This window comes from Lynx rufus, unplaced genomic scaffold (genome assembly GCF_022079265.1).
Source record: "Lynx rufus isolate CCGP_SWC_20201006 ecotype Redwood Valley unplaced genomic scaffold, mLynRuf1.p SCAF_16, whole genome shotgun sequence".
NCBI lineage: Eukaryota > Metazoa > Chordata > Mammalia > Carnivora > Felidae > Lynx > Lynx rufus.
This window is the reverse complement of record NW_025814830.1, coordinates 5,877,408-6,012,568: the sequence shown is the minus strand read 5'-3', so window position 1 is coordinate 6,012,568 and position 135,161 is coordinate 5,877,408. Positions and strand designations below refer to the sequence as shown.

At 56.6% G+C, this 135,161-nt stretch overlaps 7 protein-coding genes and 5 long non-coding RNA genes across 30 annotated transcripts in view; 7 read left to right on the top strand and 5 right to left on the bottom strand.

The window, feature by feature from the left end:
- Positions 1–8,155, bottom strand: part of BBC3 (BCL2 binding component 3) — an 8,404-nt gene extending 249 nt beyond the window's left edge. The window contains exons 1-3 of one of the 4 annotated variants that reach the window (XM_047077769.1): positions 8,074–8,155; positions 3,981–4,269; positions 2,320–2,510 (exon numbers count right to left, since the gene is read on the bottom strand). In XM_047077769.1, the coding sequence (XP_046933725.1) occupies positions 2,320–2,510; positions 3,981–4,254 (465 nt within the window). In that variant the 5' untranslated portion in view covers positions 4,255–4,269; positions 8,074–8,155. Of the gene's footprint in view, positions 1–2,319; positions 2,511–3,980; positions 4,270–4,686; positions 5,979–6,814; positions 7,091–8,073 lie in introns of those variants that run through there. The other 3 variants (XM_047077767.1, XM_047077770.1, XM_047077768.1) reach the window with 3 other exon arrangements.
- Positions 8,156–17,413: 9,258 nt separating this feature from the next.
- On the bottom strand, positions 17,414–18,810 carry LOC124511783 (uncharacterized). The gene is made up of 3 exons (XR_006961961.1): positions 17,971–18,810; positions 17,550–17,737; positions 17,414–17,451 (listed from the first exon to the last, which is right to left on the bottom strand). It is a non-coding gene; the product is annotated as an uncharacterized LOC124511783 (long non-coding RNA).
- Positions 18,570–19,672, top strand: LOC124511784 (uncharacterized). Its single transcript, XR_006961962.1, has 3 exons — positions 18,570–18,651; positions 18,937–19,172; positions 19,267–19,672. It is a non-coding gene; the product is annotated as an uncharacterized LOC124511784 (long non-coding RNA).
- A 5,757-nt stretch (positions 19,673–25,429) lies between these two features.
- Positions 25,430–36,267, top strand: CCDC9 (coiled-coil domain containing 9). 5 transcript variants are annotated; one of them, XM_047077763.1, is made up of 12 exons: positions 25,430–25,515; positions 27,233–27,306; positions 27,454–27,558; positions 29,405–29,506; positions 29,718–29,966; positions 31,607–31,690; positions 31,785–31,958; positions 32,799–32,980; positions 34,704–34,750; positions 34,858–34,990; positions 35,442–35,532; positions 35,620–36,267. In XM_047077763.1, the coding sequence occupies exons 2-12, from the start codon at positions 27,304–27,306 to the stop codon at positions 36,037–36,039; spliced, it is 1,590 nt and encodes a 529-aa protein (XP_046933719.1). In that variant the 5' UTR covers positions 25,430–25,515; positions 27,233–27,303; the 3' UTR covers positions 36,040–36,267. The 5 variants fall into 5 exon arrangements, with proteins under 5 accessions (XP_046933719.1, XP_046933720.1, XP_046933721.1 ...); XM_047077764.1 differs by lacking the exon at positions 25,430–25,515 and adding an exon at positions 25,886–26,177; XM_047077765.1 differs by lacking the exon at positions 25,430–25,515 and adding an exon at positions 26,560–26,565.
- A 2,942-nt stretch (positions 36,268–39,209) lies between these two features.
- Positions 39,210–40,032, top strand: INAFM1 (InaF motif containing 1). Its single transcript, XM_047079147.1, has one exon. It carries the CDS (start codon positions 39,230–39,232, stop codon positions 39,659–39,661), a length of 432 nt encoding a protein of 143 aa, XP_046935103.1. The 5' UTR covers positions 39,210–39,229; the 3' UTR covers positions 39,662–40,032.
- A 5,989-nt stretch (positions 40,033–46,021) lies between these two features.
- On the bottom strand, positions 46,022–59,698 carry LOC124510981 (uncharacterized). Its single transcript, XR_006961790.1, has 3 exons — positions 59,301–59,698; positions 51,533–51,740; positions 46,022–46,215 (listed from the first exon to the last, which is right to left on the bottom strand). It is a non-coding gene; the product is annotated as an uncharacterized LOC124510981 (long non-coding RNA).
- On the top strand, positions 58,794–67,274 carry C5AR1 (complement C5a receptor 1). 4 transcript variants are annotated; one of them, XM_047077760.1, is made up of 4 exons: positions 58,794–58,914; positions 59,123–59,288; positions 59,919–60,060; positions 66,014–67,274. In XM_047077760.1, exons 3-4 carry the CDS (start codon positions 59,965–59,967, stop codon positions 67,064–67,066), a joined length of 1,149 nt encoding a protein of 382 aa, XP_046933716.1. In that variant the 5' UTR covers positions 58,794–58,914; positions 59,123–59,288; positions 59,919–59,964; the 3' UTR covers positions 67,067–67,274. The 4 variants fall into 4 exon arrangements, with proteins under 4 accessions (XP_046933716.1, XP_046933714.1, XP_046933713.1 ...); XM_047077759.1 differs by lacking the exon at positions 59,123–59,288 and having other exon boundaries at positions 58,898–58,914; positions 66,014–66,637; positions 66,791–67,274; XM_047077757.1 differs by lacking the exon at positions 59,123–59,288 and having other exon boundaries at positions 58,897–58,914.
- Positions 67,275–71,052: 3,778 nt separating this feature from the next.
- On the top strand, positions 71,053–83,005 carry C5AR2 (complement C5a receptor 2). Of its 5 annotated transcripts, XM_047077752.1 has the most exons (4): positions 71,053–71,674; positions 72,166–72,356; positions 74,456–75,383; positions 81,210–83,005. In XM_047077752.1, exons 3-4 carry the CDS (start codon positions 75,252–75,254, stop codon positions 82,236–82,238), a joined length of 1,161 nt encoding a protein of 386 aa, XP_046933708.1. In that variant the 5' UTR covers positions 71,053–71,674; positions 72,166–72,356; positions 74,456–75,251; the 3' UTR covers positions 82,239–83,005. The 5 variants fall into 5 exon arrangements, with proteins under 5 accessions (XP_046933708.1, XP_046933709.1, XP_046933710.1 ...); XM_047077753.1 differs by lacking the exon at positions 72,166–72,356; XM_047077754.1 differs by lacking the exon at positions 74,456–75,383.
- A 3,968-nt stretch (positions 83,006–86,973) lies between these two features.
- DHX34 (DExH-box helicase 34) lies at positions 86,974–113,274 on the top strand. Of its 4 annotated transcripts, none has more exons than XM_047077749.1 (17): positions 86,974–87,056; positions 92,218–93,146; positions 94,858–95,169; positions 96,607–96,861; positions 97,946–98,048; positions 99,521–99,738; positions 101,685–101,859; positions 103,542–103,735; positions 104,407–104,508; positions 105,545–105,769; positions 105,984–106,157; positions 106,531–106,648; positions 108,544–108,650; positions 110,734–111,192; positions 111,806–111,982; positions 112,216–112,354; positions 113,014–113,274. In XM_047077749.1, exons 2-17 carry the CDS (start codon positions 92,445–92,447, stop codon positions 113,145–113,147), a joined length of 3,594 nt encoding a protein of 1,197 aa, XP_046933705.1. In that variant the 5' UTR covers positions 86,974–87,056; positions 92,218–92,444; the 3' UTR covers positions 113,148–113,274. The 4 variants fall into 4 exon arrangements, with proteins under 4 accessions (XP_046933705.1, XP_046933707.1, XP_046933706.1 ...); XM_047077750.1 differs by lacking the exon at positions 86,974–87,056 and adding an exon at positions 87,116–87,558; XM_047077747.1 differs by lacking the exon at positions 86,974–87,056 and adding an exon at positions 87,480–87,558 and having other exon boundaries at positions 110,734–111,024.
- On the bottom strand, positions 102,057–103,328 carry LOC124510977 (uncharacterized). Its single transcript, XR_006961789.1, has 2 exons — positions 102,547–103,328; positions 102,057–102,464 (listed from the first exon to the last, which is right to left on the bottom strand). It is a non-coding gene; the product is annotated as an uncharacterized LOC124510977 (long non-coding RNA).
- Positions 113,275–113,930: 656 nt separating the features above from the next.
- On the top strand, positions 113,931–117,934 carry LOC124510975 (uncharacterized). The gene is made up of 2 exons (XR_006961788.1): positions 113,931–115,979; positions 117,136–117,934. It is a non-coding gene; the product is annotated as an uncharacterized LOC124510975 (long non-coding RNA).
- Positions 117,935–124,914: 6,980 nt separating this feature from the next.
- Positions 124,915–133,193, bottom strand: MEIS3 (Meis homeobox 3). 2 transcript variants are annotated; one of them, XM_047077745.1, is made up of 12 exons: positions 133,182–133,193; positions 131,333–131,514; positions 131,001–131,160; positions 130,855–130,905; positions 129,846–129,896; positions 129,513–129,662; positions 127,110–127,221; positions 126,777–126,922; positions 125,792–125,868; positions 125,516–125,574; positions 125,325–125,408; positions 124,915–124,964 (listed from the first exon to the last, which is right to left on the bottom strand). In XM_047077745.1, exons 1-12 carry the CDS (start codon positions 133,191–133,193, stop codon positions 124,915–124,917), a joined length of 1,134 nt encoding a protein of 377 aa, XP_046933701.1. The 2 variants fall into 2 exon arrangements, with proteins under 2 accessions (XP_046933701.1, XP_046933702.1); XM_047077746.1 differs by having other exon boundaries at positions 129,513–129,611.
- Between the last annotated feature and the right edge of the window lie 1,968 nt (positions 133,194–135,161).

Genomic DNA, 135,161 nt, shown 5'->3' with positions numbered 1-135,161 from the left:
CGGGCTAGTGGCAGGGGCGTTGGGTGGTTAGGCCCAAGGGCAGCGAGCGGGGGAGGCACAGTCCTAAGAGCGATCTACAGTCTGAACCAACCCTCAGAGCCTAGGTACTCTTGTCGTTAATTGGGCCCAAGTCCCAGTTCCTCGACCACCTGGGCTCAGGTCGTCACCTCCAGGGACGATGGCATCCTCGTCTAGAGCAGAACAGGATGGAGAGGATGCAGACAAGACAGAATGCTTTCAGCACAGTGCTTGCTTGGAGCAGGGGTGCCCCTCGTCTCCAGTTTCCAGAAAGTCACCAAAGTCAGCCAAGGCTGGGGGTGGGGGAGGCGGCAGGGGAGTCTGGATGGCAGCCTGTCCCGCCCTCCCCTCAAAGGTTGGCAAGTGGGAGAGAAGGGAGCAGGGAGCCCACGGTCTCAGCAATTCTATTTTTCTTTTTTAATGTTTATTTATTTTTGAGAGACAGACAGTTACAGAGACAGAGTGTGAACGGGGGAGGGGCAGAGAGAGGGAGACACAGAATCCGAAGCAGGCTCCGGGCTCTGAGCTCTCAGCACAGAGCCCTACGTGGCGCTCGAACTCACGAGCTGTGAGATCATGACCTGAGCCAAAGTCAGCCGCCCAACTGACTGAGCCGCCCAGGAGCCCCGGTCTCAGCAATTCTAGAACAATCTGTAAAAGGACAAGAACTGGGAACCACAGTTCACATTCTGTGTGGAGGCTGCGTGGAAACATATCCAGGCAAAGCTAACCCCTGCCCTCCTCCCCAGTGACAGGATGAAGGCTTGGGGTGGCCTCCAGGCCCCTCTCGGTTCCAAATTGCTAGCAAAGCGAGAACAAAAGATACTAGATACAAGAAAAGAGTCCCCACCGGTAAAAATTAAACGTAAGCTGTAGCACTCTCCCGCTCCTATCCTGAGTGCATGGCCGGGCCCTGTGCTTAAAAGCAGGGCCCACCTAGTCTCAGCCCCATGAAAAGAGGAGAAAGCCATCTTACAGCTGAGGACAAGGTCAGATAAGCCATCCTAATGATCCTAGTGGGTGCCAGGGTGTGGGATGCCTTGTACCAGCCCCTGCCCCCTCATTACTCCCTCCTGCAGCCAGGAGGTAGCAAAGGGGGCACGTCAGAATGACATTAGTTAAAAAGCCTACCAATGGCACACTGTTACAGGGTGCCACCTGGCACAGACATCTCTGTGAGCAAGCTAGCAATCATCTAGTAAAGCCGGGGGGGGGGGGGGGGTGAGGGGCGCAGCACCCGGGGATCTACCCTGGGGGTACACACAAGTGCACCAGAGATGGGCATCGTTTGGAAGACACCAAAAACACCACCAGCACCACCAGCACCGCCAAAAAAAACAAGCAACAAAAAAAGCCAATAACATTTGAAACATTTTTAAAAATCCTAAATATCCACCAGTGAGAAAATGAACAAGGATGCTATACGATCCGATAGAATGCTACACAGCAGCGAAAATGTATGAGCTAAAAGCTTCTTTGCCCCCATGGCTCAATCTCAAAGCACGATACAGGGAGGGGGAAAGTTTGGAGAGGAACACACCATGTCGTGTACATTAAGCCAAAAAGCATCCTACCAACCTAAGCACTGTCTGTGGCCTGATAAATATGTAGTGAAAGAATCAGCACCCGGGGGGGGCCAGGGGACAAGCCAACTTGAGAGGTTTCCTTCGGAAAGGAGGAGAAGAGGGTCAAGGGAAGGGAACAAGGGGCTTCACAACATCCGGGTTTTGTTTTTCTTTCAGTAAGCAAGCCGTGCGGGTGTAATGTTCGGATTGGACAGAGCCGGGTGGTGGGCGCGCTGATATTTGTTATTCTCTATTCTCCGCTGCAGGCTTCACAGATTTTGTTTTAGAGGCCGAGGTGTGGGCTTGGGGGCGGGGCGTCCCGCGGGGCGGGGCTCCAGGGCCCGCCCCCCGCCGCCCGGGAAGCTGGGTGACGCGCTGCCGGCCGCGCGCCGGCGGGTGGGAGGGGCGGGCGCGGCCGCGCCGCCGCTGCTGACTCACCGGCTATAAATAGCCCGGGATATATGAGCCGCTCCGCCGAGCGCCGCCCTCAGTCCCCGCGGCCGCGGGCCACGGGCGCGCCGCGGCGCTCGAGGCGGTCCGGGCCCCTGCCCGGGCTGTGCCCGCCGCGGCGCGGGCCCTTCGGCAGGTCCGCGGGCCCGCCGCCCCTCCCACCTGCCTGTCCCCGGCGCGACCCCGCCGCGCCGGGCGGCAGCTGCCGCACATCTGGCGGGGCGGCCCGCAGCCCCCTCCCGGGCGGGAAGTCCCACCTGCCGTCTACCCCTCCCCCAGCACTCACCCGCCGCTCGTACAGCGCGTTGAGGTCGTCCGCCATCCGCCGCAGCTGGGCCCCGATCTCCCGGGCCCACTGCTCCTCCTCCCCCCGGACTCCCGGGGCTGCCTGGGTGGGGCCGCCCGCCAGGGCCCCCGGGGCGCTGGGCACCGGCGATTCCAGGTGCTGCTCTGCCGGCGAGAGTGAGGGCTGAGGACCTGGGGAAAGCCGGGGGGGGGGGGGATGGGGGGCGTGATCAGCACCCACCACCCCTCTAGGCCCTGAGGTGTTCCCGAGGGGCCAATTAGCCAGGGCCCGCTTCTCCCTTTTCCAGCCTCCTGGTTTCCTTTCTACTCCCCGCCTCATTTCTAGCAATTCTGTTTTCCCCTCCTAAAGTCAGGTTTCTCAGCTTCTACTCCCCAGGTACCAGGAAGCAAGAAGTGGCCCGGAGGAGGCCTCTCTGGGGGCCACCTGTCTAGCCAGCTACCACCCCCACTACCCACGTTAGTCTGGAAGTCCTTCCTCTTATCCGACCTAACTCCTCCAAAACGGGACCAAATTTTGCCTGTTCCATTTACCAGACGGGGAAACTAAGGCCCACCCTAAGAAGTGGCCCAAGGTCACATAGGGATAAGGCGACTGACTACACCCAGTCACAAGCCTCAGGTCTCCTGCCCTCTCGTGTCCAACCACAGTGAAGCCACACCCCCCGGATGTGGCAGGGGCATGGAGACCAGAAGGCCAGACTGGCTGCCTCCGAGCTCGGGCCTGGGGGGGCTGGGATTCGGGAGATGCCTTCCTGCCTCACCCCCTTCTGAGCAGCCCCGAAGTCTCTTCCTCCCTCCTTGCCACACCAGGTCCTGGTGTGAGGGATCTCTAAGGCCTGAGATCGGGGCCTCAGTTTCCACACCTGTGACTGTGGGCTTGAAACCGGGTCCCCTCTTGCCCCCGCTGCCGGGGAACTCAGCCGGGGAAGTTTTCTCTCCCCTGACCTCCCTGGGCTTCAGGCACAGGGTGCGGGGGTTGGGGTGGAGAGAGAAGCCAGGAGCGTCTTCCCTGCCACCGAGTGTGCTCCCCGGGATGGGGCGAGCAGGGCACCACAGGGTTAACAGCCCATCCGGCAGGGGACCTTTAACCCTTCCCTTCCCAAGACTCACTTTCCCACTCCCGCCTCCCCCACCCCCACTTTCCCCGCACAATGGCCCCTCCCCCTCTCCTCTCTCCACCCAGACTGCGGAGAGGGGCGGCCCTGGCCGGAGATGCAGATGAAGGCAAAAGGCCACCCTCCCCTAAGTCCCGAAGTGACAGTCCTCTCGCTCTGCCCACACTCTCCCCAACCACGGTCCTCTGGGAGGTTAAGGACACCCAGACTAGGGGGGCGGGGGGGGGGCGGTGCTGGGAAACAGCTGCTGCCCCAGGCCCGGAAAAGGCCGTGGGCTGCAACTCGGGGACTGCAGTCAGATTCCAGGAGGGACTTCCCACTCGGCCTCCCCCCTTCCCCCCCCCCCACCCCCAGCCTCCCACTCCTTCTTCCTGCTTCTTGCAACACAAAGACCACACTGGCCACACCCTCCCTGTGGCCCGGCCGGCTCGCCGCCTCCCCCCACTCGCTCCCACTTCTCCAGTCCCTCAGTGTCTCTTTCCCGGCTCCCAGCATCCCGGGGCGCCAGTTGTGGGGCGGCACTCACCGTCGGGGCGCGGACCTCGGGGCCGGCTGCGGGGACCCCCAGGCCAGCGGGGGCCCCCCAGGGCGGCGGTGACGGCGGGCGGGGCGGTGGGGGCGCAGAGGTAGGCGGCGGGCAGCAGGGCGGGGGCGGCGGGGGCGGCGGGCAGGCCGGGCTCGCAGAGGCCGCAGGACACGGCCGAGGGCACCAGGCGGCTGAGGGGAAAGGGGCGCGGGCCGTCGCGGGCCAGGCCCTCTACGGGCTCCGGGGAGCTGCCCTCCTGGCGTGCTCGGGCCATGGCGCTCCCTGGGGCCTGCAGGACAGGGGGAGAGGGGTGCGGTCAGCAGGGGAGTGCAGAGGGCACCAGGGCCCCACAATACACACACACTACCTGGGGGACACGGGACACCCCCTCTCCTGCACGCGGCCATCAGCACACTTGGGGGGCAGGGAAGCCCAAGGATGGCTCCCACAGAACACAGGGCCCCAGATGGGGGACTGTAGGTGTGCGTGATGGCCCCACAAGACACACACCCACCGAGGGTCTGATGCAGGGCACCTGGCCGGTGGGGACAGCCTCCCCCGCACATGGTGATGGGCACACATGAGGGACAAGGAGGTACAGGATGGAGACACAGCAAGTCCAAGGGCTCACGCGGGACCCAGATGGAGGGGTCTGTCAGGTGTGTGTGTGTGTATGAGAGCTGACAGCCTCACAACACAAACTCACCCAGCCTGGGAGTCCCCTGGGGGGGGGGGCATGGCCTGGTGGGGCTAACTTCCTGAACACAGTGATGGGCACACACAGGGACTCATGCAGGACCCAAATGGAAGAGACCACGGATGGGTGCGAAAGGCCCACGGCACACAGATAAGGACTCACTCAGGACTGGCCAGCCTGACCTCCTCCCCCCTCATCTCCCACTTGCACAGAAACCCCGAGATGGTTCCAGTCTCCGACACTGCTACCCAGTGCGGGACGCGCACACGGTGGCCACAACGTGGACATACAGACACTCGGACCGTCCGAAGGCGTAGACACACAACGCATACTGGCTGGCACGACCCATCCCCTCCATCCCCCTACACACACACACACACACACCGCCAGAACCTCACATGCTGACCCACTGTTGATATGCCCGTGGACACACACACTCAACGCGGCCATCGCAAACACGGAAACACACTGAATAGGCACTGCCAGACTTTGCAAACGCACACGCCCCTCCCCCCCGCACACCCAAGAGGTAAGACCTACGCGCCCATCAACACGAAACACATCCACGGCCACATGCAGACCAACAGGACCGAAACACGCCCCCTTGTCACCAACTCTCAGCCCCCAGGACCCATGTACGTCAGGCCCCCACAGGCACAGGTCACCGGACCCAGATGCGTCACCACACATGCCGGGCCACGGCCACGGCCAGGACCCACGGATGCAGGCGAGCAGACATCAACTCACCCCCCTCCGCCAACTGTCAGCCCCGGACACACACGCACACACCGCGGCTAACTCTAATCCCACACAGCCCTGGCAACGCACACCTAAAGCACCCACAGAAAACACTGGTCTCACGTGACCGACATAAACACTACACACGCAGCCCACATGACACACATGAGCCAGCCGATCACAGAGAGAAGCCCCTCAGACCCAGCGCGCGCGCGCGCGCGCGCGCGCGCGCGCACACACACGCACCTGGACAGAACACAGACACCGAGAGAACTCACACACGCGCCTGGACAGCACACAGACGTCGCATTCAGCACGCGCACCGTCACAAACGCTCAGCTGAGACACATGCCCTGGAGATGCACACACACACACAGTCACAGACAGTCCACACCGTGGACGCAAGCCCAGCACATGGGGCAAGCCACACACAGACGGACCCACAAACACAGCTCACTCTCGCAAGCACACAAACACTCCGTCCACCCGCCGTGGCACGCGCAGGCGACACAGACCCACGGAGTCACCCCCACACAGCGCGCGCGCGCACACACACAACTCTCACCGAGACCCCCCCCCCCACAGGTACAGCACACATAAACAACACCCACCCCTCCGGCAGGGCGCACACAGACAGAGCCTCGCATACATGAATGCACACGGGGACTCCAGCGCCCACGGCGACGGGACACAGCCCCAACACTCCCCTGGACTGGCACCGCCACTCCCAGCAGACCCCAGCACAAACTCGGAGACAGGCACACGCACACACCCAGGCGAGACACCTGCAGATCTACAACCCCGCACACGCGCGCTCCCACGGCGGGCCCAGACTCCCCCCTCCGCTGTCACAGCACCCCCCCCCACCCCGCCGCCGCCACGTGCGCCCGCCCCGCCCGCCAGGCGAGCGCGGGGCCAATAACCGGCTGTTGCTGGGGCGCAGCCCCCGCCCGTAGGAGCCGCAGACTCCACGGCCCGCGTGCCGCCCCCTGTCGCCGCCCCCAGCGGGCGCGCGCCTGGGGTGTGGCCGCCCCGACAAGCCGGGCCCCCCCCCCCCGCCCGCCCCTCCCGGACTGCGGGGGCCGGGGCAGTCGGGGTCGACTCACTTCCCCGGGCCCGCACTGGCCGCCAGGGGGCGCTGCCGAGCCCGCACCCCATTGTTTGTAAACAAACCCGCCAGACCGCTGAGGCACCTGCGCTCCCGGACCCTTAGCGCCTCCCGCCCAGCGACCCCAGCCCAGGGTCGCTGGTGGGGTGGAGGGCGGGGAGAGAGGGAGGCACGCTGTGGGGATGCAGCGCGCCCCCACTGCTCTCCCAGCGCACTCCTGCCACCTCCTCCAGGAAGCCCACCCGGCCTGGCCCATCGCGGCCAGCGAGGACTCGGGGTGCGCACACTCACCCCGGGGGCATGAACACGCCGGAGGGGGCGGCGATGGGGGGGCGGGCGGCTTCCTTCAAGAGGGCGCGCCCGCCGAGCGCCGCTCGCTGCGACGGCTGCTGCTGCTGCTGCTGCTGCTGCGGCCGCTGCTACTGCTGCTCTAACTGCAGTGGCGGCTGCTGTTGCTGTGGCTGCCGCTGCTCCTGCTCCGGCTGCAGGCGCGTCCGCGTCGTGGCCGCCGCCGCCGATTTTGCTGCCGCCGCCGCCGCCGGGCGCCCGCTCGCATGTGGCTCGCGCCGCGTCTCAGGCCGCCCGGCGGATCCCCGGCCCGCTCGGCGGCCGCCCCGCCCCGCCCCGCCCCGCCCCGCCCCCGCCCCCGCCCCCGCCCGGCGGGTCCCACGCCCCGCCCCCGCGTGACGCCACGGCCCCGCCCGCCCGCCCGCCCGCCGCGGACAAGTCGGGACTTGCAGGCGCGCGCCGCGCCCCCTACCTCCGCGCGGGGGTTTCCCTGCAGCCGGGGGCGGGGCAGTGCCTGGCCCCGGGGAGAGGGGGACCGAGGCGCGCGGACGGGGGCCCCGCCCAGACAGCGGGACAGCCGGACACCCACGCTGACACACTGACACACTGACTGAGACCCACAGACACACGCGCCCGGAGACGTGTACGCAGGCTGACCGACTGGCGCTCCGGGGTACACAAAGTCACGTGCTGACAGGGCCACGGGGACACGCCGACTCGCAGGCACACGGCCACGCACAGACGCACACCCCGGGCGGGGGCGTGGATGTGCAGACTCCCACACCGGGGCACACACACTCCCACAGCCGGGCACAAACGCATAGTCCGGCTGGACGAGAGGGTCACAGGGACACGCAGACCGACACGATGGCGGGGGGTGTGTTGCACAAGCACCCGCACTGATGAGCGCATCCAGACCCACAAACTGTGTTCACAGACGTCCCCACGGAACAGGCACCCACAACACACACACACACACACACACACACACACACACACACACTCACAGGCTGAGAGCTTCTCAGGACATACGCACGCTTCCTGATAGGCGCAGCGGGACATACACACACACACCTGTCACAGGGACACCTGGACACACAGCGCGATCTAGGTGACACTCCCACTCCTACAGGGACACACGCAAACACGCCCACACCAATTCACAGCTGGCACGTTAAAACTGTCAGAAATGGACTTTCACAGACACAGATCGAGTTAGACATCAACAAAAATTGACCCCCGATACGGTCACAAAGTCACACCTGCAAAAGGTTCCCGGTAACTGGCCCACTGACAGGACACACTCTGGAGCATGCACACCTAGCCACACTTGCCACAAATCTGACGGGGGCACCCAGGGAAGAAGGAAGCCCCAGGCACCTGACGGGGACATGCCCGGGCAGCCCCTGCACTGAGGTACACCCCTGCCTTCTGGCTTTCACTTCCCTTTCTCAGTTTCTCTTTGTCATTCTTGCCCTCTCTTGGACTTGGTGACCCTCTATCCTTCCTCCCCCCCCCCCCCCCCCGCCTCCGCCAAGGGCTCCGGAGCTCGGTCTCCTGTACACCTTCAGTTCCCTCTATGTCCCCCCCACTCAGGGCCAGTGGCCTCTGAGTGCCCAGCACTGGGCTGACTGAGAAGGATGCCAGACCCGAGCAAAGGTGGGCTTCTCCAGGTTCTCAAATGTGGTTCCCCCGGGGGCCAGGTCCCTCCATTTCCTAAGAGAAACAGGAAATGCACATCTCCTGTGAAATCTCCTTGAAATCTCCTGACTTGAGATATTGGGGAGTTGGGGGGGGCGCCTGGCTGGCTCAGTCCGAAGGGCAAGCAACTCTTAAGCTCCAGATCATGAGTTCAGGCCCCACATTGGGTGTAGAGCTTACTCACTAAATAAATAAATACTGGGGACTAATTCAGCCTACCTTCCCTTCCTTCATTCATTCGTTTCCCTTTTCTTCCTCCCTTCCAGTGTTTTTCAAACTGTGGATCATGAGCAAACCATGGATTGTGAAATCACTTTTGTGGGTCTTGTTTTTACTGAACTTTATTGAGCTGTATTTATATGTAATTAACTTCACTCTTTTAGGTGTAAGGTTTGGTGAGTTGTGACTAATGCATGCTGTGTGTAAATGTGCGTGCACCACCGCAATCAAGATTCAGAACATTTTTTCCATTTTTTAAAGTTTATTTATTTTGAGAGAGGAAAGAGAGCACCGAGTAGAGGAGGGGCAGAGAGAGAGGAAGAGAGAGAGAATCCCAAGCGGGCTCTACACATCAGCGCAGAGCCCAATGCCGGGGGTTCGAACTCACAAACTGTCAGATCATGACCAAACCAAGAGTCGGATGTTTAACCCACTGAGCCGCCCAGGCATCCCAAGTTCCGAAACATTTCTATCACCCCAAATACTCCCCTGGTGCCCCTTTATAGCCAGTCCCTTGACTTGTGACTTGAGTGGCTCATGACCAGACTTAAAAAAAAAAAAAAAAAGAAAGAAAGAAAGAAAGAAAGAAAGAAAGAAAGAAAGAAAAGAAAAAGAATATCATTTAAAACTATCATGAAGTCAAAGGAAAATGTTGCTTTGTGAAAAATTTCTTTATACATCCGGAATACATACCAGGTCACAAAGAGTGTGTGTTTCTGACCGTAAACCAAGTTTAAAGGTGTTTGAGAAACGCTGCTTTAGACCTTTATGAAATGAGATCATGCATGGGAGTCAAGTGAGTGCAGCGTCTGACACATAGTGAGCACCTCATAAATGTTAGCTCTTATCACTAGTAATACTAATTACTGTCCGTGTTTGCGCTGTGCCTGGCAAACCCAGCCCTGGGCTAGCTCACAGTCTATCCTTACTTACAGATCTGTCCCCTCCAGCTGCCTCATCTAAGACTGGACACCAGGAAGCCAGATGTGTTGGAATGTTAGAAAACAAAACAAAACAAAACAAAAAAACCGAGTGTGACGATTGGTGGGGAGAGAGGTGTGGGCCAAGAGTTTACCAGGCCATCAACATGGTCACCTGTTAAGATCCTTCCCATTGTCTAGTCCAGATCCTGTCCCAAATGCTGGCATCCTATCACCCCGGACCAGGGGTCTCAACCTCAAGAGCCATCGTTAGATAAGTGAGAGAAGTGCCTCCAGTGTAAGGCAACAGGGAGTAGTGAGGACTGTGGCTAAGTGGAGCAGGTGTTTTCCTTCTAGAGGCATAACAAACTGCGTGGGCAAAGAAAAATAAAGTTTGTGACTGGCTCGGAGGGCTGCCTTTTTGAGAGCCCCCTATCCTAGGGGCCCAGGGAAGGAGAAGGCCCCACCCACCTCCACCTCTACCTGGTCTCCTGAGGGACCAAGGGGCTCTGTCTTCTAAGTTCCTGGAAGAGCATTCTGGGCCTCCTTCCAATCCTGCCTCTGATCCCTGCTCCCCTGGATAGGAGACAAGGGTCTATTTTTTTTGGGGGGGGTGGAGTGTGGGGGAGGGACAAGGGTCTCTTAAGATGGGAGGAGTCACCCACACCTCTGAGAGAGAAACAGAGATACAGACGGAGAGAGATACTGACAGAGAGAGACAGGAAGACTCAGCTCAGGGAAGTGGAGAAAGTCAGAGACTGAGGGAGGGATCAGAAGGAGAGAACATGAGAGGGCTCAGGGGTGGGGTGGTCGACAGGGGACAGAGCGGGCCAGGCTTGGCACAGACCAGGGTTTAACCACCTCCTCTCTGTTTGGGGCCAAATAGGATTCCTTATCATGGAGGCTGTCACGTGATTTGTAGGGCCCTCAGCGACCTCCCTGACCCCTACCCACTAGACGCTAGAGCACCCCACCCTTTGTGACAATCACCAGATGTCTTCAAATATTGCCAAATATCGCCTGGGAGGCAAAATCACCCCTGTCTGAGAGCCGCTGGCTCAGGGAAATCAGTCAGGATCCCCAAAGCTGTGGCTCCTCCCCGCCGAGCTTGTTTGCAGAGCTCACCAAAGAGAATGGACTCTGGGTCTCCATGGCCTGAGTTACGATCGCCAGCTCTGCCCACCTCTTAGCGGTGTGGCCCTGGGCCTGTGGTCTGGTCTCTGAACCTCAATTTCCTCATCTTTGAGTTGGGACAGCACAGGCCCCCGCCTCATAGGATTTTGAAGAGTAAGAAGGCCAAAAGAAAAAAAAAGAGGGGGGGGGGCGCCTGGGTGTCTCAGTCGGTTAAGCGTCCGACTTCGGCTCAGGTCATGATCTCACGGTTTGTGAGTTCGAGCCCCGCGTCGGGCTCTGTGCCGTCAGCTCAGAGCCTGGAACCTGCTTCAGATTCTGTGTGTCTCTTTCTCTCTCTCTGCCCCTCCTCCCACTTGTGCTCTGTCTCTCTCTCTCAAAAACAAATAAATGTAAAAAAATAAAAATAAAAAAAATAAAGCTCTGGGGCCTAGTGGGTGGTTAATGATACATGTGACCCATCATTAATACTGCCAGTGTGGGAGTCCATTGACTCTGAGAATCCCAAACAAGGATCTCAAGCTAAGACTCTCAGGTTGGGGCAGGGGTCTCAGACCAGTGGTCCACAGGCCAGCTACTGATGCGCTTTGCTTGACCTGCACGGTTTCTCATCTTGAATATGAATGCCTCAGGACATCTGGCTGGCTCCGTGGGTAGAGCAGGTGACTCTCGGTCCCCGGGGGCCTGAGTTCGAGCCTCACCGTTGGGCATAGAGATTACTTAAAAAATAAAAACGATTAAAAAAAAAAAAAAAAGCTGTGCATAAGAAGGCCTCTCGAAGGGACATTCAGCACAGTGAAGTGATAAAGCCCCCAGACTCTGGAGTCGGGCCGCCTGGGTTCAAATGATGACCTTGAGAAAGTAGCTTCCTGTCTCTGATTCCTCCTCTGTGCAAAGAGGGTCACCATGGGACCCAAAATGCAATGTGGGCATTGCATGGGTTTCTGTTTGTAGCGCACTTAGACGGGGCTCCCCCCCCCCGACCCAGCCCCCGCCGTGGTTGCTTCCGTGGGAAATACTGGTTAAAGAAAATAGATAAAATAAATGGCCCCGCTGGTTTATTGCAGACCCACTACCTTCCCCAGGATCTTGTATGCCGTGCTGGGTAAGTAGATTTCTCAGCTCGGGGAGAGGGAGTTGGGAAGGACTTAACTTTTCACTGCAGGGGCTGAGTCCTGGCCTTCCACGGTGGGGAGGAGGGGGGGGCCTCCTGGGTTCCCGGGTGCAGCCGGCCTCCCAGGCCCGGAGGCTGGACCGGAGCCGGGTGGGGGCTGGGCGGGGGCGCCGGTGTCCGCAGGGTCCGAGCGGCCGGCGCGTGTGAAGGTTACCGCTCCCCGGCGGGGCGGGGGCCGCGCGCTGTTGCTGGGGTCTGCGGGGCCTGCCTGCGCCCGCGCCCCCCCTCCTTCCCGGCCAGCCAGTGAGCGGTACCCGCCGCCGTTGCCAGGGGAAACTCGCCGCCCCGTTACCCAGCAACAAGCCTGGCCCAACCAGGCGCGAGGACCCCCCAGGCCCCGCCCGCCGCTGCCCACCGCGTGCCCAATGCCAGGCGGGCAGAGCCGGCCCGGCTCCCGGAGACGGCGAGCGAGCTCATTGGCCGCCGCCGCGCCCGCCCGCCCGGATCCGGGGGAGCCCTCGGCGCGGGGGGCGGGGAGCCGGGCCCCGGGGAGCTGCCGGGCGCACGGCCTGCAAGCCTGCGGCCGGGCTGGGGTGAGGCCCGGGCTGGGCACCGTCCCATCCCCTCCCCCTCCACCCCGCCCCGCACTCTCGGGCGAGGATGGGCACGCGGGATGGGCTGGAAACAGGGGCCGCGCATCCCGTCCCTCCACCCCACCGGGAAGGTACGCAGGAGTTGGCCTTGTGAGAACAGGGACCACGCGTTCCCCTCCCGGAGGAGACCTGGGCGCCCTGACCCCACGAAGGCAGGGGCTGTTTGTCCTCCGCCACCCACCCCTCAAACCGGAGTCAGGCATCTTGAAAAAGAAGCTGAGGATTCCCTGTTCCTCCGAAAAGGACCCTGCGTCCTGACCCCGTAAAGACAGGAGTGCCCCCCCCCACCGCCTCCGCCCTCTCCAAAGGACCCAGGCATGCCCATGCCCTCTGTGACATCAAAGATATGAGCCCCTTCACCCCAGGGGATGTTAGTTTCCTAGCCCCAGGAAACAAGGGCTGAGGGTGCCCCCGAAAGGGGACTCCAGGCCTGCCTGATGCTGTGAAAGTTAGGACACAGCATCCCAGCTCCCCTCCCAAACAGGGACTCAGGCCTTTGGACCTCAGGCCCTGAGATGCCTTAGAGCCCCTGGGCCTCCGGGGCCTCCGCAGTGGTACTGGAAGACCCCTCCCCGCAACAGGCACCAGACCCTCAGGTGTCTAACTCATCCAGATGACCACCTGCTCAGACCCAGGGTGCAGACCGCTCGTTTCCCTCCCCTCTGAGTCCTTTTCCCCCAGGGTCCAGCTTGGTCATCTCCCAAGACCCAGACATCTGACCCCACAGCTGCCCTCTGTACTCCCTGGCACTCACCCCCCCTCAGCCCCCCTCCCCCACACCAGGGTACCAGGCCTCACAATGCCAACGACCCGGGAGTCTAAGCCCCAAGTGTCTCAGACACCCTCCTCCCAAACACCTGCCCAGGTGACCCAGGACCTCACTGCGCTGCAGGGGGCCTCTTCCCAGTTCCAGGACCCTGGGATGCCCTGGCCCCCAGGTCTGGAAGTTCCAGCCTTCCAGTGCCTTTAGTTGACCACCAGGGATCCAGGGCTGGGAGCCTCCGGCTTCAAGGGACCCTGATGTGAGTCCCCAGGCCACTCCAGAGAGGCTCAGATTCCTCAGTCCCCACCCCGGGGGAGACCCACGGAGCAGAGCACCTAGCTCCAGACCCTGGTGAGCCCAGGTGCGGCCTGCCCCTACCCCGGTACCTGGAGGGGGGGGGGGCGGAGTCGAGGATTACTCAGCCTCCAGAATGAGGCGATGACATCATCCTGGGGGGGGTTGACTAATGGCCGCGCTGGGGGGGGGGGCGGGGAAGTTTACCCGGTAACAGCGGCTGCCGCATGGCCCCGCCCCCCCAGGAAAGGCCGGGAGCGGAGGCATAAGCGCACACACGCGCGCATGCACACACACACACACACACACACACACACACACACACACACAAACCCACTCAGCACACCCGCCCCCTCCAGCATCCCACACTGCACACATCTCACTGGGGCAAGGGCAGGGATGGGGACAGTGTTTGTGTGACTGTGTCTGTGTGCTGGAGGGTTCTCTGGAGGTCCGCGGGGTCAGCGGGCTGTGGGTCAAGGGGTTGACCTAGGAGGATGGTGGCTGTGTCCGGGTGCCTCGCGTGGGTGTGTGTGGCTGTGGGCGCGCTATCACGTGTCGGTCGGTTGTGGGTGTCCATCAGACGATGCTGGTGGTTAGCGCGCTGCGTGTGTCCCACTGGGTGGCTGTGGCTGTGGGTCAGTGTGCTACCACAGGACGTCCTGGCGTGCTGTGTACGGGTGTGACGGGTGTATCTGTGCGTTGTTGCGGTCCATGTGTCGTTTGGTGCAATGTGCTCGTGCGCAGGGCTGAGATGGCGTGTGTCCGTGTGACATTGGGGCTGTGTGCGTGTTAGCGGACATGCTTGTGAAAGGGCTGTGTCACTGCGCCCGCGTGTTAGCGGATGCATCGGTGTCACTGGGGTAGCGTGCTGGGCATGTTGTGCCCCTGGGACAGCGTGTGCCACTGGGCTTTGCTCTGTGTGGAGGGCAAGGCGTGCATGCGCCTTACTGTTCCCGTGTGTGTCTGGACAGTGCCGCGTGGGGTGGCACCCTGTGTGCGACACTGTCATTATGCCTGAAATGTTGTGTGTCTGTGGCCCTACCTGTCCCTGAGAGTGTGCACCTCTGGGTGTCACTGCGATGATTACGTGTGTCCTTGCGGTTGTGTTGTCGGGGCGATGTTGTGCGTCCACGGGACTGTATACACGGCCGTGTCTCGGCAGTGTTGTGTGATCGTGTGTCCGTGGGATAAATCGGCTGCGGGATCATGAGGGCGTCGCTGCGATCGTGTGCGCGTGTCACTGACATCGTGTGTTCTAGGGACTCAGTCCCGGGGATGGCATGTGTCTGGGCGACGTGGTCGTGGGTGTGAGGCCAATGCTGTGTGTCGTTGTGATTGTGGGTCTGGGCAGTGCTGTGCGTCCTGGGGCCGGGTCTGCTGCCCGTGTGATGCCGTGCGTCTCGGCGCGTTCCTGGTGCGTGTGTGTGTGTGTGTCGGTGTGCGTGTCACTGGGATGGTGCGTGGGGGGGAGGCGAGGCTGCGCGTCCCTGGGACAGCGCGCGCGTGTGTGTGTGTGAGCTGCTGTGATTGTGTGTCAGCGCGCTTCGCTGGGTGTCGGGGGAAGGTGCGCGCGTCTCCGGGCCTCCTGCCCGAGAACAGCGGCGCTGCTTTCTGATTGGCTGCGGCCTCGCCAGTGAGAAGCTCGCGAATCCTGCGGTAACTTGGTAACTCGGTAACTCGGCCGCGCCGCCGCCGCCGCCGCCGCCGCCGCCGCCGCCGCCGCCACCCCGGGGATGGGGGGTGGGGAGGGGAGGGGCCCGCCCCCGTCGCCCCGCGCGCGCAGGCCCCGCCCCCGCGGGCGACCCCGGCCCCGAGTCGCCCCGCCGGCTCGCCCACCGCAGTGTGCGGCTCGGTCCCCTTGGCGCCAACTCCCTCCCCTCGGTCTCTGTGCCTCCGCCGCCCGCATCTCTGCCACTCGCTAGGTCTCTGGCTTTCCCATGTCTCTCTCTCCCTACCTCTGAGGCCCTGCCGTCGCTTTCTCCGTCTCCGTCTCCCACATCCCCTCTCCGTCTCTTCCAGTGTCTGTCTCCCCGTCTCTGTCTCCCCCATCTCTCCCTTCCTCTCTCTGTCTCTCTCCGTCTCCGTCCCTCCGTCTGACTTGGCCGAGCTGTCCCTCCTCTCCGTCTCTGTGTCCCCTTCCTCTGCCTCAGTCTCCCCGTCTTTGTCTCCGCTTCCCCTATCTCTCCCGCCTCTTGTCTCTGTCTCTCCCTCCCTCCCCCCCCCCCTCCCCTGTCTCTCTCACTCCCACAGCCGTGCTCAAAATCCACTTTTCATTCTGCGCAGACAGCGAGGGGGCCACTCGCTACTTTCATCGTCGCCCCCGTCCCCGCAGGCCCAGGCTTCTGGCAGCAGGCCCCACTCAGGGCAGACTTCAGGAAGGACTTCCCGCCCTGGTTCAGCACCGGGGCTTTATCGCTCGGGCCAGGCGGAGGCCAGGCGGCCCCGTGGCTTCCGGAGGCGCCCGGGCGAGATGAGCTCACTGCGAGTTGGCTGGGATTTCATCAGCTTCCTCCGCTGGAGTTGCCCCCGCTCCTTTTCCCCGCGCGCGGGCCGAGCGGGCCAATCCTTCGGGCGCCTGCTGCCCCCGAGCGGCAAAATGCGGAAGCGCAGGCGCCCCGCACCGTCCGCCTTTGCTAACCAACCGTGTCACCGCTTTCCGAACGCTGCAGCTACGAACCCACTCAATCTTCACGACGACCCCAAGGGGTAGAGGCTATTTTCAATCCCGTTGACAACGGGTAAACTGAGGCCAGAGAACTGAGGTCGGCCGCTTAAGGTCACATAGCTGGTGAACGGAGCTCTTTGCGGGCTTACGTGGGGAAAGAAGGGAATGCTTGTAACCACCACGATGACTGTGGTCATTCATTCATTCATTTATTCAGCAAAGCTTTACCGAGGGCCTCTTCTGTGCCAGGCACGGTTGTAGGCACCGGGGATACAACAATGAACAGAACAGACAAAAATCCCTGTCCTCATGAGGCTGACACTCTGGATGGGGGGGAGGGGGGTGGGGGTGGATACAGACAATAAAGAACATAAACAACAATACAAAGTGAGTCTTGGAGTCAAAGAAGGAAGCAGGGAAGAGGGCTCAAGAGTGTTGAGGATGGTTTTATTCACTAAGGTGACCAAGGAAGGTCTTCTTGAGAAAGCCAGTTCAGCAAAGGCCCGAAGGAAGGGGGCGGGGGGGTGGGGTGGGCGCAAGGAGTGCCGGGACAGAGGGAAGTGCAGGTGCAAAGATCCTGAGGCCAGAGTGGGCGCATCCTGGATGGTGAGAAGGTACTATGAGGCTGGAAGGTCTAGGCGTGAGCGAAAAAGGGGAGAGGGGTGGGAGGTGAGGTCTGAGAGGGGGTTGAATCCGGGTGAAGACTTGAGCTTTTCCTCTGATGGGGTGGGAGCCCCTGGAGGGCTCTGAGCCGAGGGAGGCGAGCCGAGTTAGTTCTAACAGGCGCCCTCTGGCGGTCAAGTGGGAAACAGGCTGTGAGCAGACAGCAGGGTGATAAACTGTGGGTGGGACGGTGGCTGTGGGGTCAGACTGAAGGGGGAGGCGCGGGAGGGGGCTGAGGCATTGGGTGGGGGTGTGAGGGAGAGAGGGGAGTTTGGGGAAACTCCAGGTTTGGGCCTGAGCAGCTGGAAGGATAAAGAAAGGGGCTGAAAGAAATAACGATAACTGGGGCGCCCGGGTGGCTCAGTCGGTTAAGCGTCCGACTTCGGCTCAGGTCATGATCTCGCAGTCTGTGGGTTCGAGCCCCGCATCGGGCTCTATGCTGAGCCTGGAGCCTGTTTCAGATTCTGTGTCTCCCTCTCTCTCTGGCCCTCCCCTGCTCATGCTCTGTCTCTCTCTGTCGCAAAAATAAATAAAAGCATTAAAATAATAATAATAATAATAATAAAAGAAATAACGATAATTAACGGCCGTTGTCCCATGCTATGTACCTACCGTGTGCCTGACCTCATTCAATCCTTATGACAATCCTGAGAGGCGGGAGATGGGGCAGGATTCTGGATTTAGTCAGATCTCTGTACCGTAGTTTGCAAGTCGAGACTACATAATTTGCTCAGTACTGTTGGTGGATTCAACGGATAATGGCAAAAAGGTACAGCGCTGTTCTCGGCACTTTATTATTTCTAGAATTTTTTAAAAATTTATTTTGAGAGAGCGAGCGAGCGAGAGAGAGCCGTGGAGGGGAGAGAGAGAGAGAGAGAGGAAGGGAGAGAATCCCCAAGCAGGTTCTGCGTTGTCAGCGCACAGCCCGACGTGGGGCTCGATCTCGTGAACCGTGAGATCACGGCCTGGGCCGAAATCGAAAGCGGGACGCTCAACCGACTGAGCCGCGCAGGCGCCCCAGCACCTCACTTACCTTGCTGAATCCTTACAACATGCTGTCCACAAGCACCATTTTCCACGTGGGAAACTGAGGCACAGAAACGTTAAGTACCTTGCCTAGCGCAATACTCATAATTATAATAGATTTATGATAGAGGTGGTGGAGAGAGCTCTGGGAGTCAGAAAGATCCCCGTGGGTTCAAATCCCGGCCGGACGTGTGACCTCGGGCAGCTCACAGCATCTCCGGGCTTTGGTGTCCTGCTTTGTAAAGTGGAGGGTCGAAGAGTACTGTGGGAGCCGAGGCTTTGGGATGGGTTTAGGAGATAATTCACGGAACAAAAGGGAGGCCGCCGTGTAGACAATGAGTGTTAACTCACTGGCATTAAAATAAAAACTGAAAAAAAATGCCAGGGTCAGCACGGATCCTCTTTCAGCGTTGGGGATACAGCAGTCCGCAAGCCAGTTGGGCCTTTAAAACGATCATGAGACAACAAATATTCATTCAGTCCTCCGGAGGGCCCTCCACGCTTTGAGTCGCGGGCCACCTCCTCCAGGCAGGACCTGCCGATCGCCTCCCTGCGTCTCCCCAGGGTCAAAGGAGTTCATCTGGTCTGTAGCTCAGCCCCGAAGGGCTTTGCCTCAGAAGATGTGTGGCTCTTTGCCTCCTATTGTGTCTGGCTGTCTACCCCAGTCTCCCTTTCCACCTTTCAGCCGGTGAGTGGGGTCCCCATATTTCTTTCCTCCACCTGGGACGCCCCCACAGTCATCTGGCTTGTCCCCCACGTTTCCCTCTAGGCTCTGCTCAAGTGTCCGCTCGTCAGAGCAGCCCTCCCGGACCATCTGTGTCCCCTGGGTGCAGCCTTATCTTGCACAGCAGCCCTCCTTTGAACATCCTTTTGTTTAGCTATTTATGGTCTGTTTCCTCTTGGAGAAAGTGAGCTCCATGGCGACAGGGACAGCCTTCCGGCACAGCTGTACGTTCCAATCTCCATTTCACAGATCCGCAGACGACAACGAGGCCCGGCCCAGGGTAGATTGGCACAGGGCAAGGACGGGTTCGTCGAATGAATGCTCGAGCCGTATCTCAAGCGGCCAGAAGGGCGCCCAGGCCGCCCCCTGGTGGCCAGGGCGAACGTGGGCCCGCTCGGCGGCCAAATTTCCCACCAGAGCTTCTCGTAGCCTGATAATGACGGACTAATGCGAGAACTTAACTCCGTTTCACATATAACCACAAGGTATTTTTTATGGGTATTTTTTGAGCTTCCAAATTGTATTTGCAAAAAACACACACAAATTTTTTTTTTTTACGTCTATTCGTTTATTTTTCAGAAAGAGGGAGTGAGAGAACGAGCTGAGGAGGGGCAGAGCATCCAAAGCGGGCTCGGCCCTGACAGCGGAGACCCCCGGATGCGGGGCTCAGACTTCCTAACCGTGAGATCGTGACCCGAGCCGAGACCTGACGCTTAACCCGCCGAGCCACCCGGGCGCCCCTCAAAATCCTTTGAAACGTTGTGGACACGAAGGCACGACGTACCTACTTTTGTAAAACCCACGAACCCCGAGTGCAGAAGCCCTGGGGGGAGAAACCAAACATTACAGGTCCCCTGCCTCCTACCAGGACCCCCTGGGGACCCCCTTCTACTGACTCTCTCCCGGGCAATCATTATCCTCAAGTCTACCAACAGAGATTTAGTTGTGCCTGTTCTAGAACTTCATGCAAATAGAATCAAACCGTATGTGCTCCTTTGCGTCTGTCTGGCTTTTGTCGCTCAGCGTTTCGTTTGCGGGATGCATGCACGTGCTGGTGCGCCGGTAAGAGAACGTTCATGTTCACTGCCGTGTGGCATTTCCGCGTGCAAAGGCACCCCAGCGAGAGTAACCATTGTACCGCTGAAGAACATTCTGGTTCTTTCCAATTCGGGGCCGTCTGAGTCTGCTCGGGGTGGCCACCACAAAGTAGCCCAGGCCGGGTGCCTTACACGACAAAACTTTAGGGGGCGCCTGGGTGGCTCAGTCGGTTGCGCGTCCGACTGCGACTCAGGTCATGATCTGACGGTTGGTGAGTTCGAGCCCCGCGTCTGGCGGGCTGAGGTCAGTGCAGACCCCGCTGCGGATCCTCTGTCTCCCTCTCACTGCCCCTCCCCCACTCACACTCTCAAAAATAAAGAAAACATTCAAAAAAATGAAAAACAACCCCCCCCCCCATTTTATCTTCTCCTAGTTCTGGAGGCGAGAAGTCCTACCTCAAGGTGTCCCAGGGTTGGTTTCTTCTGAAGCCTCTCTCCTTGGCTTGTGGAATGGCTGTCTTCCCTGTGTCCATACGTGGGCTTCTTCCCTCTGTGCATGGATATTAATCTCCTCTTCTTTTAAGTTCATTTATTTATTTTTGAGGTGGGGAAGGGCAGAGAGAGAGGGAGACACAGAATCTGAAGCAGGCTCCGGGCTCTGAGCTGTCAGCACAGAGCCCAACCCTGGGGCTCGAACCCACGAACCGCGAGATTGTGACCTGAGCCGAAGTCGGATACCTAACCGACTGAGCCATCCAGGCGCCCCTAAGCTCTTCTTATGAGGACACCAGTCATAGGAGATTAGGGCCCACCTTAATGACCTCCTTTTCACTTAACTGCCTCTGTTAAAGGCTTATGTCCAAATTAGGTTACATTCTGAGGTGCTGGGGGGTAGGGACTCTGACACACGAATTGGGGAGGGGACACAAATCAGCGCATAAGCGGGGCGATTGTGTCGAAGGTGCCACGGTCGTTCTTGCCCACGACACGTTTGGTGAGCACGTGCACGCATTTGTTGGGTAAATGCCCTGCAGTGCATTTGCTGGCTCACGGGGTATGTGTGTGCCTCGGACCGTCGTAGAACTTACTCCACAGCAGTTGGGGCGTTTTGTGTCCCCTCCAGCAGTGGGGGTCAGTCCCGGCTGCCGCGCATCCTCACCAGGCCTGTGACCTTGTCGGGCCTTTTCATCTGGGCCGTTCTTTTGCCGGTAAGCGCAAAGGGTTATTCGCGTGGTCTTAATAGATACTGAAAATCGCCAGGATCTCCACCACTCCTTTCAAGGGAAAATTGTGCTATGTTGTGTTCAGAAATCAACAAGGGCGGGGCGCCTGGGCGGTTCGTCAGTTAAGTGTCAGACTCGGGTCATGATCTCGTGCTTGGTGCGTTCGAGTCTCCCCCGGAGCCCCCAGAACGAAGAACCCTGCCCACACCTTGCTTTCAGACTTCTGGCCTACCAGAAGGGTCGAGAATACCCTCCTGCTGTTTTCGGTCACACAGCGAGTGGCCATTTGTTACGACAGCTGCTGGAGCCCGTTTTCCTGTCTGTTAAATGGGCGTGAACCAGACCTTTGAGGCCCGTGACACAATTGGAAGGAGAGCATCCCTTTAACCAATAAGCGAGCAAACGTCTGTGACGTGTCTCCAGAGGCCACGGGCCGAGGCCGGAGGGAGGGGGCGCTCAGGTGATGGTAAGAGTCACGGTTAAGTGCACCTGCTGGGTGCCAGACACTGTTGTAAGTGCCTCTGGCTGAGATCAAACAACAGGCATTCATTCACTTGCACCTCTGGGGGGGGGGGGCGGGCAGAGACACAGAATCAATTTCTTTGGGCCCAGATCAGGATGTTGGCTGGGGCCACATTCCCTGGGGAGGTTCCAGGGGACAATCAGTCCCCTGGCCTTTTGAAGCTTTTTTCCCCAGCTGTATTTTTTTTTAAATGTTTATTTATTTTCAAGAGAGAGAGAGAGAGAGAGAGCGAGCAGGGGAAGGGCAGAGAGAGAGGGAGACACAGAATCCGAAGCAGGCTCCGGGCTCCGAGCCGTCGGCACAGACCCTGATGTGGAGCTCGAACCCGCGAACCGCAAGATCGTGACCTGAGCTGGAGTCGATGCTCAACCGACTGAGCCACCCAGGCGCCCCCATGTCACCCTGTCTTTCGTGTCAAATCTGCCTTTGCTTCTCCCTCTTATAAGGACCCTTGGGATTGCGGTGAGCCCCCCCCCCCAAAGATTCCAGGACCATCGCCCCATCTCAAGATCTTTAATCACATGTGCCAAGTCCCTTGTGCCACGTAAACGAATATTCACAGGTCCCAGGAATCAGGGTGCGGACATCTCTGGGAGCCAGTGCTCAGCCTACCGCACCTTCCAGTAGCCCGGTGGGGTACAGGCACTGTTATTATGTTACAGATGGGGGACCCAAAAGCTCAGAGGTGTTAAGTAACTCCCCCAGGGTCCCACAGCTCAGGCGGCAGAGCTGGGATCTGAAGTCAGCCGGCCTGGCTCCAGAGGCCACGACCTTACCTGCTCTGCACCTGGCATCCCTGTGGTCAGGCAGCCCTGAGTTCAAATCCCAGGTTGGCTTCTGGGTAGCTGGGTGACTGAGGGCCAGCGCTATGGGCTCACTTCCTGGGCTGACTGGGAGGGGCAGGGACATCACAACTGTCAGGGACACTTGGGTGGCTCAGTCGGTTCAGCGGCCGACTTCAGCTCAGGTCATGGTCTCACGGTTCGTGGGTTCGAGCCCCATGTCGGGCTCTGTGCTGACACCTCAGAGCGATAATGGCGAACCCCTTGAGTTGCCCAGAGTTCGGGTGAAAATGCTCAGTGCGCCCAAAGAGGGACTCTCAGGGTCCAGCTCCCTCTGAATCTTATCTTCTGACCTCCGACAGACATTCAGAGAAGGGCTTGCTTTCAAGTTTCACTTTTCTAACGTTATTACAGAGATCCAAGCAAAGACAGAATCTCATCGTACTTTTCCAGCATCCCTCTTTCTCTCCACCCCCACAAGCGATGGGTCTATACATACGCGCGTATATGCGGGTACGAAAAAGCTTCGCTTCTCAGCCGGGGAGAGGCAACCCCACCCCGCACCATGACACCACCCTTTGGTCATCAGGGTGGCAAAGAAGCGTCAGTGAGGCTGTGGGGAAACGCGCGCCCTGGGCTTGCTTGAGGGAGTGGGAGTTAGCACAGCCTCTTTGCTGAGCTGCTACCTCCGGAGGTGGTTTTACTGTCAGGGAGATGACGTGCAAGCCTCTCGATGCCTCGTGCAACCGAGCCGGGGCTCCGGCCCACACCCCGGGAGGTGCCTTTGACTTACACACTTTTCATTCTCTGATGTAAAAGGGCTTCCAGCTTTGTATGGACTTCAGGCCCTAAGCAACCTGCGTCCGCCTGGGGTTGCTTTTACTGCAACGTGATAATGGGAATGAACTTTCGATCGAGGAATTTGTCTTTGTAGAAGCTGTAATAATGGTCTCCATACACGGAGAACTTAACTATTTTAGGTCTTGTGCCGAGCACTTGGTGTATTAATTCATTAATCCGTTCAATTCTGCACCACAAGCCTAGTAGGGAGGTGCTAGGATACCTACGTCGCAGATGAGGCTACATTCCAGACAAGTTCTGCACAAGCTCAAGGTCACACAGTTGGTAAATGACAGAGCCAAGATTCAAACCCAAGCCTTCTGGCTTCAGAGTCAGTGGTCTTTTATCTTATTTTTTCATGGTTACTTATTTATTCTGAGGGAGACAGAGAGGAAGAGGCAGACAGAGAGAGAGAGAGAGAGAGAGAGAGAGAGAGAGAGAATCCCAAGCAGGCTCCGTGCTGTCAGCGCAAAGCCCGATGTGGGGCTCGAACTCACGAACTGTGAGATCATGACCGGAGCCAAGATCAAGAGTTGGACGCTTAAATGACGGAGCCACCCAGGCGCCCCCAGAGTCCGTGGTCTTAATCATGACATTAGGAGTCCTTTTTGAGCAAGGTCAAGTACTCACAAAGACGTGTGCCTCGGGAAGCTCAATGCGGCACTATTGGCGATCTCCCCAAATTGGAAACAACTCAACCGTCCATGAGACCAAGTGGGGCAAATTATGGTCCATCTCCAGGATGGAATATCACACAGCAGTTTTAAAGGCTGTCAACTATCCATTGTGAAACGGAAGATATACAGCCACAGAATCGGTGGCTCAGTTGGTCGAGCGTCCGACTCTCGATTTCAGCTCAGGTCACGATCCCAGGGTCGTGGGATCAAGCCCCGCGTCAGGCTGTACCGTGGCAGTACATTGCCTGTTGGAGGCACTGGGGACACAGCAAGGTATGACGACAGACAACACAGTGGAGGGGACAGAGAACAAGATAAGTAAAACATTTGATTATTTATTTATTTATTTATTATTATTTTTTAATGTTTATTCATTTTTGAGAGAGACAGAGAGAGAGAGAGCAGGGGAGGAGCGGAGAGAGAGGGAGACACAGAATCTGAAGCAGGCACAGAGCCTGATGCGGGGCTTGAACCCACGAACTGTGAGATCATGACCTGAGCCGAAGTCAGACGCTTAACCGACTGAGCCACCCAGGCGCCCCAACATTTGGTAGTTTAGAGGGCGAACAATAAAATGGAAAAATAAAGTGGAAAGATTGCAAGGGATGGGGAGTTTTGCAACTTTCAAACAGGCGGTTTCAACGCAGGCCCCTAAGTGCAGGTGACATCTGAATGAAGAAGTAAAGCAGTCGTGCGGTAGGTTTGGCAGGTATTTGGGGAGTTATAAGAGAACTCAGTTGTATGTGTAGAGAAGGTCTCTGAAGGGCTGTTAACTGTAACCTTATAAGGGGCAAGGGATTCGCAGGTACTTCCACTTTCCACAGTTTAAATCACAAAATAAAATTACCAGTGACCTCAGGGGATCCGGTCTGCCCACTTCAACGGTCAAATTTTGTATGACGTGTAATGATAGGTTTATCACGTTGGCGTTTTGGTTAATGCATGGAACCTCCTGGAGTCTGCAGCCACATCCGGATCTCTCAGTGAGCGTCTTGCAGCTCCTAGAAGGCGCTAAGCTCACTCACCACAGGGCCTTTGCACAGGCTGTGTGTTCTCTGCCTGGACCCCCCCCCCCCACCCTAAGCCCTCTCCTCCTGCCCCTCTGCAAGGAACCTCCCACGCTTCTGTTTGTGGTATCTCACATTTACTTGTGCCTTCCCTCATCAGGGAAGGGATGGGGTCTGCCTTGTTCATGCCGGAGTCCTCCCCTCCCCAAGCACACCCCCTTCCCCCCACCCTCTGGCCCTGGCACTCAATGCAAATTTAGAGAATGAAAGAAAGATTGAAACTCTAAGGTCTCCTTGGCAGGAGGGTGAGGGATTCCCCACCCACCCAGCACAAGCCTGGTGGGTCAGGCTTCCAGGAATTATTGCCCAGTGCCTAGTACCTATTTACTGGAACCAGAAAAGAGGCAGCAGGTAGAGACCAGAGAGAGGACGGTGTCTCCTTTCCCTGGAAGAAGGTCATCTAGGCCCAACGAAGTTGAGTAAAGCTTCCAGAACACCCTTGCGTACCACCTAGACACACTCCCGCTTCCACCCACGGAGGGGGGTGGGGGGGTGGGGGTGGGGTGGGGGGTGCGGCGCCTTTAAGACTCCCGGAAACGGGACGCCAGGACCGGAAGTGATCCTCTTTCGTTCCCCTCTTCACGTGGTGCGGACCGGAAGTGACGCGCGCGGCCCGGGAGCTGCGGACGCGGAGGCCGACGGAGCCGGAGTCGCCGACGCCGCGGGGTCTCCGGGACAGGTGACCGGAGGAGGGGGCCGGGAGCACGCCCGGAGAGGGCGGGGCCTGGCGCCCCACGTGGGGGGAACGGGAGCGGGTGCAGGCGCGGCAGCGAGCCGCCCGCGGAGGCGGGGTCAGAGTACTCTGCGGGGGGCGGGGACTGGACGCCCACATGGAAAGCTTGAGGGGCGCTGGCGGGGCGGGACGTCGGCGGGTGGGCCGGACCCGGGCGGGCCGAGCTGTGGGCGGGGCCGGGGCGTGGGTGGGTAGAAGAGGGTGGGGCTGAAAAGTTGTGCCCGGGCCGGGGGCGGAGCCAAAATATTGCCCGGAGAGCTAGGGGGCGGGACCGGGACGCGGGCCGAACGTGCTGGGGGCGGGGCCAGAAAGTTTTGCCTGAGCTTCCCGCGGGTCCGGATCATCGGCCCGCAAGTCAGGAGCGGATCCAGAGGCTGACGCGAAGGCGGGGCGGGACCAAAAAGTTGTGGGTGGCGGGGGCCGTGGCCAGGGTGCTGGCGGAGAATGATGGGAGTGCAACCGGAAAGTTTTGCGGGACCCAGGGGTGCCGTCCGAGCGTTGGCACGCAAGCCGGCCCGGGAGCCAGAACCCTGACTGAGGGCGCAGGGGGCGGGACCGTGTTTCGAAGCGACGAGGCCGAGCTGGGAAGCAGGGGGCGTGACCGGGAGGTTGGCCGGGCGAGTCGGAGGCGGGGCCAGGGTGTTGGCTGGAGGGCCGTGGGCGGGGCCCATGTAATAACGCGAGAAGCAGGGGGCGGGCTCAGGTTGTTGCCCTGGGATCCGGGGGGGTGGGGTCAGAGGGTTGGCTGGGAAAGTCAGAAGCTGGGCCGGATTAACTACGCGCGGGCGGGCGGGGTCTGAGGCCTAGCGGGTGGGGCGGGGCCAGAAAGTTAGTCCTGGAGTGGGGCGGGGCCGTGGCCTTCGGGACCAGTTTGAGGCTGGAGTTTCCCCCCCCCATGCCCGGAAAGCCGCGCGCGGGCCGGGAGGTTCTGTCTGCGCCGGGCGGGGAAGTATTCACTGGGGAGGTTGAGCCAGGTCCGGGAAACCTCGCCATTGGGTACCAGGCTTGTTTTTGGAATCTGGCGGGGTGTTGGGGAGACAGCGGCACCTTTCTCAGGAAGCTGGAGGCGTGGGCTTAAAATGTTCTCCCAGGGTCAGGGCAGCCTACAGGCGTGGAGATCGGGCTTGTTTTGACTGTGGGGTTATGGGACGATTCTGACACGTCCCTGGGAGAGAGGTGGATTTAGAGTGTTCACGGGGATGGAGCAGCACCAGAATGGACGCAGGAAGGTGGGCCTAGAATTTTCTTGTACTGGTTGGGGGGTGAGAGGATGTATCTAAAGCTCTCTGGAGATGGAGGTCTGGGTTAAAACTCCCAGCACTGGGGTGTGGAGGCTGGATTGGAATCTTCCTTTGGAAGGGAGCATTGTTGGCTGTTTCCTTAAGCGGTGGGGTGGGGCCAGAACTTTTCCCAAGGTGGGTGTGACTCTAGTGTCTAAGAAGCAAGTGGGTGGGCACAAACCATGGGAGGTGGCAGAGTCCAAATTTGTGCAGGTAAGGGGCAGGCTAGCCCTTTAAGACAGAGTGGAAATGAAGGCTAGAATCCCCTTGGGGTGCAGGTGTTGTTAATGCGCATGTGTGTTTGAGAGGAGCCCCCAGTATAGGAGAGGTGGAAGCAGACTGGGGAGTCATTGGCCTTAGTGCTCCGTTCCCTCTGTCCTCAGGAACCCCTGGTGCTGTGTCCGGATTCTGCAGGGGAAGTTTGCTGGGACCCTGGCCCCACCTAGCCAGTGGAATGGTGAGATGGAAAGTGGGGAGTCTCTGGAATCTGAGCTTTGGGGCAGGGAGCTTGGGAGGAGGGGACCCACGACTCAGACCCTGGATCGAATGCACTGGGATGGGTGTAGGTTTCTCTTGCTGTCTCTCAGCCGTCTCTTCTTCTTAGTCAGCCACACTGGATCTGAAATCGAAAGAGGAGAAAGATGCCGAGTTGGACAAGAGGATCGAAGCTCTTCGGCGAAAGAACGAGGCCCTCATACGGCGCTACCAGGTGCCCTAGCCCCGCCCTGGGAGACCCCATCCCCTCTCCTCCCCGCAGTGAGTTTCCCTCACCTCTCCCTTCCTTAAAACCTTTTCATGGCTTCCCATCACTCTCAGGATAAAAGCCAAAGGCCTTAGCCTGCCATTCCTTTTTTCATTCCATCCATCCGTCATTCATTCACGAATACCCACCAAGGTCTTTACTGCCAGGCTCTGAGCTGAATGTTGTCAGGGATATAGCTGTGACTGAGACAGCCCTGGGCCTGTCCTTCTGGAGTTCACCATCAAGTAGGGGCACAGACCTTTCTTTAGGCAGTGATGACCCAGAGTGGGCTGGGCTGGGTAGTTCACGGGTCTGTGAGAGCCCAGAGTGGGGATCTTCACCCAGTCTGGAGGATATTAGGGAGGGCTTCCTAGAGGAAAGGATTCTGATACCTGAAGGGTGAGTAAGCTAGCTGAAGAGAAGAAGCGAACATGTTTTAAGCAGAGGGATTAGTTTGTGCAGAAACTTGAAACTTAGGGGCACTGGGTGGCTCAGTTGGTTAAACATCCTGCTTCGGCTCAGGTCGTGATCTCATGGTTCGTGGGTTTGAGCCCCCCTGCCCCCCTGTTGGGGCTCTGTGCTGACAGTGTGGAGCCTGCTTGGGATTCTCTCTCTGTCCCTCCCCCTGCTCGCTTCTTCCCCACGCCCCCCCCCCCCCCCCCAATAAATAAACTTTAGGGGAAAAAAAAGAAACCTGAAACTTCATGTGGGAAGGTCAGTGGAGGGATATTGACCCAGGGAGGTCAGCAGGGGTCACGCCACGCTGAGAATTTGTACGTTTTCTCGAGGGCACTGGGGAACCTTGGAGGGTTTTGAGCAGGAGTGGGGTCAGCTCAGAATAGCTTTTTAGGAAGAGCTCTTTGGCTGCTGTGTGCTGTTGAGCGGGAGGAGGTGATACCGGAGGCCAGAGGCCCAGGAGGAAGCTGAGGCAGGGACCTCCGCGGGGAGAGGAGGGACAGGCCTGTGGGGAGGCCTCCGTGACAGGCAGTGGGGGGGGGGGGAGGGGAGGTGGAAGGAGGGGCCAGGATGAGGTCCAGGTCCTTGCCAGAAGTTACAGAGTAGGTGGTGGGGTTATTCCTGAGGAGGGACTTAGGAGGAGGGGTGGGTTTCATTTATTCATATTTCATGCATTCATTCACTTAAAAAACAAAAGCATATTGAATTTCTGTTGTGTGTCACGAAGCGTTCTAGGCTGGGGGTGTACATCAGTGAACAAAACAGACAGGTACCCCTGTCCTCAGGCCGATTCGGTTGCAGAGGGGAAAGCAGACAATAACCCAGATACGCCTGATGCCAGGTAGTTGAGCAGGAGAAGGGGCAGGAGAATGGCACGGGAGGTGGTTTCTGTTAGTGGGTCAGGGAAGGCCTCTCTGAGGAGGGGACATTTCAGGAGCGGAAACCTGAAGGAGGTGAGAGGCTGAGGGCTCTCTTGGGGCAGAGGGAACAGCTGGTGCAAAGGCCCTGAGGCAGGGTTGAGCCTGGTGTGTTCTAGGAACGTTGAGGAGGGCAGAGTGAGCGAGGGGGAGAGGGAGGGAGGGAGGGTGGCAGATGAGGTCAGGATGGTAATGCGGCCAGACCCTGTAGGGCCCCGTAGGCTGTGGCTCTTGCCCAGACCTGGGTACTGCAGGGGGGTTCTGAGCACGGGAATAGTGTCGTGCGGATTAGGGGAAGATGCCGAAGCGATCAGCTTTCTTGCCTGGAGCTCAGGAGAGAGGCCTAGGTGGGGGCCAGTCTCGGGGGAAGTTCATGGCGGCTGTGGGAATACCTCTGGTGCCAAGACCGCCGACCTCCTCCTGCTGACGTTTGCTCCTAGGAGATCGAGGAGGACCGTAAAAAAGCTGAACTCGAGGGAGTAGCGGTGACAGCGCCCCGGAAGGGCCGCTCGGTGGAGAAGGAGAACGTGGCTGTTGAGGTGGTGAGCTCCACACCGAGCTGGGCGACTCATTGGGCCGGGGGGCGGGCGATGAGAGTTGAGACCTGAGGCCGGAGAGCGCCCCTCTCCGCCCCAGCTGCCCCAGCCGCCCCAGCCCTGTGGGCGGCCTCTGCTCTCACAGCTGCCCTCTGGGCTTGGGGGTCCCCGTCTCCTCATCTGAGTGACTGCACTTTTTCTCCCTTCCCTCTTGCAGGAGAAGAACTTGGGTCCCTCTCGGAGGTCTCCTGGGACCCCGCGGCCCCCGGGGGCCAGCAAGGGAGGCCGGCCCCTCCCCCCGCAGGGAGGCCGGGCAGGCGTGGGCCGGGTGGCCCGTCACTGGGAGGACAGTTCTGGGGAGCAGCCTCGAGGAGGAGCTGGGGGCCGTGGCCGGAGGGGCCGGGGCCGGGGGTCCCCTCATCTGTCTGGGGCCGGAGATGCCTCAACTGCCGACCGCAGATCCAAGGTGGGGGCCCGGGATGCGCTTCCGGTCTCTTTCGCCTCGTTCCTGCCCGCAAACGGACCGGCTTTCTGCATCTGTCTTCTTCTGCCCCTCCGTCGGCTCGGCTCGTTCTCTCTCTCCTCCCTCCCCCACCCCTGACCGGTGTCGCGCGTCCTCTCCCTGTGTTTTTATCTCCCCTTGTTTTGCTCTGTGTCTGGTGCACACTTGCCACCCGCCGTGTCTTGCCCCGTCTCTGTCCTCTCTCTGGCTCCTTCTCTCCAGTGCACGCGCTCTCCTTGGCTCTCTTTTTCTGTCTGTCTCGCTCCCTGGATCTGTTTGTGGGGAGCAGTGATGTTCTTACTGAGACTGCTCTGCCGCCCCGATGCGGAGGTTAGCAGGCCGGGGGGCTGCGGGGCAGAGTGACTCAGCGCACCATGGACTTGGGCTCAACTTGGTTCGATGAGTTCCCTCTCCTTGGGCAGCTCCCTTCCCTGTGGGAGCTTCTTGGGGGAGTCCTAGAATCAGATTTAAAGGTTACTGTGAGCGTTCTGTGAACAGCAGGCACTTGAAAGCTTCAGAGTAAGTGTCGGAAGAATGTCACTTACGGATGTTCATCTACCTGTCTACCTATTTGTTTTAGAGAGAGAGCGCGAGCACGTGAGCGAGGGGCAGAGAGAGAGAATCTCGTGAGGTGCAGAGAGAGGGAGAGAGAGTCCGGGGCTGGGAGCGGGACTTACGCTCACGAACCATGAGATGGTGACCTGAGCCGAAATTGGATGCTTAACTGGCAGAGCCACCCAGGCGCCCCACGGGTGTTTGTTTACCATTTGTACACGCTAAGCTGCCGTCACGTAAAAGACCCCCGAATACCATGGCTTAAACCAAGCGGAAGCTTATTTGTCTCCTGTGTGCCGAGCCCTGGGAACGAAAACGTCCTCTCCAGCAACCTGGCCGCGTGCTTATCTGAAATTCCGTTACCATGGAAGAAGGGGAGAAGGGATTGTGGGGGGTCACCTTGCCATCTGCCAAGTAATTGCTGTTACTGCTGTCATTAGTTCTGTGGCAGCCAGGGTGTGTTGGGGTCCCCGGCTCCTTCCCCAGGTTCAGCGTTTCCCCAGGGAGCTTGATGGGTAAGATTTATTATGGTGCAAGGGCACAGAACAAAACCAGAGGGACAAGGCACGCGGGACGGAGTCTGGAGGGAGCCAGGTGCAGGCCCCCAAGCGTTCTCGTCCGGCCGAGTCACACGGGACGGGGTCCTCCAGCGCCGAGTCGTGACAACCCACATGATGGGCTGTCTTCCGGGGACTCCCTAGAGCCCAAGAGCCCAAGGTTTTTACCGGGCTCTGGTCTTGTGGGGCCCCTCTGCCTTGCGCCTACCCAAATCCCGGACCTCGGAAGGAAAGCTGGTGTTCCGGGCACACCTGTCGTTTGCACAGAGAGTCGAGGCACCCTGAGCCCCCTTTCTCAGTTAGCCGTTGACCGAGAACCTGCTGGGAGCCCAAGTCCCAGATGCTGGCCCAGGCCTTTGAGAGCAGGCCTGTCTAAGGAGGGAGTCTCCGGCCGGCAGCGGCTCCCCTCCTCCCCGGATGCCAGCGAGCAGTGGGCTTGTGCGGGTCTCCCTGACGGCCCGGTGTTTCCGTGTCCGTGTTCTTACCCCCTAGGAGTGGGAGGAGCGGCGCCGGCAGAACATCGAGAAGATGAACGAGGAGATGGAGAAGATTGCGGAGTATGAGCGCAACCAGCGGGTCAGTGCCCCGGGCGTCCCCGCGGCGCGGCCCTCTGCTACCCCCCGCCCCCTGTGAGCCCGCCAACCCCGTCCCCCACTCCCTGTGCCCGCAGGAAGGCGTGCTGGAGCCCAACCCGGTGCGGAACTTCCTGGACGACCCCCGGCGACGCGGCGGGCCCCTGGAGGAGCCTGAGCGGGACCGCCGGGAGGGCAGCCGCCGGCACGGGCGCAACTGGGGGGGACCCGACTTCGAGCGGGTGCGCTGCGGCCTGGAGCAGGAGCGGCAGGTGGGTGCCGGGTGCTGGGGCGCCCTGGCCTGGCCGCCGTCCTTCCTGCGGCGTAGGTTTGCGCGGGCCTGACCGAGACAGCAGGGCAGGGAGGGCCAGCCTCCGCGCCCGGTCTCTGAGCCCCAAGCCGATGGTCCGTTGCCGTGTGGGCACCGCAGCGCCCTCCCCTCCTGGCTCTCTGGTTTGCTCGGCCCCGTCCTCTCTCGATATCGTCAGAAACGTTTACCGGGAACCACGGGGTGCTGGGCACGGCCTTGGGTGCTGGGGCTGAGTCTCTGTTTTTTGTTTTTCTTTTTTTTTTTTTTTTTTTTTTTTGGAGAGAGGGAGCAAGTGAGCAAGTGGCAGAGAGAAAGAGAGAGAGAATCCCAGGAGGGGCAGAAAGAGAGAGAGAGAGAAGCAGGGCTCCCGTGAAGTGGGGCTCGTGCTCACCCGATGCGGGACTCGAACTCACTGCCTGCGAAATCCTGACCTGAGCTGAAGTCAGGTGCTTGAGGACTGAGCCACTCAGGTGCCCTGGAGCTGAGTCTTAAACAAGGCCAAGCCCCCGCCCTAAAGAGGTTGATTCTGGTGGGAGCTACTTAAACGAGCGAGCATATAGTAAGGCGTGAGCTAGCGTCAGACGTAAAATGCAGGGGAGGGGGCGTAGAGGGTGGAGACGGGGTGCTGCTTGGGGAGAGATCTGGGATGGCCTCTGAGGAGGCGCCACATGAGCAGACCGCGTTCGCATCTCTGGCCTGTCACCTCCTTGTGTGACCTTGAGCACAGCAGGCCTGGGGGAGAGACGGGGGCGGGCTGGCCGGTGGCTCGGGGCCCTGACTGCCCGTCTGCGGGGCGGGACAGGGCCGCCGGGCCGGCCTGGCTGGCGCTGGCGACATGACGCTGTCCATGACGGGCCGGGAGCGGTCGGAGTACCTGCGCTGGAAGCAGGAGAGGGAGAAGATCGACCAGGAGCGGCTGCAGAGACACCGCAAGCCCACCGGCCAGTGGCGGCGGGAGTGGGATGCCGAGAAGACGGACGGGATGTGAGTGTCCTCTCTGGCTCCTCGACCTTGACCCCCGACTTAACGCCTTCGTCGCCCCGCCCCGTGTGTCGGGTTCGAGGTCACCATCACCAAATCCCCGGCACATCAAACCACTTTCTCGTGTCTGCGGGTCAGCTGGGTTCAGCTGATCCACGCCGGGCCCCGTAGGCCGCGGGTCCGGCTGGGCTTGCTTCTCCGTGCGGGCGGAACTCAGTTCTGCTCCATGTGGGTTCGTGCTGGGGTTCAGGCTGAAGGGAGCAGCTCTCCAGAGAGGTGCTGGTCATAGCATTGGCAGATGAGCAGGAGGGGAGAGCAGGCACATCCGTTCTGGTAGCAGCAGACCCAGCGTCGCTGGGGCCAGAGATTAAGCTGCCCTAGTAGATGGCGCCACGGCCCCGCGGCCAAGGGCACGGATGGAAATTCTGCACGGGGAGGGCATGAGAAACTGCTAACAGTGATCAGACCTTCGCACCTCCCTCCCTCACCGGCCTGTCCCCCACCAACCCAGCCCCTTATCCGGGCGGCACTGGTATCCTTATGTGACTCCGTGCTCTTTGAGGTCCCCGGAAACATCCAGTTAGCCCAACTTAAAGCGAAGCTATACCCTTGTGTCCCGGACCAGAAGACCAACTTCCATACCAGAGAGCTGGCCAATAGCAGTCTAAAGACTGCTATTAAAAACTTAAGTTTTTAATGTTATTTATTTAATCTTTATTTTTGAGAGAGTGAGGGTGAGCGGGGGAGGAACAGAGAGAGGGAGACACAGAATCCGAAGCAGGCCCCAGGCTCTGAGCTGTTAGCACGGAGCCCGATGCGGAGCTCGAACCCACGAATCGCGAGGCCACGACCTGGGCTGAAGTCGGATGCTTAACCGACTGAGCCACCCCGGTGCCCCCGCAGCTGTAGTTTTCCATGCCCTCCCGTGCCCTTTGCTGCTTTGCAAGTTTCCACGCCTGTCGCTTTTGTCGCTGGCACGGGCTGAAGAAAGTGGGTGTTGGCTGTGTGCCTGGGTGGTCTGAGCATTTCTCTGTGGGTTGTGAGCCCAACCGGTGCAAGCGTGAGGAGGTCTCTGCACAGACGTTGTGGCGAATCCTTCCAAGGTGCGGGCAGCCGGGCTTCTAGCGGGATGTTCTCCGAGTTGGGAACGAGAATGTAATCGTTCTTTCTCGAGCCCCCGAAGCAGCGTGCAGCGCACCTCGTTAGCGCGTGGGTACATTGATTTCGGCAGCAAACGTGGATCGAGTCCCTCCTCTGTGTCACGAAGGGTGGTGGGGATTCTAGGGGATGGGGACACGACAGTGAACAAAACCGCTTCTGCCTTCAAGGGACCTAGATTCTAGTTGGAAAGGTGGACACTGAATAGATCCCAACGGCAGCTCGTGAGGAACAACGGAGCGTGGAGAAGGATGGAGACCCTTCTTTTAGACTTGGGTGATGCGCGTGTGATAATATGTGATTATTTTAGACCGGGGTTTAGGAGGGTCTGAGCGGAAGCCTGGAGGAGGTGAGGGTGCTGGCCGCCGAATGGCCTGGGGAGGTGTCCCCAGGAGCAGTGGGTGCAAAGGCCCTGAGGCAGGAGCGCGGTGTCGTAGGAGTGCTAGCAAGCGAGGCCTGACTGGAAGCTGGGGATTATGGGCTTTCGAAGTTTTTGTTTTGGGGGTCAAATACTGAATTTTTTCTTTCTGTTAAGCTGCCTGCTCACCCCCTTCTCTCTTCTCCCCAGGTTCAAGGATGGCCCAGCCGCTGCCCTCGAACCATCCCATCGCTACGGTGAGCGGGTGTCCTTGGGTGGGGTGGGGCCGCTGGGTGGGCCGGGCGAGGGGGTTAGTTTGTGCCCTGCCCCCCCCATCCCTGACCCCTCCCGGCTTCTGTTGCAGATGATCAGGCCTGGGCTCGGCCCCCCAAGCCCCCCACTTTCAGGGAGTTCCTGTCCCAGCACAAAGCGGAGGTCAGCCGCAGGAGGAAGAAGGGTAGCCGATCCCAGACCAAGGCAGCCCCTCGTGCCTACAGGTGGGGGCACCCCTTCCCCTGGTGTGTGCAGGCCCCCCCACTCGCAGCAGGGCCGTGTGGCTCTAGACCTGGTTGTCCTGACGTGTATGTGTGGCTTTGTCTTTGCCGTCTCGTCCCCGTCTGTTCTCGGGTACGTGTGTCTCTCTTGTGGGTCAGGCTCTTGCTTCTGGGGAGTTGGGGCCTCCGTCTCTGCTCTACCCCCATCCCTCTCCTCGTCCCCCCTCTTCTTTTCTGCCACCTGGCCCCCCTCCATCTATCTGTGCCTGACAACCTGGGGACACAGACCCGCCGTTTCCTCCTTAGTGCTCCAGCATGCTGGGTCCTCACCCGCAAACCTACAACCCCCCCTCGCCCGGAGTTGAGTTTTGCAGCTCTTCTCCGGAGAGGATCTGGAGGTGGGAAGCCCCTTCCCATCCACCTGGGCCTCACCCCTCTCCTTGGTCCCCTCCAGTGACCATGACGACCGCTGGGAGACGAAGGAGGCAGCATCCCCAGCCCCTGAGGCCCCACAGCCCCCCCCACCCGAGGAGACGCCGGTGCAGGTGAGGCAGGCTGTCCTCTCCGGGCAGGGGGGTGGGGGTGCTCCGGGTCCACGCCCGCTCCCCCGACCTGCCCTGTGCTCCCCGCAGCCGCTGGAGACCCCAGCTCCTCCTGCCCACCGGCCTCCTGAGGATGACGGGGAGGAGGACGAGGGGGAGGATGAGGAGTGGGAAGATGTGAGTGAGGAGGAGGAGGAGATCGAGGAGGAGGAGGGGGAGGAGGAGGAAGAGGCCATCGAGGAGGAAGAAGAACCAGCCCAAGACCACCAACCCCAGGAGGCTGCGCCCACCGGAAGCCCCACCGGTGAGCAGGCTGACAAAGAGCCTTCCAGGCCAGAGGAGCCCCTGCCACTTCCCCCGGCCCCTGCCACGCCTTCTAGCCCCTTCTCGCCCCTTGGGGGCCACCAGCCCGTGTCTGACTGGGGTGAAGAGGCGGAGCTGAATACTTGCCCCAACGCTGATGCCCTCTCCCTCTCTCCGGGTGAGGCCTGGCCATTTGGAAATGCATGAAGCTGGCTGCTTGTGTGTGTGCTGGAGGGGGGCACTGGCAGGCGGGGAACCGTGGGGGGCTGGGTTCCCCCGCCCCCTTCACTGGGACCCCGTGTACCCGCCACCCCAGTGGGTAGGGAGGACGGTCCATGCCTGTCTCTGGAATGCCTCCCCCCCCCCCCAGATCCTGCCCGTGCTGTGGGCCACAGAGGCCCCTCCCCAATAAAGAGTTCACGTCCTTGAATGATATTCCCCAGGTGTGTCCTTGAACACCCCCTCCCACTCCCCCAGGGCCTTCTCTCTCACGGTGGGGGGAAATATGGAGGGGTAGGGGCTTGACTGGGCCTCCCCCCTTCCCCAGGAGGTGACCAGCCAGCCCCTGCCTCCCTCGAGAGTGGGCCCTGCCTCCCAGGAACCCAGAAAGCTGAAGAGGAAGGGTCTGAGGCAGCTTCAGGTGGGGGAGTGGACGGGGCCCCAGAAGTTGGCCTTCTTCCTCTTTTTCTCCCCCTGGGGCTGAGGGGAGGGCTTGGGGAGAGGATAGAGTGGAGCTGGGTGTGCGGGGAAGCCGCGGATGGGGGGGGGGGGAGGGGTGAGGCTACAACGCTTGGGATTGGGTGAGATTGGAGCCCAGGTCAAGGGGGTGGAGCTAGATGGAGGCCCTCTGGGGCCTAGCGCTTGGAAGAATGGTGGGGGAGGGGAGCGAGGGTGGGATTAGGATTTAGAGGCTGACCCCAGGGCTTGGGGGATAAAGTCTAAATATGATGGGGTGGGACTAGGCCCAAGGGGTAGGGCTAAGGGCAGGATTAGGAATTTAAATAGGTCGTCTTCAGCCAGACCACCCTGAGCGCGCTCTATCTCGTCTGATCGCGGAAGCTAAGCAGGGTCGGGCCTGGTTAGTACTTGGATGGGAGGAATTTAAATAGGTCAAAAGTAAGAATGGGGGGGGGGTTCTAAGCGAGTAGAGGAAATCAGAATCGAAATGCATTTCCCGTTAGAATGTTGGGCCCAACCACCTCCATCAGTGCGAGCCGGGTTGGGAACCAGGGACCTCCCCAGGCGTGACATTAGAGTTTGGGGGGCAGAGCGAAGGGAGATCTGGTTAGAACTCAGGTGGGCAAGGGCAAAGGGGGGCAGGGGCAAGAGGGCGGGCACTCTTGGGGCTAGTTTAGGTCCGTGGGGGACTGGGCGGGAGTGGGGGAGGCTGGAGTCTGAGAGGACAGAGTTTAGGACGGTCGGCGAGGGCAGGGTGTCCAGGCGTTTCTCGTCTTCGTCTCTGGGCCCTTTGCTGGCCAAGTGACTGTGATCTCGCTGTACCAGATAGCTTCCTCGATTGTAAATAGGGTTCTGCTGGGGTGCATGCAGTTTGAGGGGCCCCCTGCGAGGATTAAAGGGAGTCCGAGGCCCATAAACCATTTAGCGCAGGGCGACTGAAGCTAGGCTCAGTTGGGATCAGAGACGGAACTAGACGGGTAGAGGGTGGGGGAAACTGTTCCCTCCGCTGACTGCCCCTTCTCTCCCCCAGAGGCGGGCACTGAGGGTCAGGAGACCGCGGAGATCACCGACTTCCAGAGGGTGCGTTTCTGCAAGGTGGTGGCGGCCGCTCCGCCACCGGGGGCCGCCCGCTGACCGCGCCTGCAGACTGCGGCCTCCGCGTTCTGCACTAACCTCCTGCCGCCTTGCTCCTCTGTCCTCTGCTTCCGTCACGCTCCAGCCAGGAGAGGGTTAAATGTAAGGGGGGCGGAGTCAGGGCCAGTGAACGGGGTGGGACCAGGGCAATAGGCAAGTCTCACGAATGGGGGGCGCCGTGGCACCGGGAGGGTTGAGACGCCCCCGAGTAACCCACCTAATGGCAGCCATGGGGGGCTAGGTGCCGGTCCCCGGATCTAGATTCCCGCCTCCTGGAGTTTCCATCTGGGGCATGGCAAATAGCCGGTGACTCTCCCGCAGGACTTGGAATTACTAGGCCACCGGCCTTCTCTTATTAAACGCAGTGCTTCCGCTAACCTTTGAACTGTGTTTCTGGAGGGCAGGCTGGGTTGCTGTGCTTGGCGGGCTTTTCCATGGCGGAAGAGGCGGGAGGAAGGGGTCTTCCTTCCTCCACTCCCCTGATACGTCTTCCCTCCCCCCCCCCCTCTCGCAGGCCTCCCCGAATTCCTGAAGACGCTGCTGGGAGGGGACTGAAGCTTCCCCGCCTTGATGGGGAGGGGGCGGCAGGAGGGGGTTAGTCTGGATTTCCAGGCTGCGCTCTCTCCTCCCCGGAGACTGCTCTGGATCCCATGACTTTAGGGAGAGGGAGAAACTGAGGGTGGTGGGGAGGCGTTGGGGAAGGGGCGTGACTGGCTTATGGGGCAGAGTTGGAGCTTCGGGGCGTTGAATTTAGATCTCTGGACGCGAAGTAAGGATGAGGTGCCGTGAGGGGCGTGGTTAGGGTGCCTGGGCGGGGCCACAACTCTCGTGGGTGAGGTTGGGACCTAGGCGGGCCTTAGATGTGGTATGGGGCCGCGACAGCAGGTTTAGATGGGAGTTCTTAACGCGGCTGTGGGGGGCAGTCCTCGGTGGAGGGCGTGGTCAGTGCGGTGCTAGAACCAATGGGCTGAGGCGGCGGAAAGTTGCGGAGCCTGGACTGGAGAGTGTGAATCCAAGGAGAGGAGAGGGTGGCTTCGAGTGCTAGAATCGAGTGTGATTCAGAGAAAGGCAAGTTAGAAGCGGGGAGGACCTGCGCCTAAGGCGGGGCGGGGTTTGTGAGGCTTGAACCTCGTAAGGGCTTGGGGCTCGGAGGCTGGGCTTCGATGCCTGGGAGAAGTCTGTGTCCCGAAAGGGGACGCGGTTGGGGCGCGGGGAGGAGGCCAGAAGGAGGAGGGCGGGGCTAAGTGCTGGGCGAGTTCGCGTTTAAGAGGTGTGGGCGTCACACCGAAGCCTGGCAGTAGTTGCCAGCTGCGTTTGCGGGCCTGGGGCGGGGTCAGAGCCAAGTGGGGGTGGGGTCAGGGCGCTAGTTAAGTCTTAGCTTGATATTGGTTGGCTGGAGTCTGGGGAGGGGGTGGGTCCAGGGCGCGGAGGAGACCAGCCCGCGCGGGGGCGTGATCATCCTGGCGGGGGCGGGGTTGGATCAAGGCGATGCAGAGCGCGGGGGCGGGCCCGGGGAGGGGGCGGGCCCAGGGCGCGGGGGCGGGGCCTGTGCGGGCCGCTGCGCCGGGCGGAGTGGGCTGCGGGGATGCGGGGCACGAGCTGCGTGGGCGGCGGCGGCGAGAGCCCGGGTGGCGCCGGGCTGAGCGAGGGCCCGCGGGGCCGCTGGCTGCGCCTGGCCCCCGTCTGCGCCTACTTCCTCTGCGTCTCGTTGGCCGCCGTGCTGCTCGCCGTCTACTACGGTCTCATCTGGGTTCCCACGCGGCCCCCCGCGGGCCCCGCCGGCCCGCCGCCCAGCGCGCCGTCTCCTCCGTGCGCCGCCCGCCCGGGCGCGCCGCCTGCCCCGGCGCCTGCCGCTGCCTCGATCTCCTGCCTCCTGGGAGCCCCCGGCGGGCCGCGACCCCAGCTCGAGCTGCCGCGCAGCCGCCGCCGCCGCCACAGCGACCACAGCCGCCGCCCGAACCACCGCCAGACACCCAGAGAGAGGCCGGAGGCCGCGGGGGGGCGAGGACCCGGGTAGCCGTCCCTTCCACCCCCTGCTGGATCTCCGGCCCTCGAGAGGCCGGCGCCCCCGCGGCGGATGCTCCGTACCCGGTCGGGCCCGGGCTCCGTCTTCACGACATCGCCCAGCGTCTCCGGAGTCGTCATCCTGAAGAATGGGGAGCGAAGGGGAGCTGGCTTGGGGCCTCGCTCCTCTGCCGTCAGGCTTCTCCGCCATCAGGCTCCTCTGCCATCAGACCGGGGTCCTCCGCCATCTGGCAGACCCTCTCCTGACCTCTGTCTTCTGACCCCCTCCATGGGATTCTGAGCACAGAGCCCACAACCCGCCCTCCTCCTCTCTGAATCTCCGTGTCCGTATGTCCCCCCTGCAATAAACTCCAGCCCCAAGTGCCTGGTGCTGTGTTTGTTGTATTGTTTTCGAGATGTCTCTCTCTTCAAGTTTGTAAGGGGAAGGCCTTCCCGGCGTCCGATCCTCCTGTCTTTTGCCCTGGGTGGGTCGGGTGGGCTCTCCCTTGACCTGGGCCGGCGTGTTTTTCTTTTCCCATCGCCAACACTTAGCCTTTGGGGTGGGGAGAAGAGGCTTATCTGCAACAGAGCAGTTGAAGGTCAGACAGTGTCAAGGACTTCGCAGTTTTGTGTATGCTTGGGGCAGAAGACAAGTGCCTCTGGAGAGAAGCAGACAAGTCCGCCCTCCTGTTCCAGCACAGATGAGGGGAGAGGTGGGATGGTTTCGCACAAGCACTGGGGTCTTCGGGGATTGGGATTAGTGTGATTATAGCGTCAGGCAGAGAGGCCGGGTCCCCCTGAGATGTCAGCATTGCTGCTGGGAGGGAGTGAGGCCTTCTTCCCGGGGTCTGAGAGCGGAGGGTGGACAGGGGTGGTGGGGGGCCTGTGCCTCCCTGGAAATCACAGAGGAAGTTAGCCAGTACTGTGCTGCCTTTAAAGATTCGTACAACCTCTCTGGTCTGCAGTGCTGCTGGTGGACCGAGGCAGAGAAATTCCAGGCCTGCCGAAAGAGTCCGAAGTGGTTGAATCTGTCCCCTCCCCGCAGAGGACTGAGGCCTGGCTCTGGGCAGGGCATTGGACCCTATACGCAGGTAGCAGTTTTCTTGTCTAGCCTCCTCCTTTGAACTGGAGACTTTCCCGGGGGAGTGAAACTGAACCTCCTCCCTCAGGCTGGGACATCAGTGGATATGGACTGGCTGAGAACGTCAGTCATTCTGTGTCCCTCGTTTCCTCCCTACTGTCCATCCAGCACCACTTCCCAGAGGGTGTCTCCAAACCGAAGGCGAACTCAGGGACCCAGCACCCCTTTATGGTTAGCATAGGGCACTGACCGTGGAGCCAAGATGCCCAGATCCAAATTCCAGCTCTTCCTCTCCCTAGCTGTGTGACCTTGGGCAGGTTACTCAACCTTCCTGGTCCTGTGAAACAAAGATGATGATAGTACTTCCAGAGTAAATAAACTAGTGATCCAAAGCCTTTCAAACGGCATCACACGTTCCTTCTCTCCACCCGCCTCTGTCCCTCAGGGATTAAAAAAACCACAGCTTGGATCCCGAGGGGTGTCAAGTCGGCCCAGAGCTCTGGACACCAGCAAGTGGTGAGTTGGAGGTGGGGACCCTCTGCATCTCTGAACCCTCTCGGCTCTCTAGCTTCCCGTCCTCTTCTCCCAGCTCCGTTGCTCCCCACTCCTCGGTTTCTCTTCCTGTCTCTGTGTCTCCCTCGCGCCACCCTGCTCTCTCCCCCTTCCGTCCCTGCCTCTCTGTCTCTCCCTGCCATCTCTCAGTGTTGTCTCTGCCTCTGTCCCTCACTCGGTGCTCTCTCTGACTCACTCTCTTGAGTCTCTGTCGCTTTCCGCCCCAGCTCTCTCTCTGTGTCTCCTCCCTCCCTCCCCTTGCTTCCCCCCTCCCCCAGCCCCCTTCTCGTTTCTTCCCCAGCTCAGTCCCCCAGTGCCCTATCTCCTCTCCCGTCTTTGTCTGTCTTCCTTATCTCTCAGTCTCTCTTTTGGTCACTGTCTCTTAATGTTGCACTTAACAAACACTTACTGAGCATTTACTCTGTGCCGGGCCTTATTCTAGGCACCTGGGTCACAGCGGTGAACAAAACAGGCAAAGCTTCCTGCTTTCGAGGGAGCTGACCTGTTGCTGGAGAGACAGACGAGAAGCATGATGAGTGACTTAAATACATGTTGTGTCTGTTAACAAGAAACACAACGGACGAAGATAATCAGGGTGACAGGGAGTAACGAACTCGCTGGTTCCTGGGCAGATGCCAAAGAGGTAAGGGCCGGGCATACAGATCTCTGGCGGGAAGAGTGTTCCAGGACATGGGGACGACAGGTGCGATAGCCCTGAGGCTCAGGTGCTTGGCCGGTTCAAGGAACCATGAAGAAGCCAGGGAGTGAGCAGAGTGAGTGAAGGAGAGAGCAGGAAGGGAGGCAAGAGTAAGAGAGAGAGAGAGAATGGGGGCAGATTGTACAGAACCTCAAAGACCCACCGTGAGGTCTTTGGGGTGTACTTTGAATGAGGTAGAACCATGGAAAGTTCTTGAGCTGAGGAGGGACAGAGCCCGCTTAGGTGTTAACGGAACCCTCTGATTGCCGCCTGGGAAGAAACTGTAGGGGGCGCGAGGGTGGAAGCTGGGGCCCAGGGAGGAGGCCACGGCCATGGTTCAGGTGAGAGACAGTGGCTAGAACAGGGTAGTGGCCTGGAGGAAACGTGGGTGGTCAAAATCTTAGTGTGTGTGTGAAATACACATAGCGTAAAAGTTACCATTTGAGCCATTTTATTTTAAAATTGTGTTGTTTTTTTAATAGCGTGAGCAGGGGAGGGGCGGAGAGAGAGGGAGACACAGAATCCGAAGCAGGCTCCGGGCCGTCAGCCCAGAGCCCGACGCAGGGCTCGAACTCACGGACCGCGAGATCATGACCTGAGCCGAAGTCGGACGCTTCACCGACTGAGCCAACCAGGCGCCCTTCTTTTGTTCAGCTTCTTAGGCAAATCACTGAAATTTCTCTGGTCTACAAGTTTCCTTCCTTCCTTCCTTCCTTCCTTCCTTCCTTCCTTCCTTCCTTCCTTCCTTCCTTTTTCTTCCTTCCTTCCTTCCGTTCTCTCTCTCTTCCTTTTTCTTTCTTTCCCTTTCTTTCTTTCTTTCTTTCTTTCTTTCTTTCTTTCTTTCTTTCTTTCTTTCTTTCTTTCTTTCTTTCGAAAAAATTTTAATTTATTTTAGAGAGCACGAGCCAAAGGGAGGTGGTGGAGAGAGAGAGAGAATCTTACACTGGTTCCCGAACTGTTGGTGCAGAGCCTCGTATGACGTTCAATCTCACGAACTGTGAGGTCATGACCTGAGCCGAAATTAAGTCGGACACCTAACTGAGCCGCGCGGGCCTCCGGAGCATATATTTTGAAGTTTATTTTTGAGAAAGAGAAAGAGCGGGAAAGGGGCAGAGAGAGAGGGAGAGAAAGAGAGAGAACCCCAGGCAGGTTCCCATACTGTCAGCCCAGAGCCCGACGTGGGGACTCAATCTCAGGAACCGCAAGATCACGACCTGAGCCGCAATCAAGAGCGTGGCGCTTAACCAGCTGAGCCACCCACGCGCCTCTTGAACCGTTTAAAGGTGTAAAGTTCAGGGCAGGAAGTCCGGTGTTGTGCGGTCATTACCACCTCCATTGATCTGATCGCTGTGAAAAGGAGGGGAGGAGGGACTGGACTAGAGGGAGAAAGTCTGGGGGCGGGGGGGGGGGAGTTTTGAGGAGGTGGGGGAGGTGTGAGCATGCACGCACATGCGTGGGGAGAGGCAGAGAGAGAAGGGGACAGAGGACCCAAAGCAGGCTCTGCACCCACAGCAGAGAGCCGGATGCGAGGCTCGAACTCCCGAACTGCGAGATCAGGACCTGGGCGGAAGTCGGACACTCAACCGACTGAGCCACCCAGGCGCCCCCGCAGCAGCGTCTCTTAAAGGGAGAGCCGAGCAGCACCCTTGGGTGGCCACCACAGGGACCTACAGTGTTTCTAGTTCTTTCGGGGCTTAGGGGCAGCCTCACCCCCAAGGGGCTTTGCAGGGTGCCCACGGCGGAGGCACCTGGGAACTCATTCCCATCCTTGGGAGAGAGGGAGGCCTCGCCCCTCCTGGTGGGCTGGAGGGCTTTCTTTCAACTTGGTGGGATCAGTGCAGGTCACATGACAAACCTGGACACCCCCCCCTCCCCCCCCGTGCCTGTGCCAGGGGCCGTCAGGTGCGGTTGGTTGAGGCTTGGGTTCCGTCACGCCCTGGCGCGAGAAGGCGGGATTACTCTAAACGGTTGGGCGAATCGCGACCCATCGCTGGGTCAGGCCCAAGGCCGTAGACCTCCCCGCTGCAGCCGAACTGCAAGGGCTGGAACTTCCAGGAGGGGGCGCCAAAGCGTCGCCGTCCTCCCGGAAGCCTACCCTGGCCGGGATCCAAGATTCACAATCACGGCAGAAACATTTGTACGTGCACGTTCCAGGGGCCTGCGAGGAGGGTCCCGTGTCCCGAATTCCAAAAAGCCGTGACAACCAAAACAGTTTCTTTGGGGGGTTCGTTTGGGCGCAGTCTCACATGGTGGCAAATCAACTGATAGGAGTTATTTACTTTTTTTTTTTTTTTTTTTTTAAATTCTGGACTGGCGCTAATTCGTAAGTTTGTTGAAGGGAAAGATGATCTTTACATACCGCTTTGGGGTTAAACTTTCTTTCTTTATTATAAATTATTATTTATTTATTATTATTTATTTATCTCCGTTGGTGTGAACTTTCCTGGGTGTTGCTGCAAATATATTAACATGTCTGGTGGGGAGGGGGCTGCCTCAGACCCCTGGGAGTGTTACATAAAATGTGGCATTTGCTCAGAATCGCCTTTCTAAAATTGGAACACTTCTGAGTTCCGAAAGGCGTCTGTCCCCAAGGACTTCAGCTCAGGGATCGTGGACCTCAAGTCGGGCATGCTGCCCAACCGAGATTCATCTTAATTACTTGTTCAACGTTTATTTAATGGCTTTGGGAAGAAACTCATTTTCCATTACGATTTTTTAAAAATAGAGAACGGCGCTGGTCTACTAAGTCCCCTTTGTTAATCATACGCTGTTTTCAGTGTCGTGTGTGTAAGTGACTGTCCGTGTGTCCTTGTTTTTGTTGTTGTTTGTTTGTTTGTTTTTCTTAGTAGGCTTTACTCCCAGGGCAGGGCTTGAACTCATGGCCCTCAGATCAAGACCTGAGCTGAAATCAAGAGTCGGGAAGCTTAGCTGACTGAGCCACCCAGGCGCCCCTGTGTCCCTCTGTGTGTGTACCTATGTGGGTCTTTGGGAGAGTTTTTTGTATGTGTGATCGTGTCTGTGTGCGTTTGCAAGGGTCTCGTTGTGTCTGTAATTGTGTGTGCGCGCGTGCGTGTGTGTGAGTGAATGTGCACGACAAGAGGCATAGTTCAGGGTTTAAAGTTGATCTGCTGAAATAAAGTCCTCATATCAGCTGCCTCATATCTGCCTCCGTCTTCAGAATTGAAAATTCCAGAGAAATATTGCGCCGCCAACCGATACCCTGTACTCCCACCAGAGGGCGCCCACCTGCTTTGGCCAGAAGAAATGTAAAAACTACATTTTGGGGGGCCATTTCTTTATTTTTATTTAAAAAAATTTTTTAAATTTTTTATTTCTTAAAATTTGCATCCAAGTTCGTTAGCATATAGTGCAAACAATGATTTCAGGACATAAAATGTGCCATGTCCTATATTTGAGGTGTGCAGTTAGTGGCATGAAATACATTCACCTTGTTGTGGGACCGTCACTGCCCCAGGGTTTCCAGAATGTTTTCATTTCCCCAAACTGAAACTTTGTATCCCTCAAACAATACTCTCCATTTCCCCACCTCCCCCACTCCAGGCAACCTCTATTCTTTCTGTCTCTGTGAATTTACCTCTTCTCTGTGCCTCATTTAAGTGCAGTCGAACAATATTTGCCCTTTCGTGCCTGTCTCATTTCACTTAGCATCAAGTTGTCAAGTTTCATGCACGTTGTATTGTGTATCAGAATTTCCATCCTTTTTAAGGCCGAGTGATATTCCACTGAATGCACGTTGTATCACATTTTGTTCATCCATTGGTCTGCTGATGGACATTTGGAAACTCATTGTGTTTTAACATAAATAACATTTTATTTTATTAACAAATTTTAAGTGTTTATTTTCAAGAGAGAGAGACAGAGCACGAGCCGGGGAGGGGCAGAGAGAGAGGGAGACACAGATTCCGAAGCAGGCTCCAGGCTCCGAGCTGTCAGCACAGAGCCCGATGAGGGGCTCGAACCCACAAGCCGTGAGATCATGACCTGAGCCGAAGTCGGACACTTCACCAGCCGAACCACCCAGGCACCCCAACATAAATAACATTTCGAATGAAAAATGCTGTATTTTCCAAAATTAAAAAAAAAAAAAAAGTAATGAGAAGAGTGACATCACTTTACATTTCTGAGAATATTTAACGTCTGGCTCAATAGAAGACAACTGGGTTCTTATAGTTGCTTCTGCATTTGTTCTGTTGCAATGTTACAAGTCAGCTAGCCTCTGGAAAAAAAAAAAAAAAAGCCTGGTGAACTCCAGCCAAGTCACGGAAAGTCCCGAACATGAGCCTTTTAAACCCACTCCCCCTCCAGCTACATCATCCTGAAACTTACGTAGTTGTAAAACTGTCTTTAGCCTTCCGGGTCATGTACATTTCAAATATATATATATATATATATATATATATATATATTTATTTATTTAGAGAGAAAGTGTGAGAGCGTGTGAGTGGGGGGGAGGGGCAGGGAGAGAGAGGGAGAGAGAATCCCAAGCAGGCTCCACACTGTCAGTGCAGAGCCCGATGCGAACCTTGAGACGGTGACCTGAAGTCAGATGCCCCCCAGGCGCCCCCCGGGGCATGTACATTTCACATCTGGTTCTGGGTACAATTCTTTATCACTTAGTCACACTGCAGCCATGTAGTGATGATGGACTCACGGCTATACTGCTGCTAATGTATCCGTTTACTCTGGTCCGAGAATAACCCAGATCTGCGTGTGATGTACACCTACGGATGTTTATTTAGCGGGTGCATCCGGGGGTCAGCTGACTGTGGCCGGAAGGCTCTGCTGATCCTAGCTGACTTCTCCTGTACGACCGACCGGGGTCCCATGGAGCTGGACTGCCTGGGGCTGCGCATGGTTGGATGGCTTGCTGATCTTGGCTGGGCTCCCTCAGGTGTTTGTGGCTGGGCTGATCCTGGCTGGCCCCGGCAGGTGCATCCAGTGCTTGGGACCAACGGCCTATCCCAAGAATATCCTTCTCGTAGTAATGGCAGAGGTGTGAGCCCAACTGCCATGGTGCATCTCAAGCCTCTGTGGTCTGTGTGCCTTCATCCCACTGGCCAAGCAAGTTGCACAGCCTCTTGGTATAAAGGGGTGGGAGACACATTCCTTCCAAGGAGATGAGGCGGACGGAACGAAGGCTTGTGAAGGGTTACCGGATCTGCACGGGTGGTCATGTCCCATGTCCCACGTCGCCATAGGATGAGGGGGTGGATGGGGGCTGGGTGACCTGGGCGCTGGGCTCAAACCTGAAACTGGGAATCAAAGGATGGCCGTGCGGGCAGGGAGGGTATAAAAGGCATAAATGTTCACATTGTGCCCTAGAGGCTGAGGAGTAATTTACAGAGCAAAAAGTGTGTGTGTTGGGGGCGGGGGGTGCGTAGGTGGGAAGCTGAAAGCCATGTGATCTGACTCTAACCTGCGCCCCATGTCACTGCTGGCTTTGCTTCTCAGCCCAAACCATAGGGAGAGCCCGCGCGTAGGCTCTCTGGTTGAAAATCCCAGCTATGCCCCCACTCGACGGCCAGAATCGATGGCCAACCATGCGAGCGGGTCACCTGGCACGTCCGGCCCGGTTGGGCCTTCAGATGAGCACAGCTCCAGCCGACCTCAAGAGGCTCCAAGTGAGAAGTGCCCGGAAGTCCATCCACAGGACCATGAGAGAGGATACCGATTGGAGGCCAATTTTTTGTTTGTTTGTTTGTTTGTTTTACTTGTGACACTAAAGGACAACTGTGAGCTTATTCTTTTATTATGATGATGATTATCAAAAAAATTTTTTTAATGTTTATTTATTTTTGAGAGACAGAGAGATAGAGCATGAGTCGGGGAGGGGCGGAGAGAGAGAGGGAGACCCAGAATCCGAAGCAGGTTCCGGGCTCCGAGCCATCAGCACAGAGCCCGACGCGGGACTCGAACCCACGAACCGCATGCTCATGACCTGACCCGAAGTCGGACGCTCAACCGACTGAGCTCCCTAGGGGCCCCAACCCCTGCTCTTTCAGAGCAATACTCAGAGCCTGAGAGAGCTCTTTGTTGCCTGTCCCTGCTGCCCCAGGAGGCCTGGGGCTCAGGACTGTGGGGGACTGAAAAGTGTCCTTGCTGGCAGGGGACAGAAGCAGCGTAGAACCCTTAGGAAGTGCTTGCCCTGAGCCTGATAAGGACCGAGAGGAGAGTGTTTCATGTTCTCTGTTTTCTGTTTGATTACGTGCTGACGCCCGCACTTCGCTGTGATAAAAATAAACAAATGTGGTTTTTATCCAGAGAGAAGAGGTGGCTTGTCATCCTGGCAACTCTGAAGGCAGATTGTCAGGCAGGGGGCACGGGCAGGGACGCTGAGAGAGAGGGAAGCGACAGAGGGGACAGTGAGGGGGGGGCGGTGGAACCTGAGCTGGCACTGAGACATCTGGGGAAGGAGGTGTGGCAACTTGGGAGTCGGGGAGGGGGGTGTCTCTGAGGCCGAATGTGAAAGAGAAACGGAGGCACAAAGAGACGTCAAGAGATGCAGAGATGGAAACATGGAGACAAATGCAGGGAGAGAAGTTCCGAGAGAGAGACAGAACCCTTGGGAGGTTGGGAAGGACGGGGACTGTGAGGTTGGGGGGGGGGGAGGAAAAGAGGGAGAGACAGAGTGAAGCAGAGACAGAGGGAGCCGAACATGCCAAGAGAGAGGAGGAAGGACAGGGACACCTGAGCGGCTCAGTCAGTTGAGTGTCCAACTCTTTTTTTTTTTTTTTTAACATTTAATGTTTATTTATTTTTGAGCAAGAAGAGAGAGACAGAACGTGAGCGGGGGAGGGGCAGAGAGAGAAGGAGACACAGAATCCGAAGCAGGCTCCAGGATCAGAGCTGTCAGCTCAGAGCCCGATGCGCGGCTCGAACCCACGAACCGCGAGATCGTGACCTGAGCCGAAGTCGGACGCTCATCCGACTGAGCCACCCAGGCGCCCCTGAGCATCTGACCCTTGATCTCAGCTCAGGTTCTGACGAATCTCATGGTTCATGGGATCGAGCCCCACGTTGGGCTCCACCCTGACAGCACGGAGCCTGGTTGGGATTCTCTCTCTCTGTCTCTCTCTCTCTGCCCCTCCCCCACTCTCTAAAAATAGATAAATAAACATTAAAAAAAATAAGGAGGCAGGACAGATGACCCATCTGAGGAGATGAAGTTGAAGGGCTTGAGTTACCTTGAAAGCATCTCAGAGACACCAAGAGAGAGAAGGACAGAGGGGGTGGAGAGTCCCCCAAAGGCTGGGTGATGGGGGACAGAGAGAGATGGGGAGGAGCCACACTGACAGACTATAGCACCGAGCGGGGAAGATGGGGACACAGTGGACACGGGCCAGGAGAAGAGGGATGGAGAGAAGGAAACGCTGAAGTTCGGGGTGACTGAAGGAGGAGGAAACGCAACAAGAAGAGAGCGGATAAAGACTCTTTGCTTTTTTTAAATTTTAGAGAGAGAGTGAGTGTGAGCAGGGGAGGGGCAGAGGGCAGAGAGAGGGAGAGAGAGAATTCCAAGTGGGCTCCACGCTCCGCACGGAGCCTGCCGTGGGGCTCGATCCCACAACCCCGGGATCATGACCTGAGTCAAAATCAAGGGTCAGGTGCTCAACCCAGTGAGCCACCCAGGCGCCCTAAGAGGGGACAACGTTTCTGAGAAAGGGACAGGAAGGTGGTGTGCAATTAGATAGGGGGAGAGGCAAACTAAGGACTGGGAAGCGTGGAGTGTGGTCATCAAATGGACAGCTGGAGACGGGTGGTATCTGGGTTTGGGAAGTGGAAAGAAAGCTAGAGATGGAAACCAATGGACACTCTGGAAAATTCCGAGGGGTGCGGTTGCTGAGAAGCACCCAGACAGGTGCGTCTGTCGCACGTCCCCAAGACGACTTTCATGTTTGGCGACTCACCAGAAGGGCTCACGGAACCCAGAAGAGCTGTTAGAATCACACTTGTGATTTATCAGAGCGAAAGGAGAGAGATTAACGTCAGCCGAGGGGAAAGGTGGGCACGCGGCCTCCAGGAGAGACCAGGCGTGAGCTTCCGGTTGTCTGTCCCCACGGAATCGTATGGACAGCGCTCGCTTTTCCTAGCGAGGTCACGCGGCCGCACACCTGGAGCCTTTGCCAACCAGGGAGGTTCCCCTGAGCCTTGGTGTCCAGGGTTTTTGTTGGAGGGGGTCAGTTACAGGGGCATGGAGACCCCGGGGGCATTTTTCTGCCTCTCCCACCGAACAGTGGAATACAGCTTTGCAAGAAAAAGGAATTGGATACGGAACATTACACCACGTGAAAGACACCGGGCAAGAGAAATCACCTCCTACCTTACCCTTCCACTTACGCGAAATTCTAGGAAATTCAAACCGATCTGTTACGACAGAAGGCAGATCAGTGGTTTCCTGAGGGCAGAGGGTAGAGGGAGGGCTAGATTGCAAAGAACCGCAAAGAACCTTCTGGGCACTATGGAAATGTGTGTTAACTTGCTTGTGGCGGGGGTGTCACCTTCCTACCTCGTTCTCGATACGTGCTGTGTGTGGCACATCGATTATACTTTAATAAAGTCGTGAAAAATAGCACATAGGGACTCAGTGGTACACGTACTGGATTTAACAGGAGACTAGGTGTCTTCAGTTTGGCATCCTTAGCTTCACTCAGTTGCCACAAGCATTATAGTCATTTCAAAAGCTTTATTATGGGGGCCCCTGGGCGGCTCAGTCGGTTGAGCATCCGACTTCGGCTCAGGTCACGGAGCTCATTGCTCGTGAGGTTCGAGCCCCGCGTCGGGCTCTCTGCTCACCGCTCGGAGCCTGGAGCCTGCCTCGGGTTCTGTCTCTATCTCTCTGCCCCTCCCCTGCTCGCTGTCTCTCAAATATAAAATAAAACATAAAAAAAAATTTAAGATTTTCTTTGTCTCCCTCTGCCCTTCTCCCCCGCTCACACACTCTCTCTCTAAAAAAATAAGAATAATAAAAAGCTTTATTCTACTAAGGCGTTTCCCATTCGGTCATGATATTTTGACAATAACCCTGCGCACTAAACATTCTTCCCCTCGTTTTACAGAAGTGGATGGGATGGGGGAGGGGAGGTCAGAAACATGGCCAGTCACATACAAAGGTTTATCTGACGGCAAAGACCTCCATGAATTCTGAATTCTTTAAAAAAATTTTATTATTATTTTTTATTTGGTTTTAATGTTTCTTTATTTTTGAGAGAGAGAGAGAGAGAGATAGAGCAGGAGTGGGGGAGGGGCAGAGAGAGAGGGAGACCCAGAATCCGAAGCAGGCTCCGGGCTCCGAGCGGTCAGCCCAGAGCCCCACGCGGGGCTTGAACCCGTGAACCATGAGCTCATGACCCGAGCCAAAGTCAGATGCTCAACCGACTGAGCCGGCCAGGTGCCCCTCGAACTGTTACTTCTATCCATAGACCTTAATTTTTTCCTTAGGGTTTCTCTCTCTCTGTCCCACATGGAGGCCTTTGGGGACAGCATTTTCAGCTCACTCACTCATTCTTTAGCTGTATCCATTCGGCCATTCAACTCACCTATTAAGTTCTTTATTTCAGTAATTATATCGTTCATGTCCCTTGTCTCCAGTTAGGTTCTACTTCATAACTTCCTCTTCTTGCTTCAGATTTTCAATATCCTCTCTTGGTTCTCCACGGATATTTAGGATGCTTGTTTTACATGCCGTATTAGCTCCACTTCATTGGGTAGAGTTTCTTCCAAGCCTGACCGACAGGTTGGAGCCTCCTGGGGATGCCGACAATTTTGCGCTTCAGAAAAGGTAACAATTCAGTGCTCTTTAAACTTGATAGCTTTGCACTAGTTTTCTTTGAGCATTGATTTAGAGGTGAGGCAGAGAAACTGATTTCTGTTCGTCAGAAAAACAACAACAAAAAAAACCACACACAAAAAAACCGCGGACAGAAAGTGAATTACAGCGTCTGGCCAGAGCAGAGACAATTTCCTGGTTAAAAAAGAAATTGTCAAGGGGCATGGGGGGGGGGGGAGGAGACAGCGCAGGTGCCTCTCCCCGCCTGGGTTCACCCGCGAGGGCTGACAGTTTCCGGCACCTGGTCAGCCTCTCAGCTCGGCACCGAGGTGTCTCCTTGTGGCTTTTTCTGGCATCGCTGGACTTATTTGGACCCCAGGTGCAGCCCCCGAAGTGGGAGGGGTTGGGGCGACGCCGCCTCAAAGGGGGCAGCGGGTGATGACATCAATGCCCACCCCGTCCTCCCTTCGGTGGGAAGATCCCGAGGTCTGTTCTGCCTGGTTCCTCGCAGGGTCCCCAGCAGGGTCCCCAGCAGGATCAAGCCCAGGTTGCCCCCAACCGGTGGGCGTTAACACACCCTTTAATGGCCTTTCTCCCTTCTCTGGTCTCTGGTCTGTACTTCCTCACTCCTGCTGCCCTTGATCGACCCCCGCATAAACTACCTGTCAAATCACCGCTTTGGGGGAAACTCAGGCAAAATTGCGATCGTCTCCAGATCTTGTCCTATTTTCATTTTCTTCATATATATATATATATATTTAAACATTTTTTAAATTTTTAAATGTTTATTTATTTTTTGAGAGAGAGAGAGAGAGAAGGAGATAAAGAACAAATGGGAGGGGGACAGAGAGAGAGGGAGACAGAGAATCCAAAGCCGGCTCCAGGCTCCGAGGTGTCAGCACGGAGCCCGATGTGGGGCTCGAACCCATGAATCGGGAGATCATGACCGGAGCCGAAGTCAGATGCTTAACCGACTGAGCCATCCAGGTGCCCCTATTTTTTTCCCCATTCTTCAGACTTGGTCTTTTTTTGTGTGGGTGTGTGTGTGTGGGGGGGGAGGTGCATGTGAAACAGTTTAAAATTAGAGAATAATATCAGTGGTTTATTGCCAGGAAAATAGCTCCGCCTTCATATCAGGCTTTCAGCTGATTGCAAATGTGTGCCCCCCCACCCCCCTCCTTCCCACAAGGGGCACCTGGCTGGCTGGGTTGGAGGAGTGGGCGATTCTTGATCTCAGGGTTGTGAGATCGAGTCATGTCGAGTGGAGAGGTTACTTAAAAATAAATACACTTAAGACAAAGCGCGTACACCCGTGACCAAACACAGACCCGACAAAGGGCAAGGCTTAAAACATCTCCACAGGGCGACGGCCCCGGGCGGAGTGAAGGCAGAACAGGAAACTTGACCAGTTTTCCCCCATGAGGCTTGAGTCCAGCACTTGGCGTACTTTGGGGAGTAAGGGGATTAAAATTGGTGGTAAAGATGGATGAATGGGGCGCCTGGGTGGCTCAGTCGGTTGAGCGTCCGACTTCGGCTCAGGTCATGATCTCGCTCGTGGGTTCGAGCCCCGCGCTGGGCTCTGGGCTCTGGGCCGGGAGCCTGCCCGAGATTCTCTCTCTCTGCCCCTCCCCTGCGCACACCCTCTCTCGCTCTCTCTCAAAATAAATAAACAAACATTAAAAAAAGACAGGGAGACGAAAGACAGAACAGAGGAGAGGCCAGGTGAAGACAGAGGCCGAGGCTGGACGCGGCCACAAGAGCCAGGAGTATCTGGAGCCGCCAGAAGCTACAGGAGGCAGGGGTGAATCCTCTCCTGCCCCTATGGGAGGCGAGGCCCTGCCCTGCCCTCACCCTGATTTCAGGCTTCTGACCTCCATGCCCGGGAGACAATAAACTGCTGTCGCTTTAAGCCACCCAGTTGGCGGTCGTTCGTGGCAACAGAAAATGAATACAGCGGGGTTCTTATAAAATTGAAACACACAGGGGCGCCTGGGTGGCTCAGTTGGTTGGGGAACCGACTTCGGCTCAGGTCATGATCTCACGGTTTGTGGGTTCGAGCCCCACATCGGGCTCTGTGCCGACAGCTCAGAGCCTGGGGCCTGCTTCGGATTCTGTGTCCCCCCCCTCTATCTACCCCTCCCCTGCTCATGCTGTGTGTCTCTCTGTCTCTCAATAATAAATAAACGTTAAAAAAATTAAAAATCAAATCAAATCAAAACAAAACACACATTAACCACAGCACCCAGCAGTCCGGCTCCTAGCTCCCCGGACGCCCTGCAGCAGTGAAACCTTTTAAAGATTTTATTTGTCCGGAGTCTCTCCGCCCCGCGCGGGGCTCGAACTCACCACCCTGAGATCAACAGTCCTGGGAGGATGGAGTGCCACTCAGCGATTAAAGGGGACTTCTGCGACCCACACAGCGACAGGGATGAGTTGTAAACGTATGAGGCTGAGGGGGAGAAGTCAGATTCAGAAAGCTGTGTATGGTATGATTCCGTTTATAGGACATTCTGGAAAAGGCCAATCTGGTGACGGAGACTAGCGCGGCGGTTGCCAGGGGTTACAGGTGGGGGAGGGGCTGGCTGCAAAGAGGCCCCTCAGGGAATTTTCCGGGGTGGGGGGCGGGGGACGAGACTGTTCTGGGTCTCATTTGCGGTGGTGGTTACCCCACTCGGTGTTTTTGTCAACGCTCGCAGGACGGCACGCCCCCCAAAAATGGGTTTTGTCCTATTGGGTTCAAAATAAATAAACAATTTAAAAAGATCTTAAAACCGGCATTTTAGGATCAGAGATACCCATTCGCTTTGTATCCGTGCATTTTTATTTATTAAAAAATATTTTCTAATGTTTATTGATTTTTGAGAGAGAGAGAGAGAGAGAGCGAGCGAGTGTGAGTGGGGGAGGGGCAGAGAGAGAAGGAGACACAGAATCCGAAGCAGGTTCCAGGCTCTGAGCCGTCAGCACAGGGCCCCACGCGGGGCTCGAACTCGCGAACCGCGAGATCATGACCTGAGCCGAAGTCGGATGCGAAACTGACTGAGCCCCCCCAGGCTCCCCTGTTGTTGTTCTTGCTGGTGTTTTCCACCGAGAAGAGGCCCTCTGCCTGATGTGTCCTCCGGCTTCTTTCTCCCAGCTTCCCCTTGGTACTTCCTGTCACCATCTGGTTTCCAGGTTCAGCCGGGGCTGGAAGTTCCCGAAGTCCGTCTGACCAGGGTTAGAAGGTTGTGTGGGCCCAACCACTGCTGGGGCTGGGCCCACCACATCCTGCCTCAGAAGTTCCTGTGGCCACCGCTCAGGAGCCCCAATACACAAGGCCAGCATCTGTCTGGCCCTGGGCTTCCTGTGACAGCTAGCAGGGTGGTGGCTGGCCACCAGTGGCTGTTGTCCGTGGTGTGGTGGCTGCAGCCCCATGCTCGGCCCGGCCAGCTTCAGATGGGTAGTAGGAAATGCGGATTCAAAGTAACATGGGATTTAAGAAGATTTTATTTTATTTTTTTATTAACAAAAACAATTTTTTTTTTTTAACATTTCTTTATTTTTGAGAGACAGAGAGCAGGCAGGGGAGGGGCAGAGAGAGAGGGAGACACAGAATCCCAAGCAGGCTCCAGGCTCTGAGCCATCAGCACAGAGCCCGACGCGGGGCTCGAACCCACAAACTGTGAGATCGTGACCTGAGCTGAAGTCGGACACTTAACTGACTGAGCCACCCAGGCACCCCGGCCCATTTTTCTATTAGGTTGTCTTTTTTATTATTATTATTATGTCTGAGGGTGCTCACTGTGGTCTGAACAAAAGCGTCAGAAACCACCTAATCCCAATAGGCAAATGATTAAGTAAACAGATTTCAAGCCAAGAATGGATTTATTAAGCTGTTGAAAGGGGGGAAAATAGGTGCTTTCAAATGTATTCACAAAAACATTATTCAGAAAGCTAAAGTGATGATCTCACAGTCGTGGGATCAAGCCCCTCGCTCGGCCTGCTTGGGATTTTCTCTCTCCCTCTCTCTCTGCCCCTCTCCTGCTCACTTTCTCTCTCTCAAAATAAATAAAAGAAAAAATTGTGACAAAAGCACCTTATTGGAACAGTTGATGACATTTGAACATGAACTGCAGATTATATCAGTACTATATTTCCTACTGCTCTGTGGTAAAGAGGCATGGGGTTTCTAGCTCACTCTCTAGTGATTCAGAGAAAAGGGCGAAGATATATATCTATATATATCTATATCTACACACACACACACACACAGAACCTTTGTATCAGGTTCCCATGGCTTGCCAGCTCCCACAACTCCAGGAACCGATTTCTTTTTTATTTTATTTTATTTTTTTACATTTTTATTTTTTTTTTATTATTTTTTTTTAAATTTTTTTTTTTCAACGTTTATTTATTTTTGGGACAGAGAGAGACAGAGCATGAACGGGGGAGGGACAGAGAGAGGGAGACACAGAATCTGAAACAGGCTCCAGGCTCTGAGCCATCAGCCCAGAGCCTGATGCGGGGCTCGAACTCACGGACCGCGAGATCGTGACCTGGCTGAAGTCGGACGCTTAACCGACTGCGCCACCCAGGCGCCCCGATTTTTTTACATTTTTATTTATTTTTGAGAGACACAGAGAGACAGAACACAAGTGGGGGAGGGGCAGAGAGAGAACAAGACACAGAATCCGAAGCAGGCTCCAGGCTCTGAGCTGTCAGCCCAGAGCCTGATGTGGGGCTCAAACCCACAAACCGCGAGCTCGTGACCTGAACGGAAGTCAGATGCTCAACCCACTGAACCACCCAGGCGCCCCTCCAGGAACCAATTTCTTAAGACAAATATCCCTCTCTTCCTCCTTCCTTGCCTCACTCTCTCTCTCCCTCCCCTCCCCCGTTTCTTTATCCTGTTTTTAAAATTTTATTCCGAGAGAGAGAGTGGGGGAGGGGCAGAGAGAGAGAGAGAGAGAGAGAGAATATCCCAAGCAGGCTCCTCACTGTCCTCGCGGAGCCGGATGCGGGGCTCGAACTCGTGAACCGGTGGGATCACCACCTGAGTCAAAATCAAGAGTCAGACGCTTCACCCACGGAGCCCCCCAGGCCCTCCTATCCTATTCTTTTGGAAGATTTTATTCTTTTTTTTTTTTTTTTAAGTCATCTGTACACCCAACATGGGCTCAAGCTTACAACCCCGAGGTCAAGAGTCATATGCTCTAGTGACTGAGCCAGCCAGGCGCCCCCTCTTTGTCCTATTGGTCCTGTTTTTCTAGAGAACCCTGATTGATTACCTGCCGCGTCCCCCCCCCCACCCCCCCACCCCAGGCATATAGTGGGCGCATATTAAAGAAAGCCCAGCACAGGGGGCAAATGCAACGGTGCGTGAATCTGGGCGAAAGCCACACGGGAGTTGCTTGTAGTCTCCTTGCCACTTCCACTTAAGTCGGAAATTACATCAAAATCAGCAGTTGCAAAAAAAAAAAAAAAAAAAAAAAAAAATTCTGAGAAGTTCATAACTTCACCAAGGGTCTAGGGCACAGAAAACATTAAGAACCCACGGGTGCGCCTGGGTGGTCCAGTCCGTTGAGCAACCGACTTCCGCTCTGACCCGATCTCCCTGGTTGGTTCCTGGGGTCCAGCCCCGCCTCAGGCTCTGTGCTGACTGTGCAGAGCCTGCCTGGGACTCTCTTGCTCTCTGCCCCTCCCCCGCTCCCTCTCGCTCTCAAAAATAAGCAAACATAAAAAAAAAAAAAGGAAAAAGACGAGAAAACGTTAAGAACCCATGCTTTAAGGCAATACGCAGCTTTGGTCCAAAATTCTAAAAAAAAAAAAAAAAAAAAAAAAAGGGGGCGTGGCCTGGCTTTCTGAGTCTCTCCCAGCTCAAGCGCCCCCTTGAGGTCAGGGTCAGTATGACAGCACCTCCTCCCTACCAGCGCCAAATCCTCAGAAAGCGACCGTCCAAGTCCTTGCTGAGCGCCCCTGGACCACACCCGTGGCTTCGTGTAGCGGCACTAAAACCCGACATCGTGCACCCTCGTGTGGGTCCCCAAACACAAATACCACACTTGTAACAGCCTGGGGGAACGACTCCGAACTCTGTAGGGGCAGTGGAGATGGGTCAAAAAAAAATCTTTTTTTTTTCGATTTTTCTTTTTGGTAGGGGTGGTGCATTTCTTTTTCACGTGTCTTTAATTTTGAGAGAGAGAGAGAGTGCGAGTGGGGGAGGGACAGAGAGAGAGGGAGACAGAACCGGAAGCAGGCTCCAGGCTGTGAGCGGTCAGCACAGAGCCCCACGCGGGGCTCGAACCTACGAGCCTGCGAGATCATGACCTGAGCTGAAGTCCCGGCTGCCTAACCGACTGAGCCACCCAGGCGCCCCTCCTTTCTTTTCTAAGTAAACACTGTCTAACGTGGGGCTCGAATTCACAACCCTGAGATCAAAACTCATGGGCTCTCCCCACCGAGCCAGGCAGGCGCCCCCATTTCTGTGGTTCTAAGCCGCTCAGTTTGTGGCATTTTGTTACAGCAGCCACAAGAGACCAACGTAGGGTCCTTCCTCACCCCAGGCTTCCACGTGTCTCCGGGAGAACCCAGAAAGAGGCCGGAAACGATGGCTGTGCTCAGGGGGTGCCAACTTCAAAAGGCCAGGCAGGAGGATTTAACAGCCGGGCCACCTCCACGGACCTCTCTGGGCCTCCAAGCAACCTGGCTGGGAGGCTGGGGCTCTCTCACGATCCCTGCTCCCCAGGATCCCAGGGGGGTTTGATCCAGTTGGATCTCTGAGCTTTTCTGCACCTTCCCCGGGGCCCTAGAAGGTCCCACATGGGGAAACCAAGGCCAAGAGAGGGGTCGAGCCTAGATCTGGGCGGTGGCGGGGGGGGGGGGGGGGGCGGTGTCTCTTCTCTCTGGGTTCCACCCTCGTCAGGCCAGGAATTTCCTCAGGTTTGTGAGCCCAGCCTCCCTACTCTGGCTGGAAGGAGGTGTTCAGAGCTCTCTGGGTAATGCCCCACGGAAGCTGCCCCAGTTGGGGTGCCCAGTGCGCAGACCAATGAGAACCCCAGAGGGGAAAGACTGGTCATTTCCTTTCTGCTGTTTGCACCCTCCCTTGGGGCTTAAAAACCACAGTCTGTGTGCAGGACGCACCTTCGATCAGCGGGGAGCCCGGGAGACCTGAATATGGTGAGTCCCCCCCCAGCAGGATCATGGGGCTCAGGAACCATCTCCCTTCTCTGTCTCCTTGCTGGGTCTCTCTCTCTCCCCACCACTCCCCTTCTCGCTGCCTCTCCCTCTCTCTGTTCTCCGTCTCCTCCCTTCTCCCCTGAATCTCAAGACTCTCCAGGGCTGGGAAACAGCTACAAAGTAAGATCATCAAAGGGATTATCCCCAGGTCCTCAGGGCTGGGATCAGAAAGGTCCCTGGGGCAGGAAATCCGAGCGTTGGATCTGGCTAGATGGCATCTTCCTCAAGTGGAGAGATCCAGGAGGGGTCTTTCTGGCGGCGGGAAGGACAGGAGCAAACCCTGGGAGGCTGCAAAGAACCAGCTCGGAAGCAAGGTAGTTACTCACCCGGACTTTCAGATGTTCTGAATTGTAGAGACGGGGAAACTGAGGCCCAGGCAGGAGCAGAGATGGCCCGGGTCCTTCACGGGTGGGTGGCAGACCCAGGCTGTCCCGTGGGTTCTGTGAGTGTCAAAGGGAGCGGGTCTCCAGGCTCTGGGAGGGCTCCCGCCTGCCCTGCCCCCCCACCCCCCTGTGCCCCCAGGGCTGGGTCTCCAGAGAGGCAGGGCTGTGATTTAGTACCTGCCTTGCTAGAGGTTCTGGTCTTGCTTCATCTGGGTGAAAGAGGAAACGGAAGACACATTAGCTGACCAGGGAGGGGCTTGGCATTGCCTCACCCCACTTTTGAGGCCTGGCTGGGGCCAACAGGACTTTGCGAAGCGGACCGACCTTTGGCTTCGGCTTCTTCTTGCCGTAAAAAGGTCCCAAATACCAAAGCGGATTCAGTGAAAAGTCACTCTGCCCGCCCAGCCCAGAGCCTCAGACTCCTTGTCACGCTGTGTTGGATCCTTCCAGAAACAGCCTACAGGTGCTCAAGAACAGAGGTGAAGGGAATAGAGTAGGGGGTAGTTTGACATGGGGGTCGAGTTGAAATAAGCTTCACGTTCTGTCTCTTCTGTGTAATAGACGAGGAGACTCCTCTTTCTTGGGCTTCCTTCTCTTTACCTTGAAGATGGGGAGAACAATCCGACGATCCTCCGGAACTAGAACCTACGTCACAGGATCACTGAGAGAATTAAACGATACACGGAAAGCTCTTACGTGCATGGTATACAGTAGGCGCTCACTGCATGTGGCATGTCTATCGTTCCTTCCCCCTGCAAACAGACATACGTTCTGCAAGTTGGCCTACAGCTTGCTTTTTTCCCCTAGAGTAACGTATAGTATTAGTAACCAGTATTTATTGAGCGCTTACTGTATGCCAGGCCCTGTGCTATGCACTTTACATTTACGTCGAGGAGGAAGATACTGTTATCATCCGTGTATATTTCAAGGGGATTCGTCCTTTATTTTTGACAGCTGTGTGATAGTCTCCTGGGAGGGTCTCTCCCCTGTCAATAGAGATTTAGGTTGTTTCCCACGTTTTGTCTTTATTTTTTTTTTAATTAAGTTTATTTATTTATTTTGAGAGAGAGAGGGAGAGAGAGAGAGAGAGGCAGGAAAGAGCAGAGAGACAGGGAGGGAGAGAGAAGCCCAAGCAGGCTCCACACTGTCAGCACAGAGCCCGATGTGGGGCTTGAACTCATGAACCGTGAGACAATGACCTGAGCTCAGATCAAGAGTCGGTCGCTTAACTGACTGAGTCACCCCAGGCGCCCGTGTCTTTATTTTTTAAATTCAATGTTATTAAAAAAAAAATTATTTAGGGGCGCCTGGGTGGCTCGGTCGGTTGAGAGTCTGACTTGGCTCAGGTCATGATCTCACGGTTCGTGGGTTCGAGCCCCGCGGGGGGGCTCTGTGCTGACCGCTCGGAGCCTGGAGCCCGCTTCGGCTTCTGGGGTCCCCCTCTCTCTCTGCCCCTCCCCTGCTCACACTCTGTGTCTGTCTCTCAAAAATGAATACACGTTAATAATTTTTTAAAAATATATTAAAAATTTTTTTTTTTTTTTGCAATCTCCACCCCCAACGCGGGGCTTGAACTCACGACCCCGTGATCAAGAGTCGCACACCCTACCGACTGAGCCAGCCAGACACCCCCGCTATGTTTTGTCTTTGAAACCAAAGTTACATCTTTGGACCCAGGTCTGGGTGTCCAGACTGCAGATGCTAAGTCCGTGGGCAATTTCTCTTTTAAGAGACATTGCCAAAAGGCACACCAACCTAGACTTTCCCTCTGCCGTGCATCAGAGCGTCTTTCTTCCTGCCCCAGTGCCCTCTGCCCCCCCATCTGCACGGTTGCATCAGACTTTCTTTTGTGTGTGCGTGTGTTCCACATTTAAAAATTTTAATTTTATTTTTAATTTAAAAAAATTTACATCCAAATTAGCATAGAGTGCAACATTGATTTCGGGAGTAGGTTCCTTAATGCCCCTCCCCCATTTAGCCCCTCCCCCTTCCCCCACCCCCTCCCGGAACCCTTGGTTTGTTCTCCAGATTTATGAGTCTCTTCTGTTTGGTCCCCCTCCCTGTTTTTATATTATTTTTGCTTCCCTTCCCTTATGTTCATCTGTTTTGTCTCTTTTTTTTTTTTTTTTTTCAACGTTTATTTATTTTTGCGACAGAGAGAGACAGAGCATGAACGGGGGAGGGACAGAGAGAGAGGGAGACACAGAATCGGAAACAGGCTCCAGGCTCTGAGCCATCAGCCCAGAGCCCGACGCGGGGCTCGAACTCACGGACCGCGAGATCGTGACCTGGCTGAAGTCGGACGCTCAACCGACTGAGCCACCCAGGCGCCCCTGTTTTGTCTCTTAAAGTCCTCATAGGAGTGAAGTCATGATATTTGTCTCTCTCTGGCTAATTTCACTTAGCATGATACCCCCCAGTTCCATCCACGTAGTTGCAAATGGCAAGATTTCATTCTTTTTGATGGCCGAGTAATACTCCATTGCATATATATCCCGCATCTTCTTTATCCGTTCATCCATCGAGGGACATCTGGGCTCTTTCCAGACTTTGGCTCTTGTCGATAGCGCTGCTATAAACATGGGGGTGCGTGTGTCCCTTGGAAAGGGCACCCCTGTATCCCTTGGATAAATGCCTAGTCGTGCAATGGCTGGGTCGTAGGGTCGTTCTATTTTTAGTTTTTTGAGGAGCCTCCGTACTGTTTTCCAGAGTGGCTGCACCAGCTTGCATTCCCAGAGAAGATTTTTGTATTTTTTTTTTTAATTTTGTGTTTAATGTTTACTTATTTTTGAGAGAGAAAGAGAGAAAGCCAGAGCACGAGCAGGGAGGGGCAGAGAGAGAGGGAGGCCCAGAATCCGAAACAGGCTCCAGGCTCTGATCTGTCAGCACAGAGCCCGACGCGGGGCTCGAACCCACGAACCGCGCGGGATCACGACCTAAGCCGAAGTCGGACGCTTCACCGACCGAGCCACCCAGGCGCCCCCATATTTTTAAGCAATCTCTACACCCAACGTGGGGCTTGAACCCACGACCCCCGAGATCGAGAGATGCAGGCTCCACCAACTGAGCCAGCCAGGCGCCTCCGGTCCTGGGTTTTACCCATCACCCTAGCTCTTGGAGCGCCTTCCACATCAGAGCATAAACTCCTCATTCTTTGGGCGAGTGGCCCAGATGTGTTCTGTGGGCCGGGATGCGCCATCATTAACCCAGCCCCTCCCCTCTTGCTGGACCCTCTGGTTACTTCCCATCTTTGTAGGGGTGCTGCAGGGGCAAAGCTTTTCCCAGCCACTGGTCCTGGCAGGGTCCTGGAAGCCACAGGGTGTTCGAATCAGCACTTTCTTTTTTTTCTTCCCTGGCCTTATGAAATCAGCAAAAGGAAAAGGGCCCCCGGTGAGCTCACGCCTGTCACGTCCATCCGGAAGGCACTTTGTCAGCTGAGGAGTGTGAGAGCAGGGGAGTGGGGGCGCGTAGGGACGCTCCCTTTTCGGAGTCTGAGTCACTCTGTAGCCAAGGAGGCCTGGTTGCTGTGGAACCTGAAGTGCAAAAGCTACTGGCTTTGAACGCTGCATCCAAAGGGAACACTCACAACGAGTTTAACCACCTGCTAAAGGTGCGGGCGGCCCTACAGCCTCCTGCTGGGCCTGGCATTAACCCTTTAGTTAAACTGGAGCTTGGGGATGGGGGTGGGGGAGTGGAGGGAGGAGGGGGCTGGGTGGGTCCCAGAAGGAAATGGGAAGAAGGGGTGTGGGAGGGGGGGATGGTAAGGGGAAGGCTCCCGCAGGGGCTATTTACCAATAGAAATATTGCAACAAGTTGAGATTTCTATTTTGAAATGTTTTCACGCTTACCCAGATTCTCCGAATTTGCTTTATCAGTCAATCATCTGTCTATCATCTGTCTGTCTATCATCTTTTTTCCCCCCTGAACATTTGAGAGTAAGTTGTGGGCATCACACCCTTTGGCTCTTAAATACCTCGGTGTTTATTTCTTCTTCTTCTTCTTCTTTTTATTATTATTATTATTGTTTTTATTTATATTCGAGAGAGAGACAGAGCAGGGCAAGCAGGGGAGGGGCAGAGAGAGAGGGAGACACAGAATCTGAAGCAGGCTCCAGGCTCCGAGCTGTCGGCACAGAGCCCGACGAGGGGCTCGAACTCACAGACAGTGAGATCATGACCCGAGCCCAAGTCGGATGCTCAACGGACCCAGCCACCCAGGCGCCCCTCCCCCTCGGTTTTTAAAAACATAAACACAATACCACATCACCCTCAATAAAATTAGCACCGATTCCTTACTATCGTCAAACACTCCATTTTTACATTTCCCACATTATCTCAAAAATGTCTGATTTTCCGCTTGATTATTCCACTCCAAATCCAAACAGTGTCTCCATATTACCTTTGCCTGAGATGCCTCTAAATCTCCTTTAATCCATGACATTTCTTCGTCTTCTCTGTCTCTCTTTTTTTTTTTCTTTTTTACAGTGTCATTTCTTTGTGGGAGAAAGCAGAACATACCATTTGTCCCGTAGAGTTTTCTGCGGTCTGCTTGCGCTGATCTTGTCCCTGTGGCGTTATTATGTTCCTCTGTCCCCTGCTTTTCCTGTGGACTGGTCGTTTTTGATCTAGAACCTTGATTGGAGCCCCATTCATTTATTGGGCCACAATCACTTCACAGGCGGTGCTGTGTCCTTTCTAATGCGTCACATCAGATAGAACAGGATGTCCAGGCGCCCCCCTTAGATTTTTTTCCGACAGGAAGACTTTCCTACATCAACTCTTTATTTCCCTGAAATATATATACCCTGTGCAGAAATGGCAGGATAAACGCTTGATTTGTTTCTTTTCCAGAATAAAAAGGTGACCAATGGGTTTGCTTGGGTTTGTTTTTTTTTTTTTAATGTTTATTTATTTATTTTGAGAGAGAGAGAGGGAGAGAGTGCATGAGCAGGGGAGGGGCAGAGAAAGAGAGGAGGACAGAGGATTTGCCGTGGGCTCTTCGCCGACAGCAGAGAGGCCGATGTGGGGCTTGAACTCACAAACCTTGAGCTCATGACCTGAGTGGAAGTTGGACGCTTAACTGACTGAGCCCCCCGGGGCGCCCCAAGCTGGGGCCCTTTGAACGGCAGAGGGTCATTAGAGACCATAATCTGGGCGCTAAGGCGCTCTTTGTTCTTGGACACCTATATCTTTCTCTGTTCCTTTCATCCCTTCTGTCCTTCCTCTTGCGAGGCAAAAATCTATATCTTATTCCTATTTTTTATGCTTCATCTTGCCACCCCCCCCAATATTTTCTCTCTGCTCTGACCCTGAGGTTTTGAAACGACTTAAGCTAATGGTGATAGAAGAGTACGGGTCAACCAGGAAAGAAACCGAGGCACGGAGCAGTAAGGGAACTTCCAAGGGCCCAGGCAGGCTTCAAGCAGGACAGTCGGGATCTGGCCCCTAAGTGCCAGTGCTGAGCTATCCGGGAACCCGGAGCGAAAGGACACATGTGCGCCCCTCTACCCTTCGCAAAATATCCTCCCGTAGTTTGAACCGAGTAGAACAAATAAATAAAGCTCTGCTCAAATCCCCCGCCCCCGCCCCACAACAGAAACCACCTCATGAGCCCCAGCAGCGTGACTGTCCCTAAAACCCCGGAATTGCCTGATACGTTTACACACCAGTGTCCATTTGCAGACACCCCCCTGTCTGGGAAAGCAAACTGTGGTCTGATTGGACGGTTCCCAAGGCACAATCGTGCAAGGGCAGAAAACAAACAAAGATGGCCGCCTGTCTTTATTTAGAGTTTGGATGTTTTGTCCCCCCACCCCCCATGGATTTGGGGGAGGGGCGGGCATTGATTTTGATTCTTTAAAACATCGCATCAACATATTTACCTGGATGACTGAGTGTTGTTTTTTTTTGGTTTGTTTTTGTTTTTGTTTTGTTTTTTTTTTTTTGATTCCCCCTTCCTCCTTGCTTAAATACCAGGCCGAATCCCTGCCTTCTCGGGGGGAGCCACTCGGAGACAGAGCACGGAGCTGTCTTAGGGGGCGCGAGGCAGCAAAAGGGGGTGATGGGCGGCAGTGGGGTAGCCACCTGGGGGTATCATCTCAGTTTGTTGACGGCGTTAAAAAGAGCTAAAGAGCCGCGGGGCCCCCCCGGGAGGGCTCGGTCGGTTGAGCTTCCGACTTCGGCTCAGGTCACGATCTCGCGGTCCGTGAGTTCGAGCCCCGCGTCGGGCTCTGTGCCCACGGCTCGGAGCCTGGAGCCCGTTTCGGATTCTGCGCCTCCCTCTCTCGCTCTGACCCTCCCCCCGTTCATGCTCTGTCTCTCTCTGTCCCCAAAATAAACATTAAAAAATAAATAAATAAAAAGAATTCAAGAAAGAGCGAACAAGCTGTGTGTCATGGGGTACAGTGCCGTCAGAACGGACAGTGACCACAACGTTGGCAGCAGGACTAGGTTTTGCCCGCTCGGTTGCCGGATCCTGGGGATGTCCAAGGATTTTAGCAGGAGGTGGCAGGGCGGCAGGTGTAACCCCGTAGCTGGGTCTGGGCCCTCCGCATCCCCGTTTCCCTGGGGAGAAACCTGGGGCTCCAAGAAGAGGTGTGATGGGCTCCTGGCCGCATAGCTCTGATGGGCCCTTCTTGCCTCTCTCATCCCACCCAGGACTCCCTGAATTACAGCACCCCTGACTATGCTGATTATGGCTGGACCGTGGACCCGTACATGCCAGTGGACAAGTCTTCTAGAACCCCCGCCCTGTCTGCCCCGAATGTGACTGCCCTGGTAATCTTAGCGGTGGTCTTCCTGGTGGGCGTCCCGGGCAACAGCCTGGTGGTGTGGGTGACGGGCTTCGAGGTCCGGCGAAACATCAACGCCATCTGGTTTCTCAACCTGGCGGTGGCCGACCTCCTCTCCTGCCTGGCGCTGCCCATCTTGTTCACGTCCATCGTCCAGCACGGCCACTGGCCCTATGGCGAGGTGGCCTGCCGCGTCCTGCCCTCCCTCATCCTGCTCAACATGTACGCCAGCATCTTGCTCCTGGCCACCATCAGCGCCGACCGCTTCCTGCTGGTGTTTAACCCCGTCTGGTGCCAGAACTATCGAGGGGCCCGCTTGGCCTGGGCGGCCTGCGGCGTGGCCTGGGGCTTGGCCCTGTTGCTGACCATCCCGTCCTTCATGTATCGCGCGGTGCGCGTGGAGGCCTTTCCGATCAAGATGGAGTGCGGCGTGAGCTACGGGAAAGACCGTTTCGTCACCGAGAGGGTCGTGGCCATCCTGCGGCTGGTGGTGGGTTTCCTGTGGCCGCTGGTCACGCTCGGAATCTGTTACACGTTCCTCCTGATTCGGACGTGGAGCCGCAGCGCCACGCGCTCCGCCAAGACGGTCAAGGTGGTGGCGGCGGTGGTGACCAGCTTCTTTGTGTTCTGGCTGCCCTACCAGGTGACGGGGATGATGCTGGCCCTGTCCGACCCGCGCTCGAGAATCTTCAAGAGCGTGTCGGCTCTGGACGCCCTGTGCGTCGCCTTCGCTTACGTCAACTGCTGCATAAATCCCGTCATCTACGTGGCGGCGGCTCGGGGCTTCCACGCGCGCTTCCTCAAGTCCCTCCCCGCCAGGCTCCGGAACGTGTTGACCGAGGAGTCCGTGTCCCGGGACAGCAAGTCCTACACCCTCTCCACGGCGGACACCCCAGCCCAGAAGAGCCAGGCGGTGTGAGGGGCGCGCTCCCGGCCGCCCTCTGCTCGGCGCCCCCCCCTTCCCACCCGTGCGGTTTCTCTGGGCTCGTGGTAACCGTGACCTTGGTGAAACCGTATTACCCCCTTCCCCCCCGCCAAACAGCTCTCTGTCTGCGCGTGCGCGTGCAGCTTGTGACTAGGACACATTCGATACACAGAAGACAGATGGGAACGTCGTAACCTTTGCAGAAGAGTGAAGGGCGCCTGCGCGGCTCAGTCGCTTGAGCGTCCGACTTCGGCTCAGGTTCACGAGCTCCCGGTTCGTGAGTTCGAGCCCCACGTCGGGCTCCGTGTTGACGGCTGGGAGCCTGGAGGCCGCTTCTCTCTCTCTCTCCGCCCCTCTACCTGCTCATGCTCTGTGTGTGTGTGTGTCTCTCTCTCTCTCAAAAATAAATAAACATTAAAAAAAACTTATAAAAAATAGTGAGGTATTTATATCACTGGAGAGCTGGAACAAAATGTAACAAGCGTCTCAAAAGGCATTCTTGCTCGTTGATACGCGGGCGAAGCTTTTCTAAGCGGGTGGATCTAGGGGCGCCTGGGCGGCCTGGGGTTGAGCGCTGATTTCCGGCTCAGGTCATAATCTCGTGGTTCGTGAGTTCGAGCCCCGAGTCGGGCTCTGGGCGGACAGCTCGGAGCCTGGAGCCTGCTTCGGATTCGGTGTCTCCCTCTCTCCCTGCCCCTCCCCTGCTCACGCTCTTTCCCTCCCCCCCCCCCAAAATAAACATAAAAAAAAAGCCCAATTAAGTGTGTCGATTTAAAGTACAGTAGGTTAGGGGCGCCTGGGTGGCTCAGTCGGTTGAGCGTCCGACTTCGGCTCAGGTCATGATCTTGCGGTCCGTGGGTTCGAGCCCCGCGTCGGGCTCTGTGCTGACAGCTCAGAGCCTGGAGCCTGTTTCAGATTCTGTGTCTCCCTCTCTGTGACCCTCCCCCGTTCATGCTCTGTCTCTCTCTGTCTCAAAAATAAATAAACGTTAAAAAAATTAAAAAAAAATAAAGTACAGTAGGTTAAAATGTTACTCAATTGGGGTTAAAAAAAAAATGCCTTAAGTAAAAAAGAGGTTAGATGGTCCCGGTCAGAAGCAAGTGTGAGGGAAGCTTGCTGTAAGGGGAGGTTAAGAAACATTGGTTGGGCACCTCCAGGGGGGAAGGAGGTCACGCGGGAACTTGACGTTTTACTTTGTAAACTGCTGTTTCGTTTGCATTTCTCAAAATAAAAGAAAAAGAAAAAAGAAAAAAAAACCCAAGAAACTTTAAATTTTGGTTATCACCGCGGAGTCACGCGTAGCTGGCTGTGAGTGATAATACAGAGGGATCTTCTGTGCCCTTGACCTATTTTGCTATGGGAACACCTTGCCAAACGACATTACAAGATCACGACCAGGATGTGGACACCGATATACTCGAGGTGCAGGATATTTTCGTCACCACCTGGATCCCTCATGATGCCCTTTTCCAGCCCCCACCCCCCACCGACTGCCCTCCACCCTCCCAGCCTGGTCTGGGGCCCCTGGCCACCACGGTTTCACTCTCATCTTCAATTCGGTCCTTTCCAGGAACGTTATATCCATGGACTCATTCAGCGTGTAACCTTTTGACTTTTGAAAAAACTAGTCTGCTACGCTTGAATGATGAACATAGGGGCGCCTGGGTGGCTCAGTCGGTTAAGCGGCCGACTTCGGCTCAGGTCATGATCTCGCGGTCCGTGAGTTCAAGCCCCGCGTGGGGCTCTGTGCTGACAGCTCGGAGCCTGGAACCTGCTTCGGATTCTGTGCCTCCCTCTCTCTGTGCCCCTCCCCCGCTCACGCTCTGTCTTTCTCTCTCTAAAAAATAAACATTAAAAAATTTTTTCTTTGAATAATGAAAATAAAAAACAATAAATGTTGAAATGCTGTGCTACTTATAATTGACTGCAAAACAGTCTGTTTAGTGTTTTGTGTGCGTGCGTGTGTGCAGATGGGCTAGAAATATCGTATAGACCAGCGTCATTCAACAGAAACATGCTGTGAATCTCACAGGTAGTTTCCAGTTTTCTGGTTGTCACACTAAAAAATTGAGAAGAAACGGGGGCACCTGGCTGGCTCAGCTGGGAGGGTGTGTGGCTCTTGATCTCAGAGTCGTGAATTTGCACCCCATGTTGGGGGTAGAACTTACATAAATAAATACATACACTTAAAAAAAAAAGAAATGGATGAAATAATAGTAATATATTTAAAAATTTTTTTTAACGTTTATTTATTTTTGAGACAGAGAGAGACAGAGCATGAACGGGGGGAGGGTCAGAGAGAGGGAGACACAGAATTCGAATCAAGCTCCAGGCCCTGAGCTGTCAGCACAGAGCCCAACGCGGGGCTCAAACTCACGGACCGTGAGCCGAAGCCGGCCGCTCAACCGACTGAGCCACCCAGGCGCCCCTATATTTTATAATTATATTAACAACAATGACATGAGTAGCATAGTAATGTTGAATATAATATATTCATGAACCTTATACAATTATGTATTATATGAATATCAATATGTTATATAGTAATTGTGTGTATATATATTTCAAAGATTTTATTTTAGTTATTTATTTTTTAAAATGTTTATTTATTTATTTATTTATTTATTTATTTTTAAATTTTTTTTCAACGTTTATTTATTTTTGGGACAGAGAGAGACAGAGCATGAACGGGGGAGGGGCAGAGAGAGAGGGAGACACAGAACCGGAAACAGGCTCCAGGCTCTGAGCCATCAGCCCAGAGCCTGACGCGGGGCTCGAACTCACGGACCGCGAGATCGTGACCTGGCTGAAGTCAGACGCTTAACCGACTGCGCCACCCAGGCGCCCCTATTTATTTATTTTTGAGGGGAGGGGCAGAGAGAGAGAGAGAGAGAGAGATGCCCAAGCAGACTCTGTGCTGTCAGCTCGAACTCATGAACCCATGAGATCATGACCGTAGCGGAAGTCAAGAGCCCGATGCTAACCGACTGAGCCACCCAGACGCCCCAAAGATTTTATTTTTAAGCAATCTCTACACCCAGCGTGGGGCTTGAGCTCACAACTTTGAGATCCTGACTGAGACAGCCAGGTGCCCCTATTAATAATTACATTTATAAGGGCGCCTGGGTGGCGCAGTCGGTTAAGCGTCCGACTTCAGCTCAGGTCACGATCTCGCGGTCCGTGAGTTCGAGCCCCGCGTCAGGCTCTGGGCTGATGGCTCAGAGCCTGGAGCCTGTTTCCGATTCTGTGTCTCCCTCTCTCTCTGCCCCTCGCCCGTTCATGCTCTGTCTCTCTCTGTCCCAAAAATAAATAAACGTTGAAAAAAAAATTTAAAAATAATTACATTTATAATCAAATAAAATCAAAATGTATAACTACGTTACATAATGTAGAACATATATAACACATATTAACATTATATGAATGTATATAATTGACATCAATGTATTATAGTGATAGTAATACTATCAATATATTTATTACATTGTTATATACAATGATATTTCATATATAAAATATATTCATGCAGTCAATACTGTATTTCGCCTAACAATATATCCAAGATATTGCTTTTATAATTTTTTCCCCCATTTCCCTCCTGTAACTGTGTGTTTAATTTGAGAGACAGAACGAGCAAGAGTAGAGGAGGGGCGGGGAGAGAGAGAGAGAGAGAGAGAGAGAGAGAATCTTAAGCAGGTTGTACGCTCAGTGTGGAGCCTCACGTGGGGCTTAATCCCACGACTCTGGGATCACGACCTGAGTCCAAATCAAGAGTCGGACACGCAACTCACCGAGCCACCCAGGCGCTCCCAACATATTTCTTTTCATTAATTTTTTAAAAATGTTTATTTATCCTTGAGACAATGCGAGAGGCAGAGTGCAAGCCTCGGAGGGGCAGACAGAGGGGAGACACAGAATCTGAAGCAGGTTCCAGGCTCTGAGCTGTCGGCACAGAGCCCGATGTGTGGCTCCAGCCCGTGAACTGTGGCATCATGACCTGAGCCAAAGTCAGATGCTTAACCCGCGGAGCCACCCAGGCGCCCCAACCGGCCTGTTTTTAAAAGATCGTCCCGTTCGGCACCTGGGTGGTTCGGTCGATCGAGCACCGGACTCTGGATTTGGGCTCGGATCATGAGCACGGCCAACCTTCCCCGGGGGTGGGGAGTCGGCTGCAGACGGCGAGGTCTTTCCCTCACTCTGATCTGGGAGGGAGACGTTGTCCCCAGAGCTGGCGCCCCGCAATGGTCTTCTGGAAACACTCGGAGGTCAACGCGTGGGATCCAGGTGGCTTCTCTGAGGTGGTGAGCCGCCCCGCCCAGGAGAAGGAAGTGGGCTGAAGGGCCGTTGCCACATCTGGGGTTTGGGGGGGATCTGCTGGCTCAACAAGTTCTGAGGAGGAAGTGGGGGTGAAAGAAAGTGGATGATTGGGTTTGGCTGAGCTGGCTGTGTCCGTCCCCCGCCCCCTGCCTACCACCGCCACCAAGTGCCCCGACACCCACCCACCTATTCGTCAGACCTGGCTCCCCCAGGTCCCCGGGGCAAAGCCTCCTCCCTGCACCTGTGCCGTGTGACCTCCCCGAACACCACACCTCTAACCCCCAGGTAGGTGCCGTTCCAGATCAGCAGGGTCTCATAGGAGCACAATGCGAGCCACGCGTGCGATCGTCCGTTTTCCAGCGGCCGGGCAAGAGGCAAGCAAAGCGAAGCAGAGGGAATCAGATACAATTAACTTGGGTGTTATTTATACTTTTAAACGTTTGTTTATGTGTTTTGAGAGAGAGAGACAGAGAGAGCGCGCGTGCGCTTGTGTGTGAGCGGGGGAGGGGCGGAGAGAGAGGGGGAGAGAGAATTCCGAGCAGGCTCTGTGCTGACAGCAAACTCGGGGCTCGATCCGGTGAACCGTGGGGTCGTGACCTGAGCCGAAATCAAGAGTCAGACACTTACCCGACTGAGCCACCCAGGCTCTGTACTTCTGGAGCTCTATGTGTCTAACGCGCCCAGGTTCTAGGGTGACATTCTACACTCCCGTGATTCATTTTTTTTTTTTAATTTTCTTTTTTTTTTTTTAACCTTTATTTATTTTCTTGGCACAGACAGCGGACGGGAGAGAGTCAGACGGCAGGCACAGAGTCGGAAACAGGCTGCGCGCGACGGGCACGGAGCCTTATGTGGGGCTCGAACTCACAGACCACGAGATTCGACCTGAGATACAGTCAGACGCTCAACCAACTGAGCCACCCAGGCGCCCCCACTCCCGTGATTCAAATAGTCTGTGACTAACACTGTAAGATCCCTTGGGTCAAATAGCCATTCACCCTTTCAGGCTTCTAGAATTTTGTTAGGGTGGGGGCACCTGGCCGGCTCAGTCGGTAGGGCGTGCGACTCTTGATCCCGGGGTTGCGGGTTCGAGCCCCAGGTTGGGGATAGAAATTACTTAAAAAATAGAAGCTTTAAAGAAAATAAGTGAATCTACAAAATGACCTTCGGGCGAACCCTGTGAAGTTGCCAAACTTCATTCCGTTGTGGGGTGAGGAGGTGTAATGGCTTATTGTTTATTATTTAAAAAAACTGTAAAATACAAGTCACGAAAAAAGTCACCATTAATGGCATTTAGTACATTCCCAGTGGGGTGCAGCTGTCACCACGATCTGGTTCCGGAACATTCCCGTCACCCCAAAAGACACCCCTCCCTGCCCCCCAGCTCCTGGCAACCACTTACCTGCTTTCTCGTCAGATATTTGTCGGAATACGACCTATTTGAACCCACAACATGGCAATTTCCTATGTCAACTTAACCTTTTTTTTTTTTTTAAGTTTATGTATTTTTGAGAGAGAGAGAGAGAGAGAGAGAGAGGCAGAAAGAGTGGGAGAGAGAGAGAATCCCAAGCAGGATCCCTGGCAGAGCTCGATGCGGGGCTCGGACTCCCAAACCGTGAGATCATGACCTGAGCTGAAATCAAGAGTCTGACGCTTCACCGACGGAGCCACCCAGGCCCCCCTCTCAACTGAACCTTCTAAAGTGTTCTCCTTCGGGGCGCCTGGGTGGCTCCGTCGGTTGGTTAAGCATCCGACTTCGGCTCAGGTCACGATCTCACGGTCCGTGAGTTCGAGCCCCGCGCCCGCGTCGGGCTCTGTGCTGATGGCTCGGAGCCTGGAGCCTGTTTCGGATTCTGTGTCTCCCTCTCTCTGCCCCTCCCCTGTTCGTGCTGTGTCTCTCTCTCTGTCAAAAATAAATAAAAACATTAAAAAAACTTTAAAGTGTTCTCCTTCTAGATTCCCTGTGTTGAGGGGCTGGGACTTGGCATCTCGTGGGATGGCTGTAAAGGAACCCCACCCCCTGATTGGCCCCTCACTTTTTATAAATCTGTCGTCCCCACCCCCTCATCCCTCGCCCCTGGCCTCTGCAGCCTGTAGAGACACTGTCCTCAACCCACAACATTCCCCAGGCCCCCAGCGCCAGGGACACCGGAAAACCCCGGCCTCCCAGAATCTGAGAAACGTGCACCCCGAGACTCAGGGGCTGAGTTTTATGAAGATCTAACGATTTGAGCAGTTTTAGCCCAATCTGTAAACTCCGGATGAGACTGAGGACGGACAGTCCCCGGGTCTTTTCGGACCAGGACGGGTTCCCATAGGGTGCGGGAGATGAAGGGGTCTCCCGGAGCAAGGCAGGGACGGAGGGGACAATTGTCTCCTCGGGAAGGTCTGGGGCCATGACAAGGTGTAGCCAAGACGCGGTCACCCAGGGAGGGGCCAGGAGACGCCCCAAGTCATTCGCGCAGTGAGTCCCATCCAGTTTGTTGACTCAGAACAACTTCCTCTAACAACATGATTTTACTCTCTACACAACAGCAAAAGAAACATTGTAAATACGTCCCCTCAGCCCCTGAAGCACACACAGAGAGAAGTACAAACACAGAAAACTGCTGAATAGGGGCTCTGGGATCGGAGAGTCACTTCCTCTTGCTAAGCCTGTGTTCTTTTTTTTTTTTTTTTTTTTGGTCATGTTTACTTACTTTTGAGAGAGAGAGAGAGACAGAGCGTGAGGGGGGTTGGAACAGGGAGAGAAAGAGACACAGAATCCGAAGCAGGCTCCAGGCTCCGAGCTGTCAGCCCAGAGCCCGACGCGGGGCTCGAACCCACGAACCGTGAGATCATGACCTGAGCCCAAGTCAGACGCTTAACCGACGGAGCCACCCGGGGGGCCCCAAAGCCTGCGTTCTTAAAATGTAAATTTTAAGAGTTTCTGTTACAGTCTTTTTGCTGTGGATTTAGCACAGGGGAAGCCACCTCCGACGTGCCGGGCACTGTCGGATTCGTATGTGTGTTTTAAATCTCTTTACCGTTTTTTTTGTTTTTTTTTTTTTTCCCTGCTTTCTGCAGAATGTCCACTGCACAGGAGAGGAAACTGAGGCTCAGAGAGGCGGAGACCCCCCCTCCCCCACCCAAACTCCTCAGCGGGGGACCTGAAATATGAGTCCTTCTGGTTCTCACGCCCACGTTCTCAGCCTCTGCGGCTGTCCTGGGAGGGAGGTTAAGGACCGTGCGGTCAACATCTTCCCATTCTAAAGATGGAAAACTGAGGCTCACAGGAGGGATAGGATTTGTTTGCGTTTTGTCGGCTCTGAGGCCTCAGGCCCTGTGTTTGGTGGCCTTGGGCTTTTTGTGGGGACCGTGACCCTGAGCCGTCTCCCTTACGCACGGAAGGCGGGAGACGTGTTTATCTGCCCTTAGGGCTCTGCGGAGGGAAGAGAGAGAGGGGCTGGGCACACGGTTGGAGGCTGGGAGGCAGGGAGAGGGCAGTGAGCGCTTGGTGAGGGTGACCTCAGAGGGTCCCAAGGGAGAGTGAGTCTAGGCCCAGATTCCCACCCCCCCCATCCCGCCCCCCCAGGTCTTGAAGGTCAAACCACACGCAGGTGTGGCTTCCAGGAATCGGTGACTGGTGACATTGATCCTGGGGTTGGTGACACGGGGTCAGCCCTCCACCCACCCGAGCCCTCTCCGGCCTCATGCGCTGCCCGGTAATTTGGGGATATGTGAGTCATGGGAAGAGTACAAGACAAACACACCCCGGGGAGTAGGACAAGGCCACTCCTGTTTTTCCTGGCTGTGGAGATCTGCTGGCGCCCGTGATTCGGCGGTGCCCGGCGGCATCCCGTGGGAGCCCTCGGCCAAGGGGATGGGCTTCCAGGAATCCCCCCCCGGCTGCCAGACGCCCGGAGAGACCTCAGACCTCCCGGGTCCCGGCTGTGAGCCCGGCTCGTGCTTCAAGTGGCATTGGGTCAAGATGAGGGTCCTCTTACAAGAGACGGTAAGAATGGAGGGAAGGGAGGAAGGGAGGCATCGCACCAGCTTGGCCTTTCAGACGAATGATTGTCAGAAGCTGGGAATCAGTCCTGGGACTTGAGAGATGGACCCCTCTCACCATTCCGTTGCGATTCCAGACCCTGGGAATTTACGCGGGCAGCCAGGCAGAAAAGCTTGGGGCAAAGGACCCACGTAGCCCTCCCACCCAGGTGGAGGTCAGTCTTCAACCTCCAGGATCTCGGGCAGTTTCTGGAGACCCCAGCAAATGGCAACGCGTCCCGTGACCTAGCCCTTCGACTCAGTCATCCCACTTCTTAAGACTTTGACTTTATTTTCATGTGTAACATACACACACAAAAGTGGGCACGTCAGAACCAGGAAACTCAGCGTTATCTCCACGAGCCGAGCTTGCACAGACAGTGAGCACCCCGGTCAAGAAATAGCACAATCCACGGGGCGCCTGGGTGTTTCAGTCAGTCGGTTAAGCGTCCGACTTCGGCTCAGGTCATGATCTCGCGGTCCGTGAGTTCGAGCCCCGCGTCGGGCTCTGTGCTGACAGCTCAGAGCCCGGAGCCTGTTTCAGACTCTGTGTCTCCTTCTTACTGACCCTCCCCCGTTCATGCTCTGTCTCTGTCTCAAAAATAAATAAACGTTAAAAAAAAAAATTTAAGAAATAGCACAGTCCAGGGGCGCCTGGGTGGCTCAGTCGGTTGAGCGTCAGAATCTCGATCTCGGCTCAGGCGGTGATTTCCCCGTTTGTGAGATCGAGCCCCGCGTTGGGCTCCTCGCTGAGCGTGAAGCTTGCTTAAGATTCTCTCTCCCCCTCTCTCTCTCTACCTCTCCCTGCTCTCAAGATTAAAAAAAAATTTTTTTAAGGTTTATTTATTTATTTGGAGACAGACAGAGACAACGTGAGCGGGGAAAGCGGCAGAGGGAGAAGGAGACAGAGAATCCCAAGCAGGTTTCGTGCGGTCAGCACAGAGCCCGATACGGGGCTCGAACTCACAAAAACGCAAGATCGTGACCTGAGCCGACACCAAGAGTCGGACGCTTCACCGACTGAGCTACCCAGACGCCCCTCAACATACATAAATATTAAAAATAAAAAAAGGAATAGCACAACCCTGGTCCCAAAGTGCCCTCCTGTTCCCCCAGTCACTAACCCCCCCAGAGAATTCTTCTGCTCGTTTTTGTTTTTTTTCTTTTTCTTTCTTTTTTTTTTTTTTTTAAATTTTTAACGTTTATTTACTTTTGAGACAGAGAGAGACAGAGCATGAACGGGGGAGGGTCAGAGAGAGAGAGGGAGACACAGAATCTGAAACGGGCTCCAGGCTCTGAGCCGTCAGCACAGAGCCCGACGCGGGGCTCGAACTCACGGACCGCGAGATCGTGACCTGCGCCGAAGTCGGACGCTTAACCGACTGACTGAGCCACCCAGGCGCCTCTCTTCTGCTCGTTTTTGAACTTGATGAGAATGATACTACTCAGTCAACCCTCCTGCGTGTCTGTCTGGATCTCTCCCCTCAGCAGTGTATATATGAGATCTACCACCTTCGCGTGTGTGGTTTGCTTATTCTCATTGTTGTAGAACATTCCACCGCAGGAATGTACCCTGCTCTGTTTATTCGTTCCCCTGTGGGTGACTATTTGGGTGGTTTCCCAACAAGGGCTGCTGTGAAAGTGACTCTTCTGGCAAAGGTCTTTTGATGAGCATATGTATGCTTCTCTGGGAGGTGGCGGTGAGGTATCCCATGTTGGGTTCAAGTCCATTCTGCTCCACGGTTCCCCCGGGCCCCAGGGGTTCCAACACGACAGGCTGATTTACAGACACACGTGTGCCGAGAGCACTCACACGGGTGCTTGGGATCTCAAGGAACCGAAAGAAGCCGAAGTCACCCGTTTGTTTCTCGGTGCCTCAGTTTCCCTCTTCATTCTTTTACTCGCCAAACATCCCCTAAGCACCTGCTGCGGGCCGGGTGCCCTTCTAGATGCCGGGGACACAGTAGAGCCAGAAGTAGCCAACAGTTTGGGAAATAGGGCATAACAATGGCACGTACCTCATAGCGTTGTCTTAAGGGTTATGCCTGGTACATAGTAGGTGCTCAATAAATGTCATCTGCTCTCTTCATTGTTGTAAAGCAATAATAATAGTTATTTTGGTAATTATGTTTTACATGTAGATATAGTTATATGAATATAGTTTATTGCACAAAAGGTGATAAAATAATTAAGCTGCCCGTGACCATCATTAAAACTGTCCTTTATTGGGGCGCCTGGATGGCTCCGTCGGTGAAGCGTCCGACTCTTGGTTTCAGCTCAGGTCATGATCTCGCGGCTTTGCTGGTAGCGCAGAGCCCGCTTTTGATTCTTTCTCTTTCTCTCTGCCCCTCCCCTGCTCACGCTGTCTCTCTCTCAAATAAACTTAAAAAAAATTTTTTTTTCAACGTCCTTTATTTAGTCTAAGGCTGGTTAATGAGCACGACCCATCCAGCCAGGGGGCCGATTCTGAACCGTAAGAAAAGGGTGGATGTGTGTGCAGATAGGGAAACAGATCGAAAACACGTCGCGTGGAAAGGGCTAAGAGATGACCCAGGGGGTGCTGGAATGTTCCATCCCTGTCTGACATCTGAAAAGGGAAATACCACAGACTGGTTGAGCTGCCAACACGCGGAATGCTTTCCAGACTTTAACCAGTAAAAGCTGGGCAGGGCGGGGGTCTTAGGGTGGGAGAGAGGGTACGTGTAGCAGCAGCTGACACATGTCACGTGCTCACTGTGGACCAGGCACTGGGTTCGGCTTGTCGCCCCGATTCACTTACTGAATGCTCGCGACACCTCTAAGGGAGGGATATCATTATCCTCGTATCACAGACGGGGAAGCTGAGGAACAGAGAGGTTCAGTGACCCGCCCAAGGCCACACGGCTGGTGAGGGTTTGAATTTAAATTTTTTTTAAATTTTTTTTTTTTTTTTTTTGAGACAGAGAGAGACAGAGCATGAGCAGGGGAGGGGCAGAGAGAGAGGGAGACACAGAATCGGAAGCAGGCTCCAGGCTCCGAGCCATCAGCACAGAGCCCGACGCGGGGCTCGAATCCACGGACAGCAAGATCATAACCTGAACCGGGGTCGGATGCTTAACCGACTGAGCCACCCAGGCGCCCCTGAATTTTTAAAGCCTACACACACACACACACACACACACACACACACACACATACAAAGTGGCCAGGCCTCTTAGCAGCTAGTTGGCAGCTAGTTGGCGGGGTGGAGGGGGCAGAAGGTGTCCCAACTTCCCCTCTTCTCTTCCTGTTGTGTCAATGCCAGATAGAGCTCTGGGTAGGGCCAACCAGCCCATGAAGAGTCAGCAGACAGCCACAGGGTCAGGTCTGACATTGTGGGGGATCGTCTACGGTCTACCTGAGCCCTTTGTCTGTGCCACGTGATTTACACACACCAACTCCTCAAGGCCTCCTTCCCCTCCGCCCCAAACCGATGAGGTAGGTCCACCTCCGTGACTCATTTCTCAGATGAGGAAACCGAGAGAGAGCCAACTGAAACTCAGTTACAGAGCCCGGGTCTGCTCCGGGCCACGGGCTGTCCTGCCTTCTGAATCTAAGATTTCGGGGTGAATATATTCCAGGGCCCGGAGGTCCGGGGTGGGGCCAACCCAGTTCAAAACTCGGCTCTGTTACTTGTTTAGCTGGATGGTCTTAGGGAGGTTATTTCTCTGTGCCTGTTTTCTCGTCTGCAGAATGGGTGCAATAGCAGTGTTAGAATCAGAGGGTTGTTATAGGGATCGAATGATTCACTGTGCCTTGAACGTGACCGGCCATGTTCTCACCTCAGGGCCTTTGCACTGGCTGTTCCCTCTGCCTGGAACTCTCTTCTCTCAGATCCCCACACGGCTCATCCCTCTCGCCTCCTTTATGGCTTTGTTCAAATGTCACCTTCTCAGAGAGGCCGTCTTTGACCACTTATTTAAAATTCCCTGTGTGATTTTTCTTTTTCTTTTTTTTTTTTTTTGCCATAGCATTTATCACCTTCTAAGATACTGTATTTTGCTTCTTTTTTTTTTAATTTTTTTTAACGTTTATTTATTTTTGAGACAGAGAGAGACAGAGCATGAACGGGGGAGGGGCAGAGAGAGAGAGGGAGACACAGAATCGGAAGCAGGCTCCAGGCTCCGAGCCATCAGCCCAGAGCCCGACGCGGGGCTTGAACTCACGGACCGTGAGATCGTGACCTGAGCTGAAGTCAGACACTTAACTGGCTGAGCCACCCAGGCGCCCCTCTTTTCTTTTTTTTAATTGTTTAATGTTTATTTCTTTTTGAGAGACAGAGACACAGAGCATGAGTGGGGGAGGGACAGAGAGAGAGGGAGACACAGAACCGGAAGCAGGCTCCAGGCTCCGAGCCATCAGCCCAGAGCCCGACGCGGGGCTCGAACCCACGGACCGCGAGATCGTGACCTGGCTGAAGTCGGACGCTTAACCGACTGAGCCACCCAGGCGCCCCTGTATTTTGCTTCTTTATTCCTTGTGTGACTTATTCCTTCCTCGTCTGCCTCCATCCACCTAGAATGTCACCCCGTTGTGTATTCAGTGCCTGGAACAGACAGGGTACTCAGGTGCTAACTTGAATGAATGAATGAATGAATGAATCTCCTAATGGAGAATTCGAGATTTTATTTTTCCTGTTTTCCTGACACTATCATGACTTTACAAAATTGCTTTTAGTAGGGGGCATCTGGGTGGCTCAGTCGGTTGAGCGTCTGACTTCGGCTCAGGTCACGGTCTCGCGGTTCGTGAGTTCGAGCCCCGCGTCGGGCTCACTGCTGTCAGCGCGGAGCCTGCTTCGGATCCTCTGTCCCCCTCTCTCTCTGCCCCTCCCCTGCTTCCTCTCTCCCTCAAAAAATAAATAAGACACATTTTTTAAAAATTTTATTTATTTTTGAGACAGAGAGAGACAGAGTATGAGTGGGGGAAGGGCAGAGAGAGAGGGAGACACCGAATCCGAAGCAGGCTCCAGGCTCTGAGCTGTCAGCACAGAACCTGACGCGGGGCTTGAACCCATGAACCGCGAGATCATGACCTGAGCTGATGTCGGACACTCAACCGACTGAGCCCCCCCAGGCGCCCCCATAGAGGACATTTCCATGAACACACAGCGCTGCTCTGGAAATTCCAAATATTAATTGGCTAGGGTCCTACTATAATATTTGGGGATTCCAAAAATTTTATCACGATAATTTTTTTATATAAAAATATTTTTTTAATGTTTATTTATTTTTGAGAGACAGAGGCAGAGCACGAGCGGGGGAGGGGCGGAGAGAGAGAAAGAGAGGGAGACACAGAATCCCAAGCAGGCTCCAGGCTCCGAGCTGTCCGCACGCAGCCCCACGCTGGGCTCGAACTCACGAACCATGAGATCACGACCTGAGCTGAGATCAAGAGTCTGTCGGTTCACCCCCTAGGCCACCCAGGCGCCCCGATCGTGATCATGTCGAGACACTGTAGCGTTCCGGAATTCCCAGATGCTAAGAGGCCTGGGTTCTAACACTGCGACATTCTAGAATTCCCGCATGCTCTGCAGCTAGTTCTGGAATTCCAGGATTCCAACGGGGGGGGGGGGGCGGGCATGCTGACGTGGCATCGTCCTCGAAGTCCAAGTCGCTCCCCAGCTAGTCGCAAGACCGGAACGCGCTGCAGTTCGGAGGCCGTCACAGCGTCTAGTCTCCAAGCCGCTAATGGGGCTCCCACCCCCTAGGATTCGGGGGACCCGAGGGGGGTGGGGGCTTCCTCCTCACTTTCCACGCCTTTCTCCCCGGTTCAGGTGTCTGGGGGCTGGATGGAGAACACGTCGGTCAGCTACGAGTATGGGGATTACGACGGGATTCCGGACCTCCCCGTGGACTGCATGGACGGCACCTGTGTCTCCAGCGACCCGCTGGGCGCCGCCCCGTTCCTGGTCTACGGGGCGGTCTTCCTGCTGGGCGTGCCGGGCAATGCCGTGGTGGCCTGGGTGTCCAGGAAAGAGGCCCGCCACCGGGTCGGTGCCAGCTGGTTCCTCCACCTGGCCGTGGCGGATCTGCTGTGCTGTTTGTCGCTCCCCATGCTGGCGGTGCCCCTCGCCCGCGGGGGCCACTGGCCGTACGGGGCGGTGGGCTGTCGGGCCCTGTCCTCGGCCATCCTGCTGTCTATGTACGCCAGCGTGCTCCTCCTGGCCGCTCTCAGCGCGGACCTCTGCCTGCTGGCCCTCAGGCCCGGCTGGGGGGCCGCCGCGGGGCGGGCTCGTAGGGTGCAGGCAGCCCGCGCGGTCGCCTGGACGGTGGCCCTGTTGCTCACCGTGCCTTCGGCCATCTATCGCCGGCTGCACCAGGAGCATTTCCCTCGACGCCTGGAATGTGTAGTGGACTATGGTGGGTCCGCCGCGGTCGAGAACACCGTGACCGCCACCCGCTTCGTCTTCGGCTTCCTGGGCCCCCTGGCGGTCGTGGCCGGCTGCCACGGTGCCCTCCTGTGCCACGCGGCCCGACGCCGCTGGCCGCTGGGCACGGCTGTCGTGGTGGGCTTCTTTGTGTGCTGGGCCCCCTACCACGTGCTGGGGCTGGTGCTCACCGTGGCCGCCCCGCACTCCGCGCTCCTGGCCCGGGCCCTGCGGGCCGAACCCCTGGTCACCGGCCTGGCTCTGGCTCACAGCTGCCTCAACCCCATGCTCTTCCTGTATTTCGGGAGGACGCAACTGCGCAGGTCACTGCCGGCCGCGTGTCACTGGGCCCTGAAGGAGTCGCAGAGCAAGGATGAAAGCGTGGTCAGCAAGAACTCCACCAGCCACGACCTCGTGTCGGAGATGGAGGTGTAGGCTAGAAGGAAACTGGTTTGTGTTCTTCTGTCCGATTTTGCAAAGCTGGCTTCAGGCACGGCTGGATCCAGGGGCTCAATGATATCATCACTGACTTCTCTATCCATTCAACATCCTTTCATTATGCACCTGCTGTGTGTAAGGCCCTATTATAGGCACTGAGGAAGTGGCAGTGACCAAAACAGACACAGACCCCTGCCCTCGGGGAGCTGGCATTCTAGTGGACGAAGACCGACAGAAAGCAAGACAATATTCTCGTGGACGAAGACCGACAGAAAGCAAAGGAAAAGTGAATATGGAATACATCAAGTGGTGATAAGTGTTAAGAAATCTAAAGGGGACGAAAAGGGCTGAGTGAGGCAGGGATATAGATCAGTCAGGCAAGGCTCATCGGGTAAGGTGATATTTTAGCCGAGACCCGAGGAAGGGAGGGAGAGGTCATGCTTAAAGTATGTTAAACACGGGGCTCAGCAAGTACAAAGGCCCTGAGGCACAATGTGCTTGGCATATTCCAGGAAGAGTGAAAAGGCCAGTGTGGAGGGAGCAAGAGGGAAAGTGGGGTGAGAAAGGGAGAGAGATAGTGGGGGGCCAGATTTGAAAGCCTCTCAGGCCATAGCAAGTGTCTGGAGATCCATGGGAGTGTTCTGAGCTACTCTTATCAGTTAAAATACGCAAGACCCAGTAAATTTGAGTTTCAGGTAAATAACAAGGAAAAGGTTTAATAATTTTTTTATTTTAATATTTTATTTATTCTTGAGAGAGAGAGAGAGAGAGAGAGAGAGAGAGAGAGAGAGAGAGAATGAGTGAAGGAGGGGCAGAGCAAGAGAGGGACACAGAATCCAAAGCAGGCTCCAAGCTCTGAGCTGTCAGCACAGAGCCCGACGTGGGGCTCGAACTCACAAGCCATGAGATCATGACCTGAGCCGAAACCAAGAGCCAGATCCTCGACCGACTGGGCCACCCAGGCATCCCTGTAATTTTTTTTTTTTTTCTAATCTACATCAGGCGACCCTTTTCTGAGCAGAAAGAGGTCTTGATCTGACTTAGATTTTAATAGGGTCCTTCTAGTTGCTGGTGGAGACGAGTCTATGGGGGTGGGGGGAAGGGACACGAGGAGCCATTGCAACAGCAAAGAGACTACTGCAATCGTCTGAGCAAAAAGTGATGGTGACTCGAGTCAGGGTAAGAGCAGAGGTAGTGAGAAGGTGACAGATTACGGGTGTATTTTGAAGGAAAGCCTACGTCCTCGCTCCTTAGCTTGGTATTTGAGGCTTCTCTCCACTACTGGACACGTTTATATTCTAGTATATTCTTGTAGCAGACAGAATAATGGCCCCTAATGAGGTCCACATCCTAATCCCCTGAGCCTGTGACTATGTGACCTACCGTGGCAAAGGGAACTTTGAAGATGTGATTAAGGATCTTGGGGGTGGGGAGAGTATCTTAGATGATCTGCATGGGCCCAAGGGAATCACAAGGGTCCTTATCAGTCAGAGTCAGTGGCAGATGTAACAACAGAAGCAGATGTGAGCGACTGGAGACAGAATGCGGCCCCAGAAGGGGCTTACCGACACCTTGATTTGAGACTTCCGACCCCCAAAACTTACAGAATAAATTTGCATTGTTTTAAGTCACTACGTTTGTGGTTACTTCTTAATTGGCAGCCACAGGAAACTCACACGGATCCTCTGAGCTGGATTAGTTCATGCTTCTGGGCCGTTTCCCCAAGCTGGTGCCGTTGCCCAGAATGCCCTTTGGATCTGTGCTGCCCAATCTTACTCAAATTCAAATGAATTCAAATGCAACATTTAGTTTCTCAGTTGCACCAGCTTCGATAGATAGCCACGTGTCGCTGGTGGCTACCATACCGGGTCGTGCAGATATAGAACCCTTCCACCACTGCAGAAAGTTCTATTGGGAAGGGCCCCTGGAGAATCTCACCTGCTCACATCTTTTACGTCACATAGTAGTGGCACCTGGATATAGAGTCTTTACTCCAGAACAGCATCTTACACATAGTTTCTCCTTTAGGGTAATTCCATCAACAACACAGGGAAGGAACGAGAGATGCTTCATTTTATAAGATGAGGCTCAGGGAGCGGAGGTCGTTTGCCCAACGTCACATGGCAAGGAAATTACAGAGCTGAGATTTGACCACACATTCCCTTGACTCCAGTGCCCATGCTCAGAAATTTTCCTTCAAATGACACTCTCTCTGGGGAACCCTCTCTGATCCATTCCCCTCCAAAGGAGGGCGTAGTGTTCTCTTCTCTGACTTGAGTTTCTAGAACAAAGTTCTCAGATAAACCATCAATTCCCCACAGGCAACCAGTGCGCTATTTTTATTCCTGTCTCTCCTCCCCCCATCCCAGGTCTTAGAAACATCAAAACAATCTTTGTCTACACCCTGTTTTCCAACTAGACCGTGAGCTCCTCAATGCGATGAGGTTCTCTTTCTTGCTATCTTTTTTCTCTATCTGCTACAGGGATACATAGTAGGTCCTCAACAGTACATATTTTAATCCTGGCGTTTCATTCAGAATTGACATGCATGAGTTATTAAGACCAATATTCCCTCGTAGAATGAATTATGTCCTGAGACAATTTATAGAGCGTCATGAAAAGTCAGGGGAAACCCTGCTGTCAGTCCACTGGGGCCAGGTGCCATTTAGGAGAGCTTTTCTTTGGTATGTTTATCAAAAGACTTTTGTGGCTTTTGAAATTTATTGTCATTTATTACTGCATCAGCCTTACTTTTTTTTGAAAGAAGAATAAACTTCATGTAAGCCTTCAAAGGTATTTCTGTGAAACCGGGTCGTTAAAAGTAATCTTGCTTTTTGTTTGTTTTAACTTCCCCTTTTCTGTTCTTAATTTTGTTCCTTCTTGGAACGTGTTGATTTCCTTGTTTCTGATGGGCCGGGTCCCAATAGAACAAGTTTCAAGTTTTCTACTCCTTCCTAATGTTGGTAGTTTGTGACTTACATGTTGACTTTGTATTTTTACTCCCTCCCATTTTTCTTTAAAAATAAATTGTTCGCTTTTGCAAATTTCAAGAAGTGCTTAGTCAGTTTCTTCCCCTTCTTTTGATAATGACAGATGAAGGGGCCTCTCTGTGTTCACATTGTTTTCCGAAGGTTTGTATTTGTTAATGACATCCACCTTGGTGTCCAACCCGTAACTGACTAATTCACTCACAGTGAAACTCTGGGGTTTTCTCTCTGAGCCCTCCCCTCCTATTTTCCTGATCTCAGTTGATGGCAACTCCATATTTGCAGGCACTCAAGCCAAAAACGTTGGAGTCATCCTTGACGCCTTGTTCTACCTTAAGATATCCACAGAATGCGATTACTTCTTGCCATCTTCTCTGCCATCATCCTGGTCCGCAATCTCTCCCTTGATTGTATCAGTGGCCTGCCCGGTCCTCTTTCCTTATCTGGGTACCCTGTAGTCTGTTTCTCACACACTGAGCCAGAGGATTCAATTAAAATCTAAGTCAGATCATGCCTCAGGTCCCTCCTCTGCTCAAACTCCTCCCATGGCTCCCATCTCACTCAGATGAGAAGCCAAAATCCTCACCAGAGTGTATCTGATCTATCTGCCTTCTTTCCTCACCTCATCCCTGCTATTTCCCCCTCCACACGGGCCTGCTTGCTGACCTTGGAACGACCAGTTTTGTTGCCATGGAAGTCTCTGCGGTTTCTATTTCCTTTACCTCCGGGGGCTCGGTGGCTTGCTGCCTCACGTATTTCGACTCTCTGCTCAAATGCTGCTTCCTTGGAGCTGTCCTCTTTGATCATGCTACTTAAAATGATAACACTCCTTGCTCCTTTTCTGCTTTGTTTTTCTCCAAAGAGCGTGACAGTGCTTCTTGGCAATTCTTTTCACTTATGTGTCTGTTTCCCCTACTAAAACCAGAGTTCCGGGGGAGGAGGGACTTTATCTGTCTCGTCCGCTGCTGTATGCTCAGTGCCTAGAACTGGGTCTAGAACCGAAGGCCGTAGCTTCTCAATGGCAGTATCATCTTAAGGAAAAAGGGGAATGGCAGGAGAATACAATAAAAATGAAAGCTCTAACATTTATTCAATGCCTACTATGTACAGTAGGAAAAAAAACCCAATGTATTACCTTATGTATGTATACACTTTCGCTTACTTTCCCCAACGGTCTTGAAAAGGAGATATTATCCTCATGTTATAAATAGGGAAACTGAGGCTCAGACCCGCAATGACTGGGGCACCTAGGACTAGTCAACAAACATTTACCGACTCTCTGATCCTTGTGGTGGACGCTGGAGGACATGGGACCTCCACGGCTGGAACGGCCCCTGCCTTCAAGAGGCTGGGGAGTGGAGCTGAATTATTTATTAGTGAATTGCTAGGGTGAATTTTGCGTTAACGGAATCTTGCATTAATAATTATGAATCGTAGTGACTAAATCACGGGAGCGGTTTCATAGCGTCTGGGCTCCTGCTAGCATTCTCCCCGGGCGTCGGGGCGGCCCGGGCGCAAGTGACAGTCGGGGGGAGGGTAGCGTGCGCGGGGGAGAAGGCGCTTCCGAGTTTCCGCCGCAGTGCTGCCCCCCGTCCCTAGAGGGCGCAGCGTCACTCCCGGCTCCACTTGCAGAGAGGCGGAGCCCGCGCGTGCTGTGCGCAGGCGCAGAGTGGGTTTTCGGACGCTCCCGGTGGCGCGCCGGCTCCTCGGCCCGCGGCGGGGTGGGGCCGGGCCGCGAGGGGTGGTGGCGTGCGCAGGCGCAGAGCCGGCTTTGGGCGCGTGCGGGGCGCTGGGGACCGGAAGTTGGAGCGGCTGCGGCGGTTGTGAGGTGAGGGGGGTGGGGCGGCGGCGGTGGCGCGGGTCGGAGCAGGTTGGGGAGCTGGGGAGCGAGCCGAGGGGTCGGGAGGGAAATCCCAAGATGAGGAAGTGTGTTGGTGGAGCCAGAGCGGCCGGGAGAAGCGGACGGAGATGGAGCCTGCGCGCCCCGGCAGTGCCTGGGCCCCGGAGAGGCGCGAGACTGGAAGAAATGGGAGTCGCGAAAAGAAGCTTGGAGAAGCTGGGGGACCGAGAGACGGGGAGGTTGAGAGAGGACGGAAGCCGGAAACTGGAGAAATGGCGGCGGGGGGGGGGGCGCGAGGAGCTGATGGGGTCCCCCAGAGCGCCTCGCGGAGACTGCAGAGAAAATGTGGTGGCACCGTGAACTTGGGGGGGGGGAAGAGTAGGAAGATGGGCGTGGTAATTGGCGAACAGAGGCTCAGGAGGCGGGCAGTTTCCACGGAGGAGCAAGACACTGGTTGGCCTTCAAAATAAAAGTTATCTTAGCAGCCAAGGTGGGTTTTACTTGGGGGGTAATGGAAAGTTGCAATTTGGGACAGGCCGGCTATAGCAAAAACCATGGAGAAGAGGGGCGAAGTGGGGAGGGGTTGCTTTGAATGAAAGTCCTTTGCTTTGGAGAAAGCAAGAATTCAGGGCGATGATGATTTCTCGTTGAGTTGCTGTGGTGGTGGATTTCTTTTTAAAAAAGTTTAAAGCATTAAAAAAATTCGAGAGAGCGAGAGCGGAAGCGGGGAGGGGACAGAGGGAGAGAGAGACTCATGGGGCTCTATCCCTTGACCCTGCGATCATGACCTGAGTGGAAATCAAGAGTCGGTCGCTCAACCCTCTGAGCCACCCAGGTGCCGGTGCGGCGGTGGATTTCTTGAAGGAGATGCCACTGACCCTGAACCTCCTCCCCCGTGGCGGCCGGTATTTGATGATTCTTTGCTGTCAACCATTCTCTCGGAGCCTGTACTTGACAATTCTTCCAAGTGATTGACCTCGCGTGGTACCACCGGAGGGCTCCCCCGTTCTTGGGGCCTCCCAGCTCCATCGCAGTGAGATGTCTCTTCATTAATTCACAAGACTGAGTCATGGGGAGAGACTGATACAGAGGCGGAAGCAGTGGAAATAGAAACTGGCCAAGAGCTGGCAGAGCCACTGAGAGAGGGGAAGAGCCAGCTGAGGGAAAGAGCCGGAGGTGGGAAGTGAGTGAGACGGCCGCCCTAATGAGGGCAGACCCTCAAGGGAGCCATGGGGGGGGGGGTGTGGAGAAATGGGACGCGATGGAGAGCTGGTTCCATTGGAAGACTAGAGTGCGAACAGAACTGGAACGACCGCGTCATGGTTAAACAGAACTGGAAAGACCGCGTCATGGTTAAAAATGGAGACATAAAGCCAGATGATGGAGAATCACACCGAGGAGATGAAGAGGAGTAAATGGGAGCCTGACTCCCTAGATTTTTTTTTTTTAAAGCTTCCTTAAGTTTTATTTGTTTTTTAATTTTTTTTTAACGTTTTTATTTATTTTTGTGACAGAGAGAGACAGAGCATGAATGGGGGAGGGGCAGAGAGAGAAGGAGACACAGAATCGGAAGCAGGCTCCAGGCTCTGAGCCATCAGCCCAGAGCCCGACGCGGGGCTCAAACTCACGGACTGTGAGATCGTGACCTGAGCCAAAGTCGGATGCTTAGCCGACTGAGCCACCCAGGCGCCCCCTGACTCCCTAGATTTGAATTCCCCGTCGCACCACGTACTTAACCATCTTTGGTTCAGTACAACAGGGAGTGGCGATAGCACCTTCTTAACGTTGTGAGGGAAGCGTAGGTGTGCGGATGCTTGTCGTTGCACGTGTACGTATACGCAGGTGATTTAGAATGGTACCTGATACGGGAGCGAGTGCTAACTTGTTGAAGCACCAGACAACTGGGAGGCAAAATATTAGGTGGAGAAATGGAGATGAAGAGATAGTCGTGATGGAGGGAGAGACAGTGATGGGAACCGAGAGAGACAAAAACGGAGCATCAGAGCTGACGACAAGGAGCAAACGAGAAAGGCAGATGGAGGAATGGAGAGGGTCAAATGGAGAAAGACGGTTGGGGAGAATGTCAGACCAGAAAATCAGAGAAACGAGAGACGGGACCAGACTTTGAAACAGAGGAAGAGGGTGCCTGGGTGGCTCCGTCGGTTAAGCGTCCGACTTCGGCTCACGTCATGATCTCACAGTTCGCGAGTTCAAGCCCCACATCGGGCTCTGTGCTGACAGCTTGGAGCCTGGAACCTGCTTTGGAGTCTGTGTCTCCCTCTCGCTGCCCTTCCCCCACTCGCACTCTGTCTCTCTCAAAAATAAAACTTTAAAAAAATTTTTTTAGTATTTAAAAAAATTTTTTTTTTAACGTTTATTTATTTTTGAGACAGAGAGAGACAGAGCATGAACGGGGGAGGGTCAGAGAGAGAGAGAGGGAGACACAGAATCTGAAACAGGCTCCAGGCTCTGAGCCGTCGGCACAGAGCCCGACGTGGGGCTTGAACTCCTGAACCGCGAGATCATGACCCGAGCCGAAGTCGGACGCTTCACCGACTGAGCCACCCAGGCGCCCCTAAAAGATTATTAAAAAAAAAAAAAAAAAAAGAAAGAAACGGAGGAAGAGGGCTGAGCATGGTGAGCTGGAAGAGACAGGCTGAGACATGACGATGGACGGCCAGAGAGGGGAGAACGAGGGAAGCAGAGAAGGCCCCTGAAAGCCATCGTCAAGAGGCCCAGAGATGGTCAGAGACACAGTTAAGAGCAGCCACGGGATCCGAGAAATCTACAAGCTAGCCTACGATTCCTTAGTTTTTTTAAGATACTATTTTTTTTTTATTTTTTTAAAAAATAAATTTTTTTTTTCAACATTTATTTATTTTTGGGACAGAGAGAGACAGAGCATGAACGGGGGAGGGGCAGAGAGAGAGGGAGACACAGAATCGGAAACAGACTCCGGGCTCCGAGCCATCAGCCCAGAGCCCGACGCGGGGCTCGAACTCCCGGGCCGCGAGATCGTGACCTGGCTGAAGTCGGACGCTTAACCGACTGCGCCACCCAGGCGCCCCAAGATACTATTTTTAAGCAACCTCTCCACCCAACGTGGGGCTTGAACTCACAACCCCGAAATCCAGAGTCACCTGCCCCGTCGGCTGAGAAGAGACGGGCGGTGGATTTCTTGAGAAGAGACCGCTTGAGAGCCATGGTTTGCGCTCTGTCGGGCCCCTGTGCACACAGGCAGTTTGCAGCGTCGGGGGAACGCGCTCCATTTCATTCCCTGTCCTTTTCTGAGGATCACGGGCTCAGCGTCAGCAGCCTTCCAAGGCCTTTTCCTCTGACTACCTCCTCTACAAGTTGCATTCCCACTCTAGCACCACCCAGCCCGGGCGTCTACCAGAAAACAGGGTGCCCAGGCTCCTGTTCCCGCGGGAAACCACTCTGCCAGCTCACAAGTGCTTCCTCAGTGGAAACCCCTTTCTGGCTCTAATAACTCCCATGGATGACCTGAGTGCCCCACGAGACCGCAGAGGTGGAATCTATTCCACGATGGCCCCAGGAGACTGAAGAGTAGGTGAAGGCATTGCTGATTCCGTACGAAGGTGGGATGTGGCCTCGAGTGTAGTTTTCCAGGTTTTAGGCCCCTGGTTGTTGCCGTTTTACCCTTGTTAGTCATCACGGGGAGAAAGACTGGACTCGAATTCTAGTTACTGTTTCGCTCCTCCGTGCCTGGCTGGGCAATCAGTGCTACGATGTCGGGAAGACGCCATTATCCTCATTTTATAGACGAAGAAAACAGCCTCGCAAGTTAATTTGCCAGTGGTGACACATCTAATGATGCAGCAGGGATTCAAACCCGGATCTGCCTGACTCCAAAGCCTGTACCTACATCGAAGGCCATAAACGATAAGAATCTGAGGGATGGACTTCAGAATATCGTACATACGAGGATATGCTGTGTACTATTAGGACTTAGGCAGCTGAGAGTCAGAAAACCAACTTGGAGCAAAGACATTTTCTTGTGTAGCTGGGAACTAGGTCTCCAGCACTAAATGATGCTGCCAACCTTCTCCCCTCTCCCTCTTCCACCTCTGTTTTGGTAGTTGCTCAGTGGCCATCCTGGTGCGTGCTTTGCCCACGCGCAGGCTTTTCTCTAGGATGGGTTTCTGGGAAAGCAGATAGATAACATGAGGGCTTTTCTCTCCGGGCAACCTAGTGTAAATTCCAGAGAAAGGCCGTGATTGGCTCTCCCCGGACTACATGTCCACACCTCGCACCAATCAACGGGTAAAGGATGAGTAGGGGCCCATGATTGGCCAGACCTTTGTTGCTTGCGCAATCAGTAGGGGTTCTCAGAGCTCTTGCCTAGGGGCGCCTGGGTGGCTCGGTCAGTTGAGCTTCCGACTTCAGCTCAGGTCATGATCTCATGGTTGGTGAGTTCGAGCCCCACATCAGGCTGGCTGCTGTCAGCACAGAGCCTCCTTCAGATCCTCTCTGTCCCCCTCTTTCTCTGCCCCTCCCCCCTCAGGCTCACACTCTCTCCTTCTCGCCCCCCCACAAAATAAATATTAAGAAAAGAAGTCTTGGGGCGCCTGGGTGGCGCAGTCGGTTAAACGTCCGACTTCAGCCAGGTCACGATCTTGCGGTCCGTGAGTTCGAGCCCCGCGTCAGGCTCTGGGCTGATGGCTCAGAGCCTGGAGCCTGTTTCCGATTCTGTGTCTCCCTCTCTCTGCCCCTCCCCCGTTCATGCTCTGTCTCTCTCTGTCCCAAAAATAAATAAACGTTAAAAAACTTTAAAAAAAAAAAAAAAGAAAAGAAGTCTTGTCATACTGTTTCCATTATACCCCAGCTTTCTTGTGTTACTGCCTCTCGTGACGGTCCCATGGCCTACAGTCCTTCAGATTTCAGGTCAGACGTCTCTGGGGACCCTTGCCTGACTCCCAGGCATGGTCAGGCAGCTCCTTTGGGCTCCCACAGCCCAGTCACCGGATTGTCTGGCGAAATGTCTGCCGTATGTGACCATGACCACATGTGAGGGCTCAGGATGACCTTACTCCTTACCATCCATCCTCCTCGTCCCGTGCTTACAAAACCGCAGCCTTTCAGGAATTGCTTCGAAAGACAAATGAGTGTCTTCTGTTCTCTCCTCCAGGTGCGCAGGGCCTGGAAGACCCAGGATGGACTTGTGTCTGTCGCACAGATCGCCGCAGGAGTCGTGAGGTGCCCTGTGTGTCACCAGTTGGACCCGGGGCCCATTGCCTGTCATCCTCCTGTGCCACAGTGAGGAGCAAAATTGGCTTTTTGAAGAGAAGGTGGTTCCTCCTCGCGGGCACTGGGCTCTCACTGCAGCTTTGAGACCGCGTCGCGACTGCCCACCACATGCCTCCTCCCAGAACGAAGGAGGGCGGGGATGACCGAGGCCGACACTGGGATCCCAGTGAGGAGGACGCCCCTGAGAAATGGGACTGGAATTGTCCGGAGACCCGTCGCCTCTTCGAGGACGCCTTTTTCCGTGATGAGGATTATATACCCCAGGGTTCTGAGGAGCGCAAGAAGTTCTGGACCTTCTTTGAACGCTTACAGAGATTCCAGAACCTCAAGAGCACCAGGAAGGGGGACAAGGACCCTGGGCGTCCCAAGCACAGCATCCCGGCGCTGGCCGACCTGCCTCGCGCTTACGACCCCCGTTACCGCATCAACCTCTCGGTCCGGGGCCCCGACGCCCGGGGCTCTCGGGGGCTGGACAGACAGCCCCCGGAGAGGGTGTCCGAGTTCCGCCGAGCCCTTCTGCACTACCTGGACTTTGGCCAGAAGCAGGCGTTTGGACGACTGGCCAGACTGCAGAGGGAACGGGCGGCCCTCCCCATCGCCCAGTACGGGACCCGCATCCTGCAGACACTGAAGGAACACCAGGTGGTGGTGGTGGCGGGTGACACGGGCTGTGGCAAGTCCACCCAGGTGCCCCAGTACCTGCTGGCCGCCGGCTTCAGTCACGTGGCATGCACCCAGCCCCGGCGTATCGCCTGCATCTCCCTGGCCAAGCGCGTCAGCTTCGAGAGCCTCAGTCAGTATGGCTCACGGGTGAGTGGGACTTAAGCAGCTCTCCGGCCTTTCCAGTGTGACCCCGAGGCGCAGGGTGTTGCCCTTAGGGCAGTAGCGATAAAAGTTCCCAGAGCACTTAGCAATGATACCCTCTGGCTTAGCGGTGATTCTTCTAGAAATTGATCTTCTAGAAATTGATTCTTGTAGAAATTGATTAGCACAGAGCCTAATGTGGGGTTTGAACCGATAGGCTGCAAGATCACGACCTGATCCGAAACCAAATCAAATGCTCAACTGACTGAGCCACCTAGGCGTCTCTGTCATTTTTATTTTTATTTTTATTTTTTTTTATTTTTTTTTTTTTAATTTATTTTTGGGACAGAGAGAGACAGAGCATGAACTGGGGAGGGGCAGAGAGAGAGGGAGACACAGAATCGGAAACAGGCTCCAGGCTCTGAGCCATCAGCCCAGAGCCTGACGCGGGGCTCGAACTCACGGACCGCGAGATCGTGACCTGGCTGAAGTCGGACGCTTAACCGACTGCGCCACCCAGGCGCCCCTATTTTTATTTTTTAAGTAGGCCCCACACACCCAGCCTGGGGCTTGAACTCACAGCCCCAAGGTCAAGAGTCACATTCTCTATCAACTGAGCCAGCCAGGCACCCCTGTCCTTTTCTTTTTGTGGTTGGCACTCTTTGGGCTCTGTTTCAGGAATATTACTACTTTAAGGCCAGAAAGACATCCTATATTTTTACTTAAAGATGTTTACATTTTTTTTTTTAATTTTTTTTTCAACGTTTATTTATTTTTGGGACAGAGTGAGACAGAGCATGAATGGGAGAGGGGCAGAGAGAGAGGGAGACACAGAATCGGAAACAGGCTCTAGGCTCTGAGCCATCAGCCCAGAGCCCGACGCGGGGCTCGAACTCACGGACCGCGAGATCGTGACCTGGCTGAAGTCGGACGCTTAACCGACTGCGCCACCCAGGCGCCCCAAAGATGTTTACATTTAAAACCGTAACTTATCAGAAATTGATTGTGTGTGTGTATGCGCACGCACATGCAGGTGTGTGATGTGAGGTAGGGGTTAAGATCATTTCCTCTTACGGGGCGCCTGGGTGGCTCAGTGGTTAAGTGTCCGACTTTGGCTCAGGTCATGATCTCACGGTTCGTGGGTTCGAGCCCAGAGTCGGGCTCGTTGCTGACAGCTCTGAGCCTGGAGCCCATTTTGGATTCTGTGTCTCCCCCCGCCCCCCGCCCCTCCCCTGCTCGCACTGTCTCTCAAAAAAAATAAAATATTAACACACACACATACACACAAAGATCATTTCCCCTCAGTACCACTTTTTAACTGTGTTTTGCCTTGGATGCGTGACCTCAGTTTCCCCATCGGTGAGGTGAGAAGAGTGGGTCTTGCTGCTTGTGGTGGCTGTGTGAAACACGTCCGGCGTTTCAAGTAGTTCCGGGCAGAGTGAGGACTCCTTGAAAGGTGAACTGTCACCATTACAGCCGACCAGTTAGTTGCGCGCCCGGCCGTGTGCCAAATACGTGCACAGCACGTACTGTTCTCGCAGCATCTCGGGGACAAAATGTCTCTGAGGGACGGAACTGCGCTCTCAAGGTCGGTGGCGCTAAGTGGCAGAGGTGGATCCAAACCCCAGCGTGTTGGGCTCCAGGGTCGGATCGGGGGCGGGTGTAAGCCGGTGGGGGGCCGGTCCCCAGGTCTGGGCTCCACCGCTCCCGCCCCCAGGTCGGCTACCAGATCCGCTTTGAGAGCACACGGACGGCAGCCACCAAGATCGTGTTCCTGACGGTGGGGCTGCTCCTGAGGCAGATCCAGCGGGAGCCCCGCCTGCCCCAGTACCAGGTCCTGATCGTGGACGAAGTCCACGAACGCCACCTGCACAACGACTTCCTCCTGGGCGTTCTCCGGCGCCTGCTGCCCGAGCGGCCTGACCTCAAGGTCATCCTCATGTCGGCCACCATCAACATCTCGCTCTTCTCCAGCTACTTCGGCGGGGCCCCCGTGGTGCAGGTGCCCGGGAGGCTGTTCCCCATCACGGTCAGTGCTGCCCCCACACCCCCCGGGCCTCCCACCTGGTCTCTGGCCAAGCCGGACACGTCCCTTCTCCCCTGGCCTGCTCAGACTCCCATCTCTCAGATAAGGACGGTCTTGCTCGCCCTCTGTCCCTTAAAGCTCCTATTTTCTGAGCACTTCCAATGTGCTGTGTAGGTGCTCAGGGCTTTGCTGCAGGAGACCCGGAAGCGTAAAGATCAGTGTTCGTTGCTCTCCTGTGACAGTCCTGCTGGTTCAGGCCGGCGGGCAGCTCTGTTCCATGCGGTCGTGCGGGGACCCGGGCTCCTCTCTCCTGCTCTGCCATCTCACGGCCGGGTTTTCTCCATCTCCCAGCAGCAACTTCCGCCCTGAACTTTGACCCCTTGGCTCGGCCTGTTGGCTGGGGCTCGCGGACGGGTGTCGTGGGCAGTCACAGGGAAGATGGTCACAGCTGACGTGGGTTGAGTGTGGGTCGTCCCCGCGGCCCCAGGGGCCCCTAACCACAGCCCCGGGAGTCCTGCGCCAGGGGCTTCTGCCCGTGAGGGTAGAACCGAGGCTCAGAGACGGGGAGCGTGCTCACAGACGCAGACAGCCTCTGTTAGCTCTTCCAGATCCCTTTTCCCTTCCCGCCTTTCTGTCTTGCCCAGAAGGGGACCCGTGTGGGTGGCACTCACGGAACGCCTCCCTTCTGGCATCCGGCTTCCCGTCGGCCCTTCAAGATGGTCTGCACCCGCTGTCTGTTTTGTGCTTTGGTAGTCACTCCTTCCTCTTGCACCGTTGGCCAAGAATTAGCGAGAGCTCTAGAGTTCTTAGCACAAGGACACTGTGGTTTCTTCGGGTTCTAAATGCCCATCTGTCTGTCTTCCCAGCAGCCATAAAAATAGAGCGAGGATGCTCTCCAGGAAGTGATTTTTCTAGTTTTTTTTTAATTTTTTAGTGTTTATTTTTTGAGAGAGAGAGAGAGAGCACAAGGGGGAGGGGGCAGAGAGAGGGAGACACAGAATCTGAAACAGGCTCCAGGCTCTGAGCTGTCAGCACAGAGCCCAACCCGGGGCTCGAACCCGCAGACCATGAGATCATGACCTGAGCTGAAGTTGGACGCTTCACCGACTGAGCCACCCAGGCGCCCCCATCTAGGGTTTTGATCCTGGCTCCACCCTTTGAAATTCTGATGCTGTTGAAGTTGCTCTCCAGACATAGTACATACACACCATGCGTAAAGCTCAGTTGATTTTCCCAAATCAGGTAACGTGGATGTCATGACCAGCACCCGGAAGCTTTCCGGTTACCTTGGTACTTTGTCCTTTTATGGCATCCTCAAACTGACCCGTTTGGGGGTGCGGCCTGCCCCCTGACCGATCCACGCCTTCCCCGGCGGCCCACGGTCGGCCCTTGCCGTGCGGGTGACCGGGTGCCCCCCTGCCCGGGGCCGTCTCCCTGCAGGTCGTGTACCAGCCACAGGAGGCCGAGCCGCCGGCGTCCAAGTCGGAGAAGCTGGACCCTCGGCCTTTCCTGAGGGTGCTGGAGGCCATCGACAATAAGTATCCGCCGGAGGAGCGGGGCGACCTCCTGGTCTTCCTGAGCGGCATGGCGGAGATCAGCGCGGTGCTCGAGGCGGCCCAGGCCTATGCCAGCCGCACTCAGCGCTGGGTGGTTCTGCCGCTGCACAGCGCCCTCTCCGTGGCCGACCAGGACAAGGTACCCCGTGTGGCCGGGCCGGGTGGGGTTTGACTCTGGGGCGGGGGGGGGGGGGGGGGGAGGAGGAGGGTGTCGGGGATGTGATTCCACCATTGCAGGGCTGCGGGCCGCAGAGGGCGCTGCTCGCATCTTTCGTGGGGGCGGGCGGGGAGTATGTGCCAGGGTGAGCTTCCGTGGGAGGCTCCGGAGCTGAGCTTTGGAAGACCGGGAGGATTTGGGGTAGAAGAGGGAGGAAGACAGTCTGGGGCGGGGGCGGGGGTGGACCAGGGCGTAGAGTTTCATCTCTGGCACACACGCTCAGTTCCACCACTATAGTAGGAAAGCAGCCGTAGACTGCAGGCGAGGCTGTGCTGTGTTAACACTTGACTTACAAAAACAGGCAGGAGGCTGGATCTGGCCCCCAGGCCTACCTAGTTGCTGACCTCTCTTGACTACTGTGCTTGACTGTCCCTTGGGCCCAAGAGAAGGGCTTGTGCAAAGGGCCTGTGGTGGGTGAGGGAAAGGCAGGGCTGCTGTGAGACCACCTGCAGGGTGGCCGGGGTCCAGGCTGTGATGGGGAAGGCAGGCTGGTTGGGACTGAGATGCGGGCAGGCCTAGACCCCAGGGCCCGGAAGACCCAGCGTGGTGCCTGGGCTTTGCCCTGAGTGCACCCGGGAGCCATGGGAGGGTTCTGAGCAAGGTGGGGAGCAACGCCAGTTTGCTTTAGCAGATCCCTCTGCTCTATATGATCAGAGACCGGGGAGGAGGCCGGAGCAGGACCTGGGTGGGAAAGAAGGGCCTGGGCCAGGGCAGTGCTGCGGGTTTGGGGAGAGGGGATTGGATTTCAGAAATGTTGGAGATGTGCAGGTGTGGCTGGAGGGGGGATAGGAGAAGGGGAGCCAGGACAGCCTAGGTTTCTGACCCACGTGGGCGGTGGGGACTCGGGGAGGAGGGAGGCCTTCCCTGCTTCCGAGGCTACTTTAGATATTGTAGGTGGGTGTGAAGTGCCCGTGGGCCCAACCAGGAGGTGTCAAGAGGCCCCTGGACACACGGGTCAGGAAGGGCTGAGCTGGTCTCGGATGTCACCTCCTCGCCTTTCCCGCAGGTGTTCGATGTGGCCCCCCCTGGGGTTCGGAAATGCATCCTCTCCACCAACATCGCTGAGACCTCAGTCACCATTGATGGGATCCGCTTCGTAGTAGATTCTGGTAAGGGCTGCTCCCTGCCACCGTCCCTGGGCCCTAGAGAGAATTGTGGGGTTTGGAGACGTGCAGAGGTAGTGAGGGACCTCCAGACCAAAGCAGGGAGTGGGCTGTGGGGCAGTGGCAACATCGTCATCTTCTCAGACGTTCCAAACTTGTCCCTGCCTCGGGGCCTTTGCACTTACTGTCGTCTCTGCCGAGAGCCATCTTTCTCCACATATCTGCAAGGCTCACTTCCTCCTCATTGCAGGGCCTGCGTGAATGTCTCTCCATCAGAGAGGCGCACCTTGTCCACTTCTGTGATCTCCCTTTCCTCCTGCCGCTGTTGCTTCCCCTGCAAGGCCTTGATTTTCTTCAGAGTATGGGCATTATATTTTATGCCTGTTGATCTATTTATTTTCTGTCTTCCCAACTGGACTGTTCTTTGGGAAGTCAGAGTAGCATAGCAGTGAGGAGACACTGAAGCCAGCCTGGCTGTGTGACCAAGGTCGCGTCACTGACACTAAGTTAGTCAGTTTGCTTGTTTGTAAAATATGCAGTAATAGCAGAGTCTCCTTCGGGTTGTAAGGATTAGAATTTAAACATTTAAAAACATTTTTCGACGTTTATTTATTCTTGAGAAAGACTGCTCGAGTGCGAGCAGGGGAGGGGCAGAGAGAGAGAGAGGGAGAGAGAATCCCAAGCGGGCTCTGTGCCGTCAGCACAGAGCCCAGCGCTGGGCTCGAACCCACGAACCGTGAGATCATGACCTGAGCCGAAATCAAGAGTCGGACGCTCAACTGGCTGAGCCACCCAGGCGCCCCTAAAAACGTTCGTTAAACATTGACATGCCGTTGCTTTTATTTTTTATTTATTTATTTATTTTTTTAATTATTTTTTTTTTTCAACGTTTATTTATTTTTGGGACAGAGAGAGACAGAGCATGAACGGGGGAGGGGCAGAGAGAGAGGGAGACACAGAATCGGAAACAGGCTCCAGGCTCTGAGCCATCAGCCCAGAGCCCGACGCGGGGCTCGAACTCACGGACCGCGAGATCGTGACCTGGCTGAAGTCGGACGCTTAACCGACTGCGCCACCCAGGCGCCCCCATGCCGTTGCTTTTAAAGTGCGTCCCACTTTCAGAGACAGTGAAAGTGGGAAAAGTCAGTCTTCGAATTGATGAACTGTGTCCTGTTCGGCCCCGTGAGCCCAGGGACTTTGTTCACAGCTGCGCCCAGTACAGTGCCCGGCTCGTTGCAGGAGCTTAATACTAACGGTTGGATGGCCGGGCTCCCGAGCACACAGAGGCTGCGAAAGTTAAGAGACGTGTGAATGAGGACACGAAAGAATAGATCAACAACACGTCAGGGTCAAGGCCAGAATGAGCTCCTGGTTGGCGTTAATGGAATAAAGGAGGAAGCCGGGGTGTCCGGGAGTGAGCGGCGAGGCGGCGGGCCCGCGTGGCCGCTGCCCACGGTGTCCCGTCTGTCCCCGCCCAGGGAAGGTGAAGGAGATGGGCTATGACCCACAGGCCAAGTTGCAGCGGCTGCAGGAATTCTGGATCAGCCAGGCCAGTGCCGAGCAGCGGAAGGGCCGGGCGGGCCGCACGGGCCCCGGCGTCTGCTTCCGCCTCTACGCTGAATCGGACTACGATGCCTTCGCCCCCTACCCCGTCCCGGAGATTCGGAGGGTGGCCCTCGACGCGCTGGTGCTGCAGGTGAGGCGTGGTGCCGGGAGGAGCCCGGGAGGACCTGGGACAGGACCAGTCCCAGGGTTTCAGGGCCAGGAAGGGCAGAGCAGGGCAGGGCCGGCCTGGCCGGGCCACGGAGGGAAGCTCATCCTTCCCAAGCGTCAGATCCCATGTCGGGGGGACGGTTGTTCCCCAGATCCACAGGCTCGTGGGAGAGACCTCGTGACTCCATCAGAATGCTTTCAGCTGTAACAGAAAACCCATCAAGACGTGGCTTTTAAAACTGGGGTTTCTCCGCATATTTTGTCCAGACTCTTACCTCATCAGTTAGCTTTGATTGGATTAGGCTGCTGGGCCCAACAGGCCCACTCACATAGCGGCCAGTGCCGCAGAGCCGGCGAGGGAGCGCGGGAGGGTTTGAGGGCCAGGTCCCTCCACCCGCCTTGCCCTGGTTAGCGCTCGGTCCTGTGGCTACACCTCCCCCCAGCGGAGCCTGGCCAGTGTGGGTTCTGTGGTCCGGCAGAAGAGGAAAAGCGGAGCGAGCTGGGGAGGGCGGATGGCTTCCCCAGCAGGCCCCCGGGGCGGAAGTGGCCAGTGGCACAGACCAGCCCCTCTTCCTATGCATAATGCACTCTGATAGTCTCTTTTTGATTTCATTTTTTAAATTTTATTATTTATTTTTGAGAAAGACAGAGAGGGTGTGAGCAGGGGAGGGGCAGAGAGAGAGAGGGAGAATCTCAAACAGGGCCCGACACGGGGCTCAAACCCATGGAACTGTGAGACCGTGACCTGAGCCGAAGTCGGAAGCTTAACCAACTGAGCCACCTAAGCACACTGTGGGTCTCATTTAAACAAAAGAAGAAAAATTTTTTTTTTAACATTTATTCATTTTTGAGAGGGAGAGAGACAGGGCACGAGCAGGGGAGGGGCCAAGAGAGAGGGAGACACAGAATCCGAAGCAGGTTCCAAGCTCCGAGCTGTCAGCACAGAGCCCGATGCGGGGCTCGAACCCACGAGCCGTGAGATCATGACCTGAGCTGAAGTCAGACACTTAGCCGGCTGAGCCCCCCAGGCACCCCTGATTTAGGGGACTTTTAAATGAGCGTTGGGTGTTCTCCCAGGCATGATCAAGGTTTCAAGAGCAGGGAGGGAGGGGGGCCGGCTGGTTGCCGGGTGGGTGGCCCAAGCTTGTGCCTCCCCCTGGAAGAGGCCTAGGAGAGTAGGTCACCTCTCGGGGAGGCTGGCCGAGCCCCCGGGCCCTCTGAGCTTTCCCCGTGCTCTCTCGCGGCCACGTGAGCCCCCCACGCCAGCCTTTCCTTCATCTGCTCCAGGGAGTAGCTGATTGTTTACACCTCGCCAGACCCGGCGACGGGTGGGTGTTGTGCTTCAGTCTCTGGGCCACTGAATTAATCAGGGTTCTTTGGTCCAAAGTGAGAGAAACCCAGCTCAAACTACCAGAAGCAGGAAAGGGGATTTCACGAGGTGGTGTGTCCATCGTGGGGCGCGGTCTGGCTTAGGAACGATTAAGGACTCCTCTACCCGCTGTCTCGGGCTCGTCTCCAGGGAAAAATGGTCCAGCAGCTCTGGGCTTCCACACCGACCCGTCACAACCAGAGAGGATGCCCCGACTTCTGTCTCCCAGCGTCGGATGGCAGAATCCCAGGGAGGATCCTGATAGGGCCTGCTCAGATCACGTCCTCCTTCCTTCGCCGGTTGCCATGTCGAGGGGCTGAGAAACCAAGAAGGGCCTAGCTTAGGTCATGTGGCTTGCTCCGTGGCCGGGGTCTGGGAGAAGAGGTGCTGGGTAGACAGACAGACAGACAGACAGTGGTCCTTCTCCCCTGCTTCTGTGTGATGGGCCTTGACATTAGGAGTTTTAAGGCATTAGGAGCTTGTGATCCGTGAGCCCCCTGCCGGTGCTCCATAGCGGCTCCCAAGTTCCCCATTCCTGGGGGACTGGATTGTCATTCCAGATGAAAAGCATGTGCGTGGGGGACCCGCGAACCTTCCCCTTCATCGAGCCTCCGCCACCAGCCAGCCTGGAAACGGCCATCCTCTACCTCCGGGACCAGGGGGCCCTGGACAGCTCAGAGGCCCTCACCCCTATCGGCTCTCTGCTGGCCCAGCTTCCGGTGGACGTGGTGATCGGTGAGGACTTCCTTTAGGGGTGACCACACGGGGCCCCGGGAGTGGCTGCGGGGACCATTCACTCTCTGGGTGACTCATAGGCAAATCCGTTCTCTCACTGGGCCCCGTCCATTCATTCACAAGTCTCCCTGCCGGGGACCGTTCTGGGCGCTGCGGGTACAGCAGTCAACAGAGAGGCACCTCTCCTCCGCACAGCCTGTCCCCAGCTCCACCCTGGCGCCCCCCCCTCGGTGTCGTAAGGATGTCAAAACCTCCTGCCTCTTCTTGCTCATTCCTGAGTCATCCCTGCCCTTTCTGAGAAGCTTGCTGACCGAGGTGCGTTCTGGTCTGATTCTCCTGACTCGAGACTTTCTAGATGATCTGTGTGGCCCACAGAATATTCCCAGCTGAGCACGACTGTTTGTGGCACCATTTCCAGGCCCGATGCCCAACAGAACTCTCTGCCTGTGTCAATGTCGTTAAAACCCCCACCAGTACCACACCCTGGAGCCGTGGTGGGGATGGCAGGCTGCGTGCTACCGACCCTGAGGACCCCTTGTGGTTGGGAAGGTGGTTCTTTTTATTTATTGTAGAAGGAGACAGGGCGAGAGCAGGGAGAATTGGATCTGAGAAGAAAAAGAACATTCTGTGAGCATTGGCTGTATGTCAGTGAAAGGGTTTACGGGCCTTCTGTCATTTCATGCTCACCTGGTGAAGGGAGGGCCTCCTGTCACCCCCTCTGTACAGAGGAGGAAGTTGACGCTTGGCCAGGGACAGAGATAGATGCTCCAGGGCCCGGAACAGGCAAACGATAGAGCCTGGATTTGATCGCGCTCACCCAGGGTCATGCAGTTGGCAGAGCTGGGAGGCGCTCCCCAGCCAAGCTGACACTGTCGGTCCCCAAGCCCTGTGGGGCAGGAGGCGCCAATGACCCAGTGCTGGGCGGTCCCGGCCCCGACGGCTCAGTCACCGTTGTCACTCTGTGCCGGTCGGAGCTCCGCGTGTTTCACAGGAAAAGCACATTACATCCTCCCAGCAGGCAGGTGGGCTAGGCCCATTTCCCAGACAGGGAAACAGAGGCACAGAGAAGTAGAGGGACTCATCTGAGGGACAGAGCTACAGGGTTCTGGGACAGCCTCGTCCTATTGCCCAACTTCAGTTTACGAGGCTAGACGTACAACAGGAACTTTCCAGAAAGGCAGAAATGGTGAGGATGAGTCAGACGCATGATACGCAGGCCACTGACTGTGGGGCCAGACCGGGGAAGGGCTCGGTTCCTGTTGAGGAGCGCTGGCCGATAGGAACGGCTTTTCACCTCGTTGGAGTCACGTTCTAGAGAGAGGAGAGGGATACCGTGGCGGGGCACGGGGAGTGCCGGGAAGGGAAATAAAGCCAGGAAGGGGGGTGGGGAGTCCGTTGTAGGGAGGAGAGCCGGGCAGGCGGTGGCACTAACAGCAGCCACCCCTTTGTGCCCGCCTCATGCCCCAGGAGGCGGGAGTTGGGTTACCTCCAACCTACACGTGGGGAAACTGAGGCCTTGCCCAAGCTCATGTGACCGTGGAGTGCAGTGTGTGGACTTGATTCTGTCTGGCTGGCTCCCAAGGCCCTTTGTGGGCAAGGTGGAGGGAAGCTGGGGCAGGGTGTCCCGGGGCCCAGGAGGCTCAGCTCAGGGTCCCTCCCGTCTCCCACCCCCGGCCCCCCAGGGAAGATGCTGATCCTTGGTTCCGTGTTCCACCTGGCGGAGCCCGTGCTCACCATCGCGGCTGCCCTCAGTGTCCAGTCGCCCTTTACCCGCAGCGCCCAGAGCAACCCCGAGGGTGCGGCCGCGCGGCGGCCCCTGGACAGTGACCACGGTGACCCCTTCACGCTCTTCAATGTCTTCAACACCTGGGTGCAGGTGAGGCCGGGGGTGGGGTCACCCCTGTCTGTGTCATTCTTCACGGAGTCGGGGGAGGCCCTCCACGCCAGGGAGGGCCACGGAGCCCTCTGCAGACTGGACGGGCCCCCGTGTCCACCATTCATTCCCGTGGGTGTGGGGCCTGGCCTTGAGGGGAGGCTGGGGTTTCTAAAACACTGAACAGACCCACTGCTGACTGGAGAAAGTCCACACCCTTGGGTGGCACCTGTATATCCAGCACGTGCTCCCCGAGCCCCTGTTCTGGGCCTGGCCCTGTGCTGGGCAGTGCTGGGGACCCAGCGGTGGCTAAAACCGCCTGGCTCTGCTCTCCTGGGTCTCACAGGTCAGCGCAGGGAGGCAGACCTGGCCCCAGACAGTGACCACTCAGAATGGACCGTGATGGGGAGTCCAAAGGGCCGAGAGAGCCCAGAGGGGATGTCTGACCCGGTGTGGTCTGGGAGGGCTTCCTGTAGGAGGGGGCGGGGGGGCTGAGAGCTGGAAGAAGGAGAGCAGGTGTCCTTGAGGGAGGCCTGACAGATCTCCACCTGCCTCATACTCTCCCAGGGGGCTGGTGTCTGGGCCCGTGCTGGGGGTGTCTGGGCGGTGGGTCAGCCCCTGCACCCTCCCCCAGCTGGATAGGCCCAGACGCCCTGGTTTCTGACCTGCACCAGGTGAAATCCGAACGGAGCAGGAGCTCACGCAAGTGGTGCCGCCACCGGTGCATAGAGGAGCATCGGCTGTACGAGATGGCCAACGTACGGCGCCAGTTCAAGGTGAGGCTCAGGACCGGGGGAGGGTTGGGTGGGGGCCGGCAACAAACCTGGCGGGGCCGGGGGAAGGGTGCAGAGTGAGCACGTGTGAGCGTGCTCCGTGGCACAGCCTCTCTTCTCTGACGGGGCGGAGTCCCGCCCTGCACCCCGCCCCCACCTCCCCCCGCCATCAGACACTCAGATGTGGGGTGGCCTGGGCGGGTCTAAGGGGTAGAAATCCAGGAGGGCTTCCTGGAGGAGTGGCCAGGGTCGGGGGTCACACGCTCCCTCCTCGTATGGAACTCGGCCATCTAGAGCGGGGGGGGGGGGGGGGGGGGAGGGAGGCCCAGCTTGCCACGTAGGCTGAGCTCTGGGAGGCCGCGTGGGGGGATGGGCGGGGCACCAGCTCCGGCGTGGACGTCCCGGCGGCAGATACCAGTGCCACGCGGCTCAGGGCCTCCACTGTCATGAGGAAAGGGGGACAATGACAGCTGTCCTGTGAGGATTAAGTGGGTTAAGACACGTAGAGTGTTTAGAACAGGGCCTGGCGCACAGGTGCCACGCGAGCCTTTGCCACGTTTACTCCGTGGTCCCGCAGCCTGCCTGTGTCGCGACTGTTCCACGGGCACCTCGCCGTGCCTTTCGGTGGGCGTGCGGGTGGTGCCGCGGGAGAAAGTCAAGTAAGACTCGCCGGCGTGACGCGCTCCTTGCGGTTGAACTTGGGCACGTCGAGGCCTGGAGCGGGTGGTCACCCGACCGGGGCCTGCCGTGCAATTTCAGGAGTCCCCCTGTTGGGGACCGCTGACGTTCTGACCATTCTCAGCATCTGCCAGCATCACTGGCTTTCCAGAGCAGCGGTTCCGCTTTTGTGGGCACGCAGACCCCGAGAGAGTAGCAGAGGGCGGGGGTCCTCGTCTCTCTCTGTCACACGTGCACACGACGTCCGCGTCCTCCGAAACAGAGGGGCCGGCGAGTGGCGGGCCCCAGGCCGGAACCCGCGTCTGGGTCCGGCGCCCACCGGCCCGCCCCGCGTCGCTCACCCGGGCCCCGCCGCCCCCAGGAGCTGCTGGAGGACCACGGGCTACTGGCCAGGGCCCGGGCCCCGAAGCCGGGGGACAGCTACAGCCGGCTGCAGCAGCGCCGGGAGCGCCGGGCACTGTACCAGCTGAAGCGCCGGCACGAGGAGGGCGGGGGACACAGGCGCAAGGTGCTGCGGCTGCAGGAGGACCCGGGCGGCTGCTCCAGCGAAGAGGACCCGGGGGCCGGCGACAGCGTGGACATCCAGGTGGGCGCCGGGGGCCTGTTCTGGAGCCTGGGGCGGCAGGCAGGGCGGACTCGAGCAGAGGGGGGCCCTGCCCTCCCCTCCGGAGCCAGGGTCTCGCGGACGGGAGCGGGCCACCGCCATCCGCGGGACCCTCGGGTCCACGTAGCCTTGTACGAGCCGCGTGGGTATCGGGATGGGGCCCCCAGGAACCCGCCTTCCCCCGTGTTCCCGCCAGGATGTGAAGTTTAAGCTGCGGCACAGCCTGGATCAGCTGCAGGCGGCCACCACCTCGGCCCAGGACCTGACGCGGGACCAGGTGGCCCTGCTCAAGCTGGTGCTGGGCCGGGGCCTCTACCCCCAGCTTGCAGTCCCGGACCCGTTCAACAGCAGCCGCAAGGACTCGGACCAGGTGGGCCTCCGCTTGCCCGCCGGCCCCGCGTGGGTTTTGTCATTCAGCAGGCCCTCCCTGCCCCGCTCCGTGCCGGGGACTCAGAGATACGGAAACGGTCCTGGCCCTGCCCTCGTGGGCTCCAGGCCAGCGTGTGGGGGCAGATCTGTGCCTGGACGCGTGACCCAGGGTGCTTGCGGTCGGGATCGGGGGACATGGGGGGGGTATCTGGCCAGCCTGGGCTGCAGTCAGGGAAAGCTTCCTGGAGGAGGGGACTTCGAGGGGAGACACGGATGGGGGAATCTGGCAAAGAGCTGGAGGGAGAAGGGTTCTGGGCGGTGGAGAGTAGGTCCGAGGGCCTCTGTCACCTGGCGTCTGCCTTTGGCCCCTCCAGATTTTCCACACCCAGTCCAAGCAGGGCACCGTGCCGCACCCCACTTCCGTCTTTGCCAGCAGTCCGGAGGTTCTGCACGCGCAGGAGCAAGAGGCCGGGGGCGGTGAAGGGAGCCGAGGTACCGTGAGTCTGGGCGGGGAGGGGGAAACCCTTTGGGATGTGAGGAGTGGAGACGGTGACGTCAGGGTGCCCCTCACTATCTGGGGTTACCCCCTTTCTCCCCCGACATTCTGCCTTCGCTGGGGCTGTTGTCACAGGACCTGCAGGCATGGAGGTCCCAAGAGCCAGACCTCGCTGGGTGACCTTGGCCAGTCCGCTGCCACACTGAGCCCCGCCCTCCCCACGGAGGGGTGGGGTGGGGAGGGGGTGGCCGATGGGGGTCTGAGGCCACTCCCCAGGCCAGAGCTTTTAGTGAGTAGGCAGCACCTGTCCTCTGAGCTCTGTGTTCTCCCGGTTCGGTCCTGCCCAGGGGTTTCCCTCAGGCCCTGTGGGCACAGGGTCAGCATTCTGGCATTCAGCCCCAGGAGCCGCCTCAGCGAGGCTTCAGCCAGGCCGGGCGGGGACCCTCCAGAACGTTCGGTGTGGAACGTGTGCTTTCCCGATGGCCGTGGTATAGCCGCGCGCTCTGTGTGAACTCTGGGGCACAACCCATCTCTCTCCTTGTCTGTGAAGAGAGTACCATACGGTATCACAACATGCTAACCTGGAAAGGTCAGGGTTAGAACGGGACGCATCTAAGGTAGAATTTGCAACTTGTCTCTTAAGCCTTTAACTGCTTGTAAATCTCTGGTCCCTTAACCCTCTTCCTGCTCCATTGTTGTTCTCCTTTGATTTTTAATTTTGAAAATCCAGATGTCACACAGGTAGAGTAGGACGAGCCCTCAGTACCTTCATCCAGCCTCTGTAGCCGCCGTCTGGCCACCTGTGTCTACATCACCTCACTTTTTTCTTTTCTTTTTAAAACATTTTTAAAAATGTTTATTTATTTTTGAGACAGAGAGAGACAGAGCCTGAGCAGGGGAGGGGCAGAGAGAGAGGGAGACACAGAATCTGAAACAGGCTCCAGGCTCTGAGCTGTCAGCGCAGAGCCCGATGCGGGGCTCGAACCCACGGACCGTGAGATCATGACCTGGGCCGAAGTCGGACGCTTAACCGACTGAGCCACCCAGGTGCCCCTCACTTTTTTCTTTTTGCCGGAGCATTGTACAGCAGATCCCAGACGTCATATCATTTAGAAATGACTAAAATAATGACTGATTTTTTGCAGTATTACGATGCCACTGTCACTCCTAATGAAATTAACGGTATTTCTTTAAAAAACAAAAAAACTAAAACAAAAAAACCCTAGTATTTCTTAACATCGAATAACGCATAGTGAAAGTCATATTCATTATGACAAAGTATTTGCCAATAAGTCACAGACACTTTATACACATGAGCGTATATTTTTTTTTAAAGAGTTTATTTTTGGGTCTCCTGGGTGGCTCAGTCAGTTAAGCGTCCAACCCTTGGTTTTGGCTCAGGTCATGAGCTCACGGTTCGTGGGTTCAAGTCCCACACTGGGCTCTGTGCTGACGGCATGGAGCCTGCTTGGGATTCTCTCTCCCCTCTTGTCTCTGCCCTTCCCCGCTCGGGCTCTGTTTCTCTCCTTCTCTAAATAAATAAATAAACTTTTTTTTTTTTAAAGTTTGTTTATTTTTGAGAGACAGAGCAGGAGAGGGGAGAGAAACAGGGAGACAGAGAATCCCAAGTGGGCTCCACACTGTCACCACAGGGCCCGACGTGGGGCTCGATCCCACGAACCGTGCGATCATGACTGAGCCAAGGTCCAGAGTCGGACGCTTAACGGGCTGAGCCCCCAGGCGCCCTGCGTGAATGTGTGTTTTATACGGGTGTGTAAATGCCCCGGTGGGACCAGCAGCCCCTGGGGAACGGGCCAGCGCAGGGGTGGGGGGCTGTGGGTGGGACATCCGGTGGCAGGGGCGCCCTGAGCTGTCGTCCTGACCGTTCCAGACGACAAGGACAAGCTGAGCAGCAGGCACGAGCTCCTCACCTTCGTCTCCCTGCTGGAGACCAACAAGGCCTACCTGGTGAACTGCGTCCGCATCCCCGCGCTCCAGGTGCGTCCCAGCCCCACGCGCCCCAGCTCCCGGGTTCGATGACCGTGTCCCCAGGGCAGGAGGCTGGGATGGGCCTGCAGAGCCGCCTTCCCCCAGCCGGCTCTGCATTCCTGTGCTGGGTAAATACTTGCCGAGCGCCTGCTGTGTGTCGGGAGCGTCGAAGGCACTGGCATGACGGCGGTGAACAAGACGAGCCCAGTCCTTGCTCTCCCAGAGCGCACGCCCGGCAGGGCAGGGTGGCAGTAAGGACTGTAAAGCATTGCATGCTTTACATGTTAGCGGGTGAGAAGTACTTGGGGAAAATGAGAAGAATGGGGTAAGGGGATTGGGCAGGGGCGGGGTGAGGGTGGGGGACAGGCTGTTGTACGAAAAAAGGTGAGCAGGGTGGGCCTTGCTGAGAAGGTGCTATTGAACCAAGACCTGGAAGAAGGGAGGGAAGGAGCCACGGGATACTTCGGGAGAAGAGTGTCTTACAGGGAACAGCGAGTGCAAAGGCCCTGAGGCCCACACATATGCGCCAGGCCCAGGGAACAGCTGGAACAGTGTTGGTGAAGGGGAGAATGGCTGGAGATGGGATCAGAGAGAGGAGGTCAGAGAAGTAGGGGAGACTGGAGCCCCCACCCCGGGGGAAGGTTCAGACAGAGCTGGATCAGAGTCTGCCAGGCAGAAGCGGGGAGCCCAGCAGGGAAGTGACTGCAGTCATCCAGGCGGGAGGGGGTGGCCGCGGAGGACATGCTTAGGTTGCAGATAGGTTCGTGTGTGTGTGCGTCTGCAGCCAGGAAGTGAGAGTCCTGCCAGCCTTAGCGGCCACACCTCGTGAGTTCTGCGTGCCACCCTGTGGTTCTAGGCCAGCCGTGATTCTCACTTTATGGGGGAGATGAGGCTCAGGGGGCGAGGGGGGCATGTCGCTTGCCTGAGCCACACAGCGAGCAGGCGGCCGAGCCAGAGCTCCAGGGCCGCGCGACATGCCTCCCGTGCCCCCCAGATGGGCGTCCCCGTTCCCAGGACCCCTCGCTTCGATCCCAGGGAATGTAGAGGGAATAGAGAAACCCTTCAGGCTCCCCGAGCCTCAGGGGATTTTGTGGGCACTGCGATTTCCACCCACCCCGTGAGAGCTGACTCTGACCTGCCCAGTTGTGTATTTGCTCAGACGTTTCTTGAGCGAGTGCCTCGCGCCAGGTGCCGATTACTGTTCTAGGTGCTGGGGGTTCAGTTGTGATCAGAATCCGCAAAACTGCCTGTGTCCATGGGGCGCCTGTATGAGTGGGGGAGGCAAACAACAAACAGAAACACAAATAAATAGAAACCATAACGCCAGATTCTCCTATCCGCGCCAGAAAGAAAGAACAAAGCGGTAAGGGGACAGAGTGGTGGCAGTTAGCGGACTTCTGGGAGGAAGCAAACATTTACTGGCTGCGATTCTGCCTGGCCATTGTCTCTCCTCTGTACGATTGGTTTCTTTCTTTCTTCGTTTCTTTCTTTCTTTCTTTCTTTCTTTCTTTCCTTCTTTCTCTCTTCTTTCCTTCCTTCCTTTCTTAATGCTAATTTATTTTTGAGAGAGCGAGCATGAGTGGGGGAGGGGCAGAGAGATTGGGGTCAGAGGATCCAAAACAGGCTCTGTGCTGACAGCAGAGAGCCCGACACGGGGCTCGAACTCACAGACTGCGAGATCATGACCTGAGCCGAAGTCGAGCGCTTAACCGACTGAGCCACCCAGCCGCCCTGTTTATATGTTTTGAGGATAAAGCTCATGTAGGATGACACGTGCACACGGCAGGTACGCTGATGAGTGTGGACAGAGGCATCCACGCGTGTAAGCTCAGCCCAGCGGACACGCGCTTTCCCTCAGCCGTCTGCCTCCGACGCGGGATGGCAGTCCTGACTCCTTAGAACGAATGGCAGTTCCCGCTTTGGTCTTGGTGCGGCGGTTTTTCCAAGCAGACCGCCTGCTCCGTGGGGGCGGGGACTCTTGTCTCACTCGCAGCCGAACCCGGAAGGGGGCGTGGCACAGAGTAGGCGAGCGGTATGTGTTTGCTGCGAGGGTGGACGCCCACTGTCTGTCTTCCGGTCCTCTCGCTTCCAGTCTCTCTTGCTGTTCAGCCGGTCCCTGGACACCAACGGTGACTGCTCGCGCCTGGTGGCTGACGGCTGGCTGGAGCTCCAGCTTGCGGACAGTGAGAGTGCCGTCCGGCTTCTGGCGGCTTCCGTGCGGCTCCGTGCCCGCTGGGAAAGTGCCCTGGACCGGCAGCTGGCGCGTCAGGCCCAGCAGCGGCGGCCGGAGGTGGACCAAGAAGAGGAGGAGGAGGAGGATCCGGTCGCCCGCAAGGAGGTGGCCGACCTGAGCAGGGAGCTGCTGAAGTTCACGGCCTCCAAGGTACCTGCCCCGCCCACCCCCGGGTGGCCACGCCCCACCTTGGCCAGAGGGGTGCCCGCCGCAGGGATCCGGAGTCCAGAAGGCCTGGCTTCTAGCTCGCCAAGGGGTCGCACATTTGCGGGTTTCCAAACCAGACAAGTTGAGGACGAGCCCAAGGTCACACAGCTGGTAAGGGCTGGGGCCCGGATTTGACCCCAGGAGCCTGGCTCCGCTGTTCACCCCTGCAGGTCCCTCCCTCCCAATTCATCAACACAGGTTTACGCTGTGTGTGTTGCCCCTCGTTAGCGGTTAAGGGCGTGCAGGGAAGCTGTCCGTAGCTGTCTGTCCACAGAGGAGCGTGGGAAGAATCGGGCAGAGCAGATTTGAGTTCAGTTCCCCACCCCTTAAGCCGGGAGTCGCGAATTGCTCCTGAGTCTACCCTGTGTGGATGGGGTGGAGACGACGGTGTGAACCAGGGTGACTTCCTGGAGGCGCCGCAGGCCCAGTGAGCCAGGGCGAGGGGAACAGACCGGCGTGCCGGTGAGGACAGGCAAGGTGGCCGGATGGAAGGTCTGGCTGTGGTCCCACAAGTGACAGGGAGCACAGGAGGGGCCCGGGGCATTGGGGCATGTTTTAGACAAGCCCCTGGTCCAGAGTGTCTGAGACCCTGTTGTGATTGGGCTAAGCAGTTGGCCCCGTAACTGAACCGTCCAGGGTCAGATTTCAGGTACGGCTGGATCCAGGTGCCCTAACAACGTCTCCCTGGGTCTGTCACCCCTCTTTCCTGTCTTTCCTTCCCCAGGTCCCCTACAGCCTCCGGCGGCTCACGGGGCTGGAAGTCCAGAACCTCTATGTGGGACCCCAGACCATCACAGCCATGCCCAGTCTTCCTGGCCTCTTTGGTAGCTCTGCCTTGTCCCCTCACCCCACCAAAGGGGGCTACGCAGTCACTGACTTCCTCACCTACAACTGCCTCACGGTAAGCGTGGACCCCACCTTGGCCCCTCACCGCCCCACCCCCCAGCCCCCGAAGATGGGATTCAAGGGAGTCCCTGCCTCCCCACCAGCCACGCCCCCACTTGGTGCAAGGATGCGCTTTCAGGACGAGGCCTGCCAACCCCGGGGTGGGGGCGAGGGTTCCGGGACGGGTCCCAGGCTGGTGGCGGCCAGCTGGGCAAGGGGCCGAGTCCCGACGCGGCCTTCCTGCCTCAGAGCGACACGGACCTGTACAGCGACTGTCTCCGCACCTTCTGGACCTGCCCCCACTGCGGCCTGCACGTGCCCCTGACGCCCTTGGAGCGCATTGCGCACGAGAACACTTGCCCCGAGGCCCCACAGGACGGTCCCCCAGGTGAGGATGGGGGGGGGGGGGCCGGGACACCCATCCACCCGCCCCACGGCCGTTTCCCGTGAGCCCAGGCGTTCGTTCACTGGACATCTGGGGACCGGTGGCTGTAGTCCTGGTCGGTGCCACATACAGGCTTTTTCCCAGAGACCCCGAGCCCGGGACAGGGAGGGTCTGGAACGCTCTTCCTCATTTCTTTGTGTCCGTCTCTTTTCAGTCCCTGTGGTGCCGACCCTGGTCTGCCTCTTTCTGTTCCTCTGTCCCTCGCCGCTGTGTCTCTTGCCCTTTTCTCTGTCCAGCTGTCTCTGTCTCGGCCACACCCACCCTGTTGTCACCCCAGGGGATGCCGCAGCAGGCGGACCCCGACACCGTGTCTGCCGCATGCACCACACACGGGGCTGGTCGGGGAGAGGGCGGAGGGGCCCCATGGTTACCACCCCAGGGCTCTGTCTGTCTCAGTCACCCCATGGGACACAGAGTTCAGGCTTGCCTGTGTGTGTATTAATTGAGGAAGGCTTCCCGCAGGAGCAGAGCCAGATTCCCCAGAGGCCGGGATGGCGGTGGGGGGGCGGGGGGAAGCCTGAGCCCTGCGGGTGCCTGGGATTTGGGTGGGGAGCGCTCGGCAGAGCCCCCCCCCCGACAGCCTCCCTCCCCCTCTCTCTCAGGGGCTGAGGAGGCCTCCCCCGAGCCCCTCCAGAAGGCGTCCGTCTTGCAGAAGCCCTACCACTGCGCGGCCTGCCAGAAGGACTTCCTGTTCACACCCACGGAGGTTCTGCGGCACCGGCGGCAGCACGTGTGAGCCTGGGGCCCCAGGGACCCTGGAACTCCTGCCCGAACCCGCGGCCTCGGCTCCGAGCCGCAGGGTCTGGCCCAGCCCGGCCAGGAGGGGTGCGCATACGTGAATAAAGTCTCCTGTGCTGACCTGACCTTGGAGCCTGCTCCCGCCCGTCCGTCTGGAAAGTGGCAGCTGCCCCCGGTCGTCCCCTGGGTCGCTCTGGCTCTCCTCCCTCCCGCTGCCTCGGGCCCTCTGAGGCATCCTGGGGCAGGTGCGGGCGGGTAAGACCCAGCAGGGCCTCCGGATCCCAGGTAGAGGACCTTGGCCTCCCCACGGCTGCTGCTCTCCCCTGGCCCCACGGCCCGGCTTTTTCTCAGACCAGGGAGGCCTGCGTGTCCGTCCGCACGTCCGTCGCTTTGAGAGCTGGGCCGGGGGTGGCGGTGTCGGTGTTGACGTGGGCCCGCGCGTCCCGCACGGTCACCGGGGCCATTCCTGCTGTGGGGTCCATGGCCGTTCTCCCTCGTCCCCTGGGGCCCCCAGCCCCACCCCGCCACACACATGAGAACGATTGGGAAATGCGGTGAACCACTTGATGCTGGTAAATCCCGCGGCTCCGTTGAAAGGGAGAAACGTCTTGAAGGGCGCAGACTGCCGGGGTGCCTGGGGGCTCAGCCGGTTGAGCGTCCGACTTTGGCTCAGGTCATGGTCTTGCGGTCCTTGAGTTCGGGCCCTGCATCAGGCTGTGTGCTGACAGCTCAGAGCCTGGAGCCTGCTTCAGATTCTGTGTCTCCTTCTCTGCCCCCAACTCCTCTCTCTCTCTCTCTCTCTCAAAAATAAATAGACAGTAAAAACATTTTTTAAAAAGAAAAGCAAACTAGGGCATCCTGTACAAACACAGCCACCAAATCCTCGGTAAAAGTTTAGCGACTCCTACTCAGCGGTTTATAGAAAGCACAGTAAAGCACATCCTGGCCAAGTGGGGTTTGTTCTAGGAATGCAGCGTCGATTTAACACTTGAAAAACAATCAGTGTGGTTCACCACGGTAAAAAACAAGTGCACGGGACAAATTTCAGCACCCTGTGCCCTCGTCCCGCCCCGGAGTGTAAGAGCAATGCACGAGCAATGCACGCTTGTGGGGGGCAGGGGTCAGAGCCTAAATAGAAGCCGCTGCAGGTGTTTTAAGCAGGAAGAGATTTAACACAGTGGTGGGGATGATCGGGTATTTATAACACCGTGGGAGGCTGGAGCCGCGGATCTGGGCCGCGTGCTCCGGAGTGACACCCAGGACGACAGCACAGAACCCTCCGAGGCCGCTGCCAGGACCGCTGGGTTCGAGGACGCCCAGTCCTGGCCGTGACCCTGGGGGTCTCCTCTGCCGCCCACGGGTCTGGAGGGAGTCCACCCGCGGGAGCCTGCTCTCTCCAGAAGGCGGCTGCGGGGGCGGCCGGGAGACCAGCCGCGGCCTCCAGCCTGTGCTGCCAGGGGTGCAGAGGTCGGTCGGGCCCACCCGGTGTCCCCTGCAGTGAGGAGCCCGGGAGGACCCGGAGAAGGTACAGAAAAGCGATGTAGGGAAGGAAGGAGGAATCCACCGTGGTTCACCTTCAGGGGCACAATCTCCACGCGCCTTTCTCTGTGCATGTGTCTCCAGACGTCTTCAAACTGGTCAAGGTGCTACTGTGCCCTTGGCCCATTTGACAGTTCTGAGACGGATCATCAGTATTTCCCCAGCTCATTAAAAATTTGTCCAAAAACTGCCTTTTAAAGATGGCGGTGAAATCTCCCAAGTGTAGACACACTGCTTGTAAAAACCCGTTTCCTACTGTTCTGTATTTGGATGATTTCTGCGTCTCTTCTTAATCAAGTAGAGCCAACGGCACACAGCTTCCTATATATGGAGGATTCTTTGTCCGCACCTGAATTCCTTTTTTGCTTTTGCTTTTAAGTAGGCTTCACATCCAGGGCAGAGCCCAGGGCAGGGCCTGAGCTCCCAACCCTAGGATCAAAACCGGAGCCAAGATCCAGAGTGGACGCTTAAGCACTCGAGGAAACCGCTCTGGGGCCTCACGAATTCCTATTTTTAAAAAGGCTTTCTCCACGATAGAAGATTCGGGGAGGCTGGGAAAAGGTAGTAGCAAGGAGAGAGCACCCCCCGGAATCCCCGCGCCCGCGGGACCGGGCGCTGGGGCGGGGACGGCGGCAGATCCCGTTTGCGTCTTTCCACAAAGCGTCTGACGTGAACACGTCCCGGTCGTTACTCGTGCGCCCGACCCCTCGGGTAGCAGCCGCGGAGGCTTCCTCCCGGAGCGGCCGGGCCTGCCCACGTCCATTACCGCATTTCCGTCCATTCTGCACAGCACTCGGGCCGACCTGCCTCGGCATCGGGCCTCCCCCCAGACTTCCGGCCTTTGCTTAGGGCACGTTCCCAGGAGTGCGATCAGGGGTCAGAAGGGAAAGAGCATCTGCGAGGGGTCCCTGGCCCAGACTGCAAGGTTGCACTCCTTTTTAACCATCTACATTTCTGTCCATTTCTGTCATCTTTCCAGAGAAAGTGCATGCGTTGTGCCAGAGTAGCAAACGCTCAATAGTCCCTACTATGTGCCAGGCACTGTTCTAGGAGATGGTTTTGTGTTGATACAGAGCCGGCTGACTTGTTTTGCCTGGCTGTCTACTGGCCCGTTACGTGGATGTGCCAAACATTTATCTAACCAGGCCTATATGGAGAGACATTTAAGCTGTTCTCAATCTTTTGCTCCTATAAAAAGCTCTCACGAATATTCTTGTATGTGTGTCATTTCCAGATACATGTGCATCTGTAGGATACATTCCTAGAGGTAGAATCACTGGTCCAAGAGAAGGTACGGTTTTTAAATGATTTATTTTTATTTTTATTTTAGAGTATAAGCCGGAGGGAGGGGCAGAGGGAGAGACAGAGAGAGAGAATCTTAAGCAGACTCCATATTTAGCACAGAGCCCAATGCGGGACCCGATCCCACGACCCTGGGATCATGACCTGAACTGAAGTCAAGAGTCAGGTATTCAGTTGACTGAGCCACCCAGGTTCCCCCAGAAAGTACGTTTTTATAGGTCATTTGATAGATTCTCCTACCTGTCCTTCCACACATGCTGTACTGGCTTATATTATTTTTATTCCCCCTGATTGCCAGTGAGCCCAAGCATCTGAGCCATTTGTATTTTCTCTTCTGTGCTGGTTCAAACCCTAAACTCTTTGTCGTTTTGTTATTGGTTTGTTGTAGCTCTTTATATATGCTGGGTCTTAAGCATTATTGACGTTACAAACATTTCTCTCAGTCTGCTGCTTGTCTTTTGGCTTTATCTATGGTGACTTTACTCAACTTTTTTTTCAGTTTTTGGTGGTCAAAGCTCTCTTCTGTTATGGCCCCTGAGAATACCTTCCCTGACGCAAGGTGTTAAAAATAGGAAGATAAATGGTTTATGGGAGAAACTAACGTCAGAGCTTTTCCCACCCACTGGACAGCCAAATGTCCCCAGAACATTACAGCTTGTCAGGATTGTTCCTGCTTTTCCTCCTTGTTTCATATTAAAACATAAAATTAATGTCCTATTGGCAAGAAACAGAGTTCTTTGTGTGTGTGTGCGTGTGTGTGTGTGTGTGTGTGTAGTGGGGGGGGGTGCGTTGCTAAAAATGGAAGCCACCCAATGTCTGCCAAAAAGATTTAAGCATCCCCTGGGCTCTGACCCAATAAAACCGTTCTACGGGGTGAGTCTGAGGGAACCTGCTGGAAGAAGGGAAAAGACTCTTAATGCCCAGATATGGCCACCAGGGCATTTGTCTGAATTGAAGAGCCAGGGGTCACAGCCCCTTAAGGGTGAATTTGATGGCCTTGAACAGAAGTTCTTATCATCCGTTAATCTGGGGCATTAGGTCTGTTCCAAAATGCACACAAAAACTCCAGGTGGGGGGCTGTGGCTTGGACATTCTCAAACCCGCAGGAAATAAAGCTCACGGAGACACCGCTTTGCACCCACCAGATTGGCCCAGATTAAAAAGATCGACGATGCTCACTGCTGGCTAGGATGTGCGCGAACGGGAACTTGCAGCCGCCTTGAGGGGAATTCATACAACCTTGATCTTGCAGCATCTTTCAAAATGCAAGGTGGGTGTGCACTCACTCAACGACCTTTTAAAACTTTCCCTTGAAGCATAACATACAGAAAAGCGCTCAAGTCGTAAGTGAACAGCTTGGTGAAATTCCCCAGGAAGCGAAACATGTCTGTGTCACCATCCAGAGAACCAGACCGTGACCAGCCCCCCCCTCCCCGGCAGCTGGCTTGCGCTCCCCGCCCCAGCGCAGGCCCCCGGGGTGACCAGCGCTCTGCCCTCTAACATCATCACCTAGTGTTGCCCGTTCTAGAACCTCATAACAATGGACCCTCCTGTGTCTGGCTTCTTTGGCTGACATTATGTTGTGTGGGGCTGTGGTGTATTCATTCCGTTGTATGAATTCATCACGCTTTGTTTAATTTATTCTTTTGTTGATGGCCAGTTGGCCGGGGTCCAGTTACAGCTAATGCTGCTACGACCACACGGTCCGTGTGGCTTTTGGTGAACACACGTGTGCAGTTCTGTGCAGTACGCGCCCAGGAGTGGAGTCACTGGGTCCCGGGACGCACGTGGGTTCCGTTTTAGTAGGTTCTTTGCAGTTGTCTTCCAAAGCTGTCTTGCCAACGTGTGCGCCTCCCGGCCATGTATGAGAGCTTTCATCAGCCAGGCTAATGGTAATTATTGCGATATTTATTGCGATTGTGATTACAGTTCCATGATGGCGGATGATGTTGAGTATCTTTTCGCGGGCTTAGGAGCCGTTTGTTGGTCTACTTTTTGTAATTTATATTCAGTATTTTGACTCTTTAAAAAACGTATATTTATGTATTTTGAGAGAGCGAGAGAGAGCTCAAGCAGGGGAGGGACATAGAGGGAGACAGAGAATCCCAAGCAGGGTCTCCACTGCCAGCGCAGAGCCCAGTGCGGGGCTCGAACCCATGAACCGTGAGATCATGACCTGAGCCGAAACCGAGAGTCTGATGCTTAACTGACTGAGCCACCCAGGAGCCCCCGGTATTTTGACTCTTAGAAAGGAATCATCTTCTTGACTTGAAAGAGTTATTTATATTATGTATATAGTTTATAGGGGTGCCTGGCTGCCTCAGTTGGTAGAGCGTGTGGCTTTTGATCTGGGGGTTGTGAGTTCGAGCCCCACATGGGGTGGTTTACTTAATAAAATTTTTTTTTTAATACATGGTTGATATATATAGTCCTTTATATATGTCACATATATATTTGTCACAATATTTCCCCCAAGTCAAGCCTTTTCATTTTCTCCCACCCTATGACTTCATTTTAACTGGGTCATATATGCCAAGACCCTGTTTCCAAAAAAGGTCACATTCACAGGTCCTGGAATTAAGACTTCACTGTATCTTTTCCGGGGGACTCGACCCAACTCTTATCACCCCCCACCCCCCATAATCCACCCTCTGCGTGGCAGCCCAGGCAAAGCACAAACCCGATTCTGTCCTTTCTGTGCTCAAAATCCTTCCAAGACAGGGGCGCCTGGGTGGCTCAGTCAGTTAAGCGCCAGGCTCTTGACTTCAGCTCAGGTCATGATCTCACGGTTCGTGGGCTCGAGTCCCACATCGGCCTCCGTGCTGACAGTGTGGAGCCTGCTTGGGATTCTTTCTCCCTCCCTCTCCCCCTCTGCCCACTCATGTGCTCTGTTTCTCTCTCTCTCTCAAAATAAATAAACCTAAAAAATAGGTTAATAACCTCATTTCAATTAAAAAAAAAAATCCTTCCAAGACAATGGAATAATATTCAGCCATAAAAAGGAACAAAGCACTGACTCACGCTACAACATAGATGAGCCCGAAAACACGATCTCGAGTGGAAGAAGCCAGACACAAAAGACCACATACTGTATGATTTCATTTCTCTGAAATGCCCGGAACCGACAAACCCATTGAGCCAGAAAGTGGCTTGGGAGTTAGGGCGGAGGGGTGCGGCTGGTAAGGGGTAGAAGGTTTCTTTTGGGGATTAATCCAAATGTTGCCCAATTGATTACGGTGATGGCTGCACAACTCTGTGAATTTAGGAAAGCCATCGAACCGCACGCTTTAAATGGAAGGGTTTTATGGCACTGAATTTTATTCCAATAAAGCGGTTGCAAACAGCTTTCCGTGGCTCCCCGGCGCCCTCTGGAGGGAGCCCAGGCTCACTGCCTGCCCCACATTCACGGGGACCCGAGCGGGATGACCCAGAGTCCTGCTGTCCTGGACACACAGCTCACAAGAGGCTACAAAGCCACACACACGGAGACACCGCCACGGACTCCTACGAAGCGGCCCCCGGTTATAAAGAAGACCCGCTTTGCCACACAATCCCGCCGGGACTCGGGTAGCGACGCCCAGCGTCTCGTAATCCCCATCGCGCCACGGCTACCGAGGCCCAGCGTGACAGACACAGCCAGGGACCCAGCCGTTCCTCAGGGACACGCGCGCGCCGCGCGGTGACAGGCTCAGCCGCGGACACGCGCCGTGCCGACCGCCCTCCCCCAGCCGCACGCGCCCGAGCCCCGCCACCCGGCGGCACGCGGGGTCCCCACCTCCCGGGCCCGTCCCACTCCGGACGCCTGCCCGGCCCCAACCTCCCCCGCGGCGGCCGCTGCCTCCTCGCCCCAGGAAACGGGGGAGGTATTTTTAGTTACAATTAACCTCCCGCCCAGTTTCCCTCGTCCCCGGTGGCACATCCAATTGGTTTAATTAGAGAGGATTCAGCGAGAGGCATTTCCAGTCGCCCAGCCGGTGGAGGAGGGGGAGGGGGGCTGCCCCTCCCCCACCCGCCTGCGTCCCCAGTTCCCCCATCGCCCCCCGAAGGCCTCCCCTTGCAGCCGACCTCAGGCCTTGGCCCGGCCCCGCCGCCTCCCCCCACTGCCCTCAAAGGAGGGCCGGGAAGTCCTTCCTCTCTGTCCCTCACCGGTCCCACTTCAGTCCCGGGGAGTTTGGGGAGGATAAACACTAATCTTAATGGCCCAAATAATATCTAACAGAGAATAGTTCATATTAGCCCCTTTAAAAATCATAGAATCTTAGAATTATATATGTATGTGTGTGTGTGTGTGTGTATACACACCCATATATATTTTAAGTTTATTTATTTTGAGAGAGAGAGAAAGAGCGCAAGCAGGGAAGGAGCAGAGAGAGTGAGGCAGAGAGAGAAAACCCCAAGCAGGCGGTGCATCTCAGCGCTTGACGCCATGCGGCTCAAACCCCTGAACCCTGAGACTGACCCGAGCGGAAATCAAGAGCGGGACGTTCGACCCACTGAGCCACCCAGGTGCCCCCTGAATTAGATTTTTCAAAATGAGAGGCGGTGGGGGCGTAGGTAGAGCACAGGCTTCAGAGCTTCTAGGCCTCCGGTTGGAACGGAGATCCACAGTCCCCTGCCGTGTGACCTCACCTCTCTGGGCCTCACTTTCCTCATCTGGGAAATGGGGGAAGTGATTGCACTTCCTTCACGGTGAGGGTCTGCCAGGTTGGCAGGCATGAAGCTTCTAGAACAGAGCCTGGCACCCGGCTCGCAGCAGGTAACTCCCCACCCCCACCCTGCTCTACTGTTTCCAACCTCCTGTCATGTGCTCATTTGCACAACCCTTTGGGGGTCTCCCACCCCAGGACACCAGCCCCTGAAGACGGCGGTCCCGCTGATGGGCCCGGAGAGCAGGGCCGCACACCCAGGAGACCACGGTGGCCTGAGTCAATGGGGGTGGAGGCAGCTGAGTCTCCAAGGCACTGCTGGTTCTCCCCACCTGTTCCCCGGGCACTCGCCGTGAGGTGGCACCAGGTGAACGGGCGAGTGACGGGGAGAATTCCAGGGAGGGGACAGTAGGAGGAAACAAAATGGGGCAGTGATGGGACTGCAGTCAGGAGGGGGGTGCTTTGGTATGGCCTCTCCTGCATCTTTGCCCAGGTGACTCAGCCGGAGAAGGTGGAGAAGGGGATCCGGGGCAAAGGGAGGAGCCAGGACAGAGGCCCGGAAGGGGCACTGAGCTATTTTCCCCAAACAAGGGTCTAAACCCAAGCAACTTCCAATTTGCAACTGAGCCCCATGGTGTCTTGGGAACGGATCGGCGGGATCGTTAGATCCTGGAGTTGACGGCAGCTGAGATTCCCATGAGGGATATTTGATCCCTTGAGCACCTGGTCGGGGCTCAAGGCCTCTGTGGGTCAAAGCCTCACACGGCCTGAGACAGAACAGGCTTGGGGGCCCTGGGCCTCAGTTTCCCTGCTTGCATCACGAGGGTCCAGAGGCTGCGGCATCATAGAAGATGAGTATTGATGGGGCGCCTGGGTAGCTCAGTTGGTGAAGCGTCTGACTCTTGGTTTCCGCTCAGGTCATGATCTCCCGGTTGGTGAGTTCGAGCCCTGCATGGGGCTCTGCGCTGACAGCGGGGAGCCTGCCTGGGATTCTCTGTCTCCCTCTGTCTCTCTCTGCCCCTCCCCTGCTCACACACGTGAGCGCGTGCACACACACACACGCACACTCTGTCTCTCTCAAAATAAATAAATAAGGGGGCGCCTGAGTGGCTTAGTCAGTTAAGTGTCCAACTTCTCCTCAGGTCATGATCTCACGGACCATGAGTTCGAGCCCCGCGTCGGGCTCTGTGCTGACAGCTCGGAGCCTGGAGCCTGCTTCAGACTCTGTGTCTCCCTCTCTCTCTCTCTGCCCCTCCCCTGCTCTCACTCTGTCTCTCTGTCTCTCAAAATTCAATAAAAATATTTTTAAAAATTAAAAAAAAAATAAACTTAAGAAAAAAAAAAAAGATGAGTATTGAGTGAGTGGTGGTTTGAGATGGCCTCTGAGGGCCTCATGTTTCCAAGCTCAGGTCTGCGTGTTCCAAGTGAGTATCATGGGGCTGGTAAGGGGCAGAGCCGGGATTTGAACCCAGGCACGTTGGGCTGGAGTCTGGTCTGTTGGCCACACATACATGTTTCCAAGGACCGTTCTGGGTAACTGCATTTGTCTCCCATGGGACAGACGAAGAAAAGTCATCTGTGAGCCACAGTGTGGGAGAGGGATGCAAAAGCGGCCATAATTCTTCATTCCTCCCCATCGCTTGAGCTGTGAGTTCGCAGCCCCCCTTCGCTGCCCTGTAAGGGGTGGAATCTGCTTCTCCTCCCTTGAATCCGGGCCGGTCTTGAGGCTTGTGGCCAAGATAACCAGGTGTCAGACACAAGCCAGGGCCTCAGGAGGCCTTGGGCCCTTCTGATCTCTCTTGGGGTCCAGTTAACCAGACCGCCTTCTCGTCAATGTCATCGTGAGGTCCAGTCACTCCTGTGGCCTCGCTGCCAGCCAGCGGAGCCCCCTTGCTGACCTGTCGCCAGCCATGCTACACAGGAGAGCCCTGTTTTGAAATGCCAAGAACCGCCCAGCAGAGTGTAGTATCAACCTATAGAATAATGAGCTAAAAAAGACGGCGTTTTAAACCACAAAGCCATGGGTGGGAGCGCCGGTGGAGAGAGCGGAGAGAGCGGGAGGGGGCGGGGAGGGAGAGAGAGTATCAATTATTATTATAGTCATTCAGGTGCTTTAAATTGATGAGTATTTGAATCTCAAAAGAGACACAAGAACTCAGATCGGTGGCTTTTTGTTTTTAAGACTTTATCATTAAAAAAAAAAGTAGAAGACATCAGTGAAGGGAGGTAGGGGAGAGAAGGGGAGGGAGTGGGCTGGAGGGTGAGGGGGCCTCTCCCAAATGTCGGATCCAGCTGACCCTCCTTCCCTGACAGCCCCAGCCCACCTCCAGTCCCTTCTCTAGCCTGGAGGCAGGGGGATCCCCAACCACCACCTCCTGAAGACCCAGGCCCAGGATCTCAGCTTGGGTTCGAGGCAGAGGTGAGGGCAGATGTGGGGCGCGGGGCCTGGAGGCCTTGTCTTTGTCCTTGAGAGCCCCTCGAGTGGGCGCTCAGGCCCCCATGTCCCGGCGGGGCCCCAGGGAGGTAGGCATTGCGTTGGGGGCCTTAGGAGGTGGGGTCCTGAAGTCAGGGGGCCAGGCAGGGACCGGGACCAGGTGTGAGCCTGGTGGTCACAGTCCGGAGGCTGGGGTCTGTGAACAGGGGACAAGAGGCCAAGTCAGGAAGTGGGGAGGGGTCTGGCTCCACATCAGCCCCTCTGTGCAGCCCCCATCAGCCCCATAGCAAGAGAAATGCAGAGGGAGGGAGGGAGGGAGGGAGGGAGGGAGGCAGAACAGAAATGGAAAAGGGAGACATAGAGACAGAGATGGAAAAAGAGACAAGACAATTAAGACCAAGAAAGAGAAAGGAAGACAGGGAGAGAGACAGACCAAGACCCCTCACCTCCCCGAGGTTCTCCTGACATTCAGACCAGGCCACACCTGTCCTCGGTTGGTCTGGGCAGAGCCGAGACCCCCACTGACCTCCCACTGCCAGTCCCTGAACAAACCTGGCCCTCTTTCCTTCCCAGGCTCCAGTCCCCATGCCCCTCCATGCCTAAGTCCTCCTAGGTCTCCACTCCCATCTCCCAGCCTTTCTGTTGGACCTGAGTTCATTACTCATCCACCCAGCTTGACAGTGCAAGCCTAGCCCAGTCCTCCCTTCCCCTCATGGCTGTGACTGGGTGGGGGGAGCAGGGTGCTCTCTCATAGCTGGGAGGCTTCTAAGTGCACTGGGCCTTTGCATATGCTGTTCTCTCCTTTCCTGCCTCGCTCCTTCCATTCTCCTGGTCTCAGCTCCAAGTCCCCTCTTCCAGGAAGTCTTCCCTGAACCCCCCAGCCTGGGTCTGATGCCCCCTCTGGGCTCCTTCAGTTCTTGGGTTCCGTCACTCCAGCCCTGCCCACTCTGGGACATCACTGTCGGAAGACAGGTCTGTCTCCCCCACTGGACAGTGAGCCCTATGGGGGCAGGGTACAGAAATACTCAGAGAATGTGCATTAAATGAATGAGTGAATGAATGAATGAATGAATGAAGCAGTGCTAAAGTAAAGACTCTGGCTTTCAGAGTCTTAATACAGAGAGAGTCAAGATCTGATTTGTGTTTTAGAAATTCCAAGAAGCCTCTCAACCCTGGGGCTTTGCACATGCTGTTCCCTTTGCTTTTCTGAGCCAAGTGAACCTGCCCAAGTGACCTCTTCTTAGCATCACTTTTCTCCTCTGTAACATGGAAATAAGAATAATTTCCCCCCCAAATTTGGGGTTTTTATGAAGACTAAGTGGGAAGATGCTCTAAAGTCTTAAGACCTGGGAGCATAAAAGAATGCACCCTACTACTTTGCCCCCCTTTTCTCCCCATTGGACCCCTATTCATCCTTCAATGCCCTACCCACAAGTCACTTCCTCTATAAAATATTTCCTAATATCTCAGGGATGAGGGATGTCTCCCTCCTCTGAGGAAGCTGTGTTAAATCGTTTTCGCTGTTGTTCTGGACTGTCATTCGTTTCTGATGTCCACTTCCTCACAAGCCCAGAATCTTCTCAAGAGCAGGATCCTACCGGAGGCTGGTCAGGATGTGGAACAAGGGTTTAACATATGTTGGAGGCGTATGAATGGATAGGTGGGCAGATGAATGGGTGAGAAGGTAGGTGGGTGAGTGCATTCTAGGTGCATTTCAGAGACCCCTGCTGACCCTGCTCTGGGTTGGAGGAATATTGGAATCTGGAGTTCTTACCAAGATTTGAGAGCCACACAACCCCCAACCCAGTGCCCCTAGACATTGTACACTTACACTTGTCCTGAATCTATAGATAATGCCACTCTCCTTCTAAGTTCAAACTCATCCCCATCGGCCCTGGAAGACAAAAGAGGAGGGTTAGTGTTTCTTCACCAGACATCCCCATATGCCCCTAAATCCCTCTTGCCTGCTCCTTCCCCAGGGGATCCGTCTATCGGGACCGACTGAGTCATCATTTAAGAAAGGACTGGTCCTTTGAGGAAAAGTAGAGCCTTCCAATGGATGGGCAGAGCCTGGAAGAAGCGAATTCGGCTAAGAAAAGGTGGGCATCTGGAAATCTACAATTGTCTCCCCAGCTCCACTGTTATGCGAATGAAGTACTATTCCTGAAGTTAATCCCAAGAGGTGGGGCATCATCATTTAGAGGAGGGGCCTGGTGTGTTGGGGGCGTGGCCTAGTTAAGGGGCGGGGCCTTACCTGGAGGCCTGACTGTCATGTGTGGCTGAGCTTCCGTATAGCTCCCCATGGGCTGGCCCTCTGGGCTGAAGGCTGCACTCTGCCCTGCGAGGGAGGTTGAGGGGTGCAGGCTGAGCCCCAGGGTGTGCGGGTCCCAGCCTTGACACTCCCCGGGGAACACTAGACCCTCTCTCCCCGCCTTCTCCCTGTACCTGTGCGGTTGGATTGATCTATCATCGGCTGCACGATGCGTCTCCGGGCGTTAATGAACCTGGGAGGGGGTCACGGAAACAGAGGGAGGTGTAAAGAGGGAATAGGAGAGAGGCAGCAATGAACACCCGAGACAGAGCTGGAAAAGAGGACGGGGACAGGGGAGGGGAGGAGAGAGGCTCCCAGGGGCTTCGCGGCCTCCGTCAGCACCGCGGACAGCGCCCGGCCTCCCACCCCGGGCGGGCCCACGGACCGCGCAGGCCTCCTAGGTCACTCACCAGTTGTTGACTTGCAGGATGGTGAGCCCCGTGTCCTGCGCCAGCTGTTTCTTCTGCTCCTCCGAGGGGTACGGGTGCTGTGGCCACCAGCAAGAGTCACCCTGCCTGCCCAGCTGCCATCTGACCCCCCCAAGGCCTGGCCCCATGGGGATGGGGAGCCCAGGCTGGGGCAGGGCCAGGAGAAAGCTCGTCTGAGCTGTTCCACGCTCCCCCAAGGCCCAATGGAAGGAAGCGGAGAAGCCAAGCTTCGGGCAATTATGCCCGTGAGCGCCCCCGCCTCTTCCAGCAATTACAGGCTAATTGGCCAGCTCTCATTAGGGAGACCGAAGCTGGGGGTTCCAGCACCGGAAAGGAGGCAGAGCCCAGCACCAGCCCTCTCGGAGTTTCTGTCACGGGTTCCTGTGTGTGTCCTTCCCTGTCCCAATCCCTCTCCCTCTCTCAGTCCCCCTGTGACTCTCTCCCTGTGTCTACCCTGCTCTGATCCAGTCCACCCCACATCTCTCCATTTCTCTCTTTGTTTCGGCCTCTCCCTGACTCTCTTCCTGTCTCTATTCCCTTCCCCCCACCAGCTCTCCCCACGAGGCAGTGCGGCGCAATGGTTAAGGCCAAACCGCCTGCTTCCGAACCCACTTCTGGCTAGAAGACCTTTGCACAACGGAGCCACCCACAGCCCTATCCTCGCAGGCTTTGTTTTGGCCGGATGGTGACGACCGATGGGGAGAGGGGAGTGGGGGGAACAAACGGGTGGGGGGTTGAGGTCAGGACTGAATGAGTTCAGAACCCTTAGCAGCAAGCACCTGGCATACAGGGAGCGCTCATGGATGCTTGATCCTGCCAGTCCCCCTCCCCTTGAGGTTCGCCCTCAACATTTCCCCTGTGCCTGGATCTCCCATCTCGGGGTCTCTCTCTCGGGGCCTCAGTCTCCACACGGCCATCCGCCTTCCCTCTCTATGCCCACGCTGCCCCCCGGGCCTGGGGCTCTCACCGAGAGGTGCTGAAACAACCAGGCCCTCATGATGTTGGTGGCCACCTTGGGGAAGATTCCCCTCTTCTTGTGCCGCCGCTCCTGGTCCAGCTCCTCGTCCTCTCCCCCAGAACTTGGAGAGGCCATGCTTGTGTCTAGTCCGTCTCCTGGGGGAGGACAGGCATGCCGTGCTTGTGGGCAGTAGGGGGCGGGTACCAGAGAGACCCAGAACCCTCACCCACGAGACTGCTCCACACCCCAGTCGTCCTTGCGCCTGTGGAAGTCCTACTTGCTGTCTAACTCCAATCCTCAGACTGACTCCCACACTTGTCCTCCACCTCCCAGACTTCTTACCTTGGTCACTGGAGTTGTCCCCACTCTGGGAGGCCAGGCCCCCACTGGAGGGACCCGGGGTCCCCAAATGTACGGACCCGCTGTCCTCATGGTCTCTAATCCAAGTATTATTCTGGAAAACAAGAGTTGGAGGTCAGCGCCAATGTAGCACAGTGGCTGAGACCAGGGGCTCTGGAGCTGGGACCCCTGAGTATAAATAGAGCCTGTTCCTGCCTCTTTCCTGGCTGTGTGACCTTGGGCAAGTCGCTTCACCTCTCTGTGACTCTGTGTCTTCAACGGAAGACAATAAACTCTCCCCACCTCGCAAAGCAGGGTGAGGACTCAAGGAGTTAATTTACATAAAGACACATAGCAATCACCCAGTGAAGAAGCGTTTATACAGATCTAGGGCACCTTATCCGAAATCCTTGGGGGCCAGCAGTGTTTCAGAATTCAGAGTGTTTCACATTTTTATTTATTTTTATAATTTTTTTTAATGTTTATTTTTGAGAGAGACGGAGACAGAGCGTGAGCGGGGGAGGGGCAGAGAGAGAGGGCAGCACAGAATCCGAAGCGGGCTCCAGGCTCTGAGCCATCAGCACAGAGCCCGACGCGGGGCTCGAACCCACGGACAGCGAGATCATAACCTGAGCCAAGGTCGGATGCTCAACCAATTGAGCCACCCAGGCGCCCCTTATTTATTCATTTTTAAAAGTAATCTCGAACCCACCACCCCGAGATCGAGAGTCGCGTATACTGTACCGACTGAACCAGCCAGGCGCCCCAGAACTCTTCACGTTTTTAGACAGTAAATCCGTGCACACACTGCGTATTTCATAACACCCCTAGGGTCTGGGACTTCACCTCGTCATCAAACTCATTAACATTTCTGCAGCAAAACGGATGAATATTTAACGAAGTGGAATAAATAAAGGCTATAAATAGCCCCTCGTTAGTTCAGGTCAGATTTTGCTGTGAAATGAGTTTGCGCTAAACTTACGGGGGATAAAAAAAAAAACCAAAAAACCAACTTCCAGTTTTCAGAGATTGAGGGGGGCGGTTCTCTGAGTTGCCCATCAGGGAAATTCTGGGTTGTGCTTCCTCTATCCGAACTCCAACACACTAGGAGGCACTTGAGAATGCCTTGGATGTACCCTCACCACCCCCACCCCCACTCTGCGTCCCAGGAGGCGGACCCACCCAAACAGACCGAATCAAGACCTCTTTGGCATTTCGTTTGAGGGATCGGTTCAATTGTTGGGAGGCAGAATGGGTGGGTTCAGCTCTTGTTGAACCCCCAGGGTACCCCCCACCTGCCCCACTGATTGCCCTTGACCCCGCTCGCTGCTTTGCAAACAGTCCCTCCCCAAACGGCCCAGTGTGGGTGCGTCCTCTGTGTCCTGCGGGGGCTGAGCTGGGGACGCCGCCGCTCAGAGAAGGTTTCTGAGGGTTTGTATGTCTGCGTGGAATTGTGCGTTCGAGCGCACTGCGGGCGGGCGTGCAAACTGGAGAATCATCGGTCTGAAGGCTTTTGAGCGTGGCTCCAGGGGTAGCCCCAGATCTGATGGGATGCTGGGGTGAGCACCCACATCGGTGTGCCTGAAGTGGTCCTGAAACTGTGGTGTGGCACACGTCAGTGTGCTCGCGTCTCTGCCCGAGATGGGATGGTCGACCCCGGAGAGGGGGCGGCTGTGGCGTGGCTGTGAGTTACGTGGGCACAGCTGGGACACGCGCCAGGATCGGAGCATGGCTGCATCACTCTTTGAGACGGCCAGCTGGCTGTGTGTGACTATCACGGGGCCCCGGTTTTCTAAGTTGGTGGCTGTTGTTCGAGTGGCCGGTTGTCCCGTTTGCGAGACAGCGTGTGTGGATTACGACACGGGCGGCTTTGCGACTCTGTGGGGCCGGATGATCGGCCTGGGTGTGCATCGGAGGATGTGTGAAGACGCGGGACACGGCTGGGCCTCTGAGTGGGTTGTAACCAGCCCCACTGCCGTGGGGCTCTCGCTCAGCAGGTGCAGATGAGGAGTTGTGGGGCAGAGGGTCCTCGGGGCCCGTCTGTGTCTGCGGCGTGCGGCACGCCCGGGTCTGTGTCATTGTGCTGTGGCCGGGTGCCTGTATCCGGGTGCGAGTATCATGTGGTATCACCGTCGCGGGTGTCGGTAGGGTGTGTGGGTGTAGCCGAGTCTACGGGTGGTCTGTTGGCGCGAGTGTGTGCCTGTGCGTGTGCGCGCGCGCATGCACCGTCGTCCGGCCGGGTCCCGGTCTATGTAGCCGCCGCGCTGAGGGGCACGAGCCCTGTGGTCCCGCGTGTCTGACTGTGGCTGAGTCTGGGTGGTGTGCACGCCCCCACGCTGTAGCCCAGCTGTGCCTGCTCACGGCTTTGGTCGCGGGGTGACGCCCGGTGCCCCATCCCCGGCCCACCTGATCTGGGAGGCTGGGGCAGGAGGCCGGGTAGTCCTCGAGATCTTCCCTGCAGCCGCCATCCCGATCCTCGATGACCAAGTCGATGGGCATCTTTCCCTTGAGGCAGGTGATGTAGCGGTGACAGAAGTTGTCGCACAGGTCGTGGACCTGGGGGGGCACCGGGGTACTGGGGGGGCCACCCGGGGGCCAGGGCTGGGGTGTACAGGGACAGGGGCAGCATTCGGCTCCGACTCCAGTGGGCAGAGAGCCTGAAGGAGGGATGGAGGGGGCGAGAAGAGCAGGGATGGGGGGGGGACAAGCGAGGGTGTGAGGGGAGTGGGAAGCACTCACCTTCTCCAGCTCCAGCAGGTGGAACCGGAGCACCTGAATGGCCTGTATCATCTGCAGAAGGAGACAGGAAGGGACGGGGAGGGGGGAGAGGGAGGGAAGGAGCAGGGGAAGAAAGAGAGAGAAGGAGGGAGAAGGACGAGAGGAGGAGGAGGAGGAGAAAGGAGAGAAAAGGAGACGGAGGAACGGGAAGAATGAGATAGAATGACAGAGACGGAGGACAGGGAGACAGAGGGAGACAGAACCACAGGGGCAGAGAGCAACAGAGACAGAGACCCAGAATTACAGGAAGATGGAATGTTAGAGTCAGAGACAAAGGAAGAGAAGCAAGAGGGGCAGAGACAGGAAAGGATCCACCGCAAGAGGAGAGAAGGAACGTACGCTATAATGGAAATACCCCATCTTGTCCCCTGCTCCACTTCCCACCCTTTGCCTGCGAACTACATTTCCCAGACTCCTTTGCCAAAGGGTTCGGCCAATAGGAAGCCCCGGCGGGAGCTGGAAACCAAAAGGAAGAGAGAGGCCAGGGTATTTCTCCTTCCCTCTCCTTCCCCTTTCTCTCCTCTCTCCTCTTCCCTTCGCAGCCAAGTCCCTGCCCTCATTTTGGGGTAGGCTCTCATCCTGACTGATAGAACAGCCAATGCCTATTGAGTCTCTGTTCGGTGCCAGGCACTGATCTAAGTGCTTGACTCTTTTTAGCTCATTATATCCTCACAACAGCCCTACAAGATAGAGATTGCCACTAGCTAGGAAACTGAGGCACAAGGAGATGCAGCTACTTGCCCTGGTTCACAGAACTAGTGAGTGGCAGAGCTTGCACTTGAACCCAGGCCATCGGTCCCCGTTCTCAAACTCTTGGCTATAGTCATTGCAAACGGGCAACAACGATCACTATTTGAGAAAGGGGGTCAGGTGATCTCCTCTCCGCTCCCACAACAAACCCCAGGGCTGTGGAGGGCGGGACAGGAGACCCCTGCGGAGGAGGGAGCATTGGGGAGGGCCCAGATCTCACCAGATTGTCCAGCTCCGGGTTGGAAGAGAAGAGGGGCCTCTCGGAGCGGACCTGGAAGGAAGAGAGAAGCCAGAGAGGGCGCGTCCTGTCTCCAGCCCTCCTCTCCTCACTGGCTCTCCTGGCTCAGAGCAGACGGGGGTGCTTACCTGCTTAGCAAAGGCAGCGATGTCCTCGTTGAAGGAGTCAGAGGAGCAGACGTCACCGCCTGGAGGTGTGCCCAGCCCAGCCCCGGCCCCGTCTCGGGGCGAGCACGTGGCCAATTCACATTTCTCAAAGACCAGGGCCAGCAGCGGGAAGAGCGGGTGTCTAGGGGAAGCAGGAGAGAAGGCTCATGAGGGGAGGCCAGGGGCCTGCGGAGGACGGAGCACCTGGGAGAAGGACAGGAGACCCAGGGGAAGAGATGGAGAGATCAAGACAGCGCGAGAGAGTCAGAGACACGGAAGAGGGGGCCCGCATCCCGAGAGCTGTCCCCACTCACCCGTAGATCTCGTCCTTCTCCCTCCTCAGGCCATCACTGTCCAAGCCCGGGGGCTGGGGTTGGGGAGGCCGGTGTGGGCCATAGGGCCCGGGGGCTCTCGGTGCCGCGGCCACTGCCTCCGAGAAGCCAGCCAGGGTTGCAGTGCCGTCCACGATGCCTGGGTAGTGAGGCAGCTCATCGTACTGGGGGGAGGCGAGAGGGAGAGAGCCCCAGGGAGACGTCAGGAAACCTCCCTACCCTGGCACCCGGGAGATGCTCTCCCTGCCCTCAAGAACCAGCCCTTTCTTTCCCCGTGTCTGAGCCCAGCCGCCTTGGACCCCAGATGTCCCACAGGGCTTTCTCTTTGGAACTGAGAGCCCTGTCCCAGGGTCTTCCCTTATACCCCTGGTCTGTGAAAATGTCCCGTCAGAGATTCTTGGTGTGTGGGCAGGAGGGTCCAGAGGAGAGAGACTGACCCAGGTCTCGGGTCTGAGGGTGAGGGTGGGGGTCAGAGATCAGCTGGCTGGTAACTGTCAGCTCCTCCCAGAGCAGGGACAGGAGGGAGGAGGGGAGAGAGCCGTGGAGAGACCCCGAGAGAGAGTCTGGGGGCAGGATGCAAGACAGAGACAGAGGTGAGGAAAGAGAGGGACGGAGGGGAGGAGATACAGGAGGGAGAGACAGAGAGAAAGAGAGAGAGAGAGAGAGGCTCACTCCGGGACCCTTCCCATAAAAGCAGCACATCATTTATGCATGTATGTGTGTGTGCACTGTCCCCTCCCTACTTCAGTTTCATCTCACAGTTGTCAAATATGCACATCTGAGCGTCCCTTAACAACGTGTCACACCCCACCCCGCCGACGAACCTACCCCCTCCCGCCAAGGCCCAGGACTGAGTGGGTGAGCGAATGAATGAGCGACCGAGACATTCCGCGCATGCGTGCATGAACGACGGAGGCACGGAGCACAGCGCCAGGCACACGTTCCGTAAACACTTGTTGAACCGAGTGTAACCCCGCGCAACCGCGGCAAACCCACCGGTGCCACCCGCCGCAAGGAGAACGACTGTCATTACAGAAGCGCGCGCGCGCGCGCACATATACACACACACACACACACACGCGCGCGCGCGCGCGCGCGCGCGGCGGGGGCCAGAGGGACCTTAAGCCACTCAGGCCAAACCCTCTCCTTGGGCAGGAGGAGACTGAGGCTCAAAGAGGCCAGGAGACTCAGAGGCGCGCGAGCCTTCCTGCCGTGGGGCGCCCTGGCCCCTGCGGGATGCCAGGCTCCGCGTGCGTGGGTCCCTCTCTCCGTCTTCCTCTTCGTCGTCCTCTCCTAACTTCTCCTGAGCCCCAAAGTTGAATCCCGACTGTTCCCCGCGGTTCCTCGCGCATCCTAAGATGTGCAGTAAGGGTCTTCCGTCCTGCGTGTTCCCACCCCCTCCGCCCCCAAAGGTGCGTACTCACCTCCTCGCCCGGCTCCTCTGATCTCCCCATCCCCAGGACCATGGACCATGGAAGCCCGGCCTGGCCAGACACCCACCCCCCCCTTCTCCCAGCACTGTCCCCACCCCGACCCCTCAGGAGGACTTGGAACAAAAGTAGACCGCGGGGAAGGATTGGGGAGGGCAGAAGAGGAAGGAAGGGGTAGGATAAAGGACCTGAGATAGAGCGGGAGACCGGGGGCGGAGAGAGGGGAGCGCCGGGGCAGACAGGAGACAGGAGGAGACCCGGGGCACAGGCAGGGGAGGCAGAGAAAGAGGTGGAGGAGAGGGCGGGATGGGCCGACGGGGGCCGGAGCGCCGGGGCGGGGGCGGTGCAGGGCTGGGGTGCGCGGCGGGGCTGGGGCGCCGGGCGCCCGCCCTCAGACCTACCCTCCGGGCCATGGGCTGACGCCGGCGGCAGCTCCCGGGTCCCTCCAGGGCCTGGCCGGCGGGGCGGGCGCAGCCCGGGGCAGCGGCCCCCGACGGGCCGCGGTGCCGACGCCAGGGGGTGGGGCAGGAGGCTGGGGGCCCGGCCCCCCCACCCCCACCGTCGTCAGTGGCCGGCGCCGGGCAGCGCGGAGGCTGCGAGCATGGACCCCGGGCGCCCTCCCCACCGCGGGGGTCACGGCGAGGGGCTCATGCCGGCGAGGGAAGGGGTGAGTGGGGCGGGGGGGGCGGTCGCCCGAGGCCCCCTCCCCGGGCCCCCAGTTCCCTCCCCCGGGGCCCGGGAGGATCGGCAGGGCTGGCGGAGGGGGTGGGGGGGATGCCGAGGGGGGAGCGGGGGTGGGGGGCGCGCGGGGGGTGGGGCGGGGAGGGGGCCCCGGGCGGGGGAGGGGGCGGCGGGCCGGGGGGAGGGGAGGGTGATGCTGGCGGCGGGGCCGCTCGGTCTCTCCCCGTCTCCCGGTCTCTCCCGGTCTCTCCCTCTCTCTGCGGTCACATCCGGAAGTTCCACATCGAGATGCTTAACCCGCTGTCCGCCGGTGGCTGGGCCGCGGGCGGGGCGGGCGGGGCGGGCGGGGGCGGCCGGGCCCCTCCCCCCGCGCCGCCGCCGCCGCTCCCGGGGCCGCCTTTGTGTCGGGGTCTCCCCGGGTCGCCGGTCCCCCGGCCCCCACCCCGGCCCGCCCCACTCCGCGGCGCCCTCTCCCCCCCACCCACCCCTGCCCGGGCCTCCTCCGCCTCCCGCCCGGCGGCCGCCACAGGTCTCTGTCCGTCGGCCGGTTCCCTGCGCTCCCCGCCCTTCCCTGCTCCGGCCCGGCGGGGAGGGGGGGGGGTGGGGGGGGGGGAGGCCGGCGCCGCGCTCCCCCGCGTCCGCCCGCCGCTCTCGCTTTCTCCCCATGTCCTTCCCTCTTTGTCTCTCTGTCTCTTTGTCTCTCCCTCTCTTTGTCTCTGTCCGTCTGCCTGCCTCTCCCTCCCTCTCTCTCTCTCTCTCTGTCTCTCTAGCAGACAGATCAGACCGAGGAGAAGACCCCATAATTTAGTTTCTCTTCTTGCTCTGGGCCCCCTAACTTCCCTCCCCTGGGAGACAGGGATGCTCATGTGCCCGGGTGGGAGGCCATCTGCGTGTGTGTGTGTGTGTGTGTGTGTGTGTGTGTGTGTGCTTGCGTGTGTCCCTGGCTGTGTCTGTGTGTCTGGTTGTGGGCCCATGCCTGGGGATGCGGGTGTGTTTAAGATTTCCAAGTGCTGTTTCTGTCTCTGAATATGGTGAGTCTCCGGGTTGTGGGTCCGCGGGACTTTGTACACACTGAGGCTGGGCCTTGGACCATCCGAGGGTCAGCCCAGGCGCCGGGTGTGCGCAGGCCCGGGGGTATCCCTCTGTCCCCCCCCACCCCGCCCATTTTCGACCCCTGCCTTTTACAGGACGGCCCCCCCACCCCCACCCCCACCCCACTCTCAGTTCGTGGATTCTCCAGGGTTAAGGGTAAATCATGTGCTGCTCACATATCTCGGAGAGCAGGCCCGCAGTTTTTATCGGATTCCTGGAGGATCCGGGACCCCGACAGCCTTTGCAACTAGTGTTCTAATGAGATACAGCAGGTTTCTGCGACCGAAATTAATACCGAGCCCCGACTGTGTGCTGGGTGGTGTTCTGGAGACATAACAGGGGGAAAAGACAAACTTCCTGGCTTCCCGGAGCTCCCGTTCTATCGGCGATGGCGAGGGAGAGAGAGAACAGACCAGTAAGTAGATGCGTAAGTGTAGAATAATGCCCGGAGGTGACAAGTGTTCTGAGAGAAAGCAGGACAGAGGAGATGGTGTAAGCTGGACGGGGAGGGCCTCAGAGGGGGTGACATCTGGGCAGAGACCTGAAGAAGGTGACGGAGGGAGCCGTGTGCACCTCGGAGGGAAGATCACCCCAAGCAGAGGAACAGC

Excerpts from the sequence above, each read along its gene's own strand:
- CCDC9 (XM_047077762.1), top strand. Across the intron at positions 27,307-27,453 it reads CCCACCTAGCCAGTGGAATG|TCAGCCACACTGGATCTGAA; the intron begins GTGAGATGGAAA and ends TCTTCTTCTTAG. Across the intron at positions 35,533-35,619 it reads CCGAGGAGACGCCGGTGCAG|CCGCTGGAGACCCCAGCTCC; the intron begins GTGAGGCAGGCT and ends TGCTCCCCGCAG.
- INAFM1 (XM_047079147.1), top strand. The coding sequence starts at position 39,230 with ATGCGGGGCACGAGCTGCGTGGGCGGCGGCGGCGAGAGCCCGGGTGGC.
- C5AR1 (XM_047077760.1), top strand. The coding sequence starts at position 59,965 with ATGGGGAGAACAATCCGACGATCCTCCGGAACTAGAACCTACGTCACA. Across the intron at positions 60,061-66,013 it reads GGAAAGCTCTTACGTGCATG|GACTCCCTGAATTACAGCAC; the intron begins GTATACAGTAGG and ends CATCCCACCCAG.
- C5AR2 (XM_047077753.1), top strand. The coding sequence starts at position 75,252 with ATGGGCTTCCAGGAATCCCCCCCCGGCTGCCAGACGCCCGGAGAGACC. Across the intron at positions 75,384-81,209 it reads GGGTCCTCTTACAAGAGACG|GTGTCTGGGGGCTGGATGGA; the intron begins GTAAGAATGGAG and ends TCCCCGGTTCAG.
- DHX34 (XM_047077749.1), top strand. The coding sequence starts at position 92,445 with ATGCCTCCTCCCAGAACGAAGGAGGGCGGGGATGACCGAGGCCGACAC. Across the intron at positions 105,770-105,983 it reads GCGACAGCGTGGACATCCAG|GATGTGAAGTTTAAGCTGCG; the intron begins GTGGGCGCCGGG and ends TGTTCCCGCCAG. Across the intron at positions 106,158-106,530 it reads GCCGCAAGGACTCGGACCAG|ATTTTCCACACCCAGTCCAA; the intron begins GTGGGCCTCCGC and ends TGGCCCCTCCAG.
- MEIS3 (XM_047077745.1), bottom strand. Across the intron at positions 131,161-131,332 it reads GAGAAGGACGAGATCTACGG|ACACCCGCTCTTCCCGCTGC; the intron begins GTGAGTGGGGAC and ends TGCTTCCCCTAG. Across the intron at positions 125,409-125,515 it reads AGATCAATCCAACCGCACAG|GGCAGAGTGCAGCCTTCAGC; the intron begins GTACAGGGAGAA and ends CCTCCCTCGCAG.